Source organism: Vanellus vanellus (assembly GCF_965231255.1).
Source record: "Vanellus vanellus genome assembly, chromosome: 4".
NCBI lineage: Eukaryota > Metazoa > Chordata > Aves > Charadriiformes > Charadriidae > Vanellus > Vanellus vanellus.
In genome coordinates this window covers 70,902,799-71,036,918 of record NC_138909.1, presented here as the reverse complement: position 1 = coordinate 71,036,918, position 134,120 = coordinate 70,902,799, and the positions used below count along the sequence as shown (strand labels likewise).

General features: G+C 39.4%; 1 protein-coding gene across 1 annotated transcript; it reads left to right on the top strand.

Moving 5' to 3' along the window:
• Nucleotides 1–31,817: 31,817 nt before the first annotated feature.
• KCTD8 (potassium channel tetramerization domain containing 8) lies at nucleotides 31,818–131,960 on the top strand (the record flags this gene model as incomplete). Its single annotated transcript, XM_082482974.1, has 2 exons — nucleotides 31,818–32,661; nucleotides 131,464–131,960. 2 exons carry the CDS (start codon nucleotides 31,818–31,820, stop codon nucleotides 131,922–131,924), a joined length of 1,305 nt encoding a protein of 434 aa, XP_082339100.1. The 3' UTR covers nucleotides 131,925–131,960.
• Nucleotides 131,961–134,120: the final 2,160 nt, after the last annotated feature.

Below are 134,120 nucleotides of genomic sequence, written 5' to 3'. Positions count from 1 at the left end.
CAGTTCAAACCACAATAAGCTGCTGGACGCAAAGAAAATTACAACTTTTTTATTATTATTATTATTATTTTTCTTTTTTCTCTTCTTCCACAGTCCCTTATCCGCCCATTCTGTTACTAAACTGCCCTTATCCACTGTCCTCCCTTGGCCCATGGGTCACTTTCCCCCTACCTCAGCCTCCAATCGGAAAGAAGTTCTTGGCAGGGTCCTGCATTATGCTGGGGAGAGATGTGCCAGCAGCAGTCCAAGAAGGAAGGAAGCATGCCGGCCACCTCCTGTCTCTTCTCCTCCCCACCGCTGGTCGGTGGCACTGGGAAGCCAGTTAGGCAGCACCATCCCAGCTCTGGTGAAAAGGGTGGGGTGGACAGAAGTGGAAACAGAGCCAGAAGTACAGGGAGTCTGGGCAGTACCAAGCATGGCTAAGATGGGCCCCCAGATACCACCACATCATTTGGTATTGTTCCGTATCAGGAAGAAGGGACTCTTTATCAGGGATCATAGTGATAGGACGAGGGGTAATGGTTTTTCATTGAAAAGGGGTAATTTAGATTGGATATTAAGAAGAAATTCTTTACCCTGAGGGTGGTGAGACGCTGGCACAGGTTGCGCAGAGATGTTGTGGAGGCCCCATCCCTGGAGGTGTTCAAGGCCAGGCTGGATGGGGCTTTGAGCAACCTGGTCTGGTGGGAGGTATCCCTGCCCATGGCAGGGGGATTGGAACTAGATGATCTTTAAGGTCCCTTCCAACTCTAACCATTCTATGATTCTACCATATGGATTTACAACAGAAATGCCACTATGGCAGCAATGCCTCACTCACAATACGTTCTTACAGCTGCATCCTCATTACATGCAAATCAGTGTATTCTGGTAACTCTGGGGAAACCATACCATCTACCCTGTCTGTCAATCTGGCTTGTCATTTTACAGTAATAGGGAGTGCTGATCATGTAGGCTGATCTCCAGACTGGTACAAAATGTACAGTCCCATCCACAGGCTCCTGCAGTGAGGGCAATTACTCTTCCCTCCACATCCAAGAAAGGAACTAAACACCATTTGTAGTGCTCAGGATGGGAAACTATTGCAAAGAAGATCATATTTTACCCTAAGTTACAGTGCAGTAAATTTGGAGTAGGGTCATTAACAAATATCAGTGCATGGATCTTAGGAATATCAAGACCTGACATGTCTGGCCAACATCACATTGCTGGGCAACAGAGGGGTTTATGTTTAAGGACAGAAAAGAGGACAGTTTTCAACTTCCTGTGGAGTGTAAAACAGCTGTGACATGCCTGAAAAAGAATAGTTTGTGTTAGCAAAATTGCTTTCACATTTTTAATGAAAAAACTTGAAAGTAGATTCCTTCTGGTTCAGACAAACACTAATCAGTAGAAGCAGGTACTTGTAAATAAATTAACTGATGCCATAGCCTTCTTTACACCTTTTTCTCTTCACAAGCAGAGAAATGACAATATACCTCAGGGAAAATGGTCTTATTTGGTGTTAGAATCTAAAGAGGTCCTTGGGAAGAAATAAATACAAATAAGAAGTAAAATAAAATGCTTGTCTCTAATGAAAAGAGGGGGACTGTTTGATTGGTTTGGGATTCTTAGCATCTACAAAATTGAGGTCACTATTGTGAAGGGGATCAGTCAGTTTCTAATCTATTTCTTTAGTGCAGTACTACCAATTCATCAGAAATTTAAAGGGAAAAGTCCAACAGAGCTCGAGGCTTGGGCAGAATTCATTATTCAATACCCAACTTTCTCTTCATGAGATGCATATTTAGTGCAGCAGCTATATTTTTATCCACCAAAGAACTCTACTTGGATCCTAAAGCTTTTCCTTGCTAAAGCTCTGAAAGCTCTCTTTGAGGTGTCTGCTCTATAGTGAGTCCATGTATATCCGTAAGGGAATCATAAAGTATGTCCTTATTTACTTTTAAAGCTATTTTTGTAAACCATCAGTGCAATACAAAGATTTACAATCATAGCAGCTAAAGTCTGCTTACCGATCCCATAAATCATGCCTGTAAAATCCCTTCCCCGAGTAATGCTTAATATACAAAGTACATCTATTGAGTCCAAGGAAAAATTAATTATTTAACTGGATGATTTTTGCTGTCTTGGTGAATGCCAGCATTGATGTCTTCCTGCAGCTTTTATTTTCTTCTTCACATGTAACTTAAAAATAATGCACTGTATGCCCACCTTTTCCGTACAGCACATAGGGCAGCAAACACACACTGCTCCCAGCAGCGTGGGCTCAGAGACGGGCCATTATGTGCTGGGCTACCCCTGGCTGCGTAGTCACAGGGGTATGGAAACAATAAAATATTACATTATATGCTCGGAGGAGGTGGATGCGAGAAAGGAGGATGACTGAGAACGCATTTTCATTGCAGTATTCGGTCTGCCTGCTGCGGTAGTTTGGTTTAGGTGTGAACATGGAGGAAGGGATTTCCTCGAATGCTCTTTTACTGGTATTGTCTCTCTCCACCCTTTATTAGAGGGAATAAAGATTTCAGTTTTAGTTAAGAAAGGAATTATGATCATTGGCTAATAAGTCAGTCATGCTTCTTGAATAATGGGAGGGTAAGAAGTAAAAGAGGATTTTGGGTAGAGAATAAAACATCCCTCATAAAGATCCAAGACTCTCAGGGTTTCAGTTTGTTTTCCCTTTAGGACCTAAGGCTCCATGTAGCTAATTCACAGTCGCTGCCTTTCCATCCTCACTACATTTTTCACAGGCAAAACGGAAGATGGATTTGAAGCTTTACTGTACATCACAGTCCTTGTTGTTTTTCATGTATTTGCTTATTTTTTGTAGAAAAAATCCAGTTCTGTCAAACTATTTTAGCAATTAGCGTAATAGTGCACTTAAAAAAAAAAGTTCTCCACATGCATTTCCACTGAATTAAGAAGGGAGAATGACAGAATCACATCACAGAGTCATAGAAATGTTGTTTGGAAGGGACATCAGAGGAGGACATTGCCCAGCCTCCCCCTCAGAGCATTACTATCCACAGCACCGGGTTATGTCAGCCATGGGTTTGTCTAGCCAGGTCTCAAAAACTTCCAAGTATGTCTATGATTTTATGATTCTATGTCCACATCATCCATGGGCAACCTGTTCCAGTGCTGCACTACGCTCCTGGTGACGTTTCTCCTGACGTCCAACCCAAACCTCCTAAGCCACAATCCGTGGCTATTGCCTCTTGTTGTGCCATCTGCCACAGCTGAGGAGATTTTTGCTCTGCATTTTTGTATCTGTCCTTCAGAAAGCTGCAGGCTGCTATTAGGTTGCTCCTTAACCTTCTCTTTGTCAGATAATGCTGCCTCCACCTCTCTTCATGGGACATGTGCTGTAGGCTTGTGAATACAATTTGTGTCTTCTAACAGCAAGATCATAGAATACCAGGCTGGAAGGGACCTCAAGGTCCTCCTTCAACCCACCCTTTAGATACTTGTACGCCATAATAAGGTCTCCCCCTCAGCCTTCTCTTCTCCAGGCTAAAGAGTCCCAGCTCTCTCAGCCTTTCAATGAGATGAGACACAAGAATTTAACATCAGGACTTGTAGAGTATACTGAAATATCAGAAGAGCTTTTACCACATTTTAGTGAACACTTAAAATTGCATTGTCTGCTTTTCTTACACGAAGCGGTCGTACAACACAAAATATTGTTGGTTGAACAAAAATCAAGAAAGAAACTATGGCAGATACAGAAAATGTTCAGGTCAAAACCAAAAGCAAGCCTCTGTCCCAGGAGGACATTATGAGAAGCCTTCAGTTTTATCAGCTTGTAGATAGCAACGTGGAAGCCACTGGGAACATTATAGCAATTCTACAACTGTTTAATTTAGCAGACAATAAATGCAGTGTTATTTCGTTCCCTTTACAAGTGGAAGGGGGAAAAGTTAAGCCGGAGCTTGCTACAAAGTATGCTGTTTCTGTAATTTCACAGCAGGACAATCAGAGACCACTTAAAACCACAAAGTTGTGGAAAACCTCGGTGCTTCTAAAGCACATATCACTCGCTGGGGCCTTGTTATAGCGAAGGTAACATAAAGCTGTAAACAGCATATGCTAAGCTTCTGTATTGTGCAAGGAATTCTGTGTTGTGTATTGTCTTCTGTTTCAGAAAATGGCTGTAAGAAGTTCAGCTGTGATCGGCAAGGTATAAAATTCCTGCAGATTCCAAAAAATGATGAACCCAACCCCAAAGTTGCCTGTACTCAAGACAAAGCATCTGGAGCCTTTCACTTTACAGCTGGAACTTTAACACATACCAAAACCAGACATGTGCTTGACTTTTGACAACGGAGCTTGCACGTTCAAAAATTAAACACCCCAAATGTCCATACAACCCTGGTGAGGCTATCAAAGCAACTCTAGTCATAAACAGAAGACTGGTGAATGTTAATTCTGATCCAGTGAGTATATAAGTGCGCAAAATATGTAAGAAAAGATCAGGAGACTTCCACGTGATATAATTTCTTATTATGCTGTGGGAGATGCGGGTCTAATTCAGGTAAGGCACAGAACTGCCCCTGAGTCTCCCCCTCCCATATAACCATTACAGGATGGAGTAAATATGTGGCATTACTACATCCAGGTTAATATTCTGAGCATGGGTAAGTGACAAGAGGTTTTGGCAGCTGACAACCAGACTGAATACTGAATTGGGCTTAGCATCAGGGACTGAATGTTTCTCAGCATTTGGGAATGGCGCGTTTAGCTTGCTGGCCTTCTCTGGATATGGATTCTGCTAAAAGTTAAACACCGCAGCTATTAGGATTAGTCCATCCCCTTAATCCCCTCACCGTTTTTAGGGAAAACACCTCATGTACTCCTACTTACCACAGAAAAAAGTCAGATGCACATATGATCAGAGCAATAATGGATTTATTTTCCTTCTCCCAGTGGGATCAACAGAAGGTTGCCCAACAGGTACCCCTAAACAGCTAGTTAAATGATACGCTTCTGCCCATATTCCTTTTTTTCCTTTTTTTGCTTCCCAAGTTCTTCCCTTTACCGCCCTCATCCACTCCCAAATAAACAATCTGTCCCTATTTACTCTTTCCTGTTGTCCGTAATTTTGGCACTTTAGACCTCTTCAGTATTTGTGATATGGTTGCACTGGTAATTTCTACCTCCACCAGCAATTCCTTTAAGTTAGCAACCCCCTTTTGTTATCAATCATATTTCTCATTTCTGCCGCTTCTTACGTTGCTATCTTGTTAGTGTAGCCACAAGTCAGGATTAGATGTCTGCATTTATGTTACCCTCTTTTTGCTCTCTGGAGTATCTTAAAAATTCTCATGTTATTTCGTTAGTGGAGCTGCATGACAGGGCTGGCCCCCCTAAGAAGCGTGCTAGGCTTGTCTGGGTTGTGAATCCAGTATATTTTACATACATTGCTTACTGCGGTGGAAGATTAATTCCTATTACACAAGCAGTACTCTGGGAGTGCTCAGTTATGGTCTCTTGTTGGTTAGCACACCAGGAACGTTGCCTCCTTCGGGCTAATTTTTAGACATAAGATGTTGGTGTACACACCTTCAGAAAGTTTCTGACGGAGTCCGGAAGGTTGTATCATCCCAAGCTGCCGTGACACACTGAAATGAAGTTAAAGTTACTTTAAGCTGATTTTCCATACATAGGCAGAGTATGAATTCATACATAGCAGAAGATCATATTCAAAGGCCCATTGAATTTGCTTCGAAATCTCTTCCAGATTTGCCCAGATTGACACAAAAAGCTCTTAGTTTAGTATGGGGAGTTAAAAATGAAGCAAGATCTGTATTCAGCTGCAGAACATCAGTTTCTTTTTTCTTCTTTTTTTTTTTTATTTTTAATTTTAATAATAATACAAAAAGATTAGCAGCTGTCTGTGTCATCATTGAACTGTTCCTTCTTGGAAAGCTACTGCTGCTGGCTTTGGCTCCTCATAATTGACTGTATGCATTCATTCAAGCCTTGGGGCTCTATCACCCTAAAACGTCTCCCCCGAATGCTGCAATTCCCTTCAGAAATCAGTGCCAGTGCCTAGATCCACGATGAGGACTCCACTTAAATTACGTGGATCACTGGTAGAATATATATATCTCTATCATACATATACATATATTTTCCTGTAGCAGATGACTAACGAAAAATGGCTCGAATTATTCCATATGAATTCCGCTAATTCAGCCCAGATGGTGAATTCTTAAGACTCTTGTCTTCAAGGACAGAGAGCTTCTGAACAGATTGTACATGACAATGGAAATCAATTCATGTTCAAAGGGTTTCTTTTTGTCAAAAGAAATTATATCAGACACGTCACATCAGCTTTTTACTGTCCTGCCACAAACGGGTTGACTGAAAGATCTTCCCAGAGATTCCGAGCAAGCTCTACCAGTGGCAAGGCCCTCCTGGAGACAGCTCGTACTACCTTGTGGTTTGAGCTGTCTCTCTTCTCCTGTAGAAAAGCAGTAGATAATTAGACAGATTATGTCTTAGAAGTGTTTTTATAGAACATAATTTAAGGGTTTTAACATCTGATTAGCAGAGTGAGCAGTGATGTGTTCAACTACCTGAACAACTGCAGGAAACTGAGTATTGTCATTTACTGGTCCACTCCCTTGCATAATTTTGTCATGGAGAAGGTACATAAAATATGTGGTTATGCTATTTGGACGCTTTCTTTTTTGTAAAACAAAAAATTCTGTGTTTCCATTCTTTGTACAGTATATTGAGCGTGCTAAGATATGTGTTGCTATTGTAAGTAACATTGGCTGATGAATCCGCTGCAAATATGTTACATGAAAAATTTATTAGGGGCTCACGATTGAGCTTCAGAATGGTTTACTCTGACCCCCTAATATATGTGACTTCAAAGCAACAACTCAGATGCTTAAATTTTGATATACTTTTGCTGAACTGCTGTTTTCTGTGACTACATTATTCATGATGAGTGCAAAACTCATAAGAATAACATCATGAATGAATGAGTGAATGAGGAAATGAGGAAATGAATGAACGGTACTGTTCCAGTAGATTAAAAATATACAGTGCCTCTCATTATGTCTACATGCCCTCATGAAGGACAGCTACTTTTATGGATAAAAATTTAGGCATAGACTTAGCCAAACTGAATAAAGCAGTTGGGGTTGGGGGTGGGAACTGTGAATGCTCTTCTGTTGTATTGGATTGGCTGCGATAGAAAAAATCTTGTGATATTTTATAGATGACATGATAGATCTCTTGACTGAAACAAACGTAAGATGAACTTTCCTCTGAAGATGAACCTACGACCAAAGACCTTCAATAGCAGAAGAGAAGCCTGAATGCTCTGGTGAACTAGGTCTGCTTGTTTTGAGGCGAGTCCAGCAGATTTACTTTTATTCCTTGGGATCTGCATCATCTCGAGAAGCTGGGGCCACTGAAACCAGGCAAATTGTCCGAGACCTGCAAAAACAATAGTAAAAAAAATCCAGTATCTTTTAATCTTGAGGTTTCAAGCTCTATGTTCAGTATTTATTAGTAAAAATATCAGTTAGAAAATTTATAATTAAAATAGTAATTCAAACCAGCAATTGTTACCGTTGTCTATATAACTATGGACATTAGCTGAACCTGTCTGGACATTACTTGAGTTGCTGAATTATAATGTTTAATGGGGAAGGGAGGGGAAGGGAAGGGATTCCACTGACTTACCAGAGGGACAATGGATGTAATATGTACTCTTCTAAAAGCTTATCTGAAATTGTCATGCAGTGTATTTTAAAATTAATTAACTGTATAAATACATTTCAGAAAATGGTGTATGCATGAAAGTAGAATTTTACTGGTTTATAAGTTATGAATTGAAGTACCTGCATTTATGACGATTCCAATATTATATACTGCATCACTTATAGTAAAAATGGAAAGGAACCAGCTAACCCCGAGACATCAAACTACTTCAATTAAAAGTAAATAAAACCACAGTTATATATGATTTAATTCTTTCAGGCACTCAAAAGCTCCATCCAACTGTAGCACTATACCATCACTAAATCAAGATACTGAGAGGCATAAGTCACGACACACTCCTCTGCAAAGATCTCTTCTCCGTGCTGGCACATCCTGCAACGGGAGGGCACGGCATAATGAGCTTGCTCAATCTCACTGTGGTACACTAACGATCGGATTAATTTCCATGGGGATGATTTTACTTCTCATCTCTTTTCATCAAGGGATAGGTACACTTACGGTATTTTTGGAAAGTCAATCCAACAAGACCTGGGCTTTGCTTAGCAAAGAGAAGCAAGTTCAGGGTAAGGAAGAATCCAGCGGGCGTCTCAAGGCTGTGTCTGCACCGGGGGATATGGGAACCCTGCCCAGCCCTTGCGCCGTGAGGGATGACCTCCAGGCTTTCTGACTCCACGCCAGCATGAGACCTGAGCGTACATCCCCCGCGTTTGCACACCTTGATTTCTGCAGGGGTTGGCCAGGAGGCAGCTGCCAAGTGCCCGAACCACCAGGGATCTCAATGGCACATCAGGGTCGTCGGCTCCGAAGCCTGAACAGTTGTTTCCCTCCCATCTGTGTGCTCCCTTCCAGCAAAGTTTTTGAGTATATAGCTGCATTCCTCCCTAGTCTGAAAAGCCCATGAACATCAAACAGTTTTGGATTGCTGAAATGGTTTTCTGTGCAAACATCCCCCATCCTTTTGACAGCTGGGACAATGTAGCGTTCCCTCAAAGGGAAGGAAGACATTGCCCCACGCAGGGAGGAAGAACTAAGGAATGTTATCTGGTTGACAGTGGAAAGTTTATGACGTGATTTGGGTTGGTTTGATTATAAATTGTCAAAAGGCTCGATTAAATGGCTTGGGTCTCTGCTTTCTTGTTTTAAACAATTTGTTGGCTTGTTTTTCAGTGGAAAATACATGTTAAATAATCACCTATTCGTGCAGACAAAGAACTTATCAACATTTCATTATTTTAGGGAAAATTTGAGAAAAATATCAAGCAACGGATTTAATAAAAATACAATATTTAATAATACAGTTTTAGAGAAAAACAAAATCAAACAATACTGATCACCTCTGCTGAGATGTGATTCTTGGTGAGAAGATGAAGTTCTTTTTTTATAAGCATATTTATACTGATAATATTTGAACATGGCTCATTTCATAAAAGCAAACATTGAAATCAGTCATTAAAACTCAGTCTCTCTCACCAAAACCCATGTCTGGAAAATTATAATCTACTGTAGGATAATCTTGCAAACAGTATATAATGTAAGGAATGTCATTCTTGTTACAATTACTCTTTATGGAGGTATTTTAAAGACAGTTAATTCTGTCAGTAGTTACTCTGTCCCTTTTCACTACCAGGTAAAAGAATCAGGCTCAGAAATATAAAAAAATATATACGTAATTATTCATCTTGAAGTTGCAACAGCAGTGGTACACAGCAGCTAGTTTATACTCTTTGGTAGTGGAAATTGATGGAAAGCACATTTAATGTGGATAATTAGATTGATTTCCCATTTTAAATATCTTTACTGATTATTTTAATCTTTGCAGTAATTATATGAAATAAATGACAAGATGATGTAAAAAATAATGCTTAAGGCAGGACCAAATAAACAACTAAGAGCTAGTTCAAGGAGAGAAATTTTGTTTACAAAACATAACTTTTTTTTTTTTTTTAATTCAGAATTACTTTGCTATCTATTCTTCCTTCCAGTATAATCTGGGTATTGAATTCTGCTCTGCTTCTGTTACTTTCACTGTTGTTTTTTTAATGCAAAGCCTATGAAGGCACACGCTTATATTGCAAGGGATTAACAAAGAATATAACAAAAGGCAAAAAGCAGTAATTTGTGCAGTCATTTCATTTTGCTCAATAGAGCAGAATGGAGTTACTCAAAAATCCTATATAATTTGTGGTGTGTATCACAAGAATAGTATGTGTCACCATAACTACATAAAAGGTAATGCTCTGGTATTGTGATGGTGTAACTGTCAGCTTTTACATAACGCCTGGTTAGTTCAGTGTGTTGCTCCGAGTCAAAATTAACAAATTAATTTTTGGTTATTAGCAAAGCACAACACATACCAAAATTGCTTTTCCTTTTCTTTTTTCTTTTTTCTTTTTTTTTTTTTTCTACTGAGGAAATGGCATAGCGGGAACCAATCTAATACTTATGCAGAACAGCGTCTATTTTTAGTAAAGCAGTTTTCACTAGATATAATTTGGGCATTCTGAATAGAATATGTGAACCATTGCAAATTTAACTCCTCTGGGTTAGGAAATAAAGCCCATAGTGTATGTGACTAAGGTGATTTTCTAACTTTAGGATATGATCTTAGTTTTGCTCTGTTGTTGCAAGGTCACGAATTATAAGAGACTCCTGCATAAGCAAACAAACACGATATTCAAGTATGTATCCTATACAGCAAGAATACACATAGATAAAACAAGTGACCCAAATTCATACAAATTCACGTAACTTGTTTTCATTAGGAGAGACTGGTCCCAAATGTCTGCGCCTGGAGGAAGCACGCCAGCAAAGCAGAGATATTTTCATTTTACATAGCGTGAGTCTTCTATGTATTCCACATCTGTTTCTTCCATCCCCAAACACAGTGTAAGAAAAGTGATTTGTGTTTGTCCATTGTGGGTTCGGCCTATTAACTCTTATCTATTTATTTGCCTGTATACGTAGATTTTTATATGTGAAGCCTGTGAAAGTAGTATCTAAGCAACAGCCTGAACATTTCAGCTTTGTCCTGAGGACTCTATTCAGCACTTAGAATGGAGCATAATGTAGGCAAGTTGTAATCGCTGTGGGGAGTTTAACCACTATATTATCTTACCTTGGTTTGTGCTAAGCAGCTGTAAGCACCCTGTTATTTAAATGGTTACTATTTCCTGCCTGAAACAGCACTCTCACTGTTGTTACCACTAATGAAACTACCTCAGAGGTGCTCACCTAGAGAAATGTTAGGAGAAAGACGAGACTAGAAGCAAAATCACACAAGAAAACAACAACAAAAAAATCAATGCTGTACTCCGTTACAGTCTCAGCATCTCGTTGCAGGCGTATGTGGGATTTAGCAGGATTTACTTTTCAGATATTCAAAGCAGGCTAATAAGTTTTGAGAGCTTATGGTGGTGTTTGGCTTTTATTTTATTTATATATATATTTCAAGGACCTGCTGCATTTTTTCAGCTATAGGCTAGTGTGCGTCTTGGAAGGCTTCTCGAAGAATTTCTGTTAATTCATGTCCCTTCCCCACCAATAGCTGAGAGTGTGGTCCTCGGGATCGCGGAGGATTCGGTTCTTTCCGCTAGAAGGGTTAAGTATAAAACCCAAGCTCTTTTGGTTGGCCATATATCATGACAACGCCATTTGGCAGAACCATCCTGAATTTTTACCAGTTGTGATAAAAGACTTCAGAAAAAGTTTTTGACAGCTGTCATGAAAATAACTGCTAACACTGATGTGCGGGACAGAGTTTTCTGTTGGCTGATTCAGTTGTCACTGTTTTTGAAGAGAAAAAAAATCCTGCAGTCTCATTCGGGCAAGCAGCAAAATATTTCCCTATATGTAGATCTCATCGGTATTAGAAAAATCGTACTAATTTTGTTGCGACTTTGATAGCACTTCCACAATTTTTGCTGCAAAATGTGGGGACATCAGATATGGAATATTTCCAGTTTAGAGAAGGACTGGAATATCATATAAAAAACCCAGCCTTAGGCTAAAGCAAAGATGAAGTTCAATAATATTAAAAGCGAGGGCATGAACTTAGGGGCTTAAAGCAAGAATTTCTTCTATAAACAGTGAGCTTTTCTGTTGGAAATGACAGTAATAGAAATACTTGCTTTTCGATTAAATAACTCATTGCATGCCAACAGTTAAAGATAAGATGCCAATGTAAGATTGCCATGAAAAAAGAAATGGAGGATTTATCTACAAGAGGAATCTAAAAGACTTGGTTTGACGTTTTTGCCTGTAATAATGAGCAACTAGAACTGATGCCCCGGGAATTTTCACCTGACAAATTCCCAGTCACTAAATGCCTCTGGGACATCAGTGATTCTTTGGACTCCCTGTTTTAGCCCTTATGATACAAATTCTTAGTTTCTACATATTCTGAGAAGTATTTCGTAGTTTTGTGGTGACAGAGCAGTACAGTTGTACATACATACTTCTGAACTGGATGTTTATAACAGAGTTTTTTGTAAAATTTTTTGAGGGAAAAAGAAAGTTGTTTATGAATGACCAAAATCTTCATGGCCACAATGTCACCCTTGTGTGTGGGAGAACAAAAAGCATATTTCAGCAAAGCAGAGAGAACTTAAAGAAAGTTAAGAGAAATAAGGCTTGAGAAATTACTCTTGAATACCTTGGCAAAGTTCCGCATTTTTACTGTGCCTATTAATGTCTTTGAGTATATTGACACACTTGCCTTACAGCTGTAATAATTAATACTTTTATGGAAGAGCTCTGATTCAGAATTATTGCCCATCCTTGCCTGTCCTGTACTTTTATCCCCAGATTAATAATGAAAACTTTGTTATCATTTTCAGATATCCAAAGATAAGAAAGTTACTAGTTATTCTGATTTCATTTGAAATACAGATTGCTATTGGTTTTGTCCTTGTGCACTCTTTGAGCCCTGTTATTATTTTCCATCTCTTTGAACAGGAAAAAAAAATCACTTAAGAGAGATGTATTTAAACTGATGATCGTATTAGATAGCCAAAGACTGTGGCTATTGTGCTATGAGTAAATCACTGCACTGATGCATAACAAAGTTGATGCACCACAGCAAGAAAGTAGTAGTGAGAGGATGTCCCAATAATATAGAAAAATACTTCTTGAGGTATCTGGCTAAAAAGGAAAAGAAGTTACCCAGGGGAAAAAAAAAAAAAAGTGGCAAAGAATTTATTTGGTTCAGGGAAGGAAAATACCAAGGAATGGAAAGAAATAAAACTAAAAATAAAAGGATTGCAAGCTTTTCTTATCTTCTTGTCTTTCTGACAATTATGTGCCAACATAGCACTATTTTAGGATTTAAAAAAAAAAAAAAATCCCATTTTTTTCACCAATAATTTCCATTATAAGAATTTTTTTCTTTCTAGATTATTGCTATTTTCCTTGCTAATTTTCTGTTTGTTTCTTAATGTCTTATTTAGTCTCCTGTGCTGTTGCCATATTCCTTTCCTTCTTTTCTGTTTCATTATTTCCTCCTCTGTCTCTCTTCTCAGTCTCTTTCCTTTACTCCAATCTTTTTTTTTTTTTTTTGGCTGGCCTCCATAGAAAATACTGCAGTATTTTTTTCATACTATTCTTGCCAGTAAAACACTATCCTTGACAAAGAGAAAAAATAAGCCGCTGCTCTGGAGGTGGCTAGAAAACTGGCGTAGTACCAGTGAACATAATCCAAGCCTGGCACGGGACAGACTAGACGACCTAAAAACTTTTCCTTATATCGAACTTCAAGGTTTTTGTGGAAGTAGTAAGGGAAAGGAACAGAATCCAAAACACTCAAACCTGTCATGATGTTTTAATTGTGAAGGGCTTAAGGGACTCTGGAGATGTTCTGACCTAAAACACGCATTTCACTCTCAGTGTTTATTTTGCATTTCATCTTATTTTAAATTAGACAACAACAAGATGCCTACTTTAACTACTTCAGCTTAACCCTTTATTTTTGCTAAGCAGATAAGAAGAGTTTCTGTGCCAGGGGCAGGGGCAGTCACTCTGAAGTAGGCTTTCCTCTGGAAAAGAGCAGTCCTGGACCAGCACTGCAGTGCACATGGGTTAACCTTCTGGCGGTACACCTAAGGTGGAGGAAGGGCAGAGTCAAAGATTAAGGCAGAGCTCAGACAAGTTAATACCCTGAGGACCGTCGCACATCTATGTATTTTCTTTCCTTCCTTGCTTGCCTGTTGTCAAGCTCAGCCGCACGTCCCAACCACTGACTTCAAGACTGTGGACCTGTGTAGAGGGGTCTGAGGGGTTTCTTCTTGCCTCTGTTTTGTGGATCCGTGATTTGCCTAATCTTCCAGAAAAAAAGTACCTATGCATGTTTGGGTACATCTATGTAATGATTTCAATTCTTGTTTCCAATTTTTTGAAACACACGCTTCTGAAAGACTGCAGAGAGACGCCATATTTAATAGAAAACAAAATACCCTCTCTCATCCAAGGTCACACTGTGTCAATCCCTCGGGAGACATCAAGCTCATTAGTACAGGAGCCAGATAAATACATGATAGAAGCCACTGCTGACACTGGCACATTAAACAGTCTTATGAAAGTTCAACAAACCTTCAGACACAGTAATTTGATATCTTATTTTTCTTCCTCCTTGGTCAGCTATCCATCTATGTGTAACTGAAGTATAAAACAACCATTTGATTAAGAACTCTTATTAATAGAAATTCAAAACTAGAAACTGCAAAACCGAAACTAACAGCACTTGACAAAGTGAAGGATTCATCCCAGATTTGGAGCTAGTTTGCATTGCCGTTTCTAATATATACGACTGAGCCTTTTATTTTCATATCTTGCTGTAAGTCTCTGCCAGCCTGCTTATATTCCCCAAATAGCTTCTGCTTCACTACATTTCCATCCGTACAGAAAGGGCATGGACATAAACACTGATAAACAGTGAATGAAATCTTCCCTACCTCCCAGCTAAGGCGGGATACTGGCAGGCCATATTTTTCTTTTCAGAAAGTATTATGCTAGGGATTGAGTCTTTTATTGTGATTTAAGAGGGATTTTTACCAGGAAGCTGGCAGCATCGAGCGGGGTTTTTTTGCTGGATGTTGCACTGCTCTATGATATATAGGTGTGTGTCTTCCGGCTGCTGTAACAACCTTCCTCAAAACTAACAAAGTACCATCAACTACATCTTCACCATTTCATCTCTGCAGTAGGTTAAAGCAGATTTTTGTCTTGCGTTTTGGGCCTGAGTTTTTCTCTGATTAAGAACAAGGCAGAAGATTGTCATATATGTGCTTGCATCAAGGAGGGACCAGTTGCACTAGGAAGGTATCATCTGGCTGTGAGTGTAAAACAGACTTAATAGGGATGTTATTTCCCATGTTAAATAAGCAAGAAACACTGGGAAGGATAGGGTTTGTTGGAATCCTGACTTCTGTTTGCCTATACCTTTACTATGCTGTTAACAACCGGTAGAAATTTATCTGAGCCTGTTGAACAATTAACACAGTTATCCGCCCCATCCATCTACAGCAGAAATCAAGCTCCCACATTAGCAGTTTTAGGGCAGCACAGGTATAAGGTGTGGTTAGGGAATTATAACTCCAGATAATAACAAATTGATACAGAGTTTCAAAAATCAGTAGAAATAAATGAGTCACTGGAAAAAAAAATCCACTTCGCACCTGTAGTTCTTTTTTGTACCGGAGGAAATCTTCAATATAAGATCATTCTAATGCAGTACACGTATATCACCTATTCAGAATCAAAACGTTCCAAGTGATAAGAATAATAAGGAAATAGGGATTGTCCATATTGTATGTCGAAATAAATACCATATTGTGTTTAGCAAGTGTTAGTGCAAACCACAGGCACATCTATTGATGAAAAAAGAGTACAGGTATGTCCTAGAAAGTTACAATTAGATCGCTTAGAACAGAAAAATGTTTTTCTATAACTAAATTAATATCACCATAACTAAGCTCACATAATTCTCATTAATATCAATAGGAAGCTGATGTCTGGAAAGAAGATAATAGAACCCGTACACACTTATAAGAAGCAGATTTGCAGCTGATTAATTAATAAAAAACATTAATCTTGCTTTTATCCTCTGATCCTACACAGCACGCTTGCAAATACATCTACAGTCTGTGCCCTGCATCCTCATAAGTCAGCATCTATTCCTGAGTCATGGACCTTCTTGTAACACAGCCTAATGGCAGACAACTAGGAAGAAGGGCAAAAAATGTTCTCCTCCATTTAATTGTTTCCCTTTCACTTCCAGTCTGTTCCTCAGAGCTGCTCGAGTCCGCAGGTGCTTCCCCGCACCTTCTTCAGGGCTGTGTTCAGAGCAGCCCTCAAAGAGCCCCCAGGACGAGCAGTGGAGGCAGCTGCAGGAACGCACGCCAGAACGTGCTGGGGGTGTCTGCAAGAATGGGAAGACCAGGCAAAACTGCAGTGCATATAGTGTTTGAGAAAATTATTTTCTTAGTTACTGTAACGAAGAAAAAACACACTGGGAAGCAGGCTGCCAGAAAGAATTGTATCCTTTAAGGATAGATGCATGAATTAAAAAAAATATCTGGTCTTCAACTGTGATTTTGAATGAAAGTGAAGTTGTAAACGATTGGAGAGGTGAAATTGTAAGTGATTGGAGAGGCTAAGAGTGATAGTTATGATGAAGGTTTTAAATTGTCTGAAAGATAGATGCCTCAACTGTTGTTGTGGTTTGCCATGACCTTATGACGGAACGCGAAGAAAAAGACCATAAGCACTTTAGACATATTATCTTAGCGCTGTCCATTTTTCAAAACCACGGTGACTATAAATCCCTGTACTAAAAAATGAATGTGGATCGACCTAATACTTTGGATGTGATGTGTAGTTATTGGGGGTATCCAAATCTCACTTAAGCAGAGCTCTGGCACGCACACGTTGCCTCAGTTTGCCGGAACGTTATGTCCTTCTGCAGCTGCGCGAGAGCACAGTGCACAAAAAGCACATTACAACATGACACTGTGGACAATGGCACTTCACGAAGTTCTACAAGACTTCTGTCACGTGCCGGTAAATCTTCAGACTGTTGCAGCCAAAGAGCTTAGGAGTGGTCAAAATGCTTCAAGGGATAAAGAAAGTAGAAATCTCCTCACCCCCTCCGTGAAATTTTGCATGCTTTGCTGTTTGGTGAAATGACAAAGTAATCCCAAAGTAGGAGCATTAAGAGGTTTCTGTGAAGGTTTTTGGCTTCTCAGACTTCCTGCACATATGTCATGAAGCAGCAGTCTATGCTAAGAGGAATTTTTTAATTTCTTCTTCTAGGACAACTGTCTGTCCTGTCTTGGTTTCTCCTGCTATGCAGGTCCAAACGGAGGTGGGGAGACTGAGGAAGAGGAAGCATTTGCCCCTCTTACGAACATTTCCTCCAATTCTTGAAGCCAAGAAGCAAGAAAAATAGCATTTTCACCTGTTGCTCCTCTAGAAAGTCTCCTGAAGGTCCCGTAGAAAAATGGGAGGTCCTTAAAAAAGAGAGGGGAGTGACAGGAGACAAAGGTGCAGAATGGGAGAACAGGTAAGGCAGGAACCAAAGAAAATGCAGAAAGGATCTTCTTATGCATTATATCATGCACCCTCCTGTTGGCTACCATCTTTCAGCATTCATTCATCACTTGCCGTTTGATTATTTACTTTACTGATATACTAAGCATGCACGCAGGCCTGCTCGTTGGTAAAATCATATTCAGTTCGTATTATTGTCTTTAAATGCCAAATTTGGACTTTACTTGGTTTGCCTATTCTCTTTCATACAGTACAACATATGTGCAATAATTAAACTTTTTATTTTTTAAGTGTTAATGGCAAGCTATATCCTACACTAGGATAAAAATTAAAAGATAGGAAGAAATGGACAGAAAGAGGAAAGATAAATTTGAGTGATTTACTCAGCAAACATGGAAGACAAATTCCATCCAAAATACAGATTTAATTGCCAGATAGAAAGCCCCAAGGCAAAATCCTACGCTAAAACATGTCTGATGTATGTAATGTTCATGATTTGGTGGAGGAAAGGGGTTGAGAGAATCTGTCCATTCCTGGTAGATTAATGAACAAACATAGTGATTGATGCACACAAAGTAAGGGAAACCTTTTGCAAACTTCTGGAGTAGGGATCCTCCTACTGGAACAACTGGTCCATGTTTGTTGGCATCTCACTAGACTCTAATTACGTTGGTTTTTTTTTTATAAAACCTTTTTCCTGCACTATCTTAAAATCTCTCAAAACGCAGGAAATTGCACTGCAATTACAAGAATAACTAAATATAGTAAAGACAATTTTGCTTCCTAGCTTATCATAAGATTTGTTTCTATAACAAGAATAAGGAAGATGGACTCATGTACCACTTTTCTATCTGATTTTCTAGATCTTTGGTTAAAGAGATCTGCTAAATAAGTTGGACTGAAAATGGCTACTTTTCTGTTTAGGTGTTAAAGTTCCACACTTAAGAAGAGACTGTGGATTGGCTTGGTGTCCTTTTATTTTATTTTTTTTTTTTTTCCAAATGGCTTTGTAAAAGGAGATCGGGCAAACTGGGTCAATTAGGATTTTAGAGTTAAATACGCCGGGAAGTACATGACTTCAGTTTCATTTATAGAATCATAGAATCATAGAATCATAGAATCAGTGAGGTTGGAAGGGACCTTTAAGATCATCAAGTCCAACCATTAACCTACCCTGATAAAAAAACCACCACTCCTAAACCATGTCCCTAAGCACCTCATCTACCCTTTTCTTAAAGACCTCCAGGGATGGTGAATCCACCACCTCTCTGGGCAGCTTATTCCAATGTTTAATAACCCTTTCAGTGAAAAAATGCTTCCTAATATCCAATCTAAACCTGCCCTGACATAACTTGAACCCATTTCCTCTTGTCCTATCACTTGTCACCAGGGAGAAGAGGTCAGCTCCCATCTCTCTAAAACCTCCTTTCAGGTAGCTGTAGAGGGTGATAAGGTCTCCCCTCAGCCTCCTCTTCTCCAGGCTAAATTTAATAGCTCTTTGGATTTATATTACTGTATAAAATATCCCGCCTGCTTAATGGTATGATGCTGTTGTAGATGCTGTATGTTGATAGCGTTCTGCACCATGCCTAGATGAATCCTGACCCTGCGTTTGTAGTTTGGAGAGCCAGTCTAGGTGGGGTTTGTAATCAGAGCCTTCCAGGTAGCAGGAAGCTATAGCTTTGGCTCCTTAGTTAGCAGCTGTGCTCCCAGCTGGCTGTGTTTATTGTAAATGAAAAAGACTCCTCAGATTTCCATTCTCGGCATGACCATGCTTTGGCTTCAGTCTCCGTTTCTGGACGTCACTGAAGATAAACATTAAAGGCAGTCTGAATGCTGCCTCATAAAGATTTGGTTGACATAATGTACCATAATGATATATTTCTAATCAGGCTATTTAGCGCTATCAAAGGATCTTTTAAAAAATGAATCATGACTTGTCATTTGAATATAAATGTAACCTAACTCAGACAACTCTCTGTATAACGAGCCTATGCAGCAGAGGAACTGAATATGAAACGAAATATTTGCTTAAAGCATGCAGGTGACAACAAAACAATGGGGCATTGTTGACGCATCATAAGAGTATTTCACTGCTCATTTGAAGAAAAAATGACTTGTATTTCAATTCCATTATAAAAACGGGAAAATGTGCTCTGTGGTGTTATTCACAATAGCGCACAGCATTTTATTGTCTCACTTACACCCAATTTGGAAGGTTTAAGTGAGATTTAAGGAGTACATAAGCCCGGTACTGGTTCTTAACAGGGGAGGATTTCATCATTAATGGCTGTAGATCAGATATAAACCTCCATAAAAGCAAGACATGGAAAAACAGCATTTACAATTAGTTTTCCCTAATGTCTCTAGAGTACATTTTTGAAGAGCTGGAGGGGTTTGTTTCAGGTGATATTTTTACATGGTCAAAAACTGATTCCTTTCCACTCTCCCTTCTATTTAATTCTCTAACAGGCAATCTTTCCCTCTGCACTCCTAGCACTTTCACTGCTTTTTTGCATGATTCATTGAGCTTTTTGTCTCACATATTTCATCCAAGTGTAACAAATCCCCTCAAGCCAGCATTGGTCTAGAAAAGGCTGAGGATGGAAAAGCAAGTTATTTCGTATCAGGGTTAAAATCTTTAGATTAATGCTCTGCTTACAATAACTATGAATTTGTCTACTTAGATATTTTTTTTTTTTTGATTAGAGTTCTAGTTGAGGTACCCTTTAGATTTCTTAGGCAAAATCATATCAGGGTAAATGAGAGTTTTGCAGCCGATGTCAGGGATGCTAGGTTTTCACTCAGTTTCTTCGTTTTTTAAGTCTCTAAGAGCTAAATCTCTGTTCTCCTGTCCTATTCTGCTGCATTCTCCTTTTCTATCTCTACATGGTTATTCTTATAGAACAGTGGAACACAGGGGTGCCTTCTTCCAAGGTGACTTCCATTTTACCGAAAGCAATAGCTTTCTTCCACAGAAATATGCCTCTCAATGACCAGGTAGTCTCAATCAACTATTTAGGAAGTATTATTACCCATCAGTATGAAAATGTATTTCATGCACTGCTCTATTAGGAATACATCTGGTCCACCACATAATTTATTACCTCTCCTCAATAACAGGCTCCTCTGGCCAGTGCCCGTTCTGATCTATGTCCTGAGCCCATTATCACCACTGAACTAGCAGAGGTAACACTAAGCATAACCACAAGAAAACTAAACTAGGAAGCTTTCAAGAAGACCAAAGGTACTTTGCCTCTACCTCTTTTCAAATAGAAGAGTTTAAAGGTGTTGATCCTTTGGTCATAACACTGCTAAAACGTAGTGTCACGTGCTCCTAGGTATGACGCTCTCAACCACAGATATTATGAACGTGAATTTGACACTATCAACAAATTTTCTTTTAATGCAGTAAAAATGCATGGATGGCAGCCAGCCTCTCTACTTCATCTGAAACCAGCCTCTATGATTAGCTACGTAGTAGAAATCTAATTATATGTTACAGTATAATGCCTAAAGGATGAATACACCAGTTGAGAACATATTCCTTCCACACGTGCAAAGTTTGGCCACACTCCTTCCTTGTTTAACATTACTGAAGAAGGTGTCCTTTTTCTCCCAGAGATAAACATGATTCCATAGGCCAAATTCTCCTCTTATTTACATGCAGTGCAGTGTTTCTGGGCTAAATAATTAGAATATGCTCCTTTATCAGATTTTGCTTTAGCACAATTCTGTTTTCTGTCATGCATCTTAGAAATAAGATATATTTCACTTTGGAAAGGTGAAGTTGCTCTTGTGTGTGCCAGCAGAACCTGTCAGCTTGGCAGATAGGAATTAAAACAAGAAAAAGTTTGTAAGTATTCATGTACCGAGGGTTTTTTTCTGCTTCCTTCTCCAATTCAGTTACAAAAGGCGCTTGCAGGAATTCGTTGCACAACACTAAAACACGTGAGAACTAAAGTCAGTTTAAGTCAATTTAGGCAATTGCACAATTTTAAACAGCCTCTGGACTATTCTGAATTATGCTACCCTTGAGGAACTGCATACCATATCCTTGCAAGAATAGATGGGAGCAGTGGAGAATTGTCCAATAGATTCTTCTGCACGGAGTTGCCACAGTTGTTGTGACGGTACCTTTCATTCCCCAGGTGGTGCAAACATCCCACAATAGAACTGAGGACCTTACTTGATAATTTTACATTATAAAAAGCTCTGAGATGATAAATGTAGGCCACTTAAAACCTACTCTGAGGAAGATATATTCAGCTAAGGAGGGGGTTTCAACTTTTTTTGATTAGCATCCCCTGCAAGGGGGTATGAACTACTATGTAGGAAACTTCAATATCATAGCACTAACTCTGCTTACCTTAGTTACCTTTTGGTGACCCCAAGAGCTGACAGAGCACCAGCTGCCAACCACAGGTCTAAGACGCATTGGCGACATACACGTAGACTAAATAAATAATTTTTAAAAAGTCATTTTGAAGATTTGAATGTTTTGTAGGGTTTAGGAATATGATCCTTCAATTCCCAGTTTCCGGCAGATGGAAGAATGAGCAACACTATAATGTTTCATGGGTTATAGTATGAGGTGTACTTCATAAAACTGAAACCAATGTTAAGACAAGGTTTATTAGCCAAATCTGAAATTATGTAACCGTGTTCTTAATTCTAGGTTAACACTTTATTAGTATTTTATGTATAGGTATTTATATTACATTTATTACCTGCTTGAAGCACCAAGTACCTTTAGTATATTCGATAATTGTATTGAAATCTCTTTTGTATCCCTTAGTCCCTCGAGCCATTGGATTTTAATTATTAGTTCCTGAAACATTTTTGTTTGATGTTTAATAGGACAAACCTCTGTTTCACCTCTATTTTTCCTTTTAATCTCAGGTTTATGCTTGACATCCTCCATACTTCTCCATATTTGTGGGTTTTGTCATTCTCAGCAATATTTGCGCTAAAAGTATTTTGAAACTTATTATGTAGAAAATAGTGGCTGTGTTTATTTCCACATGCGTACGACCAGCTTCATTTCTTCCACTTGATTCTCTCAAACCTATGACAAAGTTAAGAAAATCTCCCATTACTCCTACAGCTCTCTTGACCTTTCCATAGGCCTTTTCATTTACTCAGTCATTTCACACTCGAGCTGTTCTTTCTGGAGAAGGCAGAGTATACCATATCCCTGTAACTAGTTTATTCTCCGAGACCAATTCAAATTCAACCCCAAATGACACTGCAGCCTTGGGAATGACCGGGTCGCCACTGTTCTTCACTCAAGAGACGTGCAAATCGATGGCCATATGAACACCTGCCGTGGGAAAGCATGCCGAAGGGAAGCCTTTGACTCCCCTCTGCCTTTTCTCACAGCACGCAGTGGACCAGCTGGAAGGAAAACCCAAAGATCTTCCCTCCATATTGAATTTGCTGGCTGATTTCAGCTGATATTACAACATTTTTTACCCTTCTCTGAGTTCTCTGCCCCAAAGTAAAAGGGGATGAAGTAATCTCATTCCTAAGGGCTGTTGCTCATAAGAAAGGCGCAGGCTTCCCACTTCACAGACTTCCCATTCCACGTTTCTGCTGGCTCCATCTAACCTGTATCTTTTATTGTTAATAGGCCAGTTAATTTCATCTTTGAGCCAGATTTAAGCTATGCCTGTAGTATCCTACTTTTCTTCATGTGACTAGCTCTCTCATTCTCCTACCCACTTTGCTAGACTTCTTTCCATTTTTACATAGGCATTTTAACAGCCTTTTATTATTGAGCTTACATTACTGCATATTAATGTCTACAAATTCCCCATTAATCTCTTATATAGCACACTTCCACCACAAAACAAACAAACAAACAAACATTTTCCTGTTAACTTTTACTCTATATTTTTGTTTTCATCTTCTCTATGTACATATTTGTTAGAGAGGCCACATTCAGGAAAGATTTGGGGTTGCTTGAATAGGTTCAGCTGACTATAAGAGACTACCTTACTGATTGTAAGATGTTCTTCTAACAGTAGAATAGCAAACAAACCTGAGTTACTGGTGCACTCTGGGCCCCTCAGTTCAAGAAGGACAGAGAGCTGCTGGAGAGAGTCCAGCGTAGGGCAACTAAGATGATTAAGGGAGTGGAGCATCTCCCTTATGAGGAAAGGCTGAGGGAGCTGGGTCTCTTTAGTTTGGAGAAGAGGAGACTGAGGGGTGATCTTATTAGCGTTTATAAATATATAAAGGGGGAATGTCATGAGGATGGAGCCAGGCTCTTCTCAGTAGCAACCAATGATAGGACAAGGGGTAATGGCTTCAAGCTGGAACACAAGAGGTTCCACTTAAATTTGAGAAGAAACTTCTTCTCAGTGAGGGTGACAGAGCACTGGAACAGGCTGCCCAGGGAGGTTGTGGAGTCTCCTTCTCTGGAGACATTCATAACTCGCCTGGACGCCTTCCTGTGCAACCTCATCTAGGTGTTCCTGCTCCGACAGGGGGATTGGACTAGATGATCTTTTGAGGTCCCTTCCAATCCCTAGCATACTGTGATACTGTGATACTGTGTGATTTCTAGAAGTCTTTCCCATCCCATTCAATACGTTAAATCAGAAAGGGTCAGCAGGAATTGAAGGAATTCACGGTAGACAGCACAGTTGGGTGACTTTTAGTGTCATAAATATATATATAATACAATTGCCTATTTTGATATAAAAGCCTTGTAACAGTGAAGTAGTTATTTACAGGTCATTAACAGCATTTTACATCTCATACTTTAATATAAAAAAATATATATATAATTTTTTTTAATATATGCCTGTTAATATATTTGTTCCTTACAAAAACAACCCAGTCCGTAAATCACAATGTAGAACGGTTATAAACTATCAGCATGACAGTAAGGAAAAATACATGGTACAGCATTTCAGCTGAAATGTGCCTTTTATGGTGTTATGTGTTCATGTGTCTGGTTTTGTCTATTTTCCCTAGCAGCAGTGAAATTCCTGACTTTTCTTTATTGTCTTCTCAGACGTGGGAGGCAGCATCTCTAAATCCTTTTGGGCAGTCTACCACTACAAATTTTACTTTATTCTTTTTCCTTTATGGCTTTTATTAATACTATTTTGATAGTGACAACAATTCGGTTGGCTGCGAAATCAAATGCACATTGTTGTTTGTGCTTAATACTGACTTTTGCGTTCACGTGTGTAAATTTACTGTGCTATTCTTTGGAGCCTTGTCACTTTCATAATTTTTCTTTTAAAGCTATCATTAATTTATCATTGTAATGCCTTCTGCAGCTTTCTTTTGTGAATGCAGCCCCCTGCGTGACAAGGAAATTCTATCTTTATATTCTGATTTGGTTCTTCAGCGGAACATCAAGAAGAACATATCAAGTGCACAAAGAAAGAAGAAAAAATATATGGAAGTTACAAACTAATATTCATATTTCACTATGCTATTTTGTCTCTTGCAGAATGAAGTGAGTAAACAGTACGCTCTAAAGCATTATAAATTATTATTTAAGGCTCTGTATAAATATTGTTCCATACTAATGAAACATCAGTGTAACTGACACAGAAGCAAAGACTTAGTGTAATCTCCGATCCTGCATTGCACGTGAATATTTTTACATCGATCAGTGCTCTCATCATAGCCAATGGGGCTCTTCAAAGACTGCAAAAGGGTTTGTACGTCCAGTGCCAAAAAGGTATTGAAGCACTTACCTCCTCTTTAGGCACTTCACTCACATTAATTTCAGTGAATCGGGAGAGGTTCTTCTATATCCTATTACAGATCTGGCCTTAAGTGTTCTGCAGAATCAGAGCCATGCCCGACGTTGCCTCTTCCTTTTTCACTTAGCCAACAGAAATGCTGACGTACAACAGGGCAAGCTAGGATATTACCAGAAACATGACATGTCTTGGTTTTGCGCGTTTAAAGACTCAAGCATAATCTTATACTGACGAAGTATTGTGTATTACATTTTCTTTGACATTTTCTCCCTTAATGAAGAAGGAAAGTAGCATTAGGATCGTCCGTTCCAATATTAGGTAACCTACAGCAAACAGGAGAAATCTATACTGAGTTTAGCGGAGCCGTAATTTGTACCACTGTAGGGAGTTCCTGAAATAAACGCTGCTGCATTAATTTCTGTGCGCTAGGCTGTAGAGATATACCCACTCAGACACTAAGTGCCTACTTATCAGAACTCCCGAATACCACAAACACAAGCTGAAGCCAAAGGGAGCTGTGATTACGTAGAGTCTATCAAAAACAGGAAAATCAAAATCTGCATTGACAAAACGGTTCCAGTCAGACTGTAGCTGCTCCAGCACAAGTGTGTACCTCCACGCGGATGTGCTAGCAGGACCTGATGCTTCTGGATTGGACTCAACTTAGGTTCACAGAGAAGTCACGGCGAGAGAATGTGAGATTCCCTGTTCCGATGAGAGCAAAAAGGCGCATAACTACATAAAATCTGTCGCTATAGCTAGTGGCCGTATTATATGCTTTATATTTTGCAGAGCCAGGTGTTAATGAAATATAACCGAACTTGACTAATGAAGCAATACGGTACCAGATATATATGTTTGTATATATATGTTTGTTCCGTCGGGCTGTTTATTTTAGCAGGCTCTGGGAAATTGCCGCTTGAGGATAAGAAAGGAATGAGCAGCTGAGCGGAACATCAATACGCGGTACTTCTGTGGAGATCACTTCACGCTGATCAACATTTAAAAGATGTTTTTTTAAAAAGATAAATGAATGAAGAAGGAAAAAATAGTGCATTCAAATGCTAAATACAGCCTACACTGAGAAAAGTGAGAAAAATGTCATTGTCAAACTCGGGATACGCTTGCATAACTGTTCAGGCTATTAGGCCTAATTAACAGCAAGCTAACAGATTCTTGCTATGGGGGTGTTTATATGCAGAATATGCTAAATGTAGAGTTTGGTACACTGAAGTTAAAATTTAGTTGGATTTAAGATGGTGTAAATTCACGTAGAAGACACATTTCAGCTCTGAAAAGGAACTATGAGCCTAAGTACTTTGGGAATGCTAATTCTGAGCGCTAACCTTAATCAGGAAAAAGAGATTGTACATTCTTCATTGAACAAATCCAGTAACATAAAATGTCAAATTCTTCTCATGTATGTTTGGATAAAAAAAAATATAATTCACATATTTTAAGGAAGCTAGACTGGCTTATGATTCCTGGGGTTGTTCTTTCTTTTGTTTTGGCTTTAGGACTGTAGCGTAGCGTAGGGAATACTCCAAACAGCTACAGTATGAAAGAACAGGCTTTATTTTAACTTTCATAAACGACTCCGGACCCAAAGAACTCGTCAGGTAAAGCTAAGACAGCTGTTGCCGTGAATAATTCAAAGAAATCACTTCAGCTACAGAATGAGGGAGCTGACTTCACAGTGGTAGCCTCTGTAAATGCTGTCAGACAACAGATACATCAGCTATTAGTGACTCAAACTTCCAGTCCTTGAGAATAAAAACTTGCTAAATTCTTTCTTGACAAACCTGCCTGACAAAACCTTCTCACCAAACCTTCGTTGTTTTTTTTTTTTTTTCCTGAGAATGCGGAACCTTTGAAACCTTGATAACTACTAGCTGTGTTTCAAAATGCAACTTAAATGAGAGGAATTAATTACGATGGACTGTAAAGAAGAAAGTTCCCACATTCTCAGAATCAGGCGTGCAGACCAGTTTCTTCTGATTTTTGTCCCAGCAGTGCAACTAAATAATCTATAATACTAATCTAAATGTATGCAATGTTGTTTAGGTCCTGCATCTACAAATTCCCATAGCACTAACTTTACACGTATGAGTGCTTCCATTTAACTCTGAGAATTAATTACATAAATAAAAACATTTCTAAATTCATGTAGGACAGAGTTCCAATCATTTTAGAATAGTGCAATGGTACATATAAATAGCTTTGAGGTTTAAAACATTAATTTGGGGACTAAAAGGAAAATGTGGACCGGAAAAGAGCTAAGAAGTAGCAAAAGTTATATATATATATATATATATTGAAATGACACTTGTTAGGTGGGTGGAAAAACGATAAGCTCGGAGTCTTTAGAAAAGCCATTTCTTTGGGATGATGCTTTGTAGCCAACAGAGAAAAAGATGTAAAGGAACAAGTAAGATCTAAGAATTCTTAACAAGAAAACATTAATAACTGGGAAAACGACAGAAATTGCAACCAAAAGAAGAAGACAATCATGAAAGTGGCCAAGACTTTCAGGGCTTACTGAGCCAGAGTACAGTAGTGTCAGAAATATGATTCTGCTGGCAGTTTGTCACACTGTTGTCTACAATTTTAATGTCACTTTTTGGGCTGATGACTTTTTGAAAGACAACATAATCATCTTAAATGCTTATTAGGTGATTTCTGTAATTATTGCAGATCTGCTCGTAGTAATCATCTGGAACTTTTTCTGCATGATGAACTACTCTTCCTGCCTGATCCTGCAATCCAGGACGGAGGAACAATTCCCTTTGACTTCACTGGGAGTCTGCCAGAAGAATCTTCTCCTTACTAAAAAAGTTCACCTAATTTATTCACTTGCCGGGATTACAGAGCTTTCATCATTCTCTTTCTAAGAATCTCCAATTAAGCGTCCAATTTCAGTGTTTGTTCTTCTCCTACACTTTATCCTCTACTTTGTTGTTCACTTTCAGTAGAGAAATAAGATGTATTTTACAATTTAATTTGAAAAGTGTTTATGTATCCTTCATTTCACTTTACCCAATGACATCAAAAATAATACTGTAATGGCAGGAATCACCTTGGATTGTATTAGTGAACACTTTTTTTCTTTTTTTTAATAATACTGAAGTGCATCTTCAAAACAAGTGTCTTGGGAAGGAAACTCACTTCCACCTCTCTCTTTCTCAGAAATCCTAAATGTTTTATTTAATAGTTTTTACCAAGTACAATTTCACAAGAGATTACTGAAACATTTTTAAAACGCAAAAAAGTTACCTTTTGCCAGGTTCAAAACCTGACTGAGCAATAAGCCAAGTAAATGTATTAATTCCTGATATCCTGATTTCTACTTCAGAACTGGACAGTCTGAGCAGCAGTCAATGCGTACTTTTATCTACATGAATTTTTCACCAGGATGACCTGGTTGATCTACATGAGGTGGTCTGGATGATCCTCCTGACCCTCCTTTCTGTCGCTTCCCCCTGTCTCAGCATGATTGTCTCAGATAAATCTAGATTTATCACGTTGCCTGCCCAGACCAGCACACTGGCTGACTCCAGGGCAGAAAAGACTACAGTGAAACAGTTTTTTTTTTTGCTGAGGAACATGTCCTGCTTGTGCTCCTCCAGGCTGTTTTCCAAGGGGGTGGTGGTGTTGCCTGCTGCTTGCACCAGTGTGCCCACCTAAGGGAATCTCTAAGAGGAATTTTCACCTTACATGAAATCTTCAGTCCTATCTCAAAACACTCCCATTGATAAGGAAACAGATGATGGCAGATTTTCACCTGCATTTTTTTTCCTCTGCTTTAAGCATCAGAAACTCTCACATATCTGAAGCTTAAGGATATTTACTTATGTACTTGTAGATTTACTCGTTTCCGTTATACTGGCCTTAGACTAAACTCAAATGGCACTGCAGGACACTGTTGTGCTACACATCATACAAGTGTGTCAGAAGATGCTTCTTACCCCACAGAGCACAGATATGTTCTCTCTGCCCGTTCTCATGAAAAATTACCTTTGGAGCTTATATGAGCTTTTTTCATCAGCTCAAACAAAGACTTTTTTGGGTGCAGCATATACTTATTCACAGAGGAAACCATAAACTAACCAAATAATAGGCAGCACACAGGAGCTTAATAGAAAAGTGACTGCAAGCATTTGGTATAAGGATTTTTCAAGTGCTTCAGGCAATGGCTGTTGAGCCTAGAATGAATGAAGCACTGATTCTCCCTTCTTTCCCTCATAATCCTGAGCAGAAATTTCTTCTTTTCCTGAGTAATATGTTAACATTTATTTTATGCATGACTTCTATGCAACCTGCCAAACTTGGGCAATCCTCTGTGGTAAATGATCTCACTCTAACATTTGTCAAGCTACGTATCCTTAGATTACATATCCTTACAAACACAAGTCACTAGAGAGAAAGTTTAAAGTACAGTTCTGCTGCGATCGTGGGTTTCTGGGGATGGGAAAGAAATGCAGTTGTCCCCTTGCACTGGGTACGGCAGCAGCTCAGTGCTGCTCATGGCTGCGATGCTGCCGTGTCACAGCCACGCAGTGCTCTGGCACAAGTTGTCTCAGACATGGGCAAACTATTACTCCGTTTTACACGGAAGAGGGTGAATGTGAAACCTGTCCTCTTAGAAATCAGTAGAAGTATTTCAACTGAATCCTTGGGAGAAACAATGTCCCCTGCAGGCAAGAACACCACAATGAATACTGTCTCCTCTCATGCCTTAAGGATTTGAGCTTAAAGAAATATATGACAAAATGGTCAATAAACAACGATGCCCTGCTTCCTCGGTGCCCAGCAGTTTGAATGATTTTTCTGACCTTTAAGAGCATTTCAAACAAAATAACCAAGGAAAGAGAGAGAATTTTGCTTAGTTTCTAGCAGTCATCCCCATTTTCAAAGCTATTCATCAGTTTCGGTAAGTGGTCAAGAAGAAGCATTGCAGAAATCTTCCCTGCACTTTGGTTCTCTGTTACAAGCCTTTTAACTCTCCCGTAATTCTTATGTTTGAAGCACAACCTATCTAGTTTTCTAGGAGTCTTTGCTCAGTCTTTCCAACATCCCTCACACCATGGGTGGGTGGTAGATGTGCCCCCCCTAGCATTAGCCACGTAAAAGCTACGGGTTCTCTCTAAACATAGTTTTAGGGTTTGTCTACAGCAAACGGAGGGAGGGAGGTAGCGCCATAGACTAATTCATCCCACCCTGAAGGAGATGTCTGAGAGGTGGGATGAAGTGCTGTAGAGACATCTATGTTACTGCTTTGAAAATGAGAAGTCTACACGAGCAGTTTAAAGAACGTGACTAAGCTATGGGTGACTGGTTGTCTTGATCGCCGCGCACCAGTGAGGAGATAACAGACTGCAACTGTCGCAGATGCCTGCGAAGTGATGTCTTCTACCCCCAGGACTGAAGTGACATTGTTTACACAAAGAACGAGTTAGACTCCTGCCTTTATGTGGCACAATTAAGGGTTTAAACCTTAGCTTTTAAGTCATAAAAACCAAAGCTAAAGAGTTCCCATGCACAAACCACCCAGCACAAGAGTCACACTTTGATCTGGCACTGGTAGTCAGAGAAATGCAGCCAGGTGTAGGCCTTGGTTTCTACTGGCAAGAGCAATCGTACATCTCTCATCCAACACATGGGCACAAGTCTGTGCTCTAATACATTCCAGCAGCACAGCCTGGAAGTACATGCATCAGAAATCTGGATGCAGGTGACTTGCAGCTCCGGCTAAAAACAAATAAATACAAATTTAAAAATCTACTGCTTAAATAGAGTTCAAATTTAGTTGTGTCGCGGCCAAGAATCCAGACACTACCGTGTCACAAAGCAAAATCTGTCTCTGGCATCTGGACCCTAATGGCAGCTGACTTTCTTTTCTGCCCTGAATCACCCCAGTTCCACTGCCAAGCTGAAGAGCATATTAAGCTCCTCTGAAAATCAAGATCCCAGTGTGCCGTGCCCCAGCGAAGCAGCGGGACACCACGTACAGCATTTGCGCCCCACCGGGGTCTGTTAGATTTGTACTACCAGCACAGATGAACACTGGTTTCTTTTGTGTCCTCAATCAAATCCCCCCCCCCGCCCCTTCCCTCATGGGTAAAGGCACGCTGATGACATACATCCCACAGGATGCTACTTTCGGACAGATGACCATCATTCCGGCACTCCGCGAGTGCGGACCGGCGCGACAGTGTAAGAGGGATTTTGGGGGAGCTGGGAGGTTTTTAAGGGGTGGAAAAAAAAAAAAAAAATCCAAAGCGAACCAAAACAGCCACCCAGCCGAGGGGAGGAGCCGGAGTAGGGGCTTGGCTTTTCCCTGGGCCGAGCCTGGCAGCGCTTTGCCCAGTGGCAAGCCGGCTCCGGCGAACGCTCGCCCTTGAGGCCAGCGCGGCTGCCGACCCCCGCGCCCCCCGCCGCCGGGCGAGCCGGGGCCGGGGCAGCGCTCGGGTCGGGTCGGGTCGGGTCGGGGCAGCCCAGTCCAGCCCAGTCCAGCCCAGAGCTCAGCCCACAGCCCAGCCCGTCCCGCCCCGGTGCCGGGGCAGCGCGGGGGCGCTGCGGGGCGGGTGAGGGCGGGCGCCGCGCCCCGGGGCCGCGCCGGAGGGCGGCGGGAGAAGCGGCTCCGTCCGGGCGCTTCCGGGCGGCGGGGGGGGGGGGGGAGGAGGAGGAGGAGGAGGAGGAGAAGGAGGAGGAGAAGGAAGGGTGGGGTGGGTGGAGGGGAGGGAGGGAGGGAGGCCGGCTTTTTTAGGAGGGAGACCCTCCTGTGGCGGCCGCCCGCTCGCAGCCATGGCTTTGAAGGAGGCGGGCGGCAGCATCCTGCCCATCAGCGACATGGTGTCGGGGCCGTCGGGGTCGCCGTTCCCCGAGGTGGTGGAGCTGAACGTGGGGGGCCAGGTGTACGTGACGAGGCACTCCACGCTGCTCAGCGTGCCGGACAGCACCTTGGCCACCATGTTCTCCCCTTGCCGGGGGGGGCCGGCGGCGGCCCGCCAGTTGCCCAGGGACAGCCGGGCGCGCTTCTTCATCGACCGCGACGGCTTCCTCTTCAGGTACGTGCTGGATTACCTGCGGGACAAGCAGCTGGCGCTGCCCGAGCACTTCCCCGAGAAGGAGCGGCTCCTGCGGGAGGCCGAGTACTTCCAGCTGGGCGACCTGGTGAAGCTGCTGTCGCCCAAGGTCACCAAGCAGAGCTCGCTCAACGACGAGGGCTGCCAGAGCGACCTGGAGGACAGCAACTCGCAGGGCAGCAGCGACCGGCTGCAGCGGGCGGCGCTGGACAAGCGCTCGGGCTTCCTCACCGTGGGCTACCGCGGCTCCTACACCACGGTGCGGGACAACCAGGCGGACGCCAAGTTCCGCCGCGTAGCCCGCATCATGGTGTGCGGCAGGATCGCCCTGGCCAAGGAGGTCTTCGGAGAGACCCTCAACGAGAGCCGCGACCCCGACCGCCCCCCCGAGAAGTACACCTCCCGCTTCTACCTCAAATTCACCTACCTGGAGCAAGCCTTCGACCGGCTCTCCGAGGCGGGCTTCCACATGGTGGCTTGCAACTCCACCGGCACCGCCGCCTTCATCAACCAGTACAGGGACGACAAGATCTGGAGCAGCTACACCGAGTACATCTTCTTCAGTAAGTGCTGCCCGCGCCCCTGCCGCTCCCCCCCCCCCCCCTCCCGCTCCATCCCCGGAGATGCACACATGGCGGTGGGCAGTTAAAAGTACATCTGCACCCCCACCCCCCCCACCCCCCCCCCCCCGTGCTCCAATCATTGCTGTCCCAACGCAACATGTCGCTGGAGAGAAATTGGGGCTGCCCCCTTGAACCCCCTCCTTCGGCGCTGTCACCGCCACAGTTCAGATTTTACTTTGTGCTTTTTTTTTTTTTTGGGGGGGGGGGGGGAAGGGAGGACACGACACAGGGCTGCCGAATGCCCCGTCCGGAGCAGCTCCCCCCCACCGCTCCTTGGAGCAATCGGGGCTGACCCCCGCCTTTGGGTGCCGAGCGTGCAGCGGGGAGAACCGGCGTCCCCCCGCCCCGTTTCGGGGTCTCCCGGGGGGAGCGGGGGGCTGCGGCGGCGGCGGCGGTGTGTGTGTGTGTAGGGGGGTGTCCCAGCCCCGCTGGGCGGGCGGAGGGTGCGGGATCGGCGGTGGTTCCGGCGCGGAGGGTGGCGGAGCTGCCTCCCGGCGAGGCGGTGCGGTGCGGAGATGGCACCGAGCAAAACAGGGCTTTAATATTTTATCGCCGCCTTTCCTTGCCAAGCGGGCGCACTGCCCCTGGGCACGGTCGCCCAGAGGGAAGGGGGGGGGCAGCGAGGGCACAGCCAGCTTCCCGGGGAGCAAGACAGAATCTGGCTCCAAGGGGGGGGGGGGGGGGGGGGGGGAGGAAAGAAAATAAAGCAGTCCGTAGCCAGTACACAGCTCCTGAGCAACTTCGCTAGTTGGCTGTGGGTAGCCTTAGAGGTGTCAGGTCACTGGCAACTAGGAAAATCGAGCGATGACGAATGAGTTTCAATCTGGCAAAGTGTGTAGTGCTATGTAGGGCACTGGCTGGGCAGTGGTTTCGGGTAATGAAACCGCAGCTGGGTGGATGGAGGACGCCAGCCCCCGACAGAGATTTGTCTTTGAAAGGCAGAGGCAGCCTTAAACATTACCAGATGTGTTTGAGAGTCGAGTAAGCCAGTGGAAGAGAGAGGTGTTCTCCAGTCACTTCTTTCTTCTCCTGCCTCTTCGTGGTCGCACCGTCCCTGAGCGCGGGAGGGATGCTCTGGTAGAGCATCTGCCTGCCTCTGTGGTGAGGTGGGAGATGCAGCCTCTAACTAACTTCACCAGTAGGGCACCTAAACAGAAGCAACCTGTCTTGCGTGCAAAAGTGGATCTAGGCACGGTATTTAATAGAGGAGGGAAAGGTGAATGGTTTTCTACTTGGAGAAGAAATGAATAAAATAGTTTACATTGCTGTATATTATATAGGTGGTGACCACCCTTTGCTGAGCAGGCTTAAGTACTTCAAATCAATCTTCAAAACTGTATTAGAACAGTTTTTGAAGATTCATTGTATAACCTATTGCTGGTTGTGCTTCATTAGGAAATGTAAAACCTGAGCTGTAGAGGAGCTTTACGTTCTTCTGGGTGGACTTTTATCAAGTATTTTACATGATTATTAAAGCTCATTTCTGAGAAAAATGGACGTACTGATTTTCTAAATAGAATAAATTCCTTATTGTTATTATCAAGCCTATGAAATATTCTGTTCTGTTTGCTCAGAAATTGATTTCTAGGTGCATAATTATCTGTGTGCATTTGTGATGCTCATAATGTTTTGGGTTATTTTTCGTGTGTGTGTTACGATGAGGTTGCTGTATAGAACAGTGCTGTAATTCAAATCAGCGTTCCAAATTAATCCCTGGTGTAATACCACTGATTTACGTGGAATAAAGCCAGGGATGAATTGGATGTAGTACATGATGATTTTTGTTTTGATTTTTAGTCTTCCAGCTTATGATGTTATGAAAAGTAAAATAGTTAATTACTTAAATTGATACAGTTAACTGAAAATTTGTTGTTGCCCGGTGGTTTTGGATGTGTTTGGTTTTTATCCTACTTGTGTGCAAAAAATGGCTGAGAAAAGTAGGCTGAAAAGATGGGGACCGTATTTTAATTTTGATTGCTTGTTATGCATTTAGCAACCTTTTTGTTTAACAATTTTATACACTTCTATATGAATAGATAGATTTTCCTGAAATAGAGCGACATGGAGACAGAACTTAAAAAAATCACTAAAATGGGAAGAGAAACAAGAAAAACACAATGCCTGAAGTAATGCTTTAGGGTTGTTTGTTTTTTTTTTTTTTTTTTTTTTTTAACTGACTAAATGTCCAATTGATGGAAACCGTTGATAAAACTTTATTATTATTATTAAATGCTCTGCATGGATTGGGTACTTTGACATTGCTTTGCCAGACTGCTGCACAAGAATCCGTCAAAGGGAGAGGAAACCTTGGAAGCCTTAGTGCTCCGCACCAGGGGTGGGAAGAGTGGTCAGGGTGACCGGCTGTACGCACTCCGACAGCATTAGCCAGGACCATATTCCTTCCTCACTCACACACAGAGCCTACTACACAAAGAGAAAGAGCAGTCACTTTTCAGTTTATTCCTTGCTACGTGTCTCCGAAAAGCCCAGAAAGGAGGCAGTTTTGCTTGAGAGGTTGCTGATTTCAGGAGCTCTCATGGAGAATGTCCATGAGACTGTGACTGTGCTTCACAGACTGAAATACCAAGACAAAAAACTTTGGGGACCCTCTTCTGGTTGTGGCCAGCACCTGAGATTTAGCTAGCGGAGAAGAAACCTTGTTTTATATTCCACTGGAAAAAGCCCTAGCTGCAGTTGCATTTGTTATTCGCAGCGTGAGCATCTGCATCCAGCAGCTGTATTAGTTGTTAGTCTGTAATTCCATAGCAGCCACACAAGCTTCTCTTTCACCATTTTTCCTGAGGACTTGTGGACAAATCTGTTTGCTAGTAATGGTAGATAGCAAAGTGATTGGAAAAAATATATGAGGATATATACGTTCTGTTCCTTAGGTCATGAGTAGTTGAATGAGCTTCTCATTGAGAGCTACTCGGGTATGTTTGGAGGCCAAAGATTTGATCTATGGTTTGTGAAACAGATTTCAGGTCTGTTTGCAGTATCTCTCAAACTTCACTAGGAACTTTGAATTGAAATGACCATCTATCACTTTTTAAAAAAAAATGGAAATTACTTTATATTCTTAAACATTCCAGCAGATGAAATTCGCCTTGGATACTACGTATATATTTAATTAATTAATGAATTGCTTAATATCTAGGGGTGGATTAGTTGTTGCAGACTAATTCTGATTGAAGAACCAGAGGTCGCTTGAAACCGCTTACCAGCAAATAATGCTTCAGCCTTTGGCAACATGTCCTGACAAGTACAGAAAGAGACTTTCCTTCTTAGTATGCATAATTCCTATAAAAGACATGAGGTTCTGTGCCCCCAGTGGTGTGCAAACGATCATGTATGCAATGACAGCTTCATTTGTCCACACAATTACTACATGCCCAGAATTTAACTTGCACCTTGCACTGGTGACTTAGTTCCGAAAAGTGCTCACTGATCTGTTCCGTGAGTCCGTTACAAATCCTGTCTCTTAATGGTCAATAAAAGGAGTAAATTTTTATGTGATACTGAAAGGGCTCTACCGGAGTGTACCACAAACTTTTCCTTCCCCCCCCCCCCCAATATCTTGGCTCCGTGCTATTGAAGCTCTCTCTGTAGTACACATGAGGATGACTTGGGTCAGTTAACGCAGTTTGTCAAAGTCGCTTAAACTTCTTTTGCTGATTAGTTTCAAGCTGCCATAGAGGACCGCTGATTAATTAGCTGTTGGTGCGCAATAGGGGATGGCCTTCACAAAAGCTGCTTCTAGCTGGAGACAGGAGACCAGAAGCCAGGAGACCTTGCTCACGTGGCTGCAGGCAACGTACCATACCTTCTGTTAGCTGGTCTTTTTGTGAGGAAAGGGTGTGATTTACATTTTTTTAGGCTTTTGTCTTTTTTTTTTTTTTTTTTATGGTTCACTGTACCTCTCAGTACTGTTGTGTAATGCAGGATTGCCTGTTCATGCTATTACTATTTTTTGTTTCTTCTGTAGAATCTAATTGGTCTTAATGGATTTTACATTTAACATCTGCTATGCAATCTGACTTATGGATGCCGAGAGCATCGTGCTCAGCTGGAAGCTTTCTGTGCTGAACTGACATGTTTATTGGAAGAAGAATGCAGTAATATTTCATGAAGAATCTTTGACATGTATTCTGTTTTGACACTAGTGTTTCACATGCGACAATTTCTGTTTCTTTGTCTCTTGTTTTTGTTTGTAACAGGTGACATTGCATGAATTTGTGGTGCTTATTTTCCACTTGAAGTCACAGCACTCTGAGATTATATTGGTTTCTGTGGAAATTGTCATAAACAAGTGATAATAATTTTCTAATCAGTGGGGAATAAGCAATCGGAAGCAATGAACTTTTAGGAAACAGTATGGCATTTTGAAAAAACAAAACCCCCGAACCTCCAAAATTCAAACAAAACCATACCACCAAACCTCCCCAAACCCCACCCACAACAACAACAAAACCCAACCAACATTGTTTGTATCTTTGCAATGAAAAGGAGAAGAAAACAGAAGGTGACACCCGAAACGTGGGGAGCAAACATATATGTAAAATACTTTGAGGTATTAGTTGCTCTGTGAATGCCAAATCCAGTTCAGCATCCCACTGGGATAGTGAGGGGATGGTGGGTCTACAGATAACCGTAAACTGCTCTTCTGAAGGCAGAGTAGTGTGAGCGCCATCCTGCAGGTGGTTTTTATGATCATGCCAAGCTGCTCTCCATCCATCTCTGCTTATTTGGTGGAGTTTTTGCTACGTGGCACGTGTCTGTGCTATTTTATATGGAACAAATATATCTGAAATGTGCTAGGCTGAGGAGAGAAAGGAGACCAAGACAAAAGTAAAACAAGTGGTATTCCTCTCTGTGGAACGTTAAGGTGAAGTTGCACAATTTACTTTGAGGCTGAATCAGAGCCTCAAAGATTAGAGCACAAATTTTTGGTGATGCAGGCAGACCTGAGGGATTAAATCAGTATCGCAAGCACAATGTAGAAAAGCTTCAGGTTTCTGAGAGTATCAAGATCTAGGAATGTTGTTTCTGGCAGGACTATTGAGCAAAGCCCTTTAAAGGAGATTCTGTAGGCAGCCCTGTGACTTTGGAAAACTGCCATAAAACTTCAGGATATTCTGCCTTATGATTCCAGCTCAACTCTAATACAGTTTAAAAACAAATAAATAATAGTCTACTCTTTATCTTGCCATTCTTCCAAAATATATGTCGCTGAATGTAAGGGGATGAATCAAAGTGTGCTGTCATAAATCACTAACACGAGAGTATCTTTCTTATGCCACCACGACGTAACGTGTGATAATCTAGACTACTGAAACTGGTATCCTGATTTTAGTCATCATTCCAACCAAGAGACTCTGTTTGAGAATGATTTTAAAATGTGAGAGTAAAAAGAAATTTGAGCGAATTTGGCTTTTTAAGAAATAAATAATGAAAACAAGCTGTGTTCCTCTACAGCTGCTGTAAAGACACTGCTGCAGTGAAAAATTGTGCCAGGAACGTTTTGATTTCTCTTGTGCTTCAGTAGACATATGCAAGACTCAATACAATAATTGGCGATCAGATTTTAATCGTTATATCCAGTTTCTGCTCTTACTACAATGAAATTATATTTTTCAGTACTGTAGAGCTGAGGATCGGAACGGTTGTGCAGCATTTAAAAAGTAAAATTAGAGATTAACTGAGAAAATCAACTCCCATGGATATTATATGCCAGGACCAATACTAGATCAGCAATAAGCACCTTGATACAAGAAGCTGTTATTTCTGATGTTGGGAAATGGAAACACACTGGTTTTGATATTATCCCAGACTTGTACTTCTTGTGGATTACTTTGGAACAAAGTGACAGTGTTGGAGAAGCTGACTTTGCTGGATCGGTAATATTTTGCAGGAAAACTGCATCTTGGTGTCAGATCACTTCATACATTTTCAAGGATTTATGACAGTAGTTGCAGGGAAATGTTTACTTTTCCACAGCAGGATGAGCAAATCATACTTTATTTTTTCTTTATTGTCAACGTGAACTTCTAGTTATCTACTGTTCAAGCGCAGAATTTATGTCTACAAAAGTTTTCCATATACTATTGTTCCAGGCACATGATTTAAAATTAAAACGTTACTGCTAATAAAATACATTTTGCAATATATTTGCTTTCTCGGTATGATACGGCTGGTATTTCACTGCTGGTTTTCTACTTTGCAGCAAATACCACATTTGTTATACCGTGATGAGAATTTGTGTGGCGAACAAAAATTCACTAAGCGTTGCACCAAGAGGGAGTTCATTGATTCTCACATTATCCTCTTTCTGCCACAGTTCCACATTTAAACACAGGTCTCCAGAAATGAGAAAAAAAAACCAAACAAACAAAAAAAAACCCAAAAAAACCCAACTGCTCAGGCAGCTCTCACGGATGTCAAAAGTAATACGCTATGGGTGTGAGGGGAGAAGTGGCAGAAAGAAAAGCCGTCTTCTTGGTCCAGCTGAACATCAGCATGGCCTGAACCAAGTGACTAGAAGTAATCAGTCGTGTTTTGGCGTGTTACCAGTTTAAGGGCAAGATCTTTGGTGAGCAAGATGCCTAGATTGGCCAAGAAGGAGAGCATGTAAGGTGGTGTGCACGCATCTCACACCTCTGGGGGTCCTGGGCTGCTCGAGGCCGGGGTGGTGCCTGGTGCAGCTTGCAACCGGTTTAGGATTGCCCTACATTGTCTCAGCAGCTCGGCAGATCGTGGGTGTCCCTGCAGGGGAAGTGAAGAGCACGTCCGTGCTCTGGACTTCCCCTTGGATTTTCTATCCAGTTTTGGATTATTTTACTGCCAGAGTCATGTAAGAAGACTGTTGCAGAGTTAAGTTGACAAGTTCATGTCTGCAGGGCTTTTCCAAGCCACTGACTGATTATTTGGTTGGTGGTTTATTTGACTTGGTATAATTTTTGAAAAAAGCTGGAGTGACTACATCAGCTCACATCCTAACCTGGCAAGCAGATGTTGTTTTTATATCCAAGGATGACTTTATTTCATTTTTGCTCACAAGACCTTTATTTCTTAAAGCAGGTGGAGTACTAATGGCACTCTCAAATCATGGCTCCTTTATAAACTGAGCCACTGGAAGTCCAGTGGAAAACCCTTAAAAACATTACCAGGCAAATTTCATTTTGCTTTAGCAAATCAAAGGCTTCCTGATCATTTTCCTGTGGAGGTCGTTCATTCTAGCTTGATAAAACTGCATGTTCTTTTTGAGAAGAGGTAATTTATACTCTACTTAAAATTCAAATATTGACTCAACGTTAGGAGAAAAAAGTGCTATGTCTAAAATGAAATTATCATTCTTAGTAGAGTTTAAGTATTTTCCTTAAATATTTTGTATGATTTTTATTTGTAAACCAGTAACGGCCATTGCACATTTAGCTCATAAATTCAGGATTATTCAGTGAATTTATTCTTTTTCTTTTTTTCTTTGACCTAAATGGGATTAATCATATATATAAGGACTAACACTATGTGAAACTCACACTAAAGTCCCATTTACAGCTGCAAGATAGACCTTCACTGGGACTAAAGCAGCAAACAGTCTTGGGCTAGTCTTTCACATAAAAGTGAAATTTAAACTCCATGAGTGATTATTTGGTGTCTTAACTGTTTCCAGTACACATAATCCTGGCAGGACGTAAACAGTGATGCTTTGTGATTTTCACGGCGCTCGTAGAAACTAATGGCAGTCCATTTCGGTTGCATTTTATCGGATTGTGGGAACAAAACTTATGTTTGTTACATTTTGACAATTTAGACATATATAAATTAAAGAGTGCATCTTGCTGCAAGGTGTCGCTCCATTTATATCATCTCATCTCTAAATATTTTCAGGACTTCACCATACATGTAAATATCACAGCGATGTTAATGAGCGTTTCATGTTTCTGGCAACAGGATGAATAGAATGCTTTTACAAATGTTTATTCAAATATTATTTCTTCTTTATGCAATGACTTCTACCTTGGTACTGTCTTTCCCACAGTTGCTCAAAACAGGATTCAATGATAGGGAGCAGCGTGTTTACCCATTCTTTGCCCTGTGGGGTCTGCCTGGCCGTGAGCAGCCTCAGGACTGCTCTCAGGTGCAGCTGGTGCAATGGTTCCTTCATCAACATTTTGCAGCTGAGAGTATCTGGGTCAAAATTTGGTTGTTCCCTTCCTCATTGCTCCCCGTATGTCTGAAGCCTATGGCAGGGGCTCTGAGCAAAGGAGTTGCAGAGACAGGGGCCACTGCCCCTGGGGGACTGCCACTGCCTCCGGGTGGCTGCCACCGCCTCTGGGCTGCGGGCACGTCAGGTTTGCTTTGTACTGCTCGAGCCGTGTGTGCCTGACCTCTTTTCTGTTCCAAGGACAGGCGCTTAGTGAATAAAGAAAACCAGAATGGATTACAGAATAATAAATAATGGTACTTTTTTGAAGGGAATACCACAACGCTGTTTTACAAAAAAAAAAAAATAAATTAAGAACTCAATGCATAGACTCAATCACAAGTGCAAGTACGCACAGCAACCATAACTAATGCGTTGAAGTAGATATGCTGCACATCCCCTTTGGGGGACAAGGAGTGGGTTGAGAAACTGAAGAGAGGAATGAACACCATCATTAATTTTTATTAATGAAATTAAATATTTCAGGACTTCACTTAGCATATGTTCAGTTGTATTATACATAATACATACAGAAACATTATTTTTGCATCAGCACAAAGATATGACTCAGAAATTAAATCAGTGTATTTTATTTTTATATAAGCAAACAACAATAACATTCAGATGCATTTTTTATCTTCTGTCTTTCATCCTTACTGGGTTTTACCCTTTAGTATTATCAACAAATACTCCCAAAGAGAGATGAGTTGGTGCTCAGGGACTCTTGTCACATTTTGCTGTAAACAGTCTCCTGCAACTTAAGTTAATAGTGAAATTGTTTTATATTTTATTGAACATAGGTGTTTGTAGTGTCTTATAAGGATTACAGCTATGTCAATGTATTCCACAGAAGTCATTAAAAGTGTACTATCATTCCAAAGGCTTTTTATCAGTGAATATTTCATATGTCTCAGGTACCCATGAAGCTCTTTATATTTGTTAAATAGTAGGAGGAAAAAAGGCCCAGAATTGCATATACACATGAATATATAAATGAGTTGTGTACAAAACAGTTACTTTCATAACCTCTTACTAACAGTTCAATTAAACCAGACTTTTTTTTCCTGTCTGTTACTCAAATTCCCATTAAAACCACCATACCTGCCAATCACTATCGTTCTCTTAAGGCAGCTGTTACTATTTCTGTTGTTAATGCCTATTGTGGCTTTTGAGCTGATCTAAAACAAAGTGTAGGCATGGCTACTCTTGCCTTTCCACCTATTTTTGTCTCTTTCCAGTGTTTGGGAATGTAAATATCACTCATTCTGTCCTTCTAAAAATACCAAAATACAGCCTTATAAAAGCGTGATCAATATTGCTGAAGCTATGTGGATTTTGCGGGCGGGGGGAAGGCCAAAGTAGATCAGCTATTTGTGACGCAAGATAGAATGGGACCGTTGTTCAAGTAAGGTTATGTCTGTCCTCTCTTAATTCCAAAATTTTGGCATCAAATCCCACACCTGCCTTTCTGAGTGACTTACCCTTTTGAAGGACCGCTTCTTCGGAGCAGGAACTGTCAGCATCTGCATGTGTAGATAAGCCTTATCATATTAAAAAGAGTAAACCAAAATTACATAAGGAATATAACTAAGACCAATGTAGTTCGCAGTCCTGCTTGGAATTTTTACTTTACTGGTACTTGTAGACTTTAATTTTCTCTGTTGGCAGTCCCCCAGAAAGCTGTGCATATTTACCTGTTTTAGTGTTGGCATAGCTTGCAAACATCTATTTCTGATCATTTTCTTTTTCCCATGAAATTTCTTCTTGCTGTCAGTTTGTCTCTGGGGATGTAGTAAATGAATATAACGTTTATAAATATTATAGACAGAGACAGACAAAGTCTATGTGGTTTTGCTACCAGCCCCCGAAAAACATCTGGAGTAACAGATAGCGATACCCTCTGGCTTCAAAATAATCCTCTAATCCTTTAGGATAGAAGGGACAAACTTTTCAGAATTTTTTCAGTTATTCAGTATGTGATATTTTGAGGACTATTGGAATTTTTGAAGTTTTACCTCATAAGCTGCTAGGTTTATGTCTTCCTCTGACTTCTAGCTGCCTAGTAGTCCAGCCTCCAGTCATAACAAGGCTCACATTTTTGTTCCTGTCCTTTTAATATTTACCTTTTCCACCTGCAGCTGGAGTAGTTTGGTGTCTAAATTGGTGGAATTATGCCCCTAAATAATTGCATCTGTGATCACATTTAATTACAGGAAGAAGAATGCGCTCACGGTAGAGGAGATTAGGTTAAACACTGTCTGTCTAATCAGATCCCCAGTGACTGACTTCTGGCAGTGCTTTCTTCCTAAATCCCGTTGCTGTGGATGCGATGAACAAAAGCTGCGCGGCCTGTGCGAGTCCATGTCTTCAGAAGATGGTTTTTGCTTTTCTGGTGTGAGGGGCACGACATGGACTTGGGAGTGAGCCTGAACATCTTTCATCCCTGCCAAAAAGCACCGAATCACAGAATCTCCTAGACTGGAAAAGACCTGTAAGATCATCTAGTCCAATCATTAACCTAACACTGACAAGCCCACGGCTACATTATATCTACATGACCCTTAAATACCTCCAGGGATGGGAACTCCACCGCTGCCCTGGGTAACATGTTCCAATGCCTGATGTCCCTTTCAGTAAAGAAATTCTTCCCGATATCCAATCTAAACTTCCCTTGGTGCAACTTGAAGCCATTTCCTCTTGTTCTATCAGCTGTTACTTGACAGAACAGGTCGACCCCCACCTCGCTACAACCTCCTTTCAGGTAGTTGTAGAGAGTGATAAGGTGTCCCCTGAGCCTTCTTTTCTCCAGACTAAACAACCCCAGTTCCCTCAGCCGCTCCTCATAAGACGTGTGCTCCAGACCCCTCACCAGCTTCGTTGCCCACATGAGTGGGCCTCATCGCACCGTTGGCTGGGCCTGGCATGGCGGAGCCCATGGCGCAGCAGGGATGTGGGGAGATGGAGCCTTGGGGACTGCCCAGGGGCTGAAATGGCACCCTGGGCAGGGTGTGGGGAGCCCTGGTGGGCAGGTCTGTCAGGGTCACTACAGCCCGGGGGTGCCCCTGTGGGGCCGGGCGCTGAGGTGGCCATGTCAGCTTTCTGCGTCCTCCAAGGACCTGTGGCCAGGCGCCATAATCATGGGTCCGTGTCGGGGCCTCAAAATACCAGGGGGCAATGATTTGGGGTGGGGGTCTTTTTCCACAATTTCATGAACTTTTTGTGACATAAAATACATGAGAAATAACGCCTTGAGTGATGTACAGGAAAAGCAAGGGGTTCTTGGTCAAAGACACCATTAAGGCAAGAGTTGCACCTGGCTGATATTTATTCGGTGGCATGGCACACTGTTCGTGTTTCTGCACCATGCTGCTGAAGCGGTACAAATTTAATAGTAATGTTCAATTTAGTACAGTTAATCTAAATGTTCTTTACATTTGGCTGCAAAATATGGAGGGAAAAAGCCACCTGTTATAAGCAGTTGGTAACCTGGAAGAAAACACATTGGAAAAAAATTATTTGATTTTTAGACTACCTAAAAATGTTTAATTTATAATTAATATTTATGATGTGACTGTATGTAAGCCTTTCTATATTGTCGTGCTTATGATGCATAAAAGGTACAAAGGAGCTTGGGGGGTTGCTTAGCTGCACTTTCTGAAAACAGTAAACATATTCTGAAGTTTAGAAGATGCACTGTTTTTTAAAAAATATTTTAACACATGTTTTTGGAATCAGGGTTATTCTCTATCATCAATAGTATGGCTACTAGTAAAAACAGTTTTCCTTTTTAATGAACCATATAACAAGTCGTGTTTCAGAATAATATGAGTCTAAAACTGACCTCCAAATCTATGCTTGCGATCTTGAATGTATTTTCAGAAAATCTGGCCAAGTTCAGTGAGAATTTCCATCTGTACTTTGAGTACCGGGCAAGCAGCAGGGATAAGTGAATTTAAATTTAGGCTGCTGGTTTGGAAAATTTAGTTCTTCTTATCATCTCTGTGACTGGCAATAAACTGCACTTGTTTTGCTTCTTCCTTATCCTGTGGTTATATTAGAGGTTTAGCAATACAGAAATTGACATTTTACCCAAGTTCACCTTGATTTCTAGCAGTGGTTAGCAGCTCTCGGTCATTAATTTCCTCAATTCAATCAGTTTATAACAGTAGAAGCAGTAGTGGTAAAAGCTGTTTATTATATTATCAAACAGCCATATAGCAAGAGTATTGCAAGTTACTGGATAATTACTGCTGGTTCAGAGTGGGTTGCCATAATTTCTATTCAAGAAGGTATGTGGTGTTAGACTGTGGATCAGTAAATTAAGACTATTAAATGTTACATCTGGTGGCTGTATAACACACTCAGCTTTCAAGTTTCTTAATAGATTTACAAGTTCCTTGATAAAAGGAAAAACATTTCCCCCATTAAGGCAGTCAGATGTTGGAACAGGCTGTGCAGTGATGCTATGCACGTTGTGCATCCTTGGAGATTTTTAAGACTCATCTGGATCAAGCCATGACAACCTGGTCTGACCTCATAGCTGACCGTGCTTTTGAGCAGGGGGTTGGACTAGAGACCTCCTAAATTATCCTGTGATTGTCTTCTCTGATGTGACTTAACTTGGCATTGGCTATTTGAAATCACTTCTCAGGAAAGGAAAGCTGTGGGTAAATGAAGTGGATGCTAGAGAGCTATAAATTCTGATTATTCTGAAAATCACAAGCTTCAAAGCTTTAACTTTATGTTACGTTTTTACTTACTTTTGTGTGTCCTTTGAAAGAATTGAAAGAAATGTGTCGGGAGGAAGTTTCTTACAGGACTGTCTGGCCCAAATTCAAAACCATAGAATGTTAAATAGGCCACAGATAAGAAACTATTTGAAAACATGTTCAAAATTAATTTTGGATATCACTGTTGATCACATATTGCCTGAAGAAAGAAATCTCAAAAATTTAGCAAATCACTATTATTTGAACCTCTAACTGTTTTTGTTGTCATACATTAGGTAGATTCTATAGGTGCTGTCTGTCACAAAGGTGTCAGACCACCTCGGATTTCTTTGGGTTTTTCCCCATTTTGATATTTTTCATCAGTGTTGAGTTTCTTTAATGTGACATATTTTTTTTGCTTGAGCTTTTCAGGCTCTGTATTTTTCCCCCAGCATAGCTGGAATCAGTTTATGTAACAACTGCAAAAATGCTGAACAGGATTTTTTTGGTAGCCTGGAAAACTTAAAAAAAACCCCAAAAGTAAACACGAACAATGCTGAATTACTTTTTAGTAATTAGTTGCTGAATGAATGCATAACATAATAGTAAGATAGTTACTTATTAGGATATTTAAACAATTTGGTTTTTTTTTTCTTCTTGAAATTTTAATGTAAAAATGGAATGTAAGGCACTAGTAACTGGGATTATACCAAAAAATATTGAATGTCCTCTTGCTTTTCCCACATTACTAGAAGATTGCTGAAGTGATGTGTCTGGAGACTCTTTTTACTGTTAAAAATTCTCTTATGACAACAAACTAAACCAGAAGTATTGCTTGCATTGACTGACACCTAATAGATAAATATACATCTACAGTCATAGAGAAGCAGGGTAATAAAAAGATCTTGAGACGGGTCTTATGTCAATTGTAGTTTGTCAAAACACTTTTGATGTCAATGAAATCACGTCAGTTATGCCTGGTAATATGTTTTCTTCTCTAAAGTTATTCTCCTGGGCAGGGCACATGTTGTTAAGGTACAGTATATTTCCACCGGCATTCGTGGTGATGGAGGGATCGGGCAGATTGGTACTGATATGGTTGTTATGAGCTCACCTATATCCACTTAGAGAAGATTTGGATGTCTTGATTGTGTTAACTAGTCTGTCGCTTTACGTCCACCTTAATTATGATATAGAACTTACATGACAGTGTATTCGAAACCTTATGGGAGAGTGGTGGAAATGGGTTCCCGAGGGAGGGGAGGAAGGGATTCTGAGAAACAGCAGCCACAGAGTTTCAGCACATCCCTTCTTCTACTCCTAAGCTGGTGTGGTGAGCTAGAAGCAGTGGATCATGGAGCTTGAACCCTCAGTGATTTGCATGGGCGGCCTCATCATTTCAGGTCTTCTTTCAGACTCTTCTCCAGACATGAATTGGTCTTATAACTCTGCTTATGTCTATGTTGTGAACTACAAGCTTTTCTTCACAACCTTGAGGGCCAGATAATTGCTTTATATTTTTGAAGTTAGAGCCTGAAATTCATGTATGATCATGTGTAGCCTAGTAGCTACTGTGCTATGTTTTCACTGTATTTTCAGTACCCTCTTTCCAGCCTTATTTGTAGGCCACCATTGGAACTACATTAGTAATTTAGCAACACAGTATTCCCAAATATTTCTTAAATCTAATATATCATAATCTTAAATCTATGCATCAAAATCTGTGCATCATATATAATGTATGTATATTTATCTATCTATATTTAGCAATCTAAATATTTAAAGAAAAGACGTTAGATTGTGATATTCTGGCTCAATATTGTAACTAAGCCATAGTATGGTAGCTTGGGAGGCACATAACTAAAGTTCTTCATGAAAAGTATTTTTCCATATAATGCTCTTGACAGGCTTTGAATATTTGGTAACATTATTTCTTAGAACATCTGTGAAATAGATGGTTGTACCAATATAATTCAGAATGGTATTGGCATATCATATATAATTGTCATTATTTTGTACATTTTAAAGAAGTTAAACGAATACCTCAGTGATCCGTGTTGATTATCAGAATGTGTAGAATGTTGAAATTGTTTTTTTTACAGTATGACTTGAAATACAAAATAATTCCTAAATTATTTCACACAAACGAAGAACTGTTTGTTTCATCTCGGTTCAAAGCTTCTTGAAGTCTTTGCATTCAGTTCAGTGATTTAATATGTATATGTAAAGAACCAGGGTATATACAGTTACCAAAATATAAATATTGATTTAGTAATCATTTTATGTAGTGCTAAATCCTACATCAAATACATAAGAATTATGTTATCAAGTATAGAAGATTATACCAAAGTAACTCTGCTTTTTGTATCGTCATCTTTCTCAGTTCTACTTTTTAAATAGGATTTTCCCTCTACATATTTCTCTTTTAAGATTGTGATGTTCCAGTCCTTATTGGATAGGAAAGTAGTCTCACTGTCACATAGAGATGTTTTCTCTTAACTGTCTTGTTCACCAGATTAGCAGTGTTTCTCCAGCATTGTTGGAGACAAAAATGACCATGTTTTTACCAGGATGCAGAATCTTGCTATGTGGACTTTCAGAGTCATTGATACAGCTTGTATTCTAAACAGATTTTTGTTGTGATGAGGATGATATAGAATATCTGCACCAGCCAAATAGTATATAACTCTGTCTTGCTACAGTTCTGGAAAGAAGTAGACTACACTGTTACTTGAGTACTTAAAAGCCTTGATTAGCACAGTGGTATTATAGAGATTACAACAAGTTGTAGAAATAATAAGTAATATAAAAGTGTTTATAGTCACTGATCTTTATGACAGCTCTGCAAATTTTGTAAAATTATCATATCTGTGCCCCATTGGCTCATGTCGTGTGTACTTAACTTCATCTGTACAAAGTTGGTCCAAACGTAACAGGTCAGATCCTTAGCGTGTTCATTGAACAGAAGTAGATAATTGCACAGGACACAAACCCGTGAAAACTTGGGGCTGTATGGACAGGAGAAAAGAGAAAATCTTCAGCTAGTACAGATGCAGAGGCTCAAAAGTTCCTGGTTTCCTGGTCCTGCAGACTGTTGCAATGCTTTCCATATAATGTGAATTAGAGAATAAAGTCTTGAAATTGTAATTTTGCAATAAAATATGTGGTAATTAAGAAAAAGCTCTTTTCTACCAAGAGATTCCTGCTATTAAATATTTTAGAATTTTATTTTTACTTTCACAGAGTTACTCCAAATGAGGCTACCAGGACTAAGGGCTCTGCTGAGCCTGTCTGATGTGACACAGTACGATCTAATGGAAGCCATTGCAGTCAGTCTATCAAGTCAGGGAGCTTCCTATAAAAGAGAGGGCTTATGTGTGTTTTCATAAAGCAGAATGACTAATGTTATGAATGTGATGTTTAGGTGTTCAAAACGTTTGATGGAAGCCGATAGAATTTCATCTGCCATGTTGAAAATACTCTTTTTATCTTTTTTTTCTTTTTTTTTTCCCTCTTTGTTATATTGATTTCCCACACTAGATGGCAGTGCCTTAGCACTAGTGCATGATAGGGGAATTGATTTAATTTGTCCAGGGGGGCTGAAATCCTTCTGTTTCATGTTTCCTTCTACATACATAGCTCAAAGAATTGCAGATAGGAGACTGGATTATGATTAGCTACATATGGATGGGCAAAGGAAGATGCAAATTATTTCCTCTCTTCCTTTGTACAAACGAAAATCTACGCAAGCTGATCAAACCCGGCTTGCATTGGCCATAGGTGAGATGAACTGGGGCTCTCTCTCTTGTGCCGTCCCCGAAGAACTGCGGTCATAGAAACTTCACATGAAACGCTGTATTGAGTGAGAGCTGAGAGTGCTTCCAGACTCTGAGCAGATTGCCTCACAGTTTTGAGCCATGTGTTGTCTATACTGAGAAGTCAGCGAGAGAAAAACACAGCTTCCTTCTCTTTCCAAGAAAACCAGGTGCCGGAGAGGTGGGGATGGGGTGAGAGATGATGGGGCGCACCTAGATGTTGCTGCGTTAGAGCTAGAAGGCAGTCAGGGCACATACACACACCTATGAGCTGGGATGCACTCCTGGGTTGTGTTTTAGGTGAAAGACTGGAAGTTTACTGACTTCAAGTATTTTGACTAACTGAAAAGCCTGTGAAACTCTGATGGTGAGGACTGAGGGGAGATCACAATTAGACAAACGGGTCTGGAAGTGTAAACGTGGCTGTAACAGGTGAAAGCTAAAAGCTGGAAGCTTGGAGTTGAAATTAAACTTGGAATTGTGATACAGCGTTTGAAATTTATGGATGAGGTCCTTCCAAACAAACAACCAAACCCCGCATTGTCATTAGGTTTTTGAGTCTCTAATGTTCATGCTTTCAGTCTTGTGTTCATAACCTTGAAAGAAAGCCTCCACCTAATCCTGTGAAAGGAGGAGATGGGAGTTTGAAAACCAGCCAATATCGTTAGACTCTGCAGTTAAAATAAAAAAAAAAAAAAGTCACAGAACATTATCAGGAGAAATTAAATACCTTAAAAGACAAGTAGCAGGAGAAAAAAAAAAAAAAGAAAAAGGAGCCCTGCCACAGGAACGACTGATTGTATGAGAAACAGCTGAAAGAAAGAAGATGCAAAAGAGCCTGAAAAAGAAGATGTGAAGAAGTCAAGAGCTGCCGAAGAAATAATTTTCTCTATGTAATATTCCTGAAGAGTCTTTTCGTGGTGGGGTTTGCTCAAAAGCAAGATCATTGTTTTAAAAGTTTCAGTCCAATTTATACTTAACAGGAAGCAAAGTTGATGCAAGACCTTTATCTTGCTCACTGGAGTTAAACATTTTAAAATCAGGCAAGCACTTGCCCAAGGCTGGGAAGAATACTGCCATGAATACATTTTCTTAAAGAAAATTTAACTAAACTTGGTGTCCCCTGGGACCTCACTGTATGCAGCTTCTGCTTTATTTATTCAGTTTTATTTTATTTTTTGCTACATCCCTACAGAATGAGCTAGATAAAAACAAATTGAAATATAGGAAAACAAATTTTCGCTCACTTTTTTTTTACTGGATTTGCCGTAATAGCTGGAATTTCATTAATACTGCTAGAAGGCAGGCAGGCCAAAGGAATGTTCACCTATCTCCTCCAACAGCATTCACAGAAACTGAATCTTTGCAAAATAGGCTGCTGTTATTTGCTGTCATTTTTTGCATGTCACGGAAAGTGATAGTCCTGGCCTGTAATTTATTACATAAATCTGCCAGAACAGAAGATGCAGATGGCTTACTATAAAAATGCAATGCAAATTATATTTGATGGTGCCACTTAGGCAATTCCTTATTAGTTAGGGGAAGCAACAAATGGCGCGAAGTTGGACTTTGTCAGGAATTTGGTGCTAGAGAGTGAGCCTTGCACTTGGGGCAGTTATGTAGGAGGTAGAAGTTGCCAGTGCTTTAAATCAGAGAGAACAGATGATTGAATCACCTCCCAGATGAATTTTCTAATGCCCAGGTTAGGTTGTCAAGGGAAATACCTATTCACTTTGCAACAAAGATTTTTTTCTTTCTGAATTTGAATATAAATAGCTTGCCTTGAAGGTTTTCATAAAACAGAAACTTGTTTTCCAATTAGGCTTCTTCACGTCAGTAGGAAGCGTGACACAGAGTTGTTTGAGGAAAAAGGTATGAGGTGTCTTAAGAAAAAATGAGTATTTACATGAACAGTATTATGCAGAAATTTGAATTTTGGGAGGTTTGTTGTTGGGTTCGGGGGGGGGTGGGTATGTTCTGTCTTGGTTTGGTTCTTCATCTCGTGGTCAGATGGTAGACTGGGATTTTCCCTTTGTACAGTTATTTGGGAAGTCTGAGAAAAGGAAGTCATATTGAGAGTAAGCAAATTCCTTCCAGAGTTTCAGTCCTCCTGAGCACACACTTTCACAGAGTGGATGATATACAGTATTCGGAGATACAGGGGCCCATTTTCAGAAACTCCTCTAGCCAATCTGCACAGCATGCGGATCAAGTTCCAGTTAAAAAGAAGAAAGGAAATTTGTAAACTTTTAATGTAAGTACCAAAGGAACATGACATCTATATTTTAAAAATAATTGGAGAGTCTCATTAAAATCTGATTATCTCATCAGTCGTTCTGTAGCCGTTTTCACTTTTTTAAACAGCTTTGCCCAGCACTTTGGGAAGCAATAGGAACCCTCTTCTTTTTGTTCATGCAAGCCAAGAGCAACTCGCTCTAATAGGAGATTTTTATCTTGCTCGCATGGCAGTTCTGATTAGATCTGAAGAATAAATGAATGACAGGATGCTTCAGACCACCCAGATGACTTGTCTTTATTCATATCCATGATTTAATTGTAAGGAGTAGGTTTGCCTTCAAGAATCAGGCTTCGTAAGCATAAGGACTACCCTTACTTGTTAAATGTTAACACGCATAATTCAAACTTTATGTCCTCAAAAAGGCAATGTGCTCTTCAAGACTATTTTCTTGGGTTTAATGTGGCCGTGTTTTTGAAAAAGCAAAACGAACAAAATGTCAAGTCTCTCCAGTTTTGATAATCTGGCATTCATGGAGAAAACATTCAAGGTGTTCTCTTTAGAGTGTTGCTTATGCGTTTGTACTACCGCTTCTCCTCCCCAATATTTTGTTTGCCTCCTTCTCATACTGAAACGTCATCTCCACAGCAGGAACAACAGAGTTGCTACGGTTGCTAAATTAATGTTAGCATACCCTGTTGCAGCTTTTGCGCCATCCAATCGCTTGTTAGTCAAGTTTTGTTGACTGCACTTGAATTACTCCAGCCATCATCTGGAAGATATCCTTCTGCCTCATTGGACTTGGGAAAAGAATGCTATCATAAATTCAGTTTTGAATGTCTTTTCTTGTCATAGGTACTCTTGCAAAATATTTATTAAGCACTCCTACTGTCCTCCTGATTTTTGCCTTTTTCTTCCTTACTTGGACCTATACAGCTTTTTTTCTCCTTTTGCCATCATCTTCCTCCTCAGAGCCTTATATATGAATTCATCATCCTTTCCACTGTGATACCATTTTTCTTTTATCTATCTTCGCTCAGTTTTGATTTTTGTCTACATTTTGAAATTTGTTTTTGCCGTTACTATTAATGTCCACCAGTGTTTTGTCCTCGCTCTTTTTTTTTGTTTCTTTAATTACCTTTATTTAAAAAAAAAATTAAAAAACTTTGTTTCTTTATATAATTGCTTCTAAATGGAATACATTGTTCTACCAGCAATTGAAGACTGTGCATTCTTAGGGTTTTTTAACATGTAGTTCACTCTGTCGCGTTTTATTTCATTTCTAGCAAAGTTAAAACCTTTAAAAGACAGCAGCTTTGGTTGTTTCTTAATTGTCTTTGTTTTCTCATCTCCATCCTGCCAGACATATGGAAAACAGCTGGTTCCCTTGTTTCCATTCCTTAACTATTACTTCCTATGGTCACATGCTGTTCCAAATCAATGCAAGTTCTTTGGGTGGCATAATAGAGATAAGAGATTGGTATTTTCTTTATACTATGCTATGCTTCCTTCTTTTTTTTTTTTTTCCTTTTCTTTCAATTCATGTGTTTTAAAATAGGGGCTGAAATACATAATTTCATGCTTTCTTATTTCACTGCATTCATGAGTAAAATTCTGCAACATACTCAAAATCCTTCACTTCCACTTACTGCTTTTGGTTGCTGCTGTAGATGCAAATCCTCAGTCCAGCTGAAAAGCCGAGTTGGCTGCTAGAGAGAAGGTTCAGATGCAAGTGGAGAAGTGAGAAACTTCTGCTATAGTCTGCAGAGCTTCTGTGAATATGTTCTGCTGGGGGATCTACAACAACAGCCAAATTAGCTTTTGCACGCTATCATTTTAACTGTCCTGGATTAATCACAGAGGCAATACACTTGGTGACATGTGCAGATCCCTCGCTGTGTACACGAGGACGATTTCTCATGGGATGCAGCCTCCTTTCTAAACAATTGAAGACAGGAGCTGATGGGCAGCAACACTCATGGGGGTGTCTGAGGTCCCACCAACCCAGCCCTCCGGTGAATGTTTTCCCACTGTGCAGACAGATGCTGGCAGCAGGTCCAGCAAGGCGAGTGGTTGGCGCTCTGATTTCCCATGCTTGCTGTGGTTGCTCCTGTTATTTGGAAATCCACATTTAGATATCCTTTTTTCATTTAGCAAATGCCTGTTTCCTTCGGATGGAGAGCAGTTATGTCACCTTTCTACGTGAAGACCTGAGCACTGACAGGACATACTGCTCAAAGGGGGGTATGTGTGGTAAATTGTGGCTGCCCTTACAGCACCCAAGAAGTAAAGCTTGATGCATTTTTATTTCTTAAGACACACACACACAAAAAGGCAAAAAGATGAAATAACAGCTAATAAGATTTTAGCATCTGTATTTTTGTCCATTCTGTTGTTTGTTGCAGTTTTTAAACTTTCTGCCTCATTTCAGAGGTTCACCACAATTTATGTAAATGTACTACATAATAGTAGAAACAGAGGTAGTGAGGTAGATTTATGTCCTTCCCACTGTTAGAGGCAATAACTTATAAAACTGAAATGCAATAATTTCTGTGCTAATATTGCTATATAATTATGTAATGAATTTTCTCCTCTTTAAAGATGTCTCTAAGAAATTAAAAGGAAAATGGACAGTTTTACCCAACTTGAAAATTATTTTATTTAAAAAATCACGAAAAAGGCTATCCTAAAAACTAATATCCATCAGCTTTTTTTTTATTCACCATCCTGTATTCGGTAGACTTGGTTTGCCAGTTTTAGGTGTGTAATTTTAACATTGCCTCACCGTCATTTTAACTTTGTGAAATTTAATATTAAACTGAGTGTTTACGGCAACCACTGTTCTCTACAAAGATGGCAAGAGAATCACGAGGCATTAAAATGCAAGAGGAATTGTTTGAGGGGGAAGGGAACATCATATTCAATCATGCCATTTCTTAAGAAGTCAACAACAAAAGGCACCGGATATTTATCTGGCATGATCACAGCACCATGTACAGACAGGAGGCAAAACCAGAAGTGGCATTTTAATTTGAATACCCAAAATTGCTGGTCCTGAGGAACCCAGTTACCACTATTAAAATTATTCTTTTTCTTACTTTGGGAGCTGGTTACTGACAGTCTGCAGTTTGGGATGCTGAGTGTTGTGGTCGGCTGCACAGCTCACGCCTCACCCCCCGCTCCTTTCATCCTGACACCCGAATACAGTGGGTGTCAGCGGCTTGGGGCAGCACTGTTTCTCCTGGGGCTGGCATGGGCAAAGCGAGGTGGTGTCCGCAGGAAGGGAGATGGGATACTTTTTAAAGCCAAAAAGAGCAGACATAGGAGGCTGAAAACAAGAGCAAGGCAAGGTGAGAGAAAGCTTTTCCGTTTACTAAGTGGCTGAGGATGATTTAATTGATCAACTGGTAGTACAAACCCCAGAACACAATGTATTCACACCTACATTCCTGTTGGATTTGATGGACATGCCTAATATTTTATCATCTCGATTCTTAACGTACTCGCTTCGCTATTTGACATTTAAATTATCGGCTGAATTAAATCTTGCAAAATGGAACATCCACCCTAAAACATTCTGTTCCATTAGCTTCAATCCATACCTTTCAGTACTAAATGCTATTTATTTACTGTATTAGAGAGACCTATTGAAAATCCCTCCAAACAGCGATGGATTTTTGTATGATACAATGAAGAAAGAGGCAAAATCTTAATTTCCCCATATTCTTTCCAAATCTCATCACAGATTTTCCTCTGTTTGCAAACTGTGTATCATATATTTTTGCTCCTTTCTGTTTACATTTTTTAAATCATTTGGGTGGGGCCGTGACCTTAATTTTTATTTGAACTGTTTGCCAAAATTCTTTAGGCAGAGGTTGCCGAATCTCTGATCAGGGTAGTACTCCGAGGTTGTAATTCTCCTTTCCCTGGCTGGAGGGTGGAACTTGTTTCCGAGTATGATGGTTTTTGGAAAAGGAAATCTGAAATATTACCGCAATCCTCCTTCCATCTTACAAAAGGTTTTGGCTCTTCCTGAAGGACTTTAAAATATGATTTTCTAGCAAATGAAAACGGACTGTCTGAAAAGAAAGAACTGCTTATTAGGTTTCCATAGTAACATGTATAGAGTATTTGCAAAGGTTTGATTTTATTACATGGTTCTGTTGTCTGGTATGAATAGATCGGTTTGGCATCATGAGTTTTGCTTCACGTTTTACTGGGTTCTGACTTGTCATGGCAATGTGAACAGCAATCAGTGTGACGTGCCAATGAAGACAGTAGTGTTCGGTGGCAGTCTGTATAGACAATTTAACTTCTCATTGTCATAAAAGTTTTATTCATCTACTGTATTGAATGGAAGAGCCTAGTGAAGAAAACTGCAACCTTTAGCTTCATTTTGTTATAGACTCCTTATGAAAAATTTAGCATAATATATAAGGTTTGAAATCCTATTTCTTTTCCTTAACTTTTGGTGTTGCATATCTTTATGTTTCAAAATAGCCAATATGTGTTGCCTGTCTGGTGGCATAAGGATACAACTTATTGATGTTCTGTTCTCTGGGAGTGAAATCTCTCAAAAGTAATACCTGCGGGGCTGGTGTAATTCCTGGGAATAGAGCAGTGGGCCCTAAACCTGCACATTGTTTAAGTAGTTGTGCTGAGAAGGAGTATGAAGGATTGGATCCCACTAAGGTCTGATAAGGAATCAGTCACAGTCTGATGCATTTTTTACATACTTTAAAATGTATGTAAATTAATGGGACACAATAATAATTTTATTTCTGTGAGCTAAAATACAGTTGTTCACACTCATTATGATGCGGTCTGCAGAGATTAGAGATTCTCAGTTATTTCTAGTGCGGCTGTGTGGGAGTGGAGTGACAGTGCCGTTATTTCCTCTTGTCGCAGGAGCAGTCTTCCTTCCCGCAGGTTAGTAGTGAGCCTTAATGACTGTATGTAATCCTGCATCTCCTTTTGTAGGAAAACTTAGGTAACACAAATATTACCCAAAGACTTTGAGAAAGAGAAAAACATAATTAGTAATCAAATAGCACAAAGAGTTGGATGAGGTGGATTATTTGCTCTCTCGATCTTCATTTAGGAATACGTTCTGTATCTTAAAACCAAGGGTAAACATAAAATAACAGGTTTCCTCTAGTAACCCAGTGAGACATCTTCAGCTTTCTGTTTTATTGTGCTTTCTGTGCAACTTCCAGCCATACTGGTTGCCTTGTAGTAAAGTAGGATGTAAGCCTGGGAGTGACGTACCAGATGCTCAGATCCAGTCCTTTGCCTTAATAAGTAGATGTACGTCATCCTGTTAATACATCTGTAGCAATTTAAAACCTATCACTTTGTCCACTATCACTACTTTTGTTATTTCGAAACCACTTGAAAATGTCCAGCCTTAGCTTTAGTCAGAGTCAATTGGTTCTTTTCGTTATGTGCTGACACTCCTTTAGTTGAAATAGGTCTTCTTGTTCCATTATAAAGAACAATCATATTTTTTCTGTGTGTTGGTTTGCTGGGAAGAGCAAGATATAATTTTGTCATGCACTATTATTTGATAGTGTTGCCATTCCTCAGATCTTTCTAGCAGCTTTATTTACTGCATCTGATCCTGTTTAACTGTACATTTTCTGAAGAAAGATTGAATTGTATAGGGTATGTTCAATGAGATTTTATCATTGCTGTGGCATTTACTCTTTAGGATAACATTCGTTATTTTCACAAAGCCATATCATGCAGACATTAGTTTACCAGATTAAGATAGTCATATCTTTCTCTTCCTTTGTTGTCTCCAACTGAGAAATTTCTTGTCATTAGCCGAACAAGCAGTTCACTTGGTAGTATTACATTTGACCCCATTACATTTCACGCTACTTCAATTCTTTTTTTATGATATTCTGATCTTAGCATATTGACTTGTCTGAACCCTCTCTTGTTCGGAAGGTTTTTCTTGATCTGTTCTGTTTCGGGGGGGGGTTGTTGTTAGTGGTGAGTTTTTTTCTTGGTTTTTTTTTTTTTTTTTCTATAAGCTGTTGTGTCTTTTTGCAACCGTGTTGCAACCACACTGCAACCCTCAGAACCAAGAGGTCCGGGACAGAATGGCCAGATTGAATGCAAAGCTGCTTTTCTTTTTTTTTTTCTTTTTTAATTTCCTTTCTGGAAAATATTTCTTTGATATGCGGTTCTAGTGGTTATTTACATATTGCTTTCGATCCAGTCTTTTTTGTCATACTGTGCAGATGCTTCAACAGTCCTCTTTGGTTTCTTGGCATTATTTTTGTAAGAATATAAACCAGATATTTTTGAAAAATGTAGGGAATATATTGGGGAATAGAGGCCTTTAGCAATAACTTTTGGATGTCTTTTATCTATATCTACATCTATATCTATATCTAATCTATATCTATATCATCTATATCTATATCTTTGATCTCAACACCTGCTAAGTTTACAAAAGGAATTTGGGGAAGAAGGATTCTATGAAAGGCAACGCAAAATCACTTACTGTGGTTTTTTTTTTTTTTGTTGGGCAGCAAAACGTCAATATGTTACAATACAGGCTCTACTTTCTGTGGTGTGTTTATTCCATCAGCGGATAATACTGACAGGCGGGACAGCTGACATTCTGATTAATCTCACTTTATTTTATGTAGAATTAAAAGCAACTGTAGATAAGAGCAGCTGACTGTGGGATTTCAGAAGTTTCTTTTTTACTGTTCTGGTGCATAAACTGCTGAGCACTCGGTAGCTATAAAATTTCCTTACTCTTTGAAGTTGTCGAACAATGTAAAAGGCACTTTTTAAAAAAATCTAAATACTGTAAAACAAAATTCCTTACAACGTGATCATCATAAACAGCAGAGACAAAATCAGCAGTTTTCAGATTTTGAGTGCAATTTTGTTGTTCCTCGGGAAACATTTTTTTCCATTTTTGAGCTTTTCAGTGCACTACACCCCTGATCTTGTATGTCACGTGTTGAGAGAAGGGGAAGAGGAGCCATAATTAATGGCAAAATAAACTATGGGTAAAATTAGTCTGAGAATAAAAGAACAGCATAACGCTTAGTGGCATTTATCACAACTTGCTATTTGAAAATTATGTTAAGATATGAAAATCTCATGTTAAGTACAGTTTATTGTTTTTCCAAGAGGATTCCTTGGTTGTACAATTTGCAATAATCTAGAAATTGAGCAGAGTGGCCTACTACGCATCTGTGTTACATTTGATTTCCGGTCTGTTACCAAATAATGTGCATAGTCACAAAGAAAACCTCTCATCTTGTGGTGTACTAAAAGGTGTGGGGTGGTCATGTGAGGATCAGTGATGTTCAAAAGTGGAAGAAATAACACTGTCAGACACGCTTTCCTGTTCACAAGAGCATTGTTTTAGAGCATTAAAAATATCTAGAAAGCGCTTAAGATTGTCACTGAGATTTTTATCGAGGACTTTTTTTTTTAAAAAGTGGGTTATCTGTGAGACCATAATGTATCATGGAATTTGATTTATAATCTCAGCATAAACTGAACTCATACACAAGTGGTTTCCCAAGTCTTTCTGTGGGTTTTTTTTTCAATATTTATGTGTTTATTTGTGTGTTACTGATAACTAAGTCTTGCGTGGTACCATTACATGTGGCTTGAATAATTTGTAACATTTATGCTTTTTGTGATTTAGTGTGTGCTGCTCTGTGGATTGTTTTGTCCTTTTGCGTAATATAAAATTACTTTAATTATTACTTGTTCCTCTTACTTGAAGCTAAAGGTACCCATTAGAAAGCAATGCTACATTTCCAACAGAAATTGAGCAACAAATTTGATACCTGCTGTGAGTGTTCAGAGAACTGCTCCCAACTGTGATATTAATATTGCATTGTTTATCAGGAAGGTAACTTGCTGAGTTATTTCAAGTTAAAGGCCAGGGTTATCTCCCACTGAGATAATAGCAGCATAATTCTTTGTACAAAAGTATTAGTCTAATTACGTTTTTGACTGTGCTACTAACTATGGTAGCCATACAGCTACATACATAGGGTTAAAATGACTTTACATTGTACATTTGGCCCTAAATTATCCTGGTTTTAAAATATATTTGTAAATTTTTACCCAGCAGATTGTTGCCTTGTTTTTGAATTTTATTGTTACTGAACTTTAATGTACTGATTCAAGAAAAATAGCTGCATAGAATTCTGGAACATTTGAATGTTTTAAAAGCAAAGTATATTTTTTGTGTGTTAAAGAATGGTACTAATTATATTATTTATTAAATATTAGTAATTTTAAGGGGAAGTTACAAATTTAGCACCTTCTAGAGTGAAAAGAGCATTCTCCGTTGTAGTCTGTGAGAATTCTACATTTTGCAGGAGTAAATAAAAAGTAACTTTAAAACAATGTTCAGTCAACTAGGCAGGCACTTCAGTCATAACTGCGTCTTTGATAGTTGTTCACAAAGTTTGTAGTAGAAATGTTTCTAGATCCTTTAACTGAAGCTAAACAGATGGGTTGCCAGCATAGTTTGTTCTCCACCAGACAACGGCAGTATAATATTATGAGGAACTGTAACAGCAATTAGTTTCATTTCTCTTGGTGAATATTAGTAATAATATTTTTAAACTTCTGTAGTCCCTGAAACCTGAAGATTTTAGTGCACTTAAATACATGATTTACTGCTCACATTTACTGCTAGGACATATGGGATTTCCATTTCCTTTAAATATAGCATAATACAATCAAAGAAAATACGAATCTGCAAGGCATTTATAAGGGCTACACGAGCATATGAGTAACTGGAGATTGTAGTGAATTGCAGAATTAAAACTGAGGTGGGGAATTACATGAATAAATTCAAGTGTTTGAAATAGAAAGGAAGAAAAGTAGAGTAGAAGGAAAATACTTCTAGTCAATTCCGTGCAAACTACTTCTCCATGCTGAGCTTATGTAAAAAATTAATACCTAATGGTAGCAAAATGGCAGGCTAAAGCAACACCTATAATATTGGGTGAAAGTTTGTTATGAGAAATGTTAACAGTTTTTAAACTGAATAGGCAGCTAATGCACTGAAGACCAGTTCAAGAAGGACAGGGAACTGCTGGAGGGGGTCCAGCAAAGGGCTACTGAGATGATTAGGGGATTGGAGCGTCTTTCTTACAAGGAAAGGCTGAGGCACTTGGGTCTTTTTAGTCTGGAGAAAAGACGACTGAGGGGGGATCTTGTCAATACTTATAAATACTTAAAGGGAGGGTGCCAGGGGGATGGGAACAGTCTTTTTTCAGTGGTGCCCAGTGACAGAACAAGAGGTAACTGGCACAAGCTTGAACATAGGAAGTTCCATCTCAATATCAGGAGGAACTTTGCTTTGAGGGTGGCAGAGCACTGGCACAGGCTGCCCAGAGAGGTGGTGGAGTCTCCCACTCTGGAGACATTCCAAACCCGCCTGGATGCTGTCCTGTGCAACTGCTGTAGGTGACCCTGCTCTGGCGGGGGGTTGGACTAGGTGATCTCTAGAGGTCCCTTCCAACCCTGACCGTTCTGTGATTCTGTGATACCGTGATCTGAACATTTGAATCCCGTTCAACAGACAGCATATGGCAAGGGAAAAATTCCCTTTGCTTGTTGTAGCCACAGTTACAGGTGACATGTTTAATAAATGGACTCAGCTCACGCAGATACAGTCAACTCTTGATTATCCAAGGATGAATTATTCAGTCGCGGGGTTAAGTGTGCTGCTGACGCGGAGGCACCGGAGCTGGCTCTGCATGAGCTGGTTTCATTTCAGGAGGAGCACGGGCATGCCCAGGCGGAGCGCACAATATGTTCTTGACTGCTTGCCGGGTGCCAGCTGGGGGATCTCCCTGCTCCGCACTCATCAGCAACGCTGCCCTTTTCCCGTTGCACCCTTGCTGTGTGTTCTTATGGCCGAATTTCATGTCTATCTTGTATTATACGTGGTTTCGGGTTACCCAGGTTATCCAACCCCTTCAGAGTCTGAACGCGCGTAATCAAGAGTTGATTGTTGCCTGCTGTTTCCTCTTTACATTTTTTATGTACCAATTTGCTAGGAAACTATATTAAAAGTAGGGATAAAATTAAAAATGCTAATTTTAAAGTTGTAACTTATATGTGACTTCAAAATTAGGCTTACTGCTGCGTTTTAGTAATAGGATTCATTATCTCTTCTAGTGGCAAAAAGACATTCCTACTACTAACTTAGACATTTTGCTCCCCTTGGGCTTTTGGTGCAAAGTGAATTTAAACCATTCCTGCAATGTAGTTCTTCTGTGCAAAATTGATAAGACTGTCCACTTTAGAATTTTATGTGAAGTAGGTTCAATAAATAGAAAGTAGCATGAGATTTAAATTTCACACAGTTTATTTCAGATGCCTTTCACAAAAAGTATTAATTAAGTCCTACTTTATGATATTTTCACATCTACATTCGGAATTTTAAAATTTTCATTGGTTGTTTTCAATGCTTTACTGTAACATGCCATGAGTTTTGGAGTGGCAGTTATACACATATATTCACATATGTAATTTTTGGCTGTGAACTATATTTTATTCTAACAGAAGGCTTCGTTGGCACTGCCAGACCCATTGATTCTCAACCACAAAGCCCAATCTGTGCTTTGTGAGTTGGCTTTCTATTTATAGACTGTATTACACACAGTCATTTGGGAATAATATAATGGAAATCCACTTATGAGACTTACTCATGTTGCTCTTAAATTCAATTGTAAATTGTATTACTAATATGTAGTTTTTGAACTACTTTTTTTTTACAAAAAAAAACCCAACCCAACAACATTTTAAATGCTTAGCATAGTCATTTATATTTGAGTTATATTCCAGGATACTTGAGTTATATTCCAGATCTAATCAAGCTTCCACTTCTTGTAAAAAGTTTTATGTTTTTTGTTTACTTCCATGACGGAAATAACAATGTGTCAAAACATTCTGCACAGGCTGACTTTACCTACTGAGTTAAAGCTTTGAAATCTTTCAGATTCTCTCTGTGAAACGTTTCTAATTGAATTCTTGGTCATTCAATGGCATTACCTCTGTAATCATAAGATGCCATTTGTTTCATCAACATCATCAACTGCCTCACAGAGAATAGAGACAGTGTAATATTACACTCAGTGAAATCATGTGAAGTAGATATCTGAAAGGTTAAAATCTACATTTTCAGCGTTTCTGCCAGAGAGTATCTGAGTAAGAAAAAAAAGAAGAGCATTTAGAATAGTAATCTTTTCCTCTGGCCTTTAGTTCCACATAATATGCTAAAATGATAGTTCCTTTTAAAATACCAAGCAAATTTCTCTTTGAAAGATTTCCAGCTTTTTCATCTAATATGCAATATCAGGGTCCTGTTGAAATGGAAATAAGCTGGTATTAGTATTTTTGCCTATTAGTCCACCTGTAATTCAACCTATTGGACTTGTCTATAATGTGCAAGCTCATCTTTTTGTTACAAGGCCAGGGCATTTTCTTATTAATATATGTAACCGTGCTTGTGATATACTCCTAAAGGCTTTGAAGAGCCTTCCTCTGTGTCTTTGAGCCAAATAGAAAATGTAAGACTTCCACAAAAATTTCAAAAGCTTTGATGTTGCTAATAAGACCATAGGTAGCATTTGTTTTTTGGAACATATGGCAATAAAGATAAGGTGTTTCACGTTTAAATCTTTAGTTTATGGAATTCCTCATTACCAGCACACAACCACCGGTAAGTCAGTAAAGTTTCTGCTCTTGAACTATGTGTCTTCAATTTCTTAGACACTTTCATTGTAACCCTTAGCAAATGATTATATATATAAAAGAATGGAGGGAGGATATAGACACTTATTTCTGTTATGAGAGCACTTCACTGGTAATTTACACTCATACATCTGCTCAGATTTTAGACTTCTCTTTGCCTCACAGCAGAACGTGCTCCGCTCATCTTTCCCATGCTACTTCAGGCTGTTGCAGTTGTGACCTATTTTCACACTTTTTTCAAGCGTACAAATAAAAAGTTCGTTTGAGCTGTGTGTTCACAAAGATTGTCTCTTGCTGAATAGCTCTCAGTCGTTGAATCATCGTCCTTCCCAACTGTAACCAGCTGCCTTTCATCTGTGCCTGTTTGTTTAATCTGCCTTTTCTCTTCCATCTCTACTTACAGTCTGTCAGTGTTAGCGACTACTCGTCCAACCTCAGTCTTCCCGTTCTCATGAACTGTTGGTAAAAATAATTGGTTTACTACATTTTTACGCCTTTCGGCACCCTTCCCTCCCATTAAGGTCAATCTACTAACACTGCCCTCAACAGTACCCAACCAGCACATGTATTTGCAACCTCCCGTTGGCTCTGTGTTTTAAGACTTCCTCTGTCTTGATTTTAAGAAGGTTTAAGTTGCTTCAGTCCGAAGACGGAAAGATGGGAAATTAACTTTCTATGATGCAATTAAACACCTCATGCAAGCTAAGTGCCTATACTTGATCGTTATGCAGCTGCTTCAGACCAGACGGGCCAATTTCACTATACATAAGATGTACTTGAGAGACCTCAAGTAATACCGCTTCCTTTAGGCTCACCAAATTGTGTAATATAGCACAAGCCTGTAAAGTGTGCACAAAAGACACAGAAAGCAGAGATGCAGCTCTGTGTCAGCAGTTACGTGGTGAGGATCAGACTGCGTTCTTGCTGATCAGCTTCACCTTATGGATGCTGCCCCAGCGGATTGGTAAGCTCCAGACCACGAAGGTGTCACTATAAGTGTACAAGGCATGGCCAAGCTGACAGGAATAGGAGAAGGAGGGTGGAGAAAGAGGGAGAAGGCAGAGGTGGAATAAGAGCTGTGAAGGACCCTGGACCACGATCCTCACTTTTTCTTTTCCCAATCTTTAGAAGCAGCCCCCCAAAAAATTCTTAAAGATATCAATCTTATCAAAAGTTTCAGTCAATAACAACCCTCCCAAACAATGACTTTTATTCCTTCTTTCTTGCACTCACTCTCTGTACTTGTGTCTTCGTCTTTAGCTGCAACTCCTCAAGCCTGCTACAGGGTTTGGCACAGATGTCTTGATTTGCTCTTAAGTCTGTTGTTTCTGTCTGCTTATTCGTGCAATGAACTCCTGCCTGCCAACAGCTGGTAGAGAGGCATGCATTAAATTCCACTCATCCCTCTTGGCTCTGAAACCATAGGGGGCTGAAATGTGTGTATCTCTCATCAGTGCACGTTTGGCAGAGGCCCCTTACTGAAAGAAAAAGTGAGTGGGAATTGGAAGAGATGGTGTTCTCTCCCCACTTGCCCCAAGTATTCCCATGGTCAACACCATAAGCACAGAAGAAGAATATAAATCTTCTGGACACTCTGTATTTCCTCTAAACCAGATCATGTGAAAGAACCACAACCTCCGTTCAAAAATTTTTGTCCTGTGCTCCCAGATTCTTTGAAACTGGTAGTGCACACGCTGACAGGTTTGCTGCAGTAGTGTAAATAAAACCTTCCCACCTCTAGTCTCGTATCTTAGCCATGACCTTGGCCGTCGATGACAGGAGTGGCTCTGCCACAGGTCCACAGAGCTGCTTTACTATAGCAACTTGGTGATTAACCCATGTGCAATGAAGCTTAAACATCTGTTCAGGGTAATTCCATGCATAGCCAACTCTGTACCACCACTGAGATGGTCAGCAGTTGTGCAATTGCTTACAGCATGCAAAACTATACATACTAGGTATGTATAACTTCCTATTTCCCTCCTCTACTGCCTGCTCTATCTAGGAGGTTTCTGGGACAATTTTTAAATCCAGTTTTACCTCTTCCATCTGCCTCTCCCTACATGCTGTGTAAACTTTCATTCTATCAACCAAAATTGTTGTCTCCCTGATACATAAATATTCCTTTCCCTTGTATGAAACACCCATCTCTACAACATGGATGTGTAGCGTGTATCTGCAATACTTCCTCAACTGGGCATGTTTTTTGGAAGACTGCAACTCCCCATGTACTCCAAGCGTAGCAGTAATGTGTCTCTCTTGAGTAACAAGAATATGGAGAGTCGGGCTGTGAACTGGGGCCACTCAGGGGTGGAATAAAACCCTGTACATCCAACAGCGATGCGGGTGGAGTCAGCATTGTAGCACTGCTGCTCAGAGATTGTCGTTGCCCAGCTGTGGACATGACCTCTTGCGGGTGAGGGATCTGACAAGCCTTGTTCGCCAATCTCCCTCAGGAGTTCTTTATAAGGCACTTGCAATTGTCTGCATCATTTATTCAGCCTGATCGTTCGATGGTGATAACTTAAATGAGTGAGGTTTTGGCAAAGTCCTCAGTTCATTAGAAATGCAGATCTGTTGCTGGATATGACAGGACCTGGTAACTCATTAGTCACACCTGACAAAGAGCAGAAACTGCTACAGTAGGTGTTTGTGATCTTGACTCATTTCAAGTAAGAGTCTGCCACAGTCTGGGGGTTCTTTTTTGAAAAACACAGTGGCATCAACACAGATTCGAGACAACAGCTTCTTGGATGACATCTTGCATGTCACACAGAATAACCTGTCTAGTGATACACTCATTCATCACTTTCTTCTGGATATGCTTTCAAACTCAGAATTTTTTAGACATGCTGCAACACAGTTAAGATTACTCAATATTCTTCTTCAAGAGCAGTGATGTGATTTTTCCCTTCTGAATAATTTTTCAAACAGTTTTTCCTCTTAACATTCTGAGAGAACATGTTCTGGTGGTGGATATGTGGTGGTCGTGTCTAGAACTTGATTGGCCAAGGAGGGAATTGAATAGCCAGACTCGCTACAGGTAGAATGGCATGATCTGGCCGAGGATGACGATGAAGTACTGCACACATTAACCACAGACTTCACAACATGTAGTTGAAGGAATGGCAAATGTTGCAGCATTCAATAATTCATCAGAGCTCAGCCGTGGGGACAGCAGTACCCTCATCAGTTTTCTGAATTTGGGGAACTGAAATACCCAGTCAATGATAGATGATGTAGGCAGATATATAGCTGGCTATGATATCATCATATGCCTTGTTCTTCAGCACAGCAGGTGCAATAAAGGCCTATAATGAAAACATGGGCAGTTGAAGGAACAGCATGTTTTGGTTTGGGAATAATCACTCTTGTTTCAAAATTATTCTTGAATTCAGAGAATTCTGAAACCAAATCCCATGATGCAGAAGCACTTATATTGAGTTGCTCAATACATCCCAGCTGCACTCATCTAACTTCCAGGCAAGGATGTTATTTCAGTGGCTGCGGCAGCCCTTTACGCTGTGAGTGCTTGCCGCTTGTCCTCAGGAGCACAGCTTCCTTCTCTCCGGGGCAGTGCTACACTCCTGCTGGTTGTGCTCATTCCTCCACAGGATTACACCCGTCCTGTCAGAGCCCTGGAGTTGTGTTTGTGGAGAGGGACAGGTCTTGCAGAAGAAGCCAGCAGCAAACAAGTGTGCCTTTTTGTGGTTAGCGGTATGAACAAAACCACACCAGCTGTACCTTCACAGGGAGGAACTGTGTGTGACGTTATTTCCTCGTAGGCCAGAAACAATATTCTGCATATACAACAGTGGCCTCTCATTTGGATATTCATACCTGAAATAATTTAAAGTGGCCTTTAATGCAGACATCACTTTTTCTGCCTCCTGCTTTCATTTCCTTCTCTATGTAGGATTCTGCTGTCTGTTTCAGAGAGAAAATCAGCAAGTCCAACATTACCACCATTGCCTCTTCCTTTGCATTTATCAATACTAAGATTTCTCTTCACCTTTCCTTTTTTAGTCCTTGAATCTCTTCAGGAACCCATCAACAGCTTGACATGGTAAACACTGACTTTGGATGTTTTAACATTGTCCTCTTTTTTGTTCGGTTGCCCGCGAGCAGCCTGTCTGCTTTTGTCCATGTGTCATTTCTTGACTGGCACTGAAAAAGCAAACTGTTGGCAATAGACAGATTTGCTGCTTACTAATTACCTTTTCTAATTCTTTGAAACCTGACTGTTTTTTTATAAATTCATGAAAAAAAAATGTATAGTATTGCTGTTAATATTACTGACGCTGATTTTTTTAAATGCTTAGCTGACAACACCAGTAGATCATTACTATAGCTGGGCACATGCTCTATATTAAAAATAACACTACTAAATTAAACAATATACAAAATACAGCTAAGATGTACACTACATGACCATAAATATATCACCAACAGTGATCCATAGTAAAGTATGTAAATGTCAGGTCTTGCCATTGGTGTTTGAAAACTACACCCTGTTCCTAAATAATATTTCTGGAAGATATTACACATGCTTTGTTGAACTGTTGCTACAGAAAGCTGATTATTCCACCTGGGTATCATGTAGTCATGGCTGTTTGGAGATGATCTGAAATAAAGTCAGTGGCTTTTTCCTTTTAGAAGACTAAAATTTAAGATACTTGGGTGATTTTACTTGTTTATATACAAAATAACAGCCCTGGTTGGGAATAGTTAATGGTTTCTGTTTCCAAGAGGTCTATAACGACTAAAAGGAAAAGTTCTCATTTGAAAACTATGAGATTCTTGGGGAAATTTGCAAAACATCAGGGCTTAGTAATTTAAGTCCACTCAAGAATTTGGAAAATTGGAATGCCAAGGACGTTCAGTTTAGTGGCTATGGAGATGAGATGTAAGCTTTAGTGACAACAGTGTCACTAAAGAGCAATTTGCTAAATTGTTTCAACAGCAGTCTCTGTTGCCTTCATGAACTATGTTTATAAAGATTTACTTTTCATTCTGTTTACTCCAATACTTTATTGTTTTTAGCGCTGCTGGAGCTGTCTTTTTTACTTGTGACCTTTTTGCTGTATCTTTCAGTATGTAAGTGTGAACCAGCAGAATATGGACAGAAATGGAAAGTACAAAGGAAATCAAAAGTTCAAAGCTTTCACAGAATGCCTTTAGGTTCTTGAAGTCTTTCAAGTATAAAAGTATGATGAAAATTAATTACTTGCTGTTGCTAAAACATAATTAAGAAATAAAGGATAGCGCAATATACAAAATTTAAACAACAGTCATAATAAATTATTAATATCTAAAATATTTATCTAGAAGCAATTTTTCAACCACATCCCAATATTTTGTTTTTCAGGTACATGGATATAAATTTAATGGTCTGAAATAAAGGCTTGCTAGTGAGAATAGATGGCTTTGGTGCTATGATTAGTTAGCGACCTGCTATACCACTTAGACACACACAAGTCTATGGGGCTGAATGGGATACACCCAAGGATACTGAAGGAGCTGGTAGAAGTGCTCACCAAGCCACTTTCCATCATTTATCAGCAGTCCTGGCTAAATGGGGAGGTCTCAGTTGACTGGAGGTTAGCAAATGTGACGCCCATCTACAAGAAGGCCTGGAAGGAGGATCCAGGGAACTAGAGGCCTGTCAGTTTGATCTTGGTGCTAGGTAAGGTTATGGAGCAGATCATCTTGAGTGCCATTACGTGGCACATGTAGGACAACCAGGTGATCAGGCCCAGTCAGCATGGGTTCATGAAAGGCAGGTTCTGCTTGACAAACCTGATCTCCTTCTATGACAAGGTGACCCACTTAGTGGATGAGGGAAAGGCTATGGATGTTATCTACTTAGACTTTAGTAAAGCCTTTGACACCATTTACCACAGCATTCTCCTGGAGAAACTGGTTGCTTATGGCTTGCATGGGCATACGCTTCACTGGGTTAAAAACTGGCTGGGTGGCCAGACCCAAAGACTGGTGGTGAATGAAGTTAAATCCAGGTGGCAGCCAGTCACAAGTGGTGTTCCCCAGGGCTCAGTATTGGGGCTGGTTCTGTTTAATATCTTTATCAATGACCTGGATGAGGGGATCGAGTGCACCCTCAGTAAGTTGGCAGACAACACCATGTTGGGTGGGCGTGTTGACCTGCTGGAGGGCAGGAAGGCCCTGCAGAGGGATCTGGACAGGCTGGATCAATGGGCCAAGGCCGAAGGTATGAGGTTCAACAAGGCCAAGTGTCGGGTCCCGCACTTGGGCCACACCAACCCCATGCAGCACTACAGGCTTGGGGAAAAGCTTGGGAAAGCTGCCTGGCAGAAAAGGACCTTGGGGTGTTGGTGGACAGCCAGCTGAATATGAGCCATCAGTGTGCCCAGGAGGCCAAGAAGGCCAACGGCATCCTGGCCTGTATCAGGAATAGCGTGGTGAGCAGGACTAGGGAAGTGATCATCCCCCTGTACTGGGCACTGGTGAGGCCCCACCTCGAATACTGTGCTCAGTTTTGGGCCCCTCACTACAGCACACTGAGGTGCTGAAAGGTGTCCAGAGAAGGGCAATGAAGCTGGTGAGGGGTGTGGAGCACAAGTCATATGAGGAGTGGCTGAGGGAACTGGGGTTGTTTAGCCTGGAGAAAAGGAGGCTGAGGGGAGGCCTTACCGCTCTCTACAACTACCTGAAAGGAGGCTGTAGCGAGGGGGAAGTCGGTCTCTTCTGGCTAGTGACAAACAACAGGACGAGAGGAAATGGCCTCAAGTTGCACCAGGGGAGGTTTAGATTGGATATTAGGAAAAATTAGTATTGAGTCAGAGATGCATATGGATGGCGCAGGTATTTAGTTAGAGAGAGGCATGAAGAACAGGTAAGATCAGTGTCAAATAGCAAATGCCCAAAAAAGTGTATGAATACTGGTAATCCTATAGTGATACTTTCTCTACTTATATATAAAGGTAGAAAAATATTTTGCTGTTAATATTTGAAATGTAGTTGCTGGCACACCAATGCATGAGGCCTGAAAGCAGATGTCCGGATATACTTTGGGAAATAATTTTGCCAACTATGTATTTTCCCTAGAATTTAATACATCTTGTCCAAAAGAAAATGTCTCACCAGCAGAAGGTAGACGATTTTGTTGGCAAATGATAAACTACTTATTTTAAAGCCAATGTTAAACTTTACCTACCTAAAATACTTTTGAAGTAACTATTATTCACAGATCCTTTGTAATATCTTTATGACTTCTTCATTAAATTTTAAAATATGATAATGTTTTATGTTTAAAGCAGAGAAAACTTTGAGACACCAAAGCATATCACTTTGTGTCCTGAAAAGAGCTGAGAAAATAATTCATAATTTATTTGCAGTATTTTAATTTTTTTTCTCTACTTTATGAATACTTCATATAGAACAGTTTCCCAGTATCAAATTTTTAGGTGTTAAGAACTGGGTTAGTTTTAAGTTGAATTCATAAATAGTAGTCAATAGGTTGTTTTCTTCAACAGTCATTGAATTTACAAACGCTTGACATGTTTGGACTGATAGGATATTTTTGTCCCTTAGCTCTAACTCTGTACACCGCTCTTTTAGTAAAAATGAGAATAAATAATGATGTTTTTTTGTAGACGTTAGCATCTCAGGCTTCAGATGTCTCCATGATTTCCTGTCTGGAGTTCTGAGGTCCGTGACCAATGATATTGAAATTCTTTCATTGCGGAATGCAAATTAAAAATAGAATATAATATCTTTTGCTCTGAAAATGAGTAAACACTGCAACGTTTATGACAGCGAAAAAGGGTGTTAAGTGTAGATGTTTATAAACTTAGAACAAGTTTGTTATGGGATCAGTGACAACATGAAAAGCAGAAGAGAAAAAATTATAATCAAATGATGGAGACCAGTAACAGGGACCTACAAGTGCTTTTATAGAATTCAGCAGAGATCAAGTTTCCCACCCGCATGTTTTCTTCATAGTATGAAAGAGAATCCATAGTCTGAGATGTTTATTCTCACAGAGCAGTGGCGCTGATTAAAGTCTAGTTGGTTGCAGATAAGCATCTGACCTTGAGAATGATAAATAGTCTCCTAGTTCTAAATAATATTGCTATGTGCTTGAAAGTTTTAAATGGCAATAAGGTGGCGAAGGATATTAAAGTAGTCTGCATAAGAAAAAAAAATTACACCCCTTTCTGCATTTGATTGTAAAAATATTTTGTAAGCTCTCTAGCCTTACATATATAGTTATTTAAATTGCATGTATCTTTTTTTCAGACGACTACTTTTACTTAGAAAACTAGGCACATAGTGTTTGTTCCTGTGCAGTGTTTCTACTAGCATTGAGTATTTCTTTCTTCACTTCTCTACCAATGAGAGATTTATTTCATTTATTTGTTTTGTTCTAAATGCTCAGGGGCAAAGTGGGAAATAATTGTTTCTTGCTTCAGCTGGTGGAAAATCTCTGACTTCAGGGGCAGCCCATCTGCGCTGGAAGGCTTGCCCAGACCAATAACTTGCACTTTATGCCTTAACAATGATTACAACACCTCTTGCAAGGACCATTTCTAACATAAACTAACCCTCATGTTCTTGAACATGTGTGCTCTTACAACCTGAAATACCCTGTATTACTGCTGACCTGAAATGTCAGTAACATGCACGGTACTTGTTACTTTTGTTGAAGTGCACTTACTTAAAAACTAAACCCATTTTGAAAAACCCGAAATAGAAAACGCGTAATGGACAAAGTGGCTTGTAAAGAATTAGCTGTATGAAGCAAATTATGCATGCTTCCCCCTCTCACAATTTAGAAAACGTTTGCCCAGGAAAAATATATACCTTGGCAACTGGATTCAACTGACAAGGTATTAAATGCAGAGCAGTATAAACCCCAAGTAACATCTACTGGTGCAGTGTTTGAGAGAACCTGTTTCTGAAAGCTGTATAAATTCTGTAGCAGATTAAAAACTGAGTATCATTAGAAAGGATAAAAAGTCTGGGATTTAATACTGCGTGGCAAAATTTTTTTCAGATAAAATTCTCTTTTAAAATACTGTTTATGAGATAAATTGGACATGAAAAAAAGAATGAAGCAATCTACAATATAAAAGTGCAATTATTTTCTCTGCAGATACAGGTAAAGGCGTTAACAAGTTACTTCGGGGTAGATAGCTGAAAAAGCTGAAGCAGCTTTTTCTTCTATTAATTCTTGCCATGGTCATGCTCATGAGGGAGTGATGAAGATGGTACTGATGTGTTGTCCCAGCTTGCTGGTACACGCAGTTCCTTTGGGACCTTGCATTTCTGTAATGTGCCACAGCTAGGTGTGAGCTGGCGCCTTGCAAACATAGGTATGGGGGGCTATAACCAACTGGCGGAAACTTCTCTGTCCTCCCATTCTGTACTGAGCCCACTTAGTTTCACACTTTACTTCAATGAATAAGGAAATAAAAGACTCATGCAATTAAAGGTTATGGGTTTGGAAATGTGGCTACAATTACTATAACAGAGTATGAGTAAGCTTCTGTGGGTGTATATTTGCCTAACTATTGAAAACTTGATGTCTCTGAGTATTTATCTCATGAGATCATGTGCAGAAGCGCCACTTATGACTTGAATTCTGTGGTGCTTTGCAGCATTGCAGCTTTACACTTTGTTTGTTTGTTTGTTTGCTTATATTGCTTTAATATTGCTAGAACAATGCACTTTTTTACCCAAACCTTTTCTTTGATGTAGGTGAGAGATTATTCCATCATTAAAGAAATGTTCAGGGTGGAAAAAACCCCAATGCTTTATATACCTTGCTTCTGTTTTCAGCTGCTTGTTTCCGTTATGGCTTTGCCTGCTATAACTAAAAGCATAGTGTTGTCAGCATAATTAGTCCGTATACCTCTCTCCATTTTCTGTAATTTTCAAATTAAAGCACATGAAATCTTTCCTTTTGTAGTATTTCATGACACCTCATTTCTTGCCCCTAGAGCCAAATTCACTATTGTGAACAAGCTTATCTGCCAACAGTGAATTGTCTGCCAGGGTCTTTCTGTCTCGACTATGTTTCCTAGCTTAATTGCTGTGAGTCAGCAGTGGGAAATTAGAAGCATACTCCATAATGAACGGAAGCTGTCTGTGAATACCGTCTTTTTGAAGTACGGTTGAGTCTTTACAAGTACAAGCTGATTTTTATGCTTTGAGTAGGGTCATGCTTCCATTCAAATGTTTTTTCGCTTTCAGAACTTAACCTCTTGTCATATGTGACAGGTCATAGCTAGGCAAGAGTTGTAACCTGTAAATAACTAGCCAAATGATTTTATATTCCTAAATAATAGATTTGTAAACCTTGAGCTGTAATTCTGAAAATGACCAGCTTTTCCTGGGTGAAGTGTTCCTGTGTGGTTTTGGAAATGTTGCTTTGTCATCCCATGTGGTCAGAGTGAGCTTCCAAGACAAAGTTCCTATTCCAAAAATAATGACAGTGATACATTACTTTGTATAGTGACACACTGGTTTATATCACAAGGATTCAATGGATGACTCAGACATGATCCCAAAGATTTATGCATACTATAAACTTTAAGCAATTGAGTAAATTTAAGCTTGCACATAAGTCTTCCCAGGATTACGTCATAAAATTTAGATGCTGATTGCCAAATAGTTATACTAAATACTGACAGTGTTCTACTTGAGAAACTCACTTTAATGTTATGCCACCCTGTGATTTTTTCCATTGCTTGGGGCAAAGACAATGAAATGTTACTGAAATGGAGATCTTGGTGTATTGGATTGCTAAATTAGCAACAAATGTGCTAATCTGGGTCTTCTGATGATTTAAAGTTTTACTCTGTCCAGGTGACAAACAAATAATTAATCTCATCATTACCTTGAAATTATCCTTTCTGCTTTTTCCTTCTTGTTTTATACTTTGCCCTTACTTGATTTGTTGGGTGTCAAAGATACAGAGTCAAAGCAATTAGAATTTGTTTGGTATGTTTTCACTCTATTTTAGGTCCTGAAAGTTTTACATAATCAGAAAGACAATATGAACAGGTATTTATCCTTCAGATCAGATCTGAAGCTTGCAGAAAAGGGTTTTTATCATATCAGGTGGTTATGCTAAGCATTGAAACAAGATTTTTAGAAGAAATGTATGAGCAAATTGCAAGATACTGTCCGTAATAACAAGCTGTCTTTTATTTAACTTGGACAGTTTATGAGTAAAATCCATTACGGTAGAGATGCCTCTTTTGGGACACTATTGGGTATGGAATACTTCTGTGGGATTAAGCCAACGACGAGAGGTGCCATGCTGGACCTTGTTCTCACCAACAAGGAGGTGCTGGTGAGGAATGTGAAGCTCAAGGGCAGCCTTGGCTGTAGTGACCATGAGATGGTGGAGTTCAAGATCCTTAGGGTGGCAAGGAGGGCACACAGTAAGCTCACTGCCCCGGACTTCAGGAGAGCAGACTTTGGCCTCTTCAGGGATCTGCTTGGTAGAGTCCTGTGGGATAAAGCACTGGAAAGAAGAGGGGCCCAAGAAAGTTTGTTAATATTCAAGGATCACCTCCTCCAAGCTCAGTGGGATGCATCCCAACAAAGAGGAAGTTGGGCAAAAACGTCAAGAGGCCTGCATGGGTGAGCAAGGAGCTCCTGGACAATCTCAAACACAAAAGGGAAGCCTATAGAGGGTGGAAGAAAGGACAGGTAGCCTGGGAGGAATACAAAGAAAGTGTCCAAGCAGCCAAGGATAAGGTTAGGCAAGCTAAAGCCCAGATAGAGGTAAATCTGGCCAGGGGCATGAGGGGCAACAGGAAAGGCTTCTATAGGTGTATCAGTGGCAAAAGGAAGACTAGGGAAAATGTGGGCCATCTCCAAAAGGAAATGGGAGACCTGGGCACCTGGGACATAGACAAGGCTGAGGTGCTCAACGAGTTTTTTGCCTCAGTCTTCACCGGCAAGCGTTCTAGCCACACTGCCCAAGTTGCAGAAGGCAAAGGCAGGGACAGGGAGAATGAGGAACTGCCCACTGTAGGAGACCAAGTTTGAGACTATCAAAGGAACCTGAAGGTGCACAAGTCCACAGGACCTTATGAGATTCATCCGTGAGTCATGAGGGAGTTGGCAGATGAAGTTGCTGAGCCACTATCCATCATATTTGAGAAGTTCATGGCAGTCCCATGAGGTTCCTGCTGACTGGAAAAGGGGAAACGTAACCCTCATTTTTAAAAAGGGAAAAAAGGAAGACCCGAGGAACTACAGGCTGGTCAGTCTCACATCTGTGCCCAGCAAGATCATGGAGCAGATCCTCCTGGAAACCATGCTAAGGCACATGGAAAATAAGGAGGTGATTGGTCACAGCCAGCATGGCTTCACCAAGGGCAAGTCATGCCTGACAAATTTGGTGGCCTTCTGTGACAGCATTACAGCATCGGTGGATAAGGGAAGAGCAACTGTCATCATCTACCTGGACTTGTGCAAGGCATTTGACTCTGTCCCACATGACATCCCGGTCTCTAAATTGGAGAGACATGGATTTGACAGATGGACCACTTGGTGGATAAGGAACTGGCTGGATGGCCACACTCAAAGACTTACAGTCAACGGCTCAATGTCCAAGCGGCGAGCAGTGATGAGTGATGTTCCTCAGGGGTCAGTACTGGGACCAGTGCTGTTTAACATCTTTGTCAGTGACAGGGACAGTGGGATTGAGTGCACCCTCAGCAAGTTTGCTGACAACACCAAGCTGTGTGGAACGGTTGACACACTGGAGGGAAGGGATACCATCCAGAGGGAGCTTTGTCGGGTGTTTTCAGTCCTTTTTGTCCCAGTTTTTCCATCTGTAAAGTAGTTGGACGGATCCTGATTACTTTCATGAAGTGTTTTAGTATATAAGTCGATGTCATTAGGAGCCACACACAATTAGTAGTGTAATATTATTAGTATAATATGCATGAAAACATGTCTTTTTATAAAAAAAAAAAAGAAATAATATAACATTTTACCCACCCCAGATTTCACGACATGTCCCATGACTGATTTACCAAGACACAGTCTCCCCACCCTATCTTGGTCCTGTTCCTCCCCAAATCAAAACCAAACTCCTGGATTAATCTGATTACTCGGAATTTAAGCCTTATTTACTATATTTTGAAATGAGCACTGACTTTTGTAGGTTACAAAGAAAAGATTAATAAGTATACCTCAGTAGGATGAACAAAAGAAGTCAAATCCTATTCTTTTCTTCCTGTCAAGATATTAAAGCCAATGTTATAACTATAGACTTACCTTGTGAATGTGAATGCTTGGAATTCTAAGTCTAATACTTCACTGAGAGGGTGGTCGGTCACTGGAACAGGCTCCCCAGGGAAGTGGTCACGGCACCAAGCCTGTCAGAATTCAAGGGGCATCTGGACAACACTCTTAGTCATATGGTTTAGTTTGAGGTAGTCCTGTGAGGAGCCAGGAGTTTCACTCAATGATCCTTATGGGTCCCTTCCAACTCGAGGTACTTTATGAGTCTGTGTTTCTATGAATCACTATTATTTGTTTAAAAATCATTTGTCTATCCAAACTAGTCATTAAGTACCTGATTTAGAGGTACGGTTTACTTTTTTGAACTTAAGTCCCCTTAATATCTCATAGATGAGGCAGAACCTAAAAGTTCACCTACTGAGTAAGCCTGTCTGTTAAAATATACCAAAATAGCTCCATCATGTATGGACACTGAATTGGCAATTGAAATATTCCATAATATTTTCATAATCCAAAATGGATTAGAGGCAAAATTTAGGTGCAGGCATCTGGTTTGCCTTTATTTTTCATCCTTCTCTTTTTGCTTCTGGCTTTCACTCATTGAGGGGGTGGGGGACCTTTAATAGTGGTTTAGTATTTGTCCAGGAGGCCAATATCAGAAACTTGAAGCAGCCTGCCCCAAGCTGAAACAGCAAACCCTGCCGTGAAATTTTTGTAGTTATTACTGGACTGAAACTTACTTGAAAAGCAACCATATTCATATGACTTCTGAAACTCTGGGGTTTCGGGAAGACCTGCGTGCGCATGGAAACAGAAGTGGATGCATACTCCGAGAGAGAGAAAAATGGTATTAAAAAATTTCTCAAAACAGAAATCTAAAACTGAAAAATGGCACTGCAGAAACCCTACTCAAAATCAAGGCCGTTACACACAACACAATGAAAGAGCACAGAGGAAACCAAGTCGTCACAATCTCCCACGATGAGCGAAACTTGCAGTACAAGCGGCAGGTTCTGAAGGCAAAGGAAGGCTTTTTCGAATAGAATAAAATTTATTTGAGTATTCCATTGGTGTTACAATATCGGCTCATTTCATTCTAGAGACAGATGTGAAAGTACACCAAAATCTTGAACTGGCACAATGCTGATGCTCACATTTTTACCGAGGTGGAACCCGGCCTCCTTTTGTTGGCAACTATTTCATGCTAGATTCAGTGCTTGGTAATGAGGTTTCATTATACGCCCGCTCTTACTCGGGCTGAAGTTCACATCAAAGCATTCACTCTTTCACAGTCTGTCCTTGCCTCCGTCAAAATGTGTCCATTTGGCTCTACTCATGTTAATTGGCTCTCCTGAGCTTCAGTTGCCTGCGAGTACCGCAGACACAACTTTTTATGGCGAATATGAGGAAGTCTGAGCCATTAAAAAAATGGCTGGTTTCATTTGCTGGCAATTAAGATAAGGTTATTCATGCATGTAATAGATTGCTTTTTTTTCTTCTTCTAACTAATTATCAAAGGTCAGTTTTAGCATCAAAGTCCTGAGTATCTCCATAGTCACTGACTTTCCACAAAGTCAAAGAAGTTCACATCCTCATAGGCAGCAGCAGTGCTGAATGAATGGTCCCAAGGCTTCCGTTGAACCTCTCAGAAGAATAAATCTTCCCTGAAAAGGGAACATACATTCAGTTCCATTTCTTTGTAGGTTTGTTTCTAACTTGAGGAACTACTCAGAGTGCATGAGAAATGAGTGATGAATACATGAACAAGACATATATTACTTTGGGAAGTTTTCCAGCCACTAAAAAGAATAAAGGCAGTCATTCTTAGGTACGTATGCGTTCATCAGTTCCATCTGCTGCCCACTGATAGCAGGCCTTTGGGATTTGTTTCAGAATAAAATATTAGCCTAATGGACAACAAAAATACAACGCATGTATCTACTTTAATGTATCATGAAGAAGCATCGTTCACTTCTTTAGAAAAACTATAGCACAAGGAAATAGCTTTATTAGCAGAAAACAACGTTAATAGTAACAGGAAGTGTAGTAAGATTAAATGAGATATGAGATTTGTCATTTCTAACTATAAACAAAATGTTTGGCTTGCATTGAGGAATTCTGCAGTAAGGTTGCTGTCAGTGGGACAGGGTTTGATAGGCATTACTGGATGGTACTGTTACATATGTTTTCCCAATTTCTTCTTAATTGTCAGTTTTCTATCTTTGGCAGAGACCTGCTAGTTGTTGCTAAACCTTGCTCTCCGCCTTACAAAACTGCATGAAAATCTGTTTCAATGGAGTGATCCACGTATGGGAGAATGTATGTTCTTTCTTCCAAACTTTTTCTAATGCGTGCTTGTAATTTCGTGATCTATAGAAATACTGCAAAGGACTTGTAACAACCCTAATTGAAAAAGGTGAAGTTTGTGTCTATTTCAGATAGTTAAGGCATCCTAAGTGGGAAACTAAGGATTCTTCTTAACAGAGATTCCCAATCTGAGAGAGAGATGACTGTGGTATGCCTAAGAATTCAATCTCAAGTGTAAAAAAGAATTAACTATAAATCATATGTACTTTATATTTTTTCTTATTTTTTAGAATGCATTGCAAATATTTGTATTCATCTACAAGAGACTGAAAACAATCCTGTGTGTTTGTACTTTCATGTATATATATTCCAGTGGGTGTTTCTGTATACATGTGGAGACAATGAGGATGAACCCAGAAAAAGAGTTGATTTTGCACTTTCTTGTCACTATGACCCGCAATCATTTTCTGTTTCTTCAGATAGTGTGTTAGTTTATCCTTTTCTAGTTCCAGTGAATGTGTAGTGTCTTGTATTCAGATGACTTCTCCACTTAGATACAGTTTCAACATTTCAGTGGAACAGAGCTATTGTAGCTATTGTAGAAAATCACCATGCTTGGGAAGGGAAGAAAGGGAAAGGTGGGAAAAGTCCTACAGGAGTGCTTAAATGCCAGTAGACAGCAGACGACTGAGACAGTGTTCGGTGAAGACAACACACAGGGAGCAGATAATTATTGTAGTATCTTCATAGTCTTGTGTTACAATGCGAAGTTTTTATATGAATTGGAACAGCTAAGTCTGTAGCCCACAGCTGTGGTTGATCACTGTCTCCAGTAGATCATGTGATAGACGAAGCATCAGTTACCTGAGCAATCGTATCTAGAAATGAGCACTTTTTTTCCTGTTGTGGATGTCTAGATGTCTTGTTAGCATGCTGGAATCCACAAGATTGAACTGATTGATGTAAAAGTGGATTTGTCAGTTATTTGTCAAAATGTGTAAATGATTATGTTCTGTTTAAATCAGTTGTCCTGATTTGAGCGACACAGGATTAATTTCTTTTTCAGTAATTTTTCTTTTCAGTGAGGTATCTTCTAGTGCTAGGGAAAACTGCATTTTTAGAAGACTCTAGTGTCTGAATTTGTGAACATATTTACTTTATAGACAGCTATGGCATGTGGGTTTCAAGGTCTCGGTGTTTTCAAGCTATCCAGGTGCAGGGATGAGGAGGAGCGAGACCCGGGCACTTGATCCAAGCTGGCCAACAGGATTATTTCATACCATGAACGTCACATTCAATATAAATTAGAAAGTTTGCTGGGGATTGTCATCCCTTCTATGATGGCTGCAATCCCGAGAACTTCTTGCCCTGGTGCCAGACCCCTGAGGCCTTCCCTTCTTCCCAAAGCCCATCGCGCTCGCAGTGTCCAACATCTGCTGCCCGTTGCTGGGAGTGCACAACTTCCTACTCATAGAATTGGCTCAGTATAATGCTCATATATTTTATACTTGTATCAGGATCAATATTGGTTCTTTAGTATTATTAATGTTAGTTATTTAGTAGTCTTCTATTAAATCTGTTTATATTTCACCCCTGAGTTTCCCTGTTTTTTCCGATTCCCGTTCCCAGGTGGGGAGGGGTCTTAGGATGATAGAATAATTGTCTAAACAACAACACCTTGTTGTGGGTTCTTCAAACTGTAACACCAGTTTTGGCAGGAAAGTAAATAATTGTATTAGAAATTAATGGGAACAATGATATTTGCTTTTTATATCACATATTATAAAAGATGTATTTCATACCTACTCTGAAAAAACCTACCGATTAATGAATTACAGGGAAGTTACAGTAGATTGGTACCAGTATAACTAAGTTATACGTACAGTATACAGTAAGTATACTTACAGTAACCAGTTGTAAGACTTTTTTTAAATATTGCATTTAAAAATCTGTTAGTTTATTAGTTTATTCGATTGTTATCTCTGTAGCAGGAACTATATCCACTTCTCTGTTTACAGGAAACCCAGAACAATATGGCCTGGACTGTGGGGTTCAGAGCCATTACTATTCAGTGCTGTAGTGGCATATTATCAATTTAAGGTTGTTTTAGTAGCCATACAGGTGACAGAAAACCAGTCTAACACCATGTCTGTGCTTCTAACCTCAGGAGTGCTGAGGGCTTTCCTATACCTCATTAACTATGAATAATTTAAAGTTGCCAACAGCTATCATAATTTAGAGGGATGAACCCAGTTCACACCCAAAGCAAAGACTGGGAGAGTTCAAGGAAACCTTTGCAGATGCTCTGTGAAAGCTTAACTAGATTTAATGTATAGATAGAGTGACAAAATTTTATATTTAATATTAGCTTCATGTCTTTCTGTTGTAATTATGCAAATGCTCTTTTGTATCAAAACATCATTAAACTTTTAATCGTATATATTATGTTATTCAACAAAATGAATCATGCTAGGACTGCAAGATGTTTCATCTGTAAGGAAAAAGGATCCGGAGAGAAAGCTTGTTTGGGCAGGAGAAGAGCACTGCACATAGTTAAAAGTTGCTTGCGTGAGTAATTTTTAAGTCCGACTCCTTTTTATTTTGTCCTGCATCTCAGTGACTACTATATGGGAGCTCACGGGAAGCATTTTGATTATAGCTTTCTCCTATGGCAGATGTGTCTGAGAAGCATTTTGTGCTGAGCAGCACTGGCCTTTTGGGCAAACACACTGATCATGTTTCTGGGCACAGCCTCTCCCGAGACACGGCGATTTGCTAGTATCTGCTTCCTAGCATCTGTGGGCCCAGGGTGATTGCTGAGTTTATAATGATTTTTTATGATGGGAGAGAGGAAATGTAGAAAGGAAGTAATAAGAAGAAATGTAAAGACACGTGAGAGCCTCCTCATCTTTTACTTTCTTGCCTTCCTTGCCTTCATAGCTTCAGTTACAGTACTTCATAATCTGCTTTGACTTATACTGTTGACTGGAGAAATGGTGCCTACTACAAGAAAGGAGCCATATGCCAAGGGACGTGTAAACACCTAGGCAGAGAGGGAAGCGTTCAACTGGAAGCTGTCCGCTACAATGCTTGCTTTTAATTGGAATGTAAAACTAGTATTGCTTTATCCTTGAAAATAAAAAATAAACCTGACTTTTAGGGATAAAACACACGCAGAATATTTAATTTAAATGTCATTAGATAAAGTATGTTAATAGCAGAATTGCACATTAGTATCACATTTTATAATTCCTCAGGCACAATTAGGGGAAATTCATAAGCTTTGTATGTATTTGAGGCCAAGACAATAAAACCAACTTCAGTTTTAATAATTGATTTGATATTGTTAAGGAAATATTTTTCCCCATGTTTTGATCTCCAATGTATAATTGTATTAGAGGATAAAGATAATGAGTAGAAATACAAAAATAAAATAGCTGGTTTTAACGAGCAGGAAGGAAAAGATGAGTGAACTCTCCAGTCCCAGTTCACCACTATATTGCCGCAGGCTTAGTCGGCAGAAGTAAGAATTTTCCTGGTTATAGCAGTTACTCAGATTTGGAGCTACTTTACTGCAACTCTTTTAAGAATGCACTGGTGCTTTTCAGTTTCTTGTCTTCTTCAATAAGCAGTGGTGCTGTGTATTTATGGTGGTGTAACATCAACCTGCGATGTTACTGACAGTGGAAATCTCTCTGGCACTGAACTATGAATACGCACATACCAAAAAAATATGGCCAGGGACTCAGCTGAAGGAAAATTCTATCTGGCTATTCTGGCAAAAGAAGTGCACAGAATATGAAAGAGCAGCATTAACCTTTCCTGTAGTTCATAACAAATGAGAAATGATTATAGGGTGCTACCTAGGGAGCTCTGGGGTGCACAGGGAATAGTTATATGGTTAGGGATATAAGTAAAGTTTAAAACACCTCCATGAATAAAAGTTAAAGCTATACTCTTGTGATTTCTATGTCAAAATATTCGTTATCTATGATTACACAGAAACTTTCCAGTTGCACGTGAAAATTCTTGGGACTTAAGAATATTTTTTAGATTATTTGTTGCTTAAAATTCATATAAAAATCATATTACTTGTTTCTGTTGCTCACTATACAAAGTTTGTATGGGGAAAAATGCACATCTTAAACCTTAATCTCAGGATGTGTGCATTTTGGTAGGTACTTCTTGAAAAACAGTTACATAGTTTCATTCTCTCTTTTCTGCTCCTTGGTTTCAGTATTAACAATTCCAAGAATTATGCCAAAAATAAGGAAGAAGAGCAGCCCAGGTAGGCTGGTCATGATGTCTTCCAACAGAAATATACTCAGCTAAATTGTCTGAATCATGAAAAAATGAATACATTCAGAAAATGTACACCTACAAACGCTTCATTGTCTCAGAAGGGGCTTCCCTACATTGGAAGTGCATTTATTCTCTAATGAATATTTCGCTCTGTAGTTTCAGCCACCCAAAAGTATCAGTCTGTGCTGCCCATGAGAATAAAAGCACAAGGTGGCTTTTCTCCCTTGACTCAGCCAGGTGTGGCTGTGCTTATTTCCAGCACAGGGTGTATGAACGCTTTTAGTTTGTTCCCCATATGATAGAATCTACCATTCTCTGGAGGGTCCATGGGAGATAATTTTGTACTCAGCTCATCATTTTTTTCTCTACAGTACAATCTTTCATTCATTCTTCCTTAACGCTTTGCCATAGCTGACAGATGCTCTGTGATTGTGAGCTTAATTAATAAAAACATTGCCCTAAAATAGCATCCAAAAGTGACTTGCTCTCCCTTTGCTTGCCATATTACATACTTGGCTGTACTTTCTCATTGTCTTTAAAGTCTTTCTCTTCATTGTAAAATTGTTCTTATCACAAAATTACTTTTGTCATAAGAAGATGATATAGATACAAGAGTCCATTCAGAAAAAAGTGAACATACATTGTTGCTTTATTTAAGAAAGGTTTCAGTATTTGTGGGTTTTTATTGTAATCCTATTTGAGGAAAAAAGCTGCCCTACTGCCAGCTGCAGTAAATTTTTGATGGATCTTTTGGGTAGGTAGTCCCAGAACCTCTGTCCTAAAAAAGCCGACCCTGTATTTACTGGTTGTCATGGGAGATTTTCATTGTCAATCTGAGCTGCCTCATTTGCCTTGAGGGTAAAGACTATGCAAATATTTGTAAAGTATTTAGAAGTGATGAATTGTCCTTTCTTTCACTTAGTCATGAAACAAAAAAATGCCTCTATCCTTACCTTCCCAATTTCCTTTCTCTTTTGTTTTTTTTAGTGTAATTGGAAATTTACTTCTCTCCCAGATTCCTTGACATTGGAACATCTGAAAGGGGGAAGGTCAGGTATATGTACAGTTGACTCTTAGAAGAAACCATATTTTAGCAAACCCAGCTTGCCAGTCTACTTCCCTTTCTTCTTTTGAATCCTGTGGAAAAACCCATGTCCTTTCAATGACCTCCCAAAGGCACAGCATGCAGATAATGTGCACCTCAAGCAACATCTGTTAAAAGGGACCAGAAAATTCACTTCCTTCTGCCTTCTCAAGGATTGTCCAAGCAGTCCAGAGACTTCTCCTGGGGCAAAAATGCAGAAAGAACAGCTGTACTATTCAGTATTGGAGCTGCTGTTCTTCCCAGATGGGTGCACAAGAGAAAATATGGAGGGTTTATTTGTTTCTGCAGCTCTGTGCAGCTTCACGGAAGCCAGGCACTGTCTGACCCATAATTGCTCTTTGAAATATATATGTAATGTAAATTCCTAAGAAGCTGCCACATTTTTATTTGAAATGTTCATGTGTATCTCCTGAAACATCTAAAAGTAATGGACAATACAAGTCTGCATTGAAAGAAAAAACTGTAAGCATTAAGAAGGTTTCATTACCAATACGTCTTTCCCCACAAATTTTCTGTTTACATGATTCCTACCAACTCAGTCAGGCAGCCTTCGCCTCAGATTGATCGCAGGTCTTAAAAAAAGGAGGAATCTTTCTTATCTCTCTATGAAATTATTCACGGGATTAGCGATTTCTTCATGGGACTTTCCATTTTATCTCACTATAGGCAATAGTCATATTTTCTGCTTCACAGTTAGGGAAAAGGTCATAAAATTGAACAGAGAAGACCTTGCCAGATTGAAAATACAGAAGACACCCAATGGGTGCCTCAGTTTCTAAAAATGAATTGAGTTTCAGATATTTATTATTTCAATAAGTACTGTTAACAGGGTAGCATGACAAAGCTCTTTCTTGAGTAGACATCAGTGTGGTAGCATCACTATAGCTGCAAATAACTGTATCCTGTCTCCATAACACCTTGGCATTTTACACGTCCCCGAACCTCTCCAAATACCTATTGGTTTATCCATTCAAGAACAACAGTCAAACTTCTTCTGTGTTCCATTGCAGCGTTTCAGAAGGACTGATTAAACAGGAATTCATAAAAATATGACGACTGCTCTGAGGTGAGCTAAGAATATGATCTCTCCTAGGTGTTTCTGACAAGTCTTGCAGGGACAAAACATGAGTATGAATAAATATTTAATGCATAAGTTCCAAAATAGATTTATATGAAGAATTAGTGTAGCTTGATTTTTTTTGTCTCTGCTTTTTAAATAGGAATAGAGAAAAATATTTTGCCTAAACAGAGTAATCATGGTTACTTTTTCTAATACGTCATTGATAGATTAAAAGTCCATGGACATTAAATGAAGTTTCAGTAGTTATTACATTGAAATCTAACTTTCCAAACTTTTGGATGTTACATAATTACACAGCAGTTTCTAGAAAGAATGAGATATTTATTGGCAGTTTTATTTATGGAAAGAGAATAATTTCAGAAATTATTTTGAAAATATCTCTCTCGAAAAGAATTTTCTAAGTGGATAAGAGAAAAGGAAATTCATAAATTGAAGTCAGCTGAACTACAAGCCAAATAATGACTTGCAAAACTCCGCCATCCTGTGTGATAGTGTTCCTGAAGATTTCCTTCCAGGCTAAAGGAGCTCTCTCCATTTTTGACTCTTCTCTTGAACAAAGATTTCTCTAAGAACTACAGAAGAGGTAATCCTTTATTATTTAAATTCAAGTAGTTGTTCCTTGAATGGGTTCTGAATCTTCTACATGTTCCAGTCTCCAAAGTGGCCTAAAATAGCCATTTTTGTACCTCTCTCTCTTGCGTTGCTTCCAGTCCTGTAAGACAAAGTCATTACTTGAATGTTTTTGTGTTTGTTTTTTGTTTGTGGTTTTTGTTTGTGGACAATCAGAACCGTGGTTATAATTGATGCTTATGTCCCGAAGACTTTATTCAAATTCAGGACTGCTATTTTCATATTGCAAGGAACCAAACAGATGGGTCAAAATCTTAGAACTAAGGTTTAGCTCTAAGTACTCAAAAAGTATTAGTACTGTATACAAGTACCTTTAAATGCCTGTCATGGTAATTTAAAAACAGATTTCAAACTTAAAATTTAATTGAAGTTATGTCCTTTTGGGTATGTATTCATTTTTTAACTTTATGTGACTTTTTCTACTATTACAATATTTTCTAAGCATTATTTTTATGAAACACTCTTAAATTTAAATCTATACTCTTTAAACCTGTTTAAAACTTCTAATACTTGTCCCATAATATTATATATATCTGAGGTGAAAGAATGTTCTTTTTAATTCTCATTTATGTTGCTAGGTCTGTAAATACAGTTCAGACATGACATTTTAATCATCTGATAGAACATAAGATTTATTTTTCATTAAAGTGTTACTCATCAGCAAATTGACTAAATCCTTTATTGACCTTTCTTTTTAAATTTTTTATGAGATTTCAGAAGCTTTAAAGAGTTGCAGTTCATCATCCTGATCGTCCAAGATCAGATTCATCTGACCTTTACTCTGTGTTCAACATGACTTTAATTCTTTGATTCAAAGAATCCCGTATTGTGAAATACTGCTTTAACTTTTTCCTCTTCTGTCAGTCAAAGGTAATACCTGCAAACTATATTGATAAGAAGGCAGAGGTCTTTCCACAGAATTAATCTGTTCATGTTCATACTGTTATTATGTTACGATGCTCCAATGCAATAGTTCTCTATTCTGCTTATGCAGAGTGAAGTGGGGTTTGAAATAGCTGTGTCCTGAAATAACCTGAGATCCAAGAGTTGCTCGGTCTTATCTTTGGTAAGACAGTCTGACATTAGATACTGATGTTAATTTTTCAAATTACTACCCACAGTTAAGTTCCTTGATTGTTTTACAGAGGATAATGAATTCTGTCAGACAGTATTTTGATGAATCTTCAGCTGAAAACGAGAGTCTACTGGCATAGCAGTGAAGTCCATCCAAAGTTGTGCTGTTCTCTCAGTAGCTTTTGACATGAGTATCAAGTCAGTCTAAATTTTGTGTAGCTATTTGTTCTTCCACCTTCCCTTGTTATTAGTAAAAAAGAGGATAATTTAGAGCGAACAAAAAGAACTGGAGTGAACAAATTCCTTTTGTGTTTGTTGTTCTCTGTCCTGGTTGTCAGGCATTGATTTCACTGCAGTCACCACTTCCAGTGTTACCTATCGCAATAACTTTGAGTGAATCCACGCATAGCAACAGCTCTGATGAGCAATTATTTTCAGCCAGTAACCTCCTCGTGGTTTTTAACATTAGTTCAGATCTTGTTCTGCATTACAGTTTTGCTCAGCACGCAGAACAAAACTTTGGTTCTGGGTCAGGAAAAAAAAAATCTTTTCAAACTCCTCTCCTCTGATTGGGCATCTATAGCCATGCTTTCAGAGAGTTTTTGCAGGACAATCACATTATTGTTATTATTATCAGCCTTTTGATGAAATGCAAAACCAGTACTCGATCCTCCACGGCTGCTTGCTCTTCTTCAGGCATCCTCAAGAGGTCACAGCCATGTGTTACTGAGCACGGGAGGGGGAAAGCCAGTCTGTTGCTGCGTATTGAGCCTGAAATTCAGCAGATTAAGTCTTTTAGGGTGCTAAAATAAAAAAAAAAAGTCAAATACAGGTACCAGTGGATCTGAACTCAAAACAGTGAGTTTAGGAATCTTCAGTCACCAAAGAGAATTTTTGGGATGAAGTTTTGGGTGGAAGTGCCTCCACTGCGCTCAAGTCCCATTCTAGAGGACCATTTTCATGGGCGAGGAAACCTCCAGAAGCCAGTCCAGCTCTATCATTATGCGTGTATAAGCACACATGAAAATGTTCCACTTGACCAGTCAGCAAGCCACTAGAACTGGGGATATGGCAAACAGGCTTATAGGGATTTCTGAGAAAGATTATTCTGATTGTCCTCCGAGCCAGCAGTGTCCCCAAGTTTGTTCCCAAGCGTCCTTAAGGTGTACCTTGGCTTTGCTATTTCTGCAGCTGAGATCAGGTCTCTCTTAGCTTCCCTTCTCTTGCAGAAGCTAACTTACTGGGGTGAAGAAAGTTTATCTAGATAGCGGCCAGCTGTGATGGTAGCCCAAATGAATCTGATTATCAGCTGCCTTCTCCACATTCCTTTACAATACCTACCTACTTCTAGATGTTGTTGAGTCTAGTATCCATTTAGCTACATGTTAAATTGGGAGTGGGAAAGGTTTAACTGTGGAAGGCCATTTCAGTTCACTTGAAACCTTAATGTATCCGCAGTGCTTTTAGAGTGTAATGCTTGCAGACACAGGTTTCAAAATTACTCAAGGGAAAGCCTGGGAATTGTTTAAAAAACAAATACAAATCATCTGCTTTGTTTTAAAAGCAGAGTTGGTGATTTTTTTAATTCTTTGAAATTCAACCTGATGGTTCCCGGAATTACTTGCAAATGAATTCCACTGTGGTTTAGTATCATCAGTGGGAAGAGAAGTGTGAAGCTGAGCAAATCTCTTGCCATCTGGAATGTAACCCAAGCACCTGATAGTTCCATTCTGAGTCCCCTCAGGAAGCTTACAATTATATAAAATGTTTAATCAAAGCTGTTATGCCAAGTATAACTGCAAAGCTGACATCAACATAGGAAAAGAAAAGTTAAATGGCTCCACATGAGCTGTGCTTTTCACTAGAATTTTTAAAAGACGGGAAGAAGAGATAATCCCAACTTTGCTTCCTCTTTCTGAGTTATTAAAATCCCTCCTTTAGTAAATAGTGTCCTTCGGCTACTCTACATTGTTATTGTCACTTATGTTAATTACAGAATTAATGCCCATAGATACATGGCTGTGTCTCGTGAAGACTGAATGTTTATTCAGTTGCTTACAAGCGTGCTAATTTCTCTATTCTGGCAGTTAATCACGCAAAGTTGACTTAAACCCAATTGGCTTAAAGTACGTATTTTTTCATTTCAGTTCTTAAACAGAAAAGACTGAAACATTTGAAACAATGATTAAAAATGAACACATCTATTGAACAGTCTTCATGTAATATGTGTTTTAATAGACAATTGATACTCGGTTATTACAGATATGTTAACAGATGGGGGAGGGGAGGAAAAAAAACCCACTTCTTGAAAAAGTTCTATGTAAAACCTACTTTAAAAGTATTTCTTAAAGTATGTTGTTGGAATTTATGTCCACTTGGGGTGAATTAGCATTTATAAAACTGTTGGAATGTAGGTTTGTCATGTTTGGGATAGCATTTTTTTCATAACAGCCTGGAAAAGTGTGCAAAAGCATGTGATATTTTGAATAAATTTAGTTGGAAATTGCTTGCATAAGCAATCTTTCACTAACAATCCACGTAAAATTTATTTACTTGAAAGCTGAGGCTTTGACTGCCAAAATGTGGGTATGAGAAATTCCAATTCAGGAAAAAGAGATGTCTGTTACCTTTTTGCATACCTTTTGCAATACCTCTGGCATTGACGATGGTTTTAAAAAGATGAGAAAAAAATGCAGATTTCATGTTCTCACTAAGGGAGCTACAGATTCCTTAAAGCTAAAGCTTTATTATGCTAACAAACTTAGTAGTCCGCTTTGACTGTTTGATGAATATCAGGACATGCTTAAAGGACCTAGTTAGAAATAAATCCATAATCCCACAGGTAAGCAGCAGACTCAAATGCCTCTGTACTCTTTGACAGTTCTACAAATACAGTTCAATTTGTTGCCTTAAGGCATCCAACTTGACCTCTCTAAGAGTATAATGTTCACAGAATGTTAGAAGTGTTGGTTGGAAGGAACCTCCCATGGTCATCTAGCTCAACCTGCTGCCTGAAGCGGGACTGTCACCAGCCTCATATAAGGTCAGCTTTGTCTAGTTGAGTCTTGGAAACTGGAAAGGAAGGGGTTTCACAGCTTCTCTGAGCAATGCGTGCCAGTGTCGCACTGCCCTCCTGGTGCAAAAGTTTCTCCTAAGCTGCAACCCAAACCTCCCAAACTGCAACGTCTTGCTGCAAGGTTACATCATCTTATTACATTACCCGTCTCTATCAGGAAGATTTTTGTTCAATCACATGTATACCTAACCAACAAATAGCTGTGGGGTCAACCAATCTCTTCTCTTTTACAGGTATTGGAGGAGATGGTGGGTATTGCTAAAGTCCTTTCTCTCCTCAAACTAGCAGCGACATGACTTACTTCTATAATTCCTTGTAGGAAAGCAGGGGAGGAATATGTACAGAATTACGAGAAGATGTAGTAGTGACTCTGGTTTTGTGGGATGTCCTGTTTTTCCCATCAGGAAAAAATTATTTGTCCCGGGCAGCAAGGAAATCTTCGCCTTCATCCAGAGACAGTTTGGTTCAGAGGGGAAGGAGCATGGTTAGATCCCACCGCGTGGTGGACGGAGTGTACCATCTGTGCTTATTTTGAATAGGAGATTGACTTTGAAATTTTCTAAGCCTTTACAGCTGCCTTGGAAATTACATGAACCTAATTAGAGCTGTACCAGAACTTCACCTACTACCACTTCTTTCTACCTACCACCATTTCTTTTTTAATAAGCAGGCTGAAATTTCTGTTAAGCTAGTCTAAGAGGTTTATCCTGCTGCTTGAAGGATTGCTTGCGTTTTAGTCAGCGTGAACTCTGAAGACAAACTAACAACTTTCAGATCGGCTGGAGAAGGTGCATTAGGTACGTCTGTACTAAACAAGAAGCGGGATGCTTTAATGGGCTTTCAAAGGGACCTAAACATACTGAGAGTATTTAGGTTAGCACTTACCTGTCGTCAAGCTATATTTGTGAGTTACCAATATTAATGGAAACTTTATATAATTGTCCCATTGTTACTGCCTAGAATTTGAAACATTAAACTAGTTAATTAGAATAAACAGAAAAACAAAACAAAACAAAACAAACCCCAGCCTCGAGAGTGGCTTGGGGAAGTTTGGGTAAGAAAAGTGAAAAATCTCAAAGAAATTCCGTGGTTCTCTCTGTTACTTTTTAAAATGTGAAGCACCCGATCCCCATGCCAGTAAATATCCATTAAACGGTGCAGAAGGTAAATGCTATCATTTCTCCCTTTCATCTCTGTGTGCCCTTTCAGAAACTCTCCAAAGATTTGTGAAGTGGCCTATTCATCTTAATGAGATACTGCCAGGCAAATGAGAGCATCTCAGGGACATGGGTACAGATAGAAACCATCCCTGGGATGGCTCACGGCTTCAGTCATTTCTGTGACTCTTCTCATTTTCCCTACTCTAGTTTCACCTCTTATGAGCTTGCTGGTAAGTAGAGCAGAAAGCTTATATTTAGATAAACAATTTTGCAGCATTCTGATATTTCTTCCCCTGTTCCAACAAGACTGCTGTGTGCATGTGCATGCATTGGAGAGAGGAAAATGAACTCGGTTTATTTACCATTAACAAATAAATAAAGCACCTGAAACAATGTTCCATAGTATTGCACAAACGCCCTCAAGAAATTAGTGGAAAAATCAGAATTTAAGCTACTCCATTTTCACTTGCATGATATCTTCATACAGTATTTTTTGCTGACGCTTATCTGAGACCACGTGAGTTGTGTAAGAGCTCTTCCCCAGAACTTCAGCCACTAAAGGATGTCAACTTATAATTGAAACATTGTTTGCAGGCCCTATTTTCTTTTCTAAGTTTTTTGGTTCTTCGAGTTTCTGTCTTTCAATTCTCTTTTTTTTTTGTTATGCTGTTAATAACTATTTTCTCCTGAGTGGCAATTATTTTTTATTTGTAAAATACTAGAAATGTGCCAGGCAATCAAAAAAGTGATTTTACATCTGTCTCTAACTACTTTTGTTTCCATTGCCCTTTCTTCTACCTAGGATGTGAATCCTTCTCATTTAACTCTACCAACTGCATTCGATTCCTTAAATTCTATTCAATTTACTTCATAGCCTTGTCATATTCCTTGACAGTCCTTTGTATAAAACATGCTGTCATTTAAATTATGAATGCTTCTATTGCTTCTTTGTAGCACTCACTCTTTTGAGTTTTACAGGGTACACCTTCAGGTAGAATAAATTCAACCTTGTTTAGTGTGATCAAAGAGCGAGTAAGGCTTTAACTGGAATTAAGATCGGCTTCATCACTAATGCTGCCAACAGCAAGGTTAGACCATCTGGATTGTTCCCTACAAAATAAGGTCAAAGAAGTCAACTTCTGAGCCCAATAATGAAAACTCCTATCTGCTAAAGCGCTGAGGTGAGTGTAGCAATTAGAAGGAGCTGTTTATTTCATATATATATGTTTAAGGAAATAACATCAAACAAACTAAACATCTCTGCCAGGCGTTCTTTTCCACCTAATCCCACCAATCAACGGTAGTAGGAGGTGGCTCAGTGTTTTCTAAACATGCCAGATTCAGTCCTGCAAAGACATAACTAAGGTCATAGGATCAATTCGGTATTTTCGGTGCTTAAACCCTCTGATCATCTGAAATGGTCATCTACCTATTTGAATCGTAATTAGCGCACCACAGCCATTTGTTTGAAGAGCTTGTACAGACTTTACAGAGCAGTTCCTAGCTGGGGAAGCAGTTGTTAATTACTAATCTCTTTATTTGTCTAATACAACAGGACTTTAAAATTGGAGTTTATTTATGAGGCTTTTGCTATCATTAACTTCAGACCCTGATAAGAGCTTGAATTCACCTGAAACTTTCTTGGAAGTTTATGGAATTCCACAGCCAAATTGTAGGGATTGAAAAGCTTGAAAATCTTTAGGCCATGATTTCCAAGCAAGCATATACCTTTTTTTTTTAAAATTTTTTAAAAATTATTACACAGTTGTATTCCGGTCTGTTAAGGATCAGCTACCTCTCTCAGCCTTACAGCTGGACCCAGAAAACTGCTGCCCTGTTTTATCTTTTGCCTCCATCAGCTAATGTGTAGATTTCCCAGAGAAAATCCTGAATTTTCACGGATGCGGCTTGCCTTGCCTTCAGAAAATATTTTGCGATTTTAATAGGACATCACCAAATGGAAGAGGTTGAAAAGAAATTATACAGTACATCGTACCAAAAATGAAATACGATTCTAACAAATGCTATTGGAGGTGGTTTGTGGTTTTTTTTTTTAATAAAACAAAGTATTGTTGATCCTCATCCTGTGGAAATGTTTTAAGTAAAATATTCTCCCATTTTAACATGGGAATACTTGAAAATGCATTACAGCCTACACTGAACACTGTGTAAAGAAAAACATCAGAAGTAGTTATCACATTAAAAATATAACTCTTTAGGCCAAATACGTTCAGAAACTGTCCAATTTTTTTTCTGTCTTAAGGATTAAGAGATTTTGCACTGCATGAAAGAATTCTTATTTCAGGCCATCTGCCCCTGTTGCTTTTTTTTTGGTTTTGATTGAGTGTCTAGACTTGTATCTCTCCTCTTGTAATTAGGATTCTAAAATTGATTTGTCTTCTGGTTCCAGTAGATAAAGACAGAATTTATCTGAAAATGATATTGTTTCTTCAAGGGTGCTCATAAATCTTCTTATAAAATAAAACGAAACATATTAAGACTTTAGTGAAATAAAGGATATGAAGATTTTAGGGTTAGCCTCTTGCGCTCCTTCTGTAGCTTTTGCTGCTGTTCAGTTGGACTGTTTCTTAATCTTCTATGAAGAAATGCTTGCGTAACTTCTCTGACAGAGGAATCTTTACCAGTATGTATTTTGGAGCTGAAAATTGGACAGGTAGAGTTGCTGATTTTCAGGAGTCATTTAAAGGCAGGTGGTGGCGACTCTGGGGTACTTTGAGAGGAGTAAGCTGGAGGCCCCCGGGAGATGCATTAAAGAGCCCCAATCTGCACATCCCTATTGCAGGTGGTCTTTGTACCAGGGTCATTTTCCCTCTTAGACCAGAGGTGGTAGATTTCAGGCTGATGCAGGTGAAACCAGCCCAAGTTCTGAGCAAGCTCCGATCCAAACATTGCTCAGCGTTTGGCATTGCAACATGTGCAGAATCTGGTTTAACAGAAATGCACTCTCTCCCCGCAAAGCTCGTTATCTGGGGCACGTGTTCCTCTCACACCGCAGTCTCCTGTCCGGTTTTGGCTCTAAACACAGCTGACAAGTGCAGTGTGTGTGTGCGCCTCTGTGTGTCGGTAGGAAATCTGCCGGTCTGCCGTTAGTGGTTCTCCATCTTTTACAGGGAGGCTTCGCATGAGAAAATTGGCAAAGTCATATAGTGCATTAGAAATCAATATCTACTACTGTATTTCCATATCTAGCAATTTGTACTGCTTTGACTTTGCTGGAAGCCTGCTTACTACATGTCGTTCGAGTTTAGTCAACACTTAAATAATAAGCTATCAATAGATTTTTGTCTCATTTACAGGCAATAAACTCCAGAATCATCCATTTAAGAGTTATGAATATAATCCTGTCCAAGTTGCCCATTTTATGTTGTTGGTTTGGTTTGGGTTTTTTTGTTTGAGTTTTTGCTCCTTCTCTCCAGCAAATTCTTTCCCTGGGTGTATATATTGTTCCTTTAAAATGTCTTTGCATCTCATGCTACAGCAGAGGATGTGAAATATTTCTCATTCCACTTGAAGAACAGGTTATTTTCAGACAGACTCCATAGACTCACCAGTTTTAACACAATCATACTGTGTTACTCTTCCTCCTTACAAGGAAGTGGCCAGAAAAATAACAAAATATTATTTGGTGACAGATACAAGAGGGTTATTATTAAGCTTTATTATTACAGTACCTGTAATCATGGGGAAAATGGAGACCCTTTCCTGAAGTTTGCCACTTAATTCCTGTTTCTGTACTTTCTTTAAAGAAACGTAATAATAATAAAATGGATTACAGAAAGATATGAGTTAAGATACATTTCTTGTGCTGGAAAAATGACATAATTGCTTAGTTATGTCAATATTGGCTTGGAATTCAGCATTTTTTTTTATAATTTGAATATGTATTGACTGTTTTCCTAAAGGGAAGTGCAGCAGTAAGCATTCACAAAGCCTCTTTTTTAGGAGAGGAGCATGTCAGGGACCCATTGCTGAAAGACTCTCCTGTGTTTGGGGCTGGGGTACAGTGGGGAACGGGAAAAAGAAATTGAGAGAGAAACCCTGGAAACACTGTTTCAGAGCTGCCTACCAAGTACTTGATCATTCTGGGTTATAAATCATACTTTGTAATTCCTTTATTTAGCATATTATATAGGAAAAAAAAAATCAATCTGTCACCTGCTCTTCAAGACCTGCCAGTCTAAACTAAACCTAATCAAATATATTTCTTTCATAAGATGGTTGATTATACCACCTGATCTGAAAGGATGCTTCCTTACTGCTTGAATAGCAAAAGCCAATTTCAGTAGTACTGGCGTGGAGTGGACAAATAACTTTTCTTCCTGAATCAATTCTCAAGAGACGGACAGGCTGAAGCACTAATGAAAGTGAATTACTCCTCTCTTAAGGTTTTTATTTACTTATGATAATTTAAACATTCTTGATTTATCAGTTTTCATTCCTAAAGTGTAAATCTGTTTTGAATTACTGTGTTTTGATAAGAATATAAAACTTACGATATCCTCCTACCAAACACTGCTCCTTGAGAGTTAAATCTTTCTGACAGCTATTTTGCTTCTGAATGCAACACAAGTTGGAATTTACTTCGGAAAGTGCCGTTTCATAGACCTCATCTGAACCACTCATTCATTTATCAGCAGTATTAAGTCAATAGTTGTCTCTTATGCACCGGAAAGGAGAATAGGAGAAAATTCAGGGTGAATTAATATTTTTTCCTACCTCTCAAACTGAAGATGTTGAGATGATGCTGCAAGATTTATATACCTCTTCATTGCTCTAGTAAACTTAACGCCGTCAGTGCCTTCTTCCAAGAATAGGGTTTATTTCTTTTGCAGTCTCCGCTGTTCTTTGCCCTGCCTGCGATACGGGGTTTGTAGCTGTGAGTTTCACAGCATTCCTCAAGGAACAAAATAAATGCTTCGGTGCGAGGCTGGGCTGAGCTCTATGCTAATGTAATTAAATGTCTAATGGGATATGATCTCAGTAGCTTAAAGTCAACTCAATCTAAACTATGTGCTTTTACACTACAGTGCAGTCACCATTGACTTTTGTATCGATTTCTAACTGCGGCTTTTCCCCACCCTTGCAATGGTTAGCATCAGTTGTATATTCCGTAGAGTTGCCTGGGTCAGCCTGATAGCTCAGTCTGGGTCACACGTTTGCTATTAGGTTACATCAGGTAGAAAGCTACTTATTTTTTTGATCTGATGGATGAATAGTTACAAATTTAATTAAGGAAGCGTGTTTTCTCCTATTCTGGAGAGAATGTTCCATGACTGGAGTTCATGGGATTCACAAAACAAGGAATTGAGCATTTGAAGGTACATGAAGAAAATTCAAACTTTCAGGGACTACGTTTATGACCTGATGTTGAAGAAGGCAAAGTACCATTTTGTCTCGCTTATGGCCACTCTTCTGGAAGTGATTCAGTACTCAAATAATCCATTTCTGCTTTTTTTTTCTGCCATTGGTCTTCTTGTCTCCTGATGTCTTAAGCTTACCTGCTGCAGGTGAGTGAACTGTGGCAACTGGTGGGACAGTGGGGAGAAATGGGATATCTAGGATTAAGCATTTTGGCGACTGCAAAAAGCGTAAGATTACTGTACTTCAGTTCCCCGTTACTGCTCTGGTCTCGCAGGTGACTGCTATTCTCTGACTCTTCATTAATAAAGCCATTTGTGTCCTTGTGCTTCCAAGGACAAATGATGCTTGTTTTTCTTGAGAGGATGGAAAAGCTTCACCTCTGTTTGGATGACGTGGTTGTCAGGCGAGAAAAGAGTTGCATTTCAGGCAATCTCATCGTACAGGCTGAAAATACATCTGTATCTAAACAGAAACAGAAAAATGTGGTTGCCGCTGCTGATTACTGACAATATAGTGGCAGGTATGAAGTAGATAAGTGTCTATAAGTGAGACCTCTTGAACAGGATTTTTAATTGCTCTGTTTTATATAAAAGTGAAATAATTCTTTCCAAAATGTGTCTTTAGGATATGCTGGTCTTTCTCATGCTACTGAGTTCAACTGTTTTAATAAAGGATTTGGTGTTCTTGCCTTTCAGTCCAATTATATCATATTATTTTGCTATTTTCAGCATCCAGAATATAACCACAATACCTGTAAAATTCCTGAGGAGAATACCAGGTTACTCTAACTAGACACTAGATTTTTTTTGTAGTTAAAAGTCACTGTAAAATTCAATATTTTAAGTTAACTAAGATTCTTTCTATAAGTTTCTATTATCAGACAGTTTATCAACCCCTTAGAGGAGATTTAGTTATTGATATTATTAAGTATTGTTTGAAATTGAAAAAAAAAAAAGTTTAACACATCTTTTTGGAGTATGAGTTTTTCTTGGTCTCCACTGTGGGGATGGAGATTTCTTATTTATTCAGTTCAGGAGTTCTTTAACTAAACAGACTGCAGCAGGGATGTAAGGACTACCTGTGTGTTATGGCCCTACCCATCACAATTGGGAAGGGTGACATCTGGCTCAATAAACAATTATAATTACTTTTCTGTAAATATCTATAAGCATTCTTTGTGTATTACATCGTTGCTTTTCAAAGGCTTAGATGTTCAGGCAGAACATAGCCTGTACAATTTTGGGTTTGGTACAAAGCGTGTAGCTGTTTGACTTCGAATAGTCAAAGGAGTTTATCCACAGCAGAAAAATTCCAACTCACATTTTTTTCACACAACTGAGTTAATAATTAGTCAGTTAGCCTGTCTATGGATAATTAGTAAGGAAGTAAACACTGTTTCACCAAAACAGTGCTTATTTTGTGCTGTTTATTCTGCACTAGTTGTTGATAAAATTTGGATTGAGGTCCTAAAAGTCAGAGTGTTGATACCCTAGTCCTGTGACTCCTTCACTCTATAGTCACTGCGGTAAGGTATTCAGTAAATAGCCTTCTGCCTTAAAGAAGGGGCTTTCTAAATATTTATAAATTTAAATCTCTTGCGTGTCCGAAGAAGAGCAACAAAGCTGCTGAGATGTCTGGAGCACAAGTCTTATGAGGAGCGGCTGAGGGAACTGGGGTTGTTTAGCCTGGAGAAAAGGAGGCTGAGGGGAGACCTTATCGCTCTCTACAACTGCCTGAGAGGAGGTTGTAGCGAGGTGGGGGTCGGTCTCTTCTCCCAGGTAAGAAGTGATAGGATGAGAGGAAATGGCCTCAAGTTGCACCAGGGGAGGTTTAGATTGGATATTAGGAAAAATGTCTTCACAGAAAGGGTTGTCAAGCACTGGAACAGGCTGCCCAGGGAAGCAGTTGAGTCACCATCCCTGGAGGTATTTAAAAGACGGGCAGATGTGGTGCTGAGGGACATGGTTTAGTGGTGGTTTTGGCAGTGTTAGGTTTACAGTTGGACTCAATGATCTTAAAGGTCTTTTCCAACCTAAATGATTGTGTGATTCTATAAAATTGTTTTCTTGTTAATCTTGTTGCCCTTTGTACTTGTAACTTTCTCTATGGAATTCAGTCTATTATATCTAGGAAAATATACCTATATCTATATATTGAGTTTGTGCACTTGATTACATGCTTATTCTTAATGTTTTCTCACTTATTTAAAAGACATGAGAAATCAAGACTTTTATAAAGTCTCTATTTGATGAACAGATTGAATGACAATATCCCCAAACTATAATAATTTACCATCAAAGGATATAGCTATCAACCTTTTTTTATGCATATATGGTTGTGTGACTCAAAATGTTTAAAAAATTGAAGGTATAAAAAGCAAACCTTAAAGATTTCAAAATATTAGTCTGTACCTTGTACATATAACTTTGAAGTCATGGTCTGCAGTTCATGTCATCCAGCCTAAAAAAAATTCCTTCAGGCTTCTTGTACCCTGAAATTTTTTATGAAAAATTTCTCTAAGCTTTAAAACCTTCAGAACTTCAGAAAGTACTAACTTTCAGAATTCTTCAGCTGCTTATAGGAAGATCACTACTGGGAAATCAATGCCTCATATCTACAAAAAACAGTGTTCAGTCACAAATTATAAACTTTACACCACGCATGGATAATATCAATTTCTCATCATGGAATTTGTCTTGATGCTGACACTAGTTAGGTAGAACAAATAAATGAATATGTGCCCCAAAGGAAAAGCGTTTTCCCTTGGAATATTTATAGGTATTACATTTAGTTTTATTAGAACATACTCATTCATATTATTTGGATGAACAGTCAATGAATAAAAGAAATGAACTGTTATGTGTAGCATTCAAAATACTTCCAACAGGTACTGTATTCAGAGTCACTTATTTTCCATTTTCTAAATAGATGTTTATTGCCCATGTTCTTCTATTAGTAAATAAAACACTTCTCTTTACAGCACGGTAGTGATGCCTTATAAGCAGTGACACAGTGACACATGGGTACCATAGATAGCAAAAAAAGTTACCTAAATCAGGGATACTTTGAACTTTGTTCTGAAGGTCACATTTCTGATGAACACATGTAGGGTTAGAGAAGTACATCATATTTTGAAAGAAATAATGCTAGGTGTGAGACTGTCCACATGCGCACGCTGTTCCTCATCTTTGTGTTAAAACGGCTTCATATTTTGACAGAAATGACTTTGACAAAAGTTTTCCTTTCCTCTTGAGAAATACCAAAGCATTTTACTTCTTTATCTGAAAGAAAGGTTAAGGAAAGCATAGGTGATGGGGAGTACACTAATAGAAGAATAGAGAGCCTTGAAGCAAACACAGTAACTGTGGCAATATGCTAAGTTGTAAAGTTTCTTGAGATAAATAATGTAATAACCTATTAGGACACTCGTGTATCTCCTGCTCTTTCCCATGTTCTGTACTAGAAATGGAGATTACTCTAACCTGTTCCTCCCTGCTCTCCCCAAAGCTAATTTACCTGGTGTGTAAATTTTGATGAATTGGCAGCAGTCCGACAAATGGTAAGAAGCAGCTACTTTGGTGGCCACCTCTGTTGTGAATCTCCATGAGAAAGTTGTCAAGAAAGCTCTTCCTTCTCTCCCCCATCCCAGCTCTTACATTAACGCCACCTTTGGGCACGGCTTCTGCACTGGAAATACAGAGGCTCCGGACCTGCGCGCATGCTGTCTGCTAAGGCTGGACCCGATGCTGCCTGGAAACCAGCGCATGCCACTGGCTTTCACTTCAAGCCCGTAGAAACCACTACAAGCCTCTATAAGCCTTGCCTGAGTGCATTGGCTTGTTGGCACACGTGCTTGCTCCTCTTCTGCTGAGGCAGCCTGTGAACAGAAGGTGGGCAGGCTGTGGAGGACAGGATGTTTAGAGCTACTCTGGAGGATGGTCTCTGAGTGTAACAGGCATTCAGCCTGGTGCTGCTGGTGATGTAGCCTGCGCAAAAGCAGTGGAGAAAAGGTGTTCTCCGCTACCCGATTCAAAAGATCAGGCTGGATGCGGGAGGAGGGTGCGCCCTCCTCTCACAGCAAAGCATTTCCCTTTTTAAAAGATTTCCAGTAAGTCGCATTCTGATCCAGGAGGTGATGGGGAAGCATTCAATGGGATTGCATATTCCAGGAGGTCCCTGGGTGGCTTTGACAGCTCTTCCTTGCGTCCCTTCTGGCTTTCCACATGGTTCTCTCTGTAAGCACCCCATGCAAAACTCTTGATCGAGAAAATGTACTTAAAAATTATTTATCAATTATAAGAAATAGTTTGCATGATATTTTACTATTTGCATTCTGAGTAAGGAAAGCAGTACCCTTGTACCTTTACTGCTTAATTCAGAGAATCTAAAGTTTCCTGCCAGTGTGAGACAGAGTTCTGGTAACACAGTTGAAAGTAGGAATGGTTGAACACTGGGACAGGTTGCCCAGAGAAGTTGTGGAGTCTCCATCCTGCGAGATACTAAAAGCCTGACTGGACATGGCCCTGGGCAATCTGCTTAGTTGATGTTGCCTTGAGCAGGATGTTGGACTAGATGATCCCCAGAGGTCCCTTCCAACCTCAGCAAGCCTGTACATTTACTTTAGTCTTGCTGAGGATTATGAAGGTAACCTCTAAGGGTTAGCTAAACAGCTCTGGATCATACAGGCACACCTTACATTCAGTCCTCTATAGTTTTTGTAGCCTAAATAGCTTTTCTTCCATTACCAGCAAATGCTTCAGAGCTACCACCAGAGGTGATGCGGGTGGTATATGCTATTCTTTGTCTGAATAGGGACTCAGTTTCAGAAAACACCCAAGAAGTTGTCTTTTGAGGTAGTTTCTGTGATTATCAAAAGACTCAATATATGCAACAGCAGAAATATATGAGCAATTTTCAGGAACCGTGACCAAAGTGCTTTCTCAGCTGGGTTACTCTATCGTGTATTGATCAGGTCTAATGGTGCTCTTTGTTTTCATTTTTTTCTTCTACGTAAACAGCTTGAAACAGAATTTAAATGCCAAATTCTCCCTTAAATAGTCAATTCCCACTACGCAAATAATTTGTAATGATTAATTTACAGGATGGTTTGCAAGCATCAGATTATACTTAATTCTTGGTCTGTAACATCATCAAGAAAAGTTGAGTGCAAGGTTTTTGCTAGAAGCAAAGACTGATTTAGGTGAGAATGTAATGTCCTTTTATCCCTCAAAAGTTATAGGCCAAATTATTTATTTCACAAAATGTGACAGTATTAGTAGGATTTAATAGAACACTTGTGAAAAGACATCACCAAACCTACGCTACTGTACATCATTTTAAACTGAGCAAATATAAAGCACTCCATCACAGCAAGGTCAAATCAGCAAATTATTCTCTACTGAACTGGAATTAGATAATCAAACTAATTAAATCCTCAAGTTAATACCAAAAATATCCTATGTATTCCAAGTGAGTCTAAGGAAGTGGCTTCATGTGTGTGTTGCAGATCTTAAAGAAAGAATTTTCCCAGAGTTATTTCATTGAATAATTTGAATAGTTAAGTGCTTTAATACTGCCAGAAGACTGCTCTGATAAATAAATTGCATTCTTAAAGCTAATAATAAAAAAATCCAACAAATAAACTTTGATGGAGATTTAAACCTTTCCCGTATATTTATCCAATAGGAAAAACTACCTACTTTACCAGGAGGTTTATTGAAAAATAGAAGTTAGCAGAAAGTGCCAGGTGACAAGCTCCAGCATACCGAAAACTGAAATATACCAAAGTAAGAATGGAGCAAATTCTATCCCCCTGTGCGGACTCACTAGATGCTGACACAACAGTAATGCATATAAAACATAGTAAGCACGCAGAGGTTGCGTGGACACACTTCCATTTCTATAAATTGAAAATATAAAGGACACCTCCAAATTAATAAAAGCAAAATGAAGACGAATGAGCTGCTTAAGGCATAGTGGAGCTCGGACACTCTTTCCCTCCCGTAGGACAGGTCTATGGAGTGCAGTGGAGCACATCTGCAGGCGAGTGCTGATGAAGCTTGTCCGGTGCCAGAAGCGATACGCTTGATGCATGTTAGCACTGCCCTGGTGCTCAGGTGTAGCACCGAAAATATGCCATAGATAATTCTGGGTGTAATGTGTTAGCTGTCAGTAACTTGGATAGTCTCAGACTGAAGCATAACACAGAGCCAGTGGTTGTTACAACGGTAAAAAAGTTTTGTGTGTAAGCTAACAAAATAAATCCGTATTCCGGCGTGGAGCACATTGCGTTAAGCACTACTTTTGCTCTTAAAGTTGTGTTGTAGACTGATCCATGTGGTTTTGACTTCTGGGTCTGAAGTATGGCACTCACTACGCGAAGGGATGAAGCACATCTGGAAAAACCGCAGCCACAGGAGCCTGTGCTTCCCAGCGGCCAGAGCGTATACATTGTAAAGCGTGGAGCGTACAGTCCAGACCTGCTCAATCCAAGGGATCCCCAATCCACATCTATACGGAACTCTCCAGGACCGCTTTTTCCTCAGTAAATATGGCTTCTCTTGAGAGGTCAGAGTTTCACAGAGGCAATCATGCTGGCGTCCAACAGAGAGAGACTTAATGTTTGCAGGAAACAGATGAAAATCAGTTAATTATTTTAAAACCAGAGTACAAAATTTCTCTTCCTTAATCAACTTTATGCAGACATCAAGCACAACTATTAAAAAGGCAAATATCAACTTATTTTTACAGCAGCTAAAGAAAGAGAGATGGGTTATTAACCTTCAGTTTTAAATATTTTTGATATGACATTAAGGCAATCTCACACAGAGGCACAAATTGGGGGTTTACAAGATTACAAATGGAAAGCTTATTTGCTGCTGCTTTTTTCCATTATTCACTGCTAATCACTGTTCCAGTTAGAGTTTTTACCACAGAGCTAATTTCATAGAATATTAATACACAGTTAAAAAAAGGCAGACACAAAGTAATAGTTAAATCCGCAAACACTTTTAGAACTTTGCTTCTCACTTCCTCTCCTCTTCCTCCCTGTGATTTCACAGAGGGCAGATTAGGACTGGAAATTTAAAGGAATATAGAATTTTTCCTGAAAGCCAAAAAACACAGAAACTTCACTTCAACCTCCCCGTCTCACCAGTCCTGTCCTATTTGTAACGTGCAGACTAAATGCCTATCTCAGTGCTTAATGCAAACTGTCGTAGCATCACTTGTGAATAAATTAAGACTATTTATTGTGCTTGGCACGTGACTAGAGCAGGTCTAGCTTGTGGGAAATGGCACTCTGTATCCGTTCTCTCCTATACCAGTTTCACCAGATCTATTTTAAATAGAGTAGAAAAGGTGACTATTGTGGTTAGTTTGCAAAACAAAAACCCAACAAACGAAAAATAAGCCACCGATAATCAATTGGGTTTTTTTTTTCAGATTTGATCAGAAGCTGTTTTCTTATATCACCTTATTCCTGTCGTGCCTTGTCCTCCACCAAACAGTAACACAAAACCTCCCGTTCTTTTGTTTCCATGTGGCCTGTGTTTCATTTGCTTTTAAAGCTTTTTAAAATGTCATGTGCTCCTTTTCAGGCATCTTTTTAATGAAGAGCTGAGAAGAGCCATGGAAATATAAAATCTAATCATTGATGTGAATCTAAAAGCAGAATTTTAGTTCAGAGAGATGTATTAAAGTTTCTGGGCTTTTCACTCTTCCGTGTTGCAGTAATCCAAGAAACACTGCTTTTATTTTCTCAGAGTCGTGTCCCCTCTGTCTATGGGGTTTTGTGTGTTCGGCCGATGCGTGTTGCACTTGCCACTCTTCTGCCCTTATTCTGCAAATGAGGCCGCTGATTCATTTGCATTTCATTTTCCATTCATGCCCTGTGAACTACAGGTTTTAATCCAGTTGATGGTGCGTACAGAGGCAGCTACACGGAGCCCTGCGGAACACAGGCTGAAGCTTCAGCATCCGCGTGCTGCACCCTAATTATTATCAGTTTCTAGAATGGGGCTGTGCGTAAGCAGCCCAGTTTTCCAGTCTAGCGCTTCCCTCCATTCGAATCTTTCTTGATGCTTTTTTATGATATCAATAAATGAGATCATAATTAAAACCTGAGCAGACCAACAGTGCCTTTAGATTTTCATGTGTAATCTCTTAATCCTGTACTAATATTAGACATTGGTGTTTTTTTTTCAAATCCTGTGTTTAACATGTCTGGGCTAGTTCTTAATTTACCCAAAGATTAGCTTTGGTAAACCAACCCACGAGTGTTTCACAGCAGTCAGCTGATTTCCTTTTCAATTCGTCTTTTACATGATTTATTGCTTGCTGAGAGAGCCTAATTAAATCTAGTGGACCGCTGGTATACATCTATTGGAATATTGACATTTTATCACCAATTAGACTGTATTCCTTATCTTATTATCCTGTTAGCTGGCTTTTTATCACTTCACCATACAGGATTAGGAAATGCTTCTTCCTCTGTTTTTCAACATATTGGTTTTCAATTAAGGTGTTGAGGTTTTTTATTTGGAAAATAGGAGCTTTACATATCAGAAGATAAGCGTACGGGGCGTGAACATGTATGTAACTGGAAGGCATAATCCTCTGAAATAGCCTTCTCTTTTTCTCCACCTGTATTTTCTCTTTTTCCAAAATACATCCCACTGTTTGACAAATTAAGCTCCTGTATGCAAATCTGCTTTCAAGCTAGAACGGCTTGCTTTTTTTTTTTTTTCCAAACCATTTTGCAACGAGGAGCTTCTAACGATTTCAGCTGTAATATCTTGCTAAACTGTACCGCACGCTTGTTTCGTTTGGAGATAGCGCTGCAGAAAGGACTGTCCCCTCTCTTCTCATCCTGAGTGTCTTGTACCAGTAGGTATCTTTAGACTTCAGAAGAGTGACTGTGGTACGCTTCAGCATTAAAGGCGTGGGGGAGTGTTGGGGGGAGCTTAACCCAAAGCAGTGGTTGTATCAGTGCTTCTGTAGGGTTACTCAGTGCCTGCTAACTGTCTGTCTCTGCAGCTGCTCGTTAGAGAAAAACCAGCATCAAAGCAGACATGGGCAGGTGTGCTTGTGCAATGCCATTTAGACTGGATGTTTTTGATCCCTCATGAAGTATTTCTTAGGCTCCGCAGCAAAGGAGTGGGAGAAAGCTAAGCAAAAGCGAGCACTAAGTCAATTTGGACATCTGGACGGTGTTCGTTGGACAAAATGAAAAAAAAAAAAAAGAAGAGCTGTGCCTGAGATCAAAGATCCTTGTTTATACACCAGAAGTTTCTTCACCCAAAACCACTGTGGCCACGTGCAGCCGACCTCGTGGGAATGGACCCTGGCCCATGCTTTTTCCAAAGCCGTATCCAAACATTGTCTGGAAAAGAGCTTGTTGGCATTGGGTATAACTGTTCAAAGAAGACTCTGGACAACACTTGACCAGTAGCTGAGTTTTCTTGTATTTACTAGTGTGTAGCGGTTTTCTTTGCGCAATTCAGCCTTATGCTACAATCCGAAGATTGCATTGTATTTCATTAATTCAGGTTACAGGGTGAAGAAAATCAACGCTGAAATGTCTGTGCAGAGTAGTAAAAGTGGGACTGGGCTACGTAAAAATTTCAAAAAGAAAAATAAGGCCAAATGGATTTCTGCAACAGTTATAACAGCTCTTGATATCAGTAAAATGGAACTATTTTACATAGGCACTATCCAATATTTAGCATCCTGATACAAGTCATAATAGATAATCTTCACAATCACTTTCTGTAATATACAATATCTTGCATTTATGCGGACTTGTTTGCACACACTGTTGTGCTAATTAATGAGGTGCTATACCTATCAACATTTTCTCTTAATTTTCAGCAGGTGTTATTGATGAAATTATAGAGAATATGAAGCCACTATATTAAATATATTCTGTTAGGGTTAAAGTATTTTCTACATGTCAGGAGACTTGCTCACCAAAAATATTATCTATGGACTCTAAAAAATAGAGGGTGTAAGTTAACAGGCTGCACTGTTGTATACATTAGAAATACATGGTAACTCAGTGACACAAGGAACATCTCTGCTGTATGATGATGGAGCCAAACAAGAATGATATTTATCAGTGATTACTACTTTAAGCCAACACTGAAATTGTTTTTTATTAAGAGATTTTGTTATTGGGTGGTGATCTGAGGTAGCTGAGGTGCCAGCACATTATTCTCTTTACTCTTTCCAGAGGCGCACAGAGAGCAAGAAAGAATTTAAGTTTTAAGTCTTATGTCTCCCTTCAGCAAGATCTACCAGAAGATGTCTGTCCTTGTTACTTTTACACGTCCCCTGAATTCTGCCCCTGTTAATCACCACTTGTGTTGATGTATGCTGGTATCTGCCCTACAAAATCACTACAAAGAAGACATAGATTGCTTTGCCTTCCAGAGGGACCGGGAAGTCTAAGTTTCCCCCCTGGAATCACAGCACTGGTGGATAAATGTAGGGTTTTCAGGATGAACATGGAAGAAACCTTTAAGATTCCTTTCCCATGAACCGATATTTAGGGTCCAGTGGCAGTGAATATTATATTCTACTCAGTTGCTGCTAAGAACTTCAAAGGAGCAAACTATGTTGCATTTTGCCCCAGAGTTGGACTATATTTTCTAGAGTAACTGATACCTAATGCAGATAAACTAGGAAAATATACAGGTTATTAACCCCCAAAGAGTTACCTTACTGAATTACAAGAAAGGTTTTCATACGTGTTTATGAATTTACTTCATAACCTGTAGCACTAATGAATTTATTTGGTTTTGCTCTAGACTTATAGGTGGCTCTATGCAGATTGTAACGATGACAGGAAATTAACTGTACATTAAAAATACGGTTACTGACTAGTTCTTATATAATAAAGTAGCCTGCTTCCTAACGTGTTGCTATTCTCACGATGATTTAACAACTTGTATCACAGGCGCATTAGTTGAAGCAGCAACAGCAGCAGAGATAGCAGCGTAAACAGCATGCTCCACTGCCTGCCCTGTGCTGAAGAAATCAGAGCGTGGGAGGAAGAAGAACCATAACATTGCGAGTGCTGAGACTGGCAGCCATGGAAGTGATGAAGTCTTAGGAAATCAACAGCACGTAGGATACATAATCACCAATTATGATGACAGGGTTTCACTGAAAGGTGGACCTGCAATCATTACACCCAAACAGAGCTGCTAAGACAGTTTCCAAAAGATCGAGAGCAATGTATATAGTTTTAAATAGATAAAAAAAGTTGGTTGAATCCAGCAGGTCTTCTAAAGCAGTCTCTTGCTGTGTCCCATCAGAATGAAGTTTGAACTGTGACATATTTTTTCCATTCTGGGTTAGGATTATTATTGTCATCTGGCTTCAAAATATTTTGTAGCCTCTTCTTGTCAGGGATGGCACACCGTCTGGCTCCCGCACACTGCACCGAGAGCTTGGCTGGTATCTCCGTGTTCGTAGCACCACACGTGTAATGCATGTGCTACTGCCCACCACAGAGCAAATTCTCAGGAAGACCTGTTGGGTAGGGTGGGTGGGTTGGTTTGTTTGTTTTTCTCAGCAGAATGCAGGATTTATAAAAATTATTTTGTGTATAGCTGACCAGCTTCATTGTGAGGCGTGACAGAATGCATGTTGCGCTTATTTGTCCTTAAGCTGGTACACTGCGCTCTTTTCCTTAAGCTGGGAGAAGGGAGGAAAGATTGCTTCTGCCTGGTTCCCTCACTGGGTGTCCTGGAGGTGGAAAAGGTCTGCAAAGCTGCTAGGTGTGCAATTCCCAGAAAAAAAAAAAAAAAAAAAATTGGTAGCCCACAGCACAAGCAATTCAAGGAAAACCTGGTTTGGGTTTTGTTCTTTTTTTTTTCCTCCTCTTATTTATCAAAAGCCTTTGAGAAGTACCTATAAGGAAATTATCTAGGCAGATCCACCCCAAAGCTGTAGCTGATTTGGGAGTCTCATCATAGGTGTGGCTGGAAGACAATTCCCAGTTTACCGAATTTGTACTATCACAAGCTACCACACATAATCCTGTTTATAAACTTATCAAAATGCAAAGCCTTGTTGTTTTGCTTGTTAAAACGCCTCCAAATTCATAATTGGTTAAAATCAACTCATTTTGTACCAAGACTGTCATTTCTGTTTGCATTGCTTTTTCTACTTCTGGGCTTTCAAATTAAAAAAAAAAAAAAAAAAAAAGGAAAAAAGCTAGAAGCACTTTCTTTAGTTTGAAATTGTCTTGCATAGGCGTGGGAAGCCATAATTAAACACAGTATTCTGGGTCAGGTCTTACCTTTATCTTGTACCGCAGTACAGTATTTCCTTCTGGGTATGCCTCACTTGTCATGTTCTGGAATCGCATACAACTTTTTCTTTAATGACTGTATTACTTTGTTCAGAGGAACTGGGATCAATTAGCACAACCAATTCTTTCCTCTCCTTTTGTTTCTACTCAGATGCTTAAAGAAGAAATTCTTGTTAATCATGTCCAAGATGCATTTTGTACCTTTACATTTTGTAGAATCATAGAATGGATAGAGTTGGAAGGGACCTTGAAGATCATCCAGTTCCAACCCCCCTGCCATGGGCAGGGACACCTCCCACCAGACCAGGCTGCTCAAAGCCCCATCCAGCCTGGCCTTGAACACCTCCAGGGATAGGGCCTCCACAACTTCTCTGGGCAACCTGTGCCAGTGTCTCACCACCCTCACAGTGAAAAATTTCTTCCTAATCTAAATCTACCCACCTTCAGTTTAAAACTGTTATCCCTCGTCCTATCGCTACAGTCCCTCCCATCTTTCCTGTAGGCCCCCTTTAGGCACTGAGAAGCCGCTATAAGGTCCTGTTTCTATCATTTAGGTCTTCAGCATCACTTCATTTCTCTGGTCTGAGATCCCGATCTTCCCTCTTAACAGGAGTATCTTACAGCTCTGTGTCAACACCACGTTTTATAGCAGCATGCTTCTGTGCAGAGGTCATTACTACAGCTATTAAATGAGACTCATCTCAAGAATGATTCCTAACAAAAAAACACTGTCACTTTTCTCTAGCTCAACTGTTCAATTTTCAGTGCATCTTCGCCTCCCGTTTACTCAAGTCTGTAGCTGCCTTTGTAGCCCTGTGTCAGTCCTCTTCTTGTCTGCCTTTTTGTAGATCATCGCTGCCCAAGTTTCACAATGTGAATGAGAAGTTGTACTGATGTCTTAGCAAAATATTTATTGCTCAGAATTCGTCTTTTCACGCAGCTGCAGATTCTATTCCTATCAAAGTATTTATAGCCCACCCGTCACCCAAGTCCAAGAAACCCATGGCAAGCAGAAAAAAAATACATATTTACACAAAGCTCACTCAGAGGACTGCTGCATTTAAACGCTGAAAGTTTTTCCTTCGCATATGTAATTTTGCAAAGGATTCTTCATACTTAAATGCGCAAGGAAAGTAAGGGATTCTTTATATCAGCTCTTGTGTAAAACAGTAGGAAAATTCAATGAAATCCTGCAATATCTCAAGTGGCTTTGTTTAATGCTTGTTTACACAAAGCCACACGCGTGAGGTCATATTCATTTTGCGATCACACTTAAAATAAGTCCAGTCGGAGAACACTTTAATAATAACATGCAGGGGAAATGAAGAGACTTTAAATTTTTAGGTGTATCTTGTATTTTTAAGCTCCATGACGAAACCGGTTAGTACCATTTTACAGCACAGAGAATAATGCTGCCACTGTTCTATATACAGTCCCAACTGAGAAGCAGCTTTTTTCCCCTTTACTTGGTGACATTTTCTTTTTGGTTATTAAAAATAGAAAAGGACAGCTGCATACTTAGATGTGCATTAACTTCATAAATTGTTAATCCTGAAAAGACATGCTGCTCACAGCGGGGGTTAGTTTAATGCTGCGGACTGCCATTCAGTGACTATCACTGTTTCTTACGTCTGAAATTGTGCGCATCAGGCAATATTTGCTTCTCTATAAATTGAGCCCATTCTCAGGGTGTCCCTCGGTGCAAGCAAGAGTTTCATTTTTTTTTTTTTTTTTTTTTTTTAAAAAAAAGCTCAAGTAAAAACAATAGACATAACTGAAATGGCTGTCTAACTTGTGTCCCTGAGCAGAAATGAGTGGGAGGCGGGATTTAAGGTCAGCATCGATGCTCCTCCTCAGAGAGCGTTAGCTCCAGGCTCTCCCCTGAGAGGGCTCTCCCCTTGGCTGACCCTGTCCCAAACCCAGGCCAGGGCAGGCGTTGGGACATCCAGCCGCGTGTCGAGCACGCCGAGCAGGACACCGGGCCCTGCCACCCGCATGGTCGGTGCTACAGCGCACCTCTTTGGGGGAGACAGGTGCCCCTTTTCCCTACGTGGATGCTTCAAAGCAGGGTTGGACAGGCGCCAAGTGACACTAGCTCTGTCTCTGGTCAGCTTCTGCGCATGCTACCATTTCCAAACCTCTTTCACTCATTTACTTCCAAGCCACAAGCTTTTGCGTGTATTTTCATTAAACTAAAACGCTCGATGTACTTAGCAAAGTCTTTATCAAAGAAACATGGCGGGGGGGGGGGGGGGGGAACCTTGAAAGTTTTCATTGCTTACATGACAGGAGAGTAGCAAATATCTCTAAGCTGTGTTCCAGTTAGGGGAAGACTGAAAGCCACATCAAAAAAGGAAGATTTAGGTATATATGCTGGAACTTAGACAGCTAAGTCCAAAATGTCATCCTAGGAAACCTGACTCAGCTATCGCTTCACTCTGGAAGCACTTGCAATCTCTAGCAGTTTCCCACTTTCCAGGCTTTTAGCTTTCCGTGTGCATGGGCCTGGACCGCCTACTGAGGCTGTTCCACAAGGCAGAAGATAATTCATCATCTAAAAATGATGAATCATTTGCTAGCAGCTATGTTTTAAAAAACACATCTAAATACACAAACTGTAAGAAACGAACCGCAAGACCAACAACACAATGGTTCCAATGCAGAATACATGTTATGTCAGGGCAGGTTTAGATTGGATATTAGGAAGCATTTTTTCACTGAAAGGGTTATTAAACATTGGAATAAGCTGCCCAGAGAGGTGGTAGATTCACCATCCCTGGAGGTGTTTAAGAAAAGGGTAGATGAGGTGCTTAGGGACATGGTTTAGAAGTGGTGGTGTTTTTATCAGGGTAGGTTAATGGTTGGACTTGATGATCTTAAAGGTCCCTTCCAACCTCACTAATTCTATGATTCTATTCTACATGACCGTGAACACATTTCCAAGATTTTGGAAACCAAGAGGTTTTAGAAGGTGCTAAAAAGAAGAGGAGCTGAGAACTTGCAGGTCCAACTGTAACATTGCTGAATAGAGGAGCGAGGCTGTCATGCACATATTCAGGTTAATACATGAGAATAAAGGGGATGTTCTCCCTGAGCCTGGCTCCTGTTCTCTTGTGAGCGTGGTGAAAGACCAGAGCCCCTTCATCAGCACGGCTAAGGTGAAGCTGGATTCCCGGCGGTGCAACTCCGTTGAAAATCTGAGCCAGGCTATCAGAAATGTATCCATATGAATGCACCAGAACTGAAATTCTCATTATTGAGCACGACAATAGCAGTAGGAAGCAAAGGAGATGGTGATTGTAAAATAATTGCCTGCCTCCACCTGCTGAGGAAAAAAGTGGCATTTCTTGTGTTATACGGTTATATTATATAATGTCTTGCCATCAGTAGAAATGTATTTCTATATCTATATTTTTAGTACTGTATGCATTATCCATAGATACTGCATAATCCATAGATACTCTTATTCTAATTACTTTACCATACATGTTAAAATTATTCCTAATTTTTGTCCCTTTCTCCTTTTTATGCTTTCATATAAAGACATTAAATAGCTTCAGACAAATATCATAAAAGTGATCCGTGAAACTATTGGTTCAGTTGTGGTACAGGACGGGGAGGATATATTTATAGCATTGTGTTCAGAAAAATCTGCTGAAATATTTTTGCTGTGAAAAATATGGATTTCATCAAAAGCTAAAGTATTTTATGCACATGGATTTAATCTTTTTTTCCTAGAAAAAGTAATTTTAAGAAGAAAAACAGGTACTTTCCAAAAACGTTGGAAGTTAGTTTAATAACTAAATTATTTTTTGTACTTATATGGATTTCCCCACTTTCTTTACATTGTTGTATAAAAATACAACACGCATCCGGCTTGCTGAAATGGCAAAGTGTATGTCTTAAAACAAGAAACAAAAGCCAAAACCCGCCCTGAGCAAGAGAAGAAGCAATTCTGTTCCAGACCCTTATATATTTTAAAAAATGCGATACCTCTACTGTGATTAGAGTATTACAAATACCTGTGTTTTCTGATTTCTTATTATGAATATCTGCCGAAGAGGGTAAATTATAAACAAAAAATATTAATGGCAGAAGGTTAAAAGGTTAAGTTAAAGAAGCTATTAAGTTTACTGTGAAGAATGGTCTTTTATTTTATTTTGTTTTTTTGTTTCACACCTGGTTTAAAGTCTTTCTCTAAAGAAATAGAGCATATAGCCAAGAGCATGCCTCTTGCTTCGTGTTCGTGTAATTGTGAAGAACACGCTCCCAGCTAGAATAATGAAATACCACCGTATTGCAGTCACTGTCCCCAGTTCGCGAAGCCCCTAAGTTGTGACTGTGGGGAAATGGAAGAATATATCAGGAAAGGCATCTCCCTCTACACATCTCCTTTTTTGTTTTGCTTTAAATGCAGACAGTCCCTTTCAAAGGAAATCTCAAAGTTTTTGTTCTGTCAATAAAATTCCCTGCCAGTGTTCATGGCCCGCCTGTGACCCTGCCTGGCATACAGGCAGCTCTGCCGTTCGTGCATGCTAAGGCTAACGCGAAAGCTAGATCTTAAGCGGGTAAGTTACAATAACTTGTGTGAAGAATGTGGCACTCCGTATCAGCACATTTTTCTTCCTCTTTTCCACATTTGTTTACACTGTTTAAGGCTAAAAAAAAAACCAAAACCAAACAAATAAGAAGGGATCATTTCATAAACTTTTGACTGCAGAATGAAAATCAAAGTCAAGCAGAAGCAGCCAGAAGAACCAACATTGCTATCACTGCATCTTCATTAATCCTTTCCACTGAGGACTTTGATTTCCTTAGCTTTCCTAAGTTTGTCAAACCACAGTAATGCTGTGGCATACCAGGCATCAGCAGAGCAGAAATACTAGTAAGAACATACATGGGTAACTTCTTCTACAGTCTCGTGAGAGAAACCTGTTACCTAGTTTGTGATCTTGATTTTACTTACTCTTGCCCCAGCTGTACTTTGCTTTGTAAACCCAAAGTAAATTTGGAATTTATTTTGTAAGAATTCAGTGGGGTTTATTCTCGTATATTATTAATATCCAGTTGTCATACCTACTGTCAGCAGTAGATCTTGAAATGTTTAATAGAAGGGACGACTCACATTTTACAGATGGAGAAACTCAGGCACTGAGATAGAAGCACACTGACTTTCATATTGACATTGAAAAGCAGAAGAAAATTACATTTTCAGACACAAAAACAATTTGTTTAAGGCAACTGCCTTGTATTTGAAAGCTCCGTGTACAGCTGAATAGGAGAGATACACTGTCATTGGTAAAGCTTGGTTAAATTAAGCTAGGATATAATGGAATCAAAATCGTAATAGCAGGAGAAACAAGAGACCAATGAATGTAACAAAAGAGAAGTCTTTTGATCCTGAGTTCCTTTTTTTTGGGGGGGGGGAGGGGGAAGTAAGAAAATGGGGCACACATAGCCCTTTCCCTGATTACTAACTGTACAGATTGCACATGGAGGTCTGAGTCACTAAAGTCACATCAATGGCCCCTGACAATCCTTACGCATATAGACTGGTCGTTTTTGTCAGCTCTGGATGGTGACAGAAAAGAAGGACCATCTCAGCTGTCATCAGAAGCAGGTTTTGGTTTGGATTGCTCCAAGTTGGAAACTCCCAAATGTGGAACTGCAACAGTTACTGTAGACCCATCTTGACATCCGTGAGGCAACAAATGAGTCGTGTATTCTGAAAGAGTAAATATTCCCAAGCCTTATGGCTATCAGAAGAAAGGTGTGTTTTCATATCAACTGCCGTTTATCTTTTTCTTAATTTTGTGTGGTTTAGTTTTTTGTACAACTAAGATATGATAGCTCTTACATGAATGAAACGAAAATACAAAATAAGATTACATTCATTATAAATGATCGCTTACTTAAATGCATCAAATGCTGCTTTTCTAACTCGGTCACTTTTTTTTTTTTTTTTTGTCATAATATTGCAAAGTAATTGCTGGTCAATCCTCTGTTGAGCCAGTCAAAGGTGGGAAAAGAAAATAAGACAAAGTAAATTAGTTTAGCATTAATGAAACACTCGTAGAACAATTATTGACTGTGCCTTTGGTCAAACCGAGGTAGAACTATTAGTGATAATCACAGTGAGGTTATTACTTTTTGTGTAATGTTTTTGCTATGAGGTAGGTTACTATGATGAAATGAAAATTGCACAGGTTGCTTTGGCAAATGAAATTTGATGTAAAAATTTTCAATAGTCCTGTCTGTTCACTCTCCCAAGATGAATTTTAATGTATTTTTCCTTCCTGCTCTGATTCTTTTTGTTGCTATGCAAAGCTGCAAAAGCCACTCAGCTCCTAATTGAAACATTCTTCAGATAATTTACTGGAATGTAGGATTGTGGTGAAATGTATAAATAAATATGTATTTCTCCTCTAAAATTCTCAGAATTTTTCTTGTAGGGTTTTTTTTGTTGTTTTCGTTGCCTCCATTAGGGCTAAATTAGATATTGGCTAATAGTACCTATATTTCAGTACTGCTAAGACATGTTTTGTGAATATCTCAAGATTTATATAAGAATAATTTAAGAAATGAAAATTTCACTAAAGAACACTGTCACCCTCTTTAGATAGCCTTCTGTACTCATTTGGTATTCAATTTGCAGGATAGTAGAAAATCAGTCCGTGTTTTATTATTTAACATTTTTATTATTTAAAAACTTTGCAAATGTAGTTAATATTTCAAGAAAGAATGAATTTAAACAAGCACATTTCGGTCTGAGCTGGGCATCATTTATTCATTGCAAACTGTAGTAAGTGATTAAATATCTCAGTTATGTATATCGATTGTGTTTCCTGATGGATATCGGAAACATTTGGAATAAGAGGCGGATGAATTCTTCTTACCCTTTCTAACGCTGGGTTCACCTGGGCTGGGAACTAGAGTCTTTGTTACTTGGTCAGGGATGGAAACATCACATGTGAATGCAACTATTGAGCGCAACTAGCAGTCACCTTACAGAAAATATTTCTGATGAGGGATTTAAGGAATAAATGAATATTGCAGACAAGACCTCTCCGCTCACAAATTATGCATTGCGTGCGTAAGCAAATTGGAATCAGAAGGGTATATAGTATCTGCAGGACTAGTCTTACAAGCCTAAAGTTGCTCAAAACAGGTCTGGTGGCTTTTATGCCTTGATTTCTGCTGCAAGAAGATAGGAGGAGTTAATTGGGAAGAGCTGGGGTGAGGCAAGAAAGTGTTGTAGGAAGTGTTGAGGAAAGCATGGGAAAGCCAACCAGGACCTGGCTGCTCCATAGACCTATGTCGCTGCTTAACCGGGAACACGGAAAAGTCTTCTGGAAAATGGTTTTTTCGACCATATCCAAATGAAATTCAGATACACTGAGGAAGCAGGGTCTTGCGTTTGGATGGAAAGTGCTCATGGACGCTTTTGTGTATATTAAAAGCAATGTGGATTTTTAAGGCTTAAACAGGCTTGCTTAGAAATACGAAGAATTACATTATATTTCTAAGAAAGGGTCTTCGTTTTCCACCTCTTCGGCACAGACCTTAAGTATCTAGCTGTGGAAAATACTACTTTATCTCCTTCCCGAGGATCTGCCTTTTGTTGATTAAGAAAAACCCTAAAATTTTGTAGTTTATTGCTTGAACCCTTGTTTCTCAGTCCCTACGTTAAATCTCTCACTTTTACGTCAGACGTGGGTTGCTTATCTTCACACTCGAGGCCTTTGGTTGCCTATCCTCACCCAGCCCCTATCGTTCGCTGTTGCAATGCTAACTCTTAGCCCCCACCAGACTATGGTGACTTTTGCTACTGCTCACATTCATGTCACCTCTGATGCCACTTCTTACTTGAGGGAGAAGACACCACTAGCAACTGCAAAGCTATAGTGTCATTATCCTTCAAAATCCTCCTTAAAACTCTCTGGTTTTCTGCTGCTCATATAAATTTTTACAAAAGATTAGACAGCTGGAGGTCTGAGACAACCAGCCTATCGTGCTGACCAATACTACATTTTTTGGTACTTTCCCATCTGTCTGTCTCTTCCCATCTGTCGTTTCGTGTCTTGTTCTTAGTTTTTAACCTGTTAAGGGCAAAGGTCATCTATTAATTAATGATGATGAAGCCCAACTACATTATGCACAATGCAGCCTATTACTAGGGCATATAGTCTGCAAGAGAAATAAAATGAATATTAATAACAACAACCACCTCAGTAATAGCAGTAAATCCTTTTTAGAATTTCCATTTTATTACTTTTACAGGATTCAGTGATGAGGAAACATTTAGGTTAGTTCATCACTTTTCATCACTAAGTTAGTTTATCACTTAACATCACTTTTCTCTTCCAGTATTATCTAAGAAGTGTCTGAACAAATTTTGCAGTATTTCAAGTATTGCTGTTAGGAATCCCTGAATGTTTTTTTTCAATTTCTAAATGTGACCAGTGTATTTCTGTCCCTTAAATGCTGTTGGTTCTGTCTCGTCAAAAACATAGCTTGTTCTGCAAATACTCAGGATTTCTGTTAAGAACTTCACATTGTCTTTACTATACTGTAGTTGTAATCTCTGTGGTTTCACTGTTTCCCAAGAGGAATTCCTTTAATGAATTCAGTCTTCAGTTTTTTTATCTGTTTGTGGGTTATGTCATATAGTCATAATATTTTGTTTGTGTAAGTATGGTTATATAATATTTTTAGATGCAAATGATTTGCAAACTATTTTGCTTTTTGCAGAGGAGAAGATGTTGCGTGCAGAGGGTATTCATTATCCTCCACATATTCAATAATTTTTATTTTACTTAAATCTATACCATATAAATAAGATTGGTTTTCCGCATGTGTTTTCATATTTTCTGTAGCTATTTACTTGGAGTGAATGCTTTGAATGTTCCATAAGGCTGATCTAAGAATTTGGATCTAAAGATAGTGTGTTATTATCAGCATGTGTTTACATAGTTTAGGATGTAATGCCCCATTAATTTCATATTGGTTTACTTTATTTTTCATGTACCAGACCTTAATGATAAAATAGATGAATGGCACTGCTATAGTCGAAATGTTAGTCTGAAATTTACTTCATGCTACGTACACAGAAGTGAGAAAGACCTCGTTGATGACCACCACTGTTACTTAGGGAAAGCTTTCAGCAAACATTTCTGCTCTTCTTACAGAATTCTTGCAGATTGAGAGGTTTCTATTATGCCAGCGACCAGCGAGGAAAGGCATACAACTATACAAATATAATCTGAGTATATTCGGAATTGCTGCCCTCTTATGCTTGAACCCTCAGGATAATTCACTGTGGACTCTTACCCAGTTCATATAACTCACTGCTAGTTCTCAGTAATCAAAAGTAAAAAGCAAACTTGATTCAAGTGTGCATATCCCGTTGTTTCACACTTGTTTATTGCCTAAAGTGCTATCATAAGTGTCATGTAAGCCTGCCAAGATTGCTGGTGTCTGAAATATTTCTTTAATGAGAGACTTTTTCTAATGCCAAAGCCAGTGCACAGTATTTTGACAACTTTTTGCTACCATGTTTTATACACATTCTGTAAATTCACATTTATATTAATTTATTTTGCATGCCGGTAGGAAAGAAACCTGTAAAATAGAAAGAGCTGGAAGGAGGAAATGAAGATTACACATTTTATCTAAAGAGATTGACATAGTAATTGACAGAGCAAAATAATGTGAGATGATACTAGACAAATAGAAATAAAATTATCGAGGAAAAATTTTGGTTTAGTATCTGAAATTAAATGGGGAAGCAAGCCACAAAGGTGACGGTTGATTCTGTTCTTTTTTCATTGTTTGTTTTTTTTTTTTCCTGTTGCTCATACTGTTAGAACAAAGTAACCAAGACTGGAGCCACCAACAATCCCCAAAGAGGAGAGTTCTTACCAATGAGTTGTGAATGAACTTTTCTTAAAAGAAACTATCAAAACAAAGATTCCTGAAATTCCTGTGTTAATCACTCTCTCTCTGCTTTAACTGTTTAACTCTCTGTTTAACTGTTGGAGCTTCTAAGAGAGCAGCAGTGATTTTGGAAGTGACAGAATCCCTGAAGTCCCTGTCATGGATTAACCCCGGCAGCTGGGACTACATAGCCACTCGCTCACCTCCCCCTTCCATCGCAAGGAGGGGCAGGGAGAAGGGGGAGAAAAGGAGGGGAAAGGAGAAAAAAACACTCATGGCTTGAGATAAAGCCAGTTTAATAGAACAATATCAGAAAAGGAAAAGAACAATAATAATAACAATAATTGCAATTATAATAATGACACAAGTCACTCTCGCCCCCCGGTGAATTGGCACCGTCCCGAGCAGTGATTGCGCGTTCCCCACCCTGGCCAACCGCCATTTATATTCCGATATCTATGGCACGGAATATTCCATTGACCATTCTGTTGTTTGGTCTATACTCCTTCTCAGCTTCTATAGGAAGCTGAAAAGAATCCTTGAAAAGCATAAACATCGCTTAGCAACAACTAAAACAATATGTATTGTTGACATTCCTTTCATACCAAATCTGAAACGCAACAACCACTGGAAAGAAAATTAACACTGTCTCAGCTGAAACCAGGCATTTTTTTACATTCCATGTACACTTTTATTGAAAGTAAACTGCATTTTGACATTATTAAGTCAGTATATTTAATCTATGTGTGTGTCACAAGAAGGCAAGTAATTGCTTCACGTGTGTTTCAAATTGCCATAAGCCATCACTGAAAAGTGCAAGCCCTTCCTTTGAATACTCTTTCCCATCCCTCTGGTGCCTTTTGTTCTGGCACAAGTATTTGTGTGGCCACACAGGGAGCCACATCTGACAGCTGAGAAGTTGAAACTAATTTAGGAAAAACAAAATGTGAGCGATTCGAAGAAAAGTGTTGCTTATCTGGGTGGAAAGAGATTCAGCTTCACGTTGCCTAAAACTCTGATTAGGGCTTTGCCAAACACAGAGCCGGTGGCTAAAAGACTATTTCACAGTTGAGCAGATGCCCAACCAATATTAATATTTACAAAGCAGAAGGCAGCTGCCAGCAATGTGGTTGACAACAGACTGAAATTCCTGAATGACTTACAAATAAACGTGTCCTTAGAAGGAAGGGGAAGAGAGCGAGGAAGGGGAATGATAATATCTGGCAACCGCAGAGGGACCCCCGAGGACTAGGGGGGCTATATCAGGGATAAACAAGGATATAAAAGTCAGTGTCCTTCCCCAGGCCAACAGGTGTTTTCTCTGAATGCAGTCAGAGGACACTGCATAGGAAATAGAAACGAGTTTCTAAACCCACAGGTTAAGCAGTCGTTTATAGTTTGTCCTATGAATCCTAGGAGGGAGACGCATCTGGGATACGTTTCTGCTATGCAAAGAAGGACTGACTGTCTTTTTTATTACTTCTGCCCTTACAATGTGATTGCAAGTATGTTGTCGGCTTCTTTTTTCTTCCCTTCCTGTAACTTTAAGCCTGTGTTAGAGGTGATTTCAAGGAAATGGTTAAGAAAGAACAAGGTAAAGGCATTTCCATCCTTGACCCTGAGATTCTCTAGTAGTGCCCAGCATCCTGGTGTCGAAAGAATAAGAATGTACTTTTCCTTTCAGCTGCAAGGGCTAGAGTGGGAGCTGGAAGTCTGGCATCTGGCTCACTCTTCCCGTGATCAGCATTAACGAAGTAAACTTTCTGCCAGCACCAGTTAGGGGGAGGAAGCACTGAAATCTTGAGGGAGCAACATGATAAAATGTCCTGCTTTTGATACCATTCTACTGACTCCTTTTTGCGGCAAATTGAGAATATCACTCTAGATAATTCTAATTAACTTCCAGGCACCAAATTAATAATTTCAAGATAATTTGGTGGAGTTGAATATCAATTAACTATTTCTTTAAGGGAAAATATCATATCTAATAAGCAACTAATAAGCGTTTTTCATGGACAGAACAAAAGATTTTAGCTCTTAACTGATAGCCACTGAAAAATAACTGGTCAAAAAAAGGCAAAAAAGGCGCACAGAACTGAGCATGAACCTACTGAGTTTGGAAATGATAGACAAGCTCATATACCAGACGTGGCTGGGTTTGAATTGTTTGCGGTAGCGAGTGAAGTTATGGAAGAGGCATGCTTTTTGTGAAAGTTGTTCTCGTTAGTCATGTATACCAATGCATTCGTTTCTGAGATTTCCTTCAAGCATCAAAATTATTGAAAGTCGCTACATTTTCAAATTTGGGGCAAGGGTGAAATATTACTACGGGTGGAGAAACAACAAACCAACCATTCTACATGTGATACGCATTTGTGTCAAATTGCTTTCTTTCTAAAGTAACCAAACCCCTTCAATCTCAACATCAAGGAACGTGAGGAACGACTGAGGGATCTGGGGTTGTTTAGCCTGGAGAAGAGGAGGCTGAGGGGAGACCTTATCACCCTCTACAACTACCTGAAAGGAGGTTTTAGAGAGATGGGAGCTGACCTCTTCTCCCTGGTGACAAGTGGAAACGGGTTCAAGTTATGTCAGGGCAGGTTTAGATTGGATATTAGGAAGCATTTTTTCACTGAAAGGGTTATTAAACATTGGAATAAGCTGCCCAGAGAGGTGGTGGATTCACCATCCCTGGAGGTGTTTAAGAAAAGGGTAGATGAGGTGCTTAGGGACATGGTTTAGAATCGGTGGTGTTTTTATCAGGGTAGGTTAATGGTTGGACTTGATGATCTTAAAGGTCCCTTCCAACCTCACTAATTCTATGATTCTATGATTCTATGATCAAGCTCAGTCTTACTGCTACTAGTAGAATATTTGTATTTTGTTGCTATTACTCTGCTGTTAGTAGAGATTAGTACAGCATGTGACCACCACTGGAAAATAAATGTGATGACTTATCCGGACCTTTCTTCTGGAAGAAAATTCTATAGTGCTTCAGTGGGTCCGCTCTCCAAATAACCTCCATACAAAATGCGAAGCATCTGGTTGACTCTGGAAGTTTGCGTTGTCTGCTAGGAACTTGTCAGATAACTTTACAATATTCTTTTTGCTGTGAGCCTTGTGGAGACTTGTTAAAGTTCCTTGTAAAAAGAACTTGTAAAAGCTTCTGGGATTTTGCAGAAGGTCTTGCAATCTGTTTGCTAAACAGTGGTCTCTCTTCAAGGGTAATCAGGAGGGTTGACATGTTTGGCTGTAAAGTATTGACCTAGAGATGTAGTCTTGAAACAGATAAAATCTGTCATGCATTATACAGAGTGGATGGATATTGGTGGTTTTCTGACTTTCTGGTGGTTTTCTGACTTTCAATCCTTTGATGTTGATTCAGCTTGTGTCTTATCTGTTCCAACCATTTCATTTTCTTCACGTATCTCCAGCATAGCATCAACGTGGTAGCCATCTCTAACTCCACCAAATAAATGTCTCCTCTTCAATATTTGACTCTGTTTGTAGTTGGATATGAAAAATTACTCATCTCCCCTGTTATCTTTAGCTTGTCTGCCAAGAAAAGACACTTCTCAGAATGACTACAAAATTTTCAGATTAATATATTTAATAAAAAGCTCTGGAGTCTTCATTTGTTTTACTGCAATGCAACAAATTATCTGTGTCAGGATTTCACTGACTGTCTCCTGTTTAAGTACTGTTTTGCCTACCGCGAAACCTAGTTGGAAAAGTAACTGGAAGTAAATGGAAGGCCTATGGTTTTGTTATTTGTTCAAAACAAGATTAGGGTGAAGTATGTAGTGAATTCAAGCTGGGCACAGGACTGTTTATTGTATATCTTCTGTCATTCCCAATAACAAAAATAGTTCCCTCTCTCTATATTAATTAGTCTATTTATTTTGTTAATAATGTAAATATTTAAAATACAGCCTGACTGGAAATAAGCAAAGAACTTTTCCTCATTGATTTATTTAACTCATTCTATGCTACCCTTTCTAGAAGGTAGTTTAACATCAGGTGGTAGTAAATGTGACAGAAAAATATTTTTCTGTTGGTGTGTTTTTTTTTTTTCTTTTGAGACAAAGCACTTATCGCTTACAGGCATGTGGTCCTAATCTGAAAGATGAATTGGTTCATTCACTTCAAGTACCACATAACCATTCACACACCATCGAGCTTAACACTATTAAAGGGTAATTTCCCCTGTGGGAGCTATGCCCAATACAGCCGCAATCTCTACACAGTGTCTTTTTATCTTTTCATGGCAGGTAAGGAGATTTAAATAAAAGGCTTCATCAAGAGTGCAATCACAGACATATTCTTCCTATTGAAATACCCATGAAACAGCAAATAAACACTCCTAAAAATCTTAATGCTCCTAAACATTACCAAGAAGACTTCAGTGTACAGTTCCCACTTTGAAATTTTGTGTTGGAATCAGAGCATGTGAGGTGCCTCACGGGCTTGGCAATAGAGGACAGGAAATATTTTGGGAAATTTGCATTTCCTTTTAAATTCTGAATGTAGTAGAAAGTTTCAGAATAATCAAGGAGTATGTTTTGCCTTCATAGCTCATAATCGCCATGATTTTTTTTTTATTTCTCATGATTTCTTTAGTTTCTCTACGATGACTCATTGAACACACTATTATAATAGGTTCTATATTCTAACAAAGACAACAATTAAGTCTATGGTGAGGTTTTCTTTAGAACATAGTATTTTCATGTGTTCTTGCTCAAATATTTGGGGGCTAAAGTATTATCTGCAATAATCGTCTTGGTTTCATCTAAAGATGAATTTTCCAGGGATGCCAGTAAAAATATGCTTTCTGAGTAAAGTACTGAAAAGTTATAGAAATCATTCTAACTTCCTTTTTTATTTCCTGTAAGAGGAGACTATCATTTCGCCCTTTCTACTTTCACCATTAAATTACTTTCCTTCTCAGATCTTCTTTTGCAGTCACACTAGAATGAACAGGCTTTATTTTTTAATTAATTTTTTGTAACTTAAAGTCACAGAGTGTGTTGTCTTTGACTTGAATGGGGTCAACATTTAAGTCTAAAACTTTTTTTGAAATGAATGCAGTTTTGGACCCAGACTCACAGCTCAGAATCAGCTTGTTAGCGAAGCCAAACCATGCCCTGTAGATAGATACAGATTTGAAGCTTCGCCAGACCATAGGGCTTATTTACAAAACTGTTTTGATAAAATGTGAGTAACCTAAGTGCTGTTCTTCATGTCAGGGAAACCCTGTTGAGATTCTCAAGACCTCTCTGTGGCAGTCCCATCTGCAAGCCGCCTTGCTTGGCTTTCTTAAATCACATAAAATTCAGGTTCTGCTCAAAGTACTGAAGTTGATATGTCAACAGTGCTGGCCTTTTACCCAAGAGTTCAGGGCTCAGCACATTCATAAATCAAAGCCTCCCAGATACTAATTCTCTCTTGTGCCTGAGGGAAGTTAAGTCACTTCTTCCAAATGAATGTTACCCTGAAGTAATGGAAGGCCAAGGGAACATTCTCCTCATTTTATTGAAGCTATTCTGCTTTGCATTGACTAAAGCCAAGCCTCAGCTGGGTCAAAGAACTTGAAAGCGTGAGCATTTGGCTATCCATAGCAATTCGTCACTTATCTGAAAGGAGGAAGAAACATAGGAAATGCTCAGTTTCAATCCTCCTTTCTGAAAAATAATTCACTATTATATACTAAGCATTCTTTGGATCAAGCCTTTAATCCAAAAAAGTAGTCTGAAATGTTATACCAGTTGAGACCCAAATTGGAAACTGAATATTTTTTATTTATTTATTTTTTTTACTGGAAGTGATTTGAAGCCACACAGCATAAAGACTCCCACACAAAGTTTTGTTCCACTGAAATCTCTACACTGAACTCTTCAGTTTTTCCCGTAAGTGCAAGCTGTCAAGAGCAGAGCTTGTCAAGAGCACTTAGCTACTTCTCACGTTTTATACTTAGTTATTAGTATTGTTTGCTTGGGGTGTTCATAATGGATAAAATTCATCCATAGGCAGAGGGACGGCTAAGGACTGCGTGCCACTTAATTCCTGTGTAGGCCTGTATATTGGCCTTAAAATAGAAATTAAGTGGGGCATGGCCTTCCCTCTCCCCCTGCTCCCAGCAGGACTGAGTTAGATGTAAATCTCAATACCTAAAATAATTAGAGAAGTTTCCTTGACAAACTGTATGGAGTTAAAAAAAACCACATTGCTAAATCCAAGCAGTGGATTTATCTTGATTTTGTAGTGCATTAAAGAGGACAGAGTGCAGCGGTCGGGCACTTGTAAATTTGTAAATTTAAATGTAAATTGTAAATTTGTAAATTTGCCTGCCATAAGGTTAGTTTTAACCTACAGCTCTAGTGGTAAGAGGCAAACCGAATCCCTTGCTTGTCTCAGGGAATGAATTCATGTGTTCAGCTGGGCTCTGAAAGAACGGAATTTTCTTCTAAAACAGGGAATATCATTAATATGCCACAGAAAATGTCAGGGGTTCAGAGCTATCCTTTTATAGCTCTTAAAAATAATCTTTTTTAAAAATAAAATCAAAGTGAAATTAGACATAAAAGATAATCATTTACCACTGAAGTGTGATATTAAGTACTCAAAAGTCTGGTAATGAAAATGTTCCCACAGTAGCCATAACCTGTCATCAGATTTCACAGCTGACTTCTCTCTAAGCATTCAGTGTAGTGTAATACTTTGAATGTTAGTGAAAGGTAGTAAAAACCCCAAGACATGTAAGATGGATACGTCCATCACAATGTGACATCTGATAAGCATTTTTTCTGTGATTTGTATATTAATTATAGTTAATTTTACTTAGTTTCTTAAGATTAAATGATAAACTACAACAGGATACACTCTGAATATAATGTAATTTTGAGATAGTAGGTAGAAGACAAGTTTATTCAGGGGTTTAACATAGCTGTGTACCAGACTGAAGGTCACAGAATCAGAATCACAGGATGGTCAGGGTTGGAAGGGACCTCTGGAGATCATCTAGTCCAACCCCCCGCCAGAGCAGGGCCACCTACAGCAGTTGCACAGGACGGCGTCCAGGTGGCTTTGGAATGTCTCCAGAGTGGGAAACTCCACCACCTCTCTGGGCAGCCTGTGCCAGTGCTCCGCCACCCTCAAAGGAAAGAAGTTCCTCCTCATGTTAAGATGGAACTTCCTCTGTTCAAGTTTGTGCCCATTACCTCTTGTCCTGTCACTGGGCACCACTGAAAAAAGACTGTTCCCATCTCCCTGGCACTCTCCCTGTAAGTATTTGAAAGCATTAATAAGATCCCCCCCTCAGTCTTCTTTTCTCTAGACTAAAAAGACCCAAGTCCCTCAGCCTTTCCTCATAGGAGAGATGTTCTGATCCCCTAATCATCTTTGTAGCCTATAAAAATAAGGATTTTTCCCTAGGCAAAACAATGTGAAAAATTAAGCATTTCTTGCAAAATCATGTGCAAATCACATACTGACAATATTCTCACTCCTGCAAAAATTATGAATAAAGCTGCAAATAGTATTGTTGGATTAGATGTAATTTCTTTTACAGATAAAAATAAAAATAATTTTTGCTCTATTTGGTGTTTATGAGCCTTCCAATATAATCAGTCAGTTTAAAAACCTGTTCTCCTCATCTTTTCATTTTTCATTAAATCACTTAAATACAGGGAATTTTTTTACATCATAATTTTGTTAACAGTTTTGCAGCATTGTTTTTAAGATGCGTTCTCAATAAATATAAAGTATTTGCTAAAAGTTTTTGGCTTATGCAAGAGTTAGTTCCATTTATAGCTATATCAATTCAAAGGAACCCTTAATTGAATTCAATAGACTATATCTAGTAGAACTGGTTGTTGGTTTTTTTTAAAGTACATTTGAAGACAGAGAAAATTATGAAGATAAAATACCCCCAAGAACTTAGTTTTCACTAAAACTGCATCATTGAAAAACTCAAGATTTTGGGTTTCTTTGGCTGGGATTTTTTTTTAATTGGTTTAGCTTTTTATTTAAATCAACAAACGGGCTTAGTTTTATAGCGCAGGCAAAGGGATTGACAAAACTCAAATAATTTCATTTTTTTTCACGTATATTTTCTGGTCCAACAGTAGAAGGTAGCATCTCTAATGGATTCCATTCTTCTTCATTGAGGTACCGCATATTGAACCCATTTAAAATGTTGGTTAGGTTTTGTTTCTAAATGACTATTTTTATATCAGCTTCAAATCTTATCTACAGGTCTTACGTCCAGCTAGAACTGTTGTACGCCAGAGCTAAGATTTTCTGTTCTTCGTGTCGATACGGTTGTTATTAAAATAGCTAACCTCAGCAATCTATACATATACTCACAACTTCTTTTACATTCTGCAGTGAAAATAAACTGCTTTATAAACAAACAAATGATCTTTGTGACACTGTAGGAATAATGTAGCTGAGTGAGGAAGAAGTTAATTCGTGCAACTGCCACTACGCGTACAAGAAACTGGGCGTTTGACCTGGAGAGAGAGAGGAGAATGGAACGGTCAGGTTAATAGGATTTGAATATGCGTTTCTTTATTTTAAGCCTGTTGTATTGTTATTTAAGAAAAGAAGTGTACACAAAAACTGAAATATAGATAAACAGAATAGCATTATTTTATGCCTGTAGTGTTTCTAGTGTGATATTTCTCCCTGTTGGCAGGAGATAGAGCTAAAGAAATCTTCAAGTAGTTATTCAGTTTGCCTTTTATGAATATCCACAAGCAATTTAGACCTATCTAAGCTTTATTTGGCTTCCTGAAGTCCTTGATTACAATTTTCAACCAATCCTTATTGGCCAGTGCATGGTTTACTGTTGTATTTGTCATGTTCTGTTCCTGACTGGAGCTCTGTTGCCCAATTATTGTTCAACAGGGAAGCCAGAGACAACTTCTTCTGATTCCAGTTTTGATTGTTGTAATGGGTAGAAGCAGATTTTCACTGCAGAGAATTAGGTTTACGAGTTTCTGGTTCGTTTTCCATTAAAATTTTGTAGTAATTGCTTGAAAGCGATTCTTTTATCAGCTACTTCTGCCAGGAAATGTTGGATAAATGTGTGCGGAGAGCAACATAGATGAGGAATAAATACAGTCAAAGTAAATGTAATATGGCTTCCCGATCAGGGAAATGTGTCTGAGATACTGTCTCATCACGTCTACTAGACTGAGGAGTCTAGCAGCTGCCGCGGTAGAGGGGGTGAGTAAGCCCAGGTAAAGGGAGAGATTACTTTCTAACTTTCTAAGAGAAAGGAAGTTATTTAAGAGCAACAAGAGAAAAAGAAGGAGTGAGAAGTTCAGTGTCTACTGGAACTGCCTGGAGGAGAAGTTGGAGAACCAGCAGCAGGTGGGAGATGCGAGAAAGAGCAGGAGCTGGAGGGACACATTGTAAGTCCATGAAGTTTTTTTGAGTTATGTGTATGGCGGAGCAAATATACTCTCTCCGAGTTTTTAAGAACTATTCTACACTCCTGAAAAATAAGTAGTTTCGGGTAGACTGAGCTATTTGAAGGTCTTTGGTGGTATTCTGAAAGGGCTGAGAAGGTACAGCGGGGACAGTATCCCATCACACAGTCCCAGCCACAGATGAGTGAGTGTGCCAGCATAGAGGGCAGTAAGGAGATGTTTTCTGAGTTAGAGATATAACCAAGTTTATAGGTAATCCCTGATGTTGAAAATTGAAAAAATAACATATGAGCATCTTTTCTTATGTATTTATAAATTCTTTTGGGTTTTGGCAGGCGAGAAATATTGTGAGAAAAATCTCTCTAGCAGAACTGTTGCTTCTGTTAATAACACATTATTGAGAAAGAAGTGCAGGAGCATATAAAGAATTCTTTGTGAGGGAGGATTTGTTAATTTTTAAAAGGAGAGGTGTGGGAGAAACCTGTGTTTAGATTAAAGTCATTGTGAATTTAGGCGATTCAGTGAAGCATGAAGAGCTCAGTGCTGTAAGGTACTGAACCTTGGGGCTCTGGTCCAAAAAAGCATTTAAATACCTGCCTATTGTCAGGCTCCTGAATAATCTTGTAGCAGGAAAGGGGATTTTTTATATTCCTGAAGATGTGTTTCAGTGCTTTTTTGGAATAGATCCTCAGTACATTGCAGGTTTGAGCCCTTGAGAAGGAAGGATTACCAATAAAGAAGTAAGTATAAATAGACCAACTAGAAATAATATCTTGATTTATGAAGTTACAGCAAAAAACTGGGCAGGAAAGACACAGCTGAAGAGTACAGGGTGTCGGTATCAGAAAACTTTAGTTTCTTAGTCATAGGGTGCGTTGTTAAATTTGAAGAAGGTAAGGTTGTAAACTAGATTAGATTTTGATGCTAATCACGTTATTGAAAGTCAGAGTAGCGCTACTGAATCACTATCTGATTAACTACTCAGTATTATAATCGCAAGTTGCAAAGCCAGAGTAAATCCGTAATGCCAGCTGACTCTAGGTTTAGCATATTCATATAATGGTTTGAGGTATGAAGTGAAATGCCAGCTACAACAACAGAAGGATGGCAGGTAAATCTATTTAAGAAGGGCATGTAAATCTATTTAAGAAGGTGAATGTATTTCTGGAAGAGAAAAAGGAAGGAAATTGCTGCATCCATGCACTAAATATTTGGGTTGAATATAATGAAGTAGACGATCCCTTGTGTTTTCCACTCTGAATAATGTAAGTACAAGCCATGATGTACTGTCGTCTCTCCTCTTTGGATCGTGATTATTCATGGGTTTGTCTAGGTGGACTACAGAAATGGAACGCTTCGCCCTGGGATGCTGTCTAAAACAAAAGAAGAGCAGGTTGTTGAGTGCTGCTGTAGTTAGATTATTATTTATTTGCTTTTGTGTTTTGTTTTGTTTTGTTTTCCCCTGTGTCTCATATGAAATATTGCAGTCTTCTTAGATTCCTTTGAATCATAGAACGGCACTGTCAAAAAGACACTAGAGTGTTCATATTGCTTCTGTATTCATTATAATTGTAATTCTAATTTGTAATTCTGAAAAAAGAGAATACTAAGTCAAAAATCTCCTTGCAACTCTGTCCCAGTAACTCAAGGTTGAGCTGTCATACCCTGAGTTTTGCTACCAGCAAAGGTGGTTGGTGCTGGCGATGTTTGGGTAAACTGTAAGGATAATCTAGTTTTGGTAAGATATTTAGATACATAAACTCTTTGGACTCTTTCGGGGTTCATAGCACACACGCAACTGCCACCGAAGTCCCACACTTTATTTTCATTTCGGTGATTAAACATCTTTGAAGATTTTCCCTTTGGTCTGATCCGACGCCTGTTGAACCCTGTAGATATTTCTGTGAGCTTTAGATAGCTTCCTAAATTAACATCATGACGTTTATATGATGTCAGGCTAGCATCGTTTCACTTCACAGCTGGAGTTTTGAAATAAGGCTTCGGAAATGAAAACGCTTGTACAGATTTAGCGGCTACCACCTAATTTTCGCATTCATATTCTGCTTTAGACTTCAAAGCAAAAGAGATATCTGGAGAGAATAACAGCCTAGATCTGATTTTCAGGCGTGCGAAGCGCTGAGCAGTGCCTGCTGATAGGCCGTCAGGCCGCTCTCCCCCTCGTTGCAGAGTGCCTCTGTACTGATAACTGCATAACCTTCTTCTCCCTGCCAGCTTGCGCAGTAAGAGGAGTACAGCTGAATTCTGAGCTTGCACTGAGGCAAGTCTGGGATAATAACTGACAGTAAGAAGTGCGGTGAAATCACTGTGGGATGAAAAAAAAAAAAAAAAAAAAAAAGCCTAAAGACTCTGTCAGTAGCAAGCGATATCTCTGCTATTCTGGGATTAATACTCCGATTTCTGTCCGGGGCTTCTGCAGAGCTGACATCTGCAGAGCCTAATGTCAGGAGGCTCTTCTGGGAAGGTGAGTTAGAGCTTCCAAAAAAAAAAAAAAATCAAAGAACTCGGAGTATTTTTATTTAAGCAAAGGGTTTGCAAGTTGTATAGTAGCATTTTTCTAATACTACAAAATCTGATTTCTCATAAAAAAACTTCTTGGGGTGGAATGGCAAACCGGCTCATTTAAACTCGCCTGCAGGGATTTCCAGTGCAGATAATCCGTGAGCGCTGTGCACGTTTCATTACCTGGATTCTTAGGCAGGCAGTGAAGTTATTCTTGCCATTAACATTTTCAGGAGTGAGAATTTTGACAACTGAATACGAATGTAGGACCAAACCTTCAAACCGTGTACCGGTCTGGTATAGTTCTTTCCACTGAAAAGAAGCGCCACCAATTTATGCCAGCCAAGACTCTGAGTTGCGTTTTTCTAAATGGTAACTGATTGGTTTTCTGTGTAAACCACTGCTTGTTTAATAGTTTTTCTTTCCTGCCTTGTATTAGGACCCCCCCAGCGAACCGTTTCCCCCAAGCAAGACCACGAAGAAAGGAAGCACGACAAAGTCTTGGACAAGGGCAGTGAAAGCGGGACTTCCTGTAACGAGTTGTCCACCTCAAGCTGTGACAGCCACTCGGAAGCAAGCACCCCTCAAGAAAATGCCACCAGCACTCAGCCATCCACAGCCCACCAGCCAAATACTCTGACTTTGGATCGTCCATCTAAGAAGGCCCCGGTGCAGTGGATGCCACCACCAGACAAACGCAGGAACAGTGAACTCTTTCAAACTCTCATTAGCAAGTCCAGAGAAACAAATCTTTCCAAAAAGAAGGTATGTGAGAAGCTGAGTGTTGAGGAAGAAATGAGAAAATGCATCCAAGATTTTAAAAAAATCCACATTCCAGATTACTTTCCAGAGCGCAAACGTCCCTGGCAGTCTGAACTCTTACAGAAATATGGGTTATAGTAATCAGCTCTTTCATGACGTATCTCTGGGGCATTTGATGTTTATTAAGTTGCCACTAACTTACTGATGTCCTCCTTCTGGCCAACTCTGCCACCAGAGCTATTCCTGCTGCTTTTTTCTTTCTGTGAACAGTGGATGTTGGATAGTATATGGTTTCTTTAAAAATATATATAAAAATATAGAAACTTAAAAAATGCAAAAGGCGTCTCATCTAAACCACCTCAGAATAGCAAAGAAAAGTGTGCATGGTCAAGGAAGACGGTTTTCGAACTGTAGTCAGTTGAGCTTCATTATCGTTTTGGAACTTACCGAATAAAAATCTCAATCATGAGTTAACGCCTCGTTTTATGTCACCAATAAAAATGACTCAGACTTGCTATGGATGAAGAGAAACAGGGTTGAAAATTGGATTGAACTGGTTTCAGAACTAATTCCCAATGTTCTTTCAATGTTAATGCAATAAAGCAGATACCTATTTTGCATGAGCACAATGTTACAAATAAATCACACAAGAACAAGAGGTTGTCTGTTGCTTGGAGAATTATTTGTTTGAGACCAAGCCTATAAACGTAAAATGTCTAAGGGATTGAATTTACTTTGTTCTGGATCTGTGATTTTTTTGTGTGTACAGTGTTCTGTATGTAAGGATGGTGTAAATATGCCTTATACTGTTTTATTATTGCACCAACAACGTTCATCTATTAGTGCTTGTCAGGATTATTTCTGTGAAATGCAAACTTACGGCAGATTGTGAAAACTGGTTTGATGGTCTGAAAGTTTCTGTTATGTTAGTTGCTAAAATTGGAGAAAAAATAAAAGAGACTTTAATGTATTTATTAAAAGAACCATCTGGTAGATTTTCTTGGCTATCGTTATCTCCTCTCTTTTTTAAAAATAGAATCAAGCAAATTGTTACTTTTTGTTTAATGTTTTCATAGCTACTCTGCTGAAACAAAAACAAAAACAAACACAAAAAAACATGTTTAGAGTGTGGGTGAAAAATATTTAGGGTAGTGCCATTTAATTGGAACCACCATACAGACTCTCCAAGAGGAAGAGAGTTACGCTAAGAAGCAGCGGGGAATGAACTAAAAAACTGAGTGGTTTTACTAACAGAGCAGAAAGCAGTTCCAATTTGACAAGTTCACAAAACTCAGCTTAGGAATAGAGGATTTAAAATACCACAGCAGAGCGTGCTACGTTTTCAAATGAGAAGTTTTCTATGAATAGTCAACCCTATATGACAAACCTATTTTCCCAGCCCAGCTACAGGAAAATCAATACCTTTCTCATTACACCACCACCAAGAAGATGACTGTGATTCAGACGGCCGTGGTCGGAATGGGTAAGGACCGCTGGAGTTTGCGAGAGAGTTCCTGAGCTCTTACAGACTTGAAATTATTGGTGTGCGCACATACACTTACACATCTAGAAGGGTTCATCCCTGTACACATTCGATAGCCAGAACTGTACAACTGTGTCAGAAAAGATGTTTTACATCTGACGGTAATTTTAACTGTTTAGCTAAAGTAGAGAGGATTTCTTGTGTTGTAATTTCCAGGGTAATTCCTAATGTATTACTTCTCAGTCTTCTAACAGGTCACTTTTAAGAAAAAACTGGATACTTTTGATAGCAGCTCAGCGACTTCATTCGCTTTTATGGTTTTTTAACCTATCTGGGGCTAGTTACTCTCCTGCTCAGTTAACCAGTTGGCTCAATCTCTTGTCAATATCTCTATAAATTGTAAGAGTATATCTGGAACAAGTCTAGTCCGAACTGATGCAGTCCAGCGTGAAATCATTTGCTGTTACGTAGCACCCACACCGGCATCTGAAGATGAAGTGGTTTAGTTTTGAAATTACACAGTGGACACTGTCCTCCTCCTTTTAGAATGAAAAATTGGGATGTGTTATAGTCAGAGAGAGAGTGGGAGAGAACAGCGGCTCCTGTGAATCCTTTCAGTCATATTCTGTAATTCCCATCACACTTTTCATCCAGTACACCCAGTTACAGGTCCAACCCTATCGATACGGTTATTAATCTACAGTTTTCAGATTCGAGCCTCTAATTAGGGAGAAAGCAAGCCGAGACATTTGGTGGAACAGAGGAGCTTGTGGGCGGTTAGATGGATGAGGTTGGTGGGAAATTCCCAGGTGTTACAAGGGAATTGCCTATTAGAAACAAAAGGGGTAAGA